The sequence below is a fragment of the Prinia subflava genome, chromosome 11 (genome assembly GCF_021018805.1).
Source record: "Prinia subflava isolate CZ2003 ecotype Zambia chromosome 11, Cam_Psub_1.2, whole genome shotgun sequence".
NCBI classification, from domain to species: Eukaryota; Metazoa; Chordata; class Aves; order Passeriformes; family Cisticolidae; genus Prinia; species Prinia subflava.
Window position 1 is genome coordinate 8,998,389 of NC_086257.1, and position 121,896 is coordinate 9,120,284.

At 42.6% G+C, this 121,896-nt stretch overlaps 4 protein-coding genes across 6 annotated transcripts; 1 reads left to right on the top strand and 3 right to left on the bottom strand.

Moving 5' to 3' along the window:
- Positions 1 to 3,429: 3,429 nt before the first annotated feature.
- FAM124B (family with sequence similarity 124 member B) lies at positions 3,430 to 10,624 on the bottom strand. Of its 2 annotated transcripts, XM_063408497.1 has the most exons (3): positions 10,493 to 10,624; positions 8,136 to 8,875; positions 3,430 to 6,593 (listed from the first exon to the last, which is right to left on the bottom strand). In XM_063408497.1, exons 2-3 carry the CDS (start codon positions 8,862 to 8,864, stop codon positions 5,775 to 5,777), a joined length of 1,548 nt encoding a protein of 515 aa, XP_063264567.1. In that variant the 5' UTR covers positions 8,865 to 8,875; positions 10,493 to 10,624; the 3' UTR covers positions 3,430 to 5,774. The 2 variants fall into 2 exon arrangements, with proteins under 2 accessions (XP_063264567.1, XP_063264566.1); XM_063408496.1 differs by lacking the exon at positions 10,493 to 10,624 and having other exon boundaries at positions 8,136 to 9,966.
- Positions 10,625 to 19,200: 8,576 nt separating this feature from the next.
- Positions 19,201 to 74,817, bottom strand: CUL3 (cullin 3). Its single transcript, XM_063408115.1, has 16 exons — positions 74,353 to 74,817; positions 57,880 to 58,077; positions 49,517 to 49,630; positions 42,656 to 42,816; positions 41,259 to 41,373; positions 39,786 to 40,014; positions 38,006 to 38,151; positions 34,997 to 35,173; positions 33,809 to 33,979; positions 32,338 to 32,445; positions 28,598 to 28,722; positions 28,151 to 28,247; positions 27,017 to 27,151; positions 21,980 to 22,166; positions 21,111 to 21,256; positions 19,201 to 20,490 (listed from the first exon to the last, which is right to left on the bottom strand). Exons 1-16 carry the CDS (start codon positions 74,416 to 74,418, stop codon positions 20,359 to 20,361), a joined length of 2,307 nt encoding a protein of 768 aa, XP_063264185.1. The 5' UTR covers positions 74,419 to 74,817; the 3' UTR covers positions 19,201 to 20,358.
- An 18,812-nt stretch (positions 74,818 to 93,629) lies between these two features.
- LOC134556128 (guanylate cyclase soluble subunit beta-2-like) lies at positions 93,630 to 112,661 on the top strand. Of its 2 annotated transcripts, XM_063408369.1 has the most exons (17): positions 93,630 to 94,757; positions 95,601 to 96,370; positions 97,198 to 97,271; positions 98,243 to 98,337; positions 98,531 to 98,691; positions 99,099 to 99,198; positions 100,282 to 100,502; positions 100,590 to 100,695; positions 102,366 to 102,469; positions 103,879 to 104,095; positions 105,990 to 106,310; positions 107,025 to 107,173; positions 109,364 to 109,510; positions 109,793 to 109,947; positions 111,369 to 111,583; positions 111,672 to 111,794; positions 112,503 to 112,661. In XM_063408369.1, exons 2-17 carry the CDS (start codon positions 95,990 to 95,992, stop codon positions 112,652 to 112,654), a joined length of 2,721 nt encoding a protein of 906 aa, XP_063264439.1. In that variant the 5' UTR covers positions 93,630 to 94,757; positions 95,601 to 95,989; the 3' UTR covers positions 112,655 to 112,661. The 2 variants fall into 2 exon arrangements, with proteins under 2 accessions (XP_063264439.1, XP_063264441.1); XM_063408371.1 differs by lacking the exon at positions 95,601 to 96,370.
- Positions 112,662 to 116,133: 3,472 nt separating this feature from the next.
- Positions 116,134 to 120,767, bottom strand: CCDC195 (coiled-coil domain containing 195). Its single transcript, XM_063408372.1, has 3 exons — positions 120,354 to 120,767; positions 119,662 to 119,983; positions 116,134 to 117,388 (listed from the first exon to the last, which is right to left on the bottom strand). Exons 1-3 carry the CDS (start codon positions 120,559 to 120,561, stop codon positions 117,256 to 117,258), a joined length of 663 nt encoding a protein of 220 aa, XP_063264442.1. The 5' UTR covers positions 120,562 to 120,767; the 3' UTR covers positions 116,134 to 117,255.
- Between the last annotated feature and the right edge of the window lie 1,129 nt (positions 120,768 to 121,896).

The following is a 121,896-nucleotide window of genomic DNA, read 5'->3' on the forward strand; positions in this document are numbered from 1 at the left end:
TTACCATATCAGGGCCCTGAAGACTGAAGGAAAAATGAGTTTTCACTTCCCTGTGGACAAAAGAAAGGGCCTGGCAAGCCTTGCAGGAAAACACTGTCTTGAGAAGGGAAGAAAGCAGAGCTCCCATAGGAACATGCCAGGTTGGGCAGCTGCATCCCAGCTGAGCCCCCTGCCCTGACACGTGCATGCTCCATCCTGCACGTCCCACCCCTGCTGGTCTGTCACACTGGCATGACTTGTGTGTGGAGGGTACTCAGCCAAATCCAGCAGCAAGACCTTACATCTTCACACACAGACCCAAAGAGCTGCTGCAGAGCTGAGTTTGTGTGCAGGAGGTGCCAGGGAGGGTGGGCAGGAGTGCCAGGCTGCAATGGCCTTCCTTCCTCCCCTGAGCAGTGTCAGCAGCACCACGGGCAAAGGGGGCTGCAGGGAATGAAGGGCCATTCTCCTGATGGCCAACCTACACGGAATGGTGGGGGGAAGAGAAGGATGTGTGCCACACACAGGGTGCCACAGGGAGACCCCAGGCTCTCTGTGTCCCTCTCACAGCCCAGACCTCTCCTTTGGCTTCACTTTGGCTTCCTGTTCCTGATTAGAGAAAAGCAAAGCCTCAGAGCCTTTGAGCTTTATAATCCACTTTGCAAGCGAGGCACAGAGAAAGACAGACATGACCTGGAGTGCTCTGTATCTCCTCCTGCTCCTCCTGCCAAGCAAAGGTCCCACTCCTCACCTCACTCCCTGCTCCATCACGTCTGTTCTAGAGTGACCATTCAGTGCTCAGCTGATGAAAAGGGATAATTCACTGCATTTTTTAGTAAAACATCTTTGTAGCAAGCTTGTCAGTGATATCTATATCAACTACATCAACTCTTACACACAGCAGATGCACAGTAACAACTGCACATGGCATTGCACAGCATCACTGACTGAGGCTGCCAAAAAACAATAATCCACTTTAAGAAGAACTCTATTTTCCCCTGTCACTTCCATGACAGATCTCTTTAACTGACTACTTTGCTGTCAGAGAAAATTAATGAATGAGAGAGAAATGGGCTTTCTTTGTTATTAGTACCTCTATTGCTTTCTAATCTATCAGGTTAGTGTTATGTTAATGAAAATGAAGGATTAAAAGCTCCAGTTGCTGGAGGGGTGGGGACAGGGACTGGGGCTCCATAAGGAGCTCAGACGCTCCGGACCACGGCTGGGCTTGGAGATCAAGGCCAAGCCCGGGGAGAGGAGGGCAGATGAATCCCTGGCGGGGGTGGGTGCAGGCAGCTCGCACCTTTCTGTCGGGGCAGTGGAGCCACAGGAGCGGCATCGCCCTCCCGGCGGGACCCGGCACTGCTCGGGATGGGCAGGGCTGGAGGTGGGAGCAGATGGAGGCTGGGACCGCGCTGGAAGGGGACAGGGACACACCGGGGACAGCAGGGGACAGGGACACACCGGGGACAGCAAAGGGACAGGGACAGACCGGGGAGAGAGGAGGGGACAGGGACACAGCGGGGACAGCAGGGGACAGGGACACAGCGGGGACAGCAGGGGACAGGGACACACCGGGGAGAGAGCAGGGACAGGGACACACCGGGGACAGCAGGGGGACAGGGACACACCGGGGAGAGAGCAGGGGACAAGGACAGACTGGGGACAGCAGGGGACAGGGACACACCGGGGACAGCAGGGGACAGGGACACAGCGGGGAGAGCAGGGGACAGGGACACATCGGGGACAGCAGGGGACAGGGACACAGCGGGGAGAGCAGGGGACAGGGACACATCGGGGACAGCAGGAGACAGGGACACACCGGGGACAGCAGGGGACAGGGACAGACCGGGGACAGCAGGGGACAGGGACACACCGGGGAGAGAGGAGGGGACAGGGACACACTGCGGAGAGCAAAGGGACAGGACACACCGGGGATAGCAGGTGACAGGGACACACCGGGGACAGCAGGGGGACAGGGACACACTGGGGACGGCAGGGGACAGGACACAGCGGGGATAGCAGGGGACAGGGACACACAGGGGACAGCAGGGGACAGGGACAGACCGGGGACAGCAGGGGACAGGGACACACCGGGGAGAGAGGAGGGGACAGGGACACACTGCGGAGAGCAAAGGGACAGGACACACCGGGGAGAGCAGGGGACAGGGACACACCGAGGAGAGAGCAGGGACAGGGACACACCGCGGGGACACCGCTGCCGTGTGCGGGCAGCAGGCGGAGCCGGTGCCACAGGGACGGGCGGGACCGGCCCCGCTGTCCCCGCTGTCCCTGCTGGCCCCGCTGTCCCCGCTGTCCCTGCAGCCCCGGACCCCGCCCAGCGCAGCCGCGACACGCGGGGACAACAGAAACCCAACAAATTAACTACAATAAAAACAACAATAATAACACCAAAAATAACAGTAACAATAATCTGGAAAGATCCGCAGAAAACCAGAGCTGCGGGGCAGCAGGGGAGGTGACCATGGCTGCTCCAGCCCTGCACAGGTGACAGTGAGCCCCGGTCACACACGCTGGCACAGCCCGTGCAGGGCCTGGAGGTGCCACGCTCATCTGCACCAAACCAGACAATTTCTGGCTTGTGTTCCCGATAAAAACAGATTTCTGAAACGTATTTTCCTCTTCCATGCAGCTGTGAAGCTTTGCTTGGGCTGGATACAGGGCACGGCACCAACACAGGTGAAGAGAAAGCCCAGCCCCACCAGTGCAAATCTGGGAGGCTGGGCTGCCCTCATAGGACTGCCTCAGGATTCACCAAGGCATTCATGAAAGCTGAATTTGGCCCAGAATTCAGGAAATAAGAGTGCTTGCAGCATTTGCTTCCCCAAAAGAATCAAGCTTGCCAGCTTGTTTTTATCGTGAGAGGCCGAGCCTGTGGTCTCAGTGCCACTGCAGTGGGTTCCTGCCCACACCCCGGCCCATGGCCCCAGTGGGGAGCAGGGCAGCACCCCTGCCTTTGTGCTCGTATCCAGGCATCAGGGGGTGCCCCCGCTGCTCCCAGGCAACTCATCCCTCAGAAATGCCACTCTGCTTGCTTCAGAGGAGACAAAAGACACGATTTCGGTTGCCAGGTGCTAAACCAAAAAAAAGCAACAGCAGTCACCCCTTCAGATTGTGTTAAAGTGACCCCACAGCAAGTTCCACTTCTTCTGACTCCCACTGCCATGGCTCCCTCTCTCAGCACACATCCTGCTCCTGCAAGAACAGATTTCCTCCCTCCATCTCCCAGACTGTGCCAGTGACCCAGGAGAAAAGCCTTTCAATTCAGGCTGTTCATCATCATCCCCTGTGAGCACCTGGCAGCATCTCTGCCCCTCGGGGAATGGGGTCACCCAGAGCTCACAGGAGTCCCAGGGCTGTCCCCACCCCTGGGCATGGCACTGCTGGACACAAAGCAGGATCCCACCACCCCCAAGAAAGTGCACATCTCAAAATTAAAATCTTGCTTAGAGGGTTTTAACCAGTGCTGACCATTTTGGCTGCTGTCCATCAAAGGGATCAGCAGCTCAGTACCCACAGCACCATTACCCCAATGGTCACAGCCAGGGCAGAGCCATTCCCACCAGAGTGAATCCTGTACACCAAGCTCCACACACACCAAAGGTAAGAATCCCACTGCATTCCCCTTCAGTCAGTGCTGTGATGCCATGATCCTCTAAGCAGAACTTGTCAAAATCCCTCTCCAGTTTCCCCCAAGGCTGTTTTCCCCAGTGTGCTTTGCTGGGACCAGCAATGGGATGGGAAGCCCTGGCTGAGCTCGCTGCCAGCCTTGCCAGCCCCACACACCTCATGCTTCCATTCTCTCTGGGTGCTCCTCTCAGGGTGTTTGGGAAACAGCAGACCCTTGCTCCTTATTAGACTTATTTTGAAAAGTCTGAAAGAAATGGCACAGTGAGCAAAGAAGAAGTATAAAATAGAGGGTGCAAAGATATGGATAATCTGGAAAATGTGAATCTTTGCCTTCCACTACTGAATCTGCCCATAGATGCCCTCTCACGCAACACACCTTGCACACCTACCTGTGTAATATAGAATTTGTACTAGATATATCCTGAACTTAAAGCACATGGATTTTCCATGCTCGCTGTTAAAATCAGTATTTTCAGAGCCATTTTCCTTTGACTCGAAGCCCTTTTCCATGATCTGTTGCAGGCAGGTGAAATTGTCCCCCCCTTTTTTTCCCCTAATGATGAAGCATTTCCCCCCATGCTAGATACTGACCTTCTGCTTCTTTCTTTTAGGTAAAATAAGATTATGCTGAATAATCACACTCAGGTACCTTTGGCGTGAGAGAGTAGAGAGAAAGCCATGAGATCTCTCTTTGAAGCTGTTTCTCCCAGGAACCCCACTCCTGCCTTTATTCCCAAGTTCATGGTTATCCCGCCACGCCCACTGCAGGTCTGTAAGCTCGAGTTCAGAGAGCACTGCCCTGCTCTCAGCCCCTCCTCACCCACACCACGGGGAGCTCCTCCTGCCTGCTCCCCTACTGACCACACACCTTCTCCAGCTCTGAAAAGCCCTGCTGAGTTTCCAGTGCTAGCAAAGATTAAATAACCATCCTTGTAGATATATCACAGGAGGATTCGTTAGAAAGTCCACCACGTTTGTGGAGCTCGTGAAAACCTGGGGGAGGTTTGGAAGTGTCCAGTGAATGAAGTGTCCTGTTCTGAAGGTTTTGGTCCCCAAATTGAAGGGTTCATGAGCATCCCCTGGCAGGGCAGCACCAGCTGGGACTTCCCTATATCCCCTCCAGAATTCAGATATATCTAAGGGAGAAAATACCTCTTTGTTGTACTGTTTGGAAGGTAAGTATGATCACATGTGGCTTTGAATAATTTCACTCCTCCTTCATATTCTCCCCATCTCTTTCCCTCTGAGATTTATTTAATCCTACTTGAGAAAGAAAACTGATCAAGATGGGAGTTATTTCAGCATCTGTTGATGCTGAATCATGACTTCATTTCTCCTGTCCTTTTTACTCTGGAGGATTTAGCAACTCCCTCCAAGACTCTTAACTGCTCTTGTCTTCTGTTAATTAAAACCCAGCTAGGATTGCCTGCTAATTGCACACTGGTTTAACAAAGCCTGGCCTGTTGCTGTGTTTATTTTAAGTGTCACATAAATAGGAAACAGCAAGGTTTTACTGGCACTTCTCTTCAAGTGTGTGGTTTTTGCATGTACTGTGCTGAGTTGGGAAAAGGGTCTTGCTAGAAATATTTTTCTTGAGAAATATTTAAAAGGATATTCTTATGTTTCAAATCTTGCATAAAATTTACAACACTGATAGATTTTAAACACCAACCACAGGAGAAGCAAGAAGGAGCACAAAGGAAAACCAGCATAACCACTGTGACTGTGCCATGACCTTGTTCTAGTGTGTCCTGGCAAGGGATAGTGAGTCCCCACGGCTGGGGGCATCCAGCTGCTTGGGCAGCTCAGGCTGCTGCACCTGCAAAACACATCTGAAGAGGTCACTGTCCATTTTTTTAGCATCTTAGAACAGCTGTAGGAGTCATATGGCTCATTCCTATTCAATGCACAACATATTGCTCACCTATTGTGCATTTAAAAAACCCCAAAAAACAAAAAACAAAACAACAACTTTCTGTAAATACAGTGTTAGGATTCCTGCAGCCTCCTTAGCATCCTTCCGCGGAAATTCAGTGTCTGCCTCAGTGACCCCTAGTGGGGTGTGACAGCTACAGAGGCAGCAGTCACCGCACACCCAAAAGCGCGGCGCTGTCCTTTGGGAAGGATGGCACGTTTGATTTCAGTCATATAAAGAATTCCTGCTCCTCGGCCTCTGCCGGGTGTGCAGGGCCGGCCCGCGGGGTTTGCGGAGCTCCGGGCGCCGCCGCGCTGCTCCTGCCCCGCAGCCGGGCGGGCTGGGCAGAGCCGGGCTGGACAGAGCCGGGCTGAGCAGGGCCGGGCTGGGCAGAACTGGGCCGGGCAGGGCCGGGCAGGGCAGAGCCGGGCAGAGCAGAGCCGGGCTGAGCAGAGCCGGGCCGAGCAGAGCCGGGCCGGGCAGAGCCGGGCAGGGCAGAGCCGGGCTGCGCAGAGCCGGGCAGAGCAGAGCCGGGCTGAGCAGAGCCGGGCAGGGCAGAGCCGGGCAGGGCAGAGCCGGGAGGGGCAGAACCGGGCAGGACAGAACCGGGCAGAGCAGGGCCGGGCAGGGCAGAGCCGGCCTGGGCAGGGCCGGCCCCGGGCGCTGCCGGCGGCAGGAGGCTGCTCCGCAGGGCCCTGGGGAAGTGGCTCAGCGGGCAGCGGGCGCTCCCGGGAGTCCCCAGGGCCAGCCCGATGTCCGGGTCGGTGCGGGCTGCCCGGTGCCCGCGGGTGTCCGGGACAGGAGCCTGCAGCCCAGGAGAGCGCCGGAGCCTCTGGAGGTCACTGCTGCCCCGCTCACAGGCTGCGGCTGCTCCGGACTCTGCTTTTCCCTCCAGCGCTCTGATCTCCTGGCTTCTCCGCCCAGCAATGCCCTGTTTTACAGGGACAGGGGCTGGCGTACAGTCCTGCGGGATCCTCCCACCGCCTGTATTGGTATGCTGCTGGGAAAGCCCGATGTTTCTTTCGAGGGTCCTGGAGCTGCTCTGAACCTGTTGGAAATCAGAGAGAACCCAGTTATCACACAGTTCTAGCTTGCCCAAGGATGATGCTCTTGCCCAGCCTGGCTGTGCTGGGGTCACCTGCAGCCTGAGTCAATACACCTGGGCAGGTCCGTGCCAGAGTAGGTTGTGGATACAAAAAATCGACATGCATTCCAGAGGAACCTAGATAATCACTGTGAAAGGAAAGCCACTGCCAGTTACCACAAAGGGCTTCAGGGGGGAATGACAATTCCATGTGGAGTGTGAACAGAGGCTTGGATTTCGTTTGCAATATGGCAGCAGGTCAGGGCTGGGGGGTAAATTGCAGGTATTTGGAAGAAAGATTTACAGGATGGGCTGAAAAGTTGCACAATTAATCACTAGGCTGCCAGCCTACTGTCTGGAGCTTGGGCACAAGATACATCCTCAAGTGCAAGTGTGTTACACCTTCCTTTGTGAGGAGCAGTGCAGCATGGTCACATCCCCAAAAAAGCTTCCAGATTTCCTGCCAGTGAATTCACGTACATCTGTCAGCTCAAAGACCTGGTATCTACAGCAGGAAGAGCCACAGAGTTATTTAGGAAGGGACCTTTGGAGGTCACCAGTCCCCTGTTTCAGGTAGGACCAGCTTCAAAACCATGTGAAGATTCCCAAGGCCTGGACCACTCTGAGAGGGTGCAAAGCAGTTTATAAACTGATATTGAATGAACAGCAAGGGATACCCTAAGATTAATGTTCAGAGCAGCATAAAAATAGGCCGAACCAAGTAATGAACTTTACCTGTAACAGAGGACCTCTGGAAGGAACAAGAAAAGGCCAGGGCAAATTATTTAAAATCCAAATTACAAGAAAAAATAACCAGAGGTGGGAGGGGTTGTTACAATGGAAAGAAAGTACACTGAGCCAAACTGCCATTCTACTCACATGTATAATTCTCACTACATATGTTCTCAGCACAGACTTTTTTTTTTTTTTTTTTTTTTTTTTTGGAAAGGTGTTATTTATATAACCTCTGGGCCACACACTTCATCAGAAAAGGCAGAGATTTCCTAGGATACACCTCTTCATCACTTTTGCCCAACTGCAACTCACTTGTGATCTCACAACCTCAATTGCAGGCGGTACTGTATCAACATTACACTTACAAAACTTCTGGTTTTGGATGTCAAAAATCTGCTTTGAAAAACATTTATACAGCAATGAGACATCAGAAAAAGATTAGGCTGCTATAATATAATTTTTGTTTTTTTTTTTTTTTTTTTTTGAGGCAGAGGAGGGAAGATGTTAAGCTAGCATGCCCTAGAAAGCATTAATAAATCTGCATTTCAAGCAAGCAGTCATGATGCTAATTTAACTGTATAAAAACATTCCAAAGATCACTGCTTGTAGTTATGAACAGCATCACAGCACTGGCAGACACCAATTACCACATTCACAAATTCAAAAGAAAACATGCACATGGAACAAAATTGTAATTTCCATTTTGAACCTGTCCCGCTTTCCTCAGAAAAAAGCAGACAAGCCCTCCTCTCGAGAGCACCACAGACGTACCTTGAGCAGAATTGTGTTTCCCTCATAGTCCTGTGTTTGCCACCTGGTGCTGCTGATGGGGACGCAGGGGTTGGGCAGGAGGGGCACCAGCTGCCCCATTTCTTGCACCTTGAACTGCAGGGCTGCGGCGTCGCGGGGCTGTGCTGCCACGCCGCAGGGCAGCTGCTGCAGGCACAGCTGCACTGCTGCATCGCGGGTGGCGTGCAGCACAAAGACACTGGAGGTGCTCCTCTGCAGGGTGGCCTCCCTCTGCAGGATCAGCTCGTAGAGCCTCACCGCGTCCTCGTAGTTCTCGAAGCTGCAGTGGAGCGTGACCCGCAGGATTTCGGGGCCGCGGTGCACCCGCCTGATGCCCCACACGGGCAGCTGCTCGTCCAGGCCGTAGAAGTCCTGGTGGCATGGGGCACACGGGGGGCTGTGCCCATGGGCAAACTGGGCACACTGGAACCGCCAGGGAGGGCGCTGGAACAGCTCGTGCACCTGGAAAACCCGTTCCTCTCCCAAGTCCTCACGCAGAAAAAGGACGACGGATATTCCGGGGAAGCTGCAGCTCCTCCTGCGGTGCCTCTCATAGTATTTCCGTGGGGGAATCCGCTCAGACACCAGGAAAAGGCGAATGTCCAGGCAGAGCCACTCCAAAAGCCGGTCCAGAGTTTGCTGCAGGGGAAATGAGTGTCCCAAATGGGTGAGGAGATGCACAGTCATCAGAGACTCTGCTCCATCATCCATTGCAAAGACTCCTGGCAAAAAATTAAAACAGACAAATTGATGCCTGCCTTCTACTCTTTGCCTCAAGGACACGAGGGTGTACTCTGAGCCTTGGCCAGAACGAGTTCAGACCCCTACAGGCTTTGCAGTAACCTGAGGAAACACGTGGGTGAGCACAGGGAACACGCAGAATCACAGAATCACAGAATAATGAGGTTGGAAGAGACCTCTAAGATCATCAAGTCCAGCCTATGCCTTAACACCTCAACTAGACTACAGCACTAAGTGCCATGTCCAGTCTTTTTATAAACACAGCTGCAGAGTGACAAGGCTTTAAGAGAGCAGTCCCAGGTCACATCCCAGCAGAGCTCAGCTCCAGGCTCATCCCCAGCTCTGGAGCTCTCATCACTGAGTACACACAGCCCAAGTGTCCAGAAACAGCTCTGTGTCCTCCTGCCCCTGTGGTTCCCAGCGCAGGACAGCAGAGAAGCACAGCAGAGAACACAAGCAGTATTTTCCAGGATGAGGTGATGCTCTCTTGTCTCCCGGCGGTGGAAGCAGCCTCTCCAGACCCAGGTGAGCCCCACCAGTGCAATCACTGCCTTTTGCAAAGCCCATGTGGCACTCATGGCTCAAACCCTCAGCACATTTTCCTGTAGTCAGCAGGCTGGCCTTGGCTCACTGCAAAAAGCCCGTGATCGCTGTGAGTCCCACCCTTCTGGGGCACACAGATAAGCTATTCTTTGAAAACAAGGAAGGAAAACAAAATAACAAAAGAAAAAACCCAACCATGTGAACATAACAGATAACAATAAGGGCAGATATAAATCAGGAAAGAGGAGCTTTGGGAAAAAACTTCAGATTCATAGTTACACCCTTCACAACAAAGGAAGCTTACTGCCCAACTGGGAACCAGGTCCTGGGTTATTGTACATAGCCCATAAAAGCTGGGTACCAGGCTTCCCATTTTCAGTGCCCTCTTTGCTTCTTTTTCATCCTTTATTTTTTTTTTTTCCCTGAGATACCCATGTAATCAGCAGCCTTAATCAAGGTCCAAGGGGTTTTTTTCTTGGTACTTTATTTAGCTTACTGCATAAGCTACAACAGGAATGCTGAAAATACACTGTTTTCCAGGTCTCTTCAAGTGTCTGGACAATAAATCACACTGTCCCTTCATCTCCCTTTTTGCCAGCCCAGGAGCAACACAATACAGGGCAAGGCAAACCCCCTTCCTATACAGAACCGTCCCCACTGTAGCCAGTATTTAAATCAAAACTGGGGCCTCTGGTGATCTGTCCAGCTCCATCTCATTGAGAGCAGCACACCTCTCTCTGCTCACGTGCCAACCTCCCTCTCAAACAGTCAAGCACACAAAGCAGTGGTTCACTGTAAAAAAATCCCAGCATTAATAAGTCTGTTATTCAAAATTCTGAACTATTCTTTTCAATATGACCCTGACTTTATATTCAACTCAGTAAAATCTCCAAAGTCTAAAGGTACAAATAGAAGTGCCTTGGTTTCCTTTAGGGAGATTCCTCTCACTGGTAGAAACTCACATTCTGCTTTAAAAGCTACACTGACACCTATGTACAATAAAAATTAAAAAGAAGGCTGTCTAGAAAATGAGGAAAAAATTATTTTGCACCCACCTGCAACATTTCAAACAAGTAACAACTGCTGTTGGGAGGGAGACAAAACCAAAATCCAGCCTTCAGACAATTGCAGGAAGAGTGTGAAGAGTGCAAGTGCTCAAAATATTAAAATTCTCTAGATGAGCTCTGAAGAACACAATTTCACTAAAATATGGAAAAGGAAATGATTCATCAACTCCTTGCTACAGGGCAGGGGCAGGCAGTCATCTGCCTTCCTGCCTGTGAAGAGCAGGGGAATTTGCCTGTACAGGAACACACTGAAACTCAGTTCAGCAGGGCTTGGTGTGCAGCTGGAAGCAGCTGCCCTGAGCAGGTTCCCTATTCCCAGCCCGGGGCTCCCTGAGGCTGCTGCCACCCCACAGCCCCCGTGCCTGCCCCAGCCCCTCCTCCCTGAGCAGGACCCCCACCCCTGCACCCGCAGGCTGCTCCCTGCCCTCGGGGCAGTGAAGGGGCCAAGAGCTGCTTCCCTCCTGCAGTGCCAGCACTGCTGGGCTGTGCAGCTCTCACAGGGCTGTGCACCTCTCAGCCCTGCTCCCAGCTGTGGATAAATCCCCGTGGGCAGCTGCAGCTCTGGTGAAGGTGACAGAGGACTGGGGATGTGAATTCTTGCAGAGCAGCTGTGGAGAGCGAGGGTTGGTTAGGGAATGATGCACAAACCTTGGCCCTCTCCAGCTCCCGCTGTGGCCAGGGGGAGCAAAATTGTTTTTCAGGTGGGCAGGTGCCTCCCACAGAGGCTGCTGAAGGTGTGCAGCATCTCTGCTGTCTTTACAACAGCCAAAAACCTGAGCCTTACTTGAAAAAGGGTTAAATCCTGAACCCTCCGCCATGTGTTTCTTCTGTGCTTGCTGGGGTGAGACAGGGAAACAATCTCAGCTCAGAAATTCTGCCTGATGGAGCTGCCTAGAGAACAGTTTTAGGCCTGGTTCTCAGCTCTGCAGCAGCTGTGGGCCAGGAGAACCCACCAGTCCTCCTACAAGGAGCATGAGATGAGCTGAACCTCAGCCTTTGCCTGAGCCTCTCTCTCAGAGAAGGGCAGCCCCACCACCCTACCACTCCTCTTCCCCTTGCTCTGACAACTAAATATCCTTGGGGAGGGCTCAAACCAGGCTCCTCAGCCTCGGGAAAGGGTGTCCTCAAGCCCTGCCTTTGGCTCCAATCTACTGCCCTCCCAACCTTGGGATAAAGCCTGGGTGCAGTGGCCCTTGCTAAGCTAAGACCCTTCACCCACTGCTGGTCTCAGGGAAAAGGGATTCCAGAGCAAAGCGCTGGCTTCTGCTGGATCTTCTAAGAAAAGCCAAGTGCTGATTTCACTCTGGTTCCTGAATGGAATGAGTACTTACTTGCCTTCCTCTCTGCTTCCCCTTCCCCCAGCTCTCCAGCCTGGCTGCCAAACGGAAAAGCACATTTTTCATAGTGACCTACTGAATGCGCCAAGAAAGATTTCTTCAAGAGATTAGAAAAATAGCAGTTCAATCTTATGTGAAAAGTGGCTTTGCTGAGGGGAGGAGGGGTGAGCAATTCTGACAGGGGACTGAAAAAAATTGGGGCTTCATTCCCACATGGCAGTGAGTGGTAACACAGCAGAACATACAGGGAGCTGCTGGGGCACTCCAGGTGGGTGCAAGGGCAGGACAAATATCAACATTTATATCTGTCACTAATGCATACACTGGTAAGCCCTGCACAAATTAAATTCCAAACATAAACAACTAATAAACACTTTATGGGATGAAGCCTCAGAGAATACTCTCTGCTGTAAGTCTAAAATTCTCAGTGGAGAGGCACAGCACAATAATTAAAAATTCCTTTTCATAACCAATTCCTGAGTTGTGCTTAGTTCTCTGCACTGCTCAGAGCCCTTTGCTCCAGCTGACACCACCAAAACTCATGATGCATCACAGGATTTAATAAGTGCAGAGCAACATCTGTAAGGAAGGTACTTTACAAGGATTATTAGAACGTAATTAACTTGAGAGAGACTGAGTATGGATTACCTAAGCACCTCGGGAGAAGGCCTCATTAAATACATGACTCAGGCTTCCTAATTTCTTTTAAAAACATTTTTTTTTGTTTTACACCAATCTCAAGCTCTGCCTGTAACAAGGACAAAACTCCAAAATTAACCTGCCAGATGACAATTATATACAGCATACACAGTCTTGAGGTAAAAAATCAAGATTAAGGCCTTACTTGAATACGAAAGACTTTTCAGAGGTTGTTTCTGGCTTCAAACCCTGTGGCTCCAATTCATCACCACTTTGGAGGAAACTAAAGACCCAGTGACCAAAAGCCCCTCTAACCTACTGCATTTATTTAAGTAGACTTCTCTCCCAAGCGATTCTGGTTTCTTCTTTTCCAGCCAGCTATCAGAATGCAGTAATCCAGCAGGGCTCTGTCAGCAGGCAGAAAATGCAGAGAGCTCCACCACACACTGAGCCAGGATCCAGGCACACACACAGGGAGGAGAAGGAAGGAGGAAGGTGGCTGCAGAGAGCAGAGGGAGCTGTCTGAGGCTCAGCCTGTCCCCCTGGCAGAGCCCAGCCTCTGCCCAGCCTGGCACCGCGGCCCCGGCTCCTGCCGGGACCAACACCAGGACGTGCTGGCACAAGGGAGAGCTCCGAGGCTCCCGAGAGGTAAAATGTGCAGTGAGAGAGGTTCCTGTGAGCCACGGGGAACAGGGATGCTCAGCCCTACGGCACAGGCTGCCAGAGGGACACCCAGCATTAAAGCACTTCTTCCCTGTGCGCCTGGTGACTGCAGAAACGGGAGTAAAGCAAAACTGTCCTCAGGTGACACAGGCTTTGGGGCAAGGCACGGCTGAGAGAGCAGCACTGAGACACACATGAGCTTCCTGGTAGTAACAAATATGTTGTAGAAAGGCACTGCATGGCCTTGGCTGGTTTGCATACTCATCTCTCACCAAATGGAGGTTATGTGTCCTGAGCCAGTTACAGGGCACTTGCAGCCAATTCCATTTTTCCTCAGTTTTCCATTTGTCTGAAATATTTTTAAGAAACCCAAAACACTCCATGCACTCAAACTGAGACCCACTAAAGATAATGAGACAATTGGAGGTCACAGCAGAAACAAGTATTTAGTAACAAAGATCACAGGGTCAGGTCAGAAGGGACCACCATGGGGCATTTGGTCCAACCTCCCTCCCAGGCAGGGTCATCCCAGAGCACGTGGCACAGGATTGTGCCCAGACACTTCTGGAATATCCCCAGTGAGGGGAGACCCCACAGCCTCTCTGGGCAACCTGATGCAGTGCTCAGTCACCACACAGGGAAGAAGTTCTTCCTCACGTTCAGGTGGAGCTTTCTGGGCATCAGTTTCTGCCATTGCCTCTTGTCCTATTGCTTCACTCCACAGAGAGAGCCTGGTCTATTATCTTGACACTCTCCCTCCAGTCCCTTTAGACGTTGATTAGATCCCCTCTCAGCCTTCCTGAGACTGAACAAGGCCAGCTCTCAGCTTCTCCTGTGGTGTCTTGACTTCAAAGAGGCAGCATTTAGCACTGACCCAAGGTGGCATCTTTGGGATCCCTCTGCCCACATCCCCAGTGTCAATCCTCTTCCACAGGTCAGAGTGGGACAGTCAGGGCGAAGTCAGCCTGCTAGATGTGAATTTAAATGCCCAGCTTCAGGGACTGATTTCTGAAAGATTTAACACTGCAATTTTTATATAAATTACACCTCAATTAAAATCTTTCAGAAAAAGAAAACAGGCAGATCTAAACAAACCCAAGACTTGAGGGCCCAGTAAAGTGTTTGTTTAATCAGCTTACATTTAGCATTGTTGAAGGCAGCTCAAAGCAGGATTCTTGGAAGGCACAGCAGGCCGGGTGTGACTGCACCCTGCCGAGCGCTAACGAGAGCGGGACCCCAGGAGATGGGGACCTGCCCAGCGAGGCCAAGCTCCAGCTGAAGGAACAATCAGACCCAGCACGGTGAAGGCTTCTAATTACTCCCTTTCCTGAAGACAACCTTCCTGAGATACAGAATAATAGACCCAGACTGCTAATTAAAAAAAATAGTCTTGGCCTGGATCCCACATTATGCTGGAATTGCAGATTTGCATAACTAAGTTGATACCAAATGCTGTGACAGACAAGCTGCAGATTATTAGCCTCATCTTTAACAGAATTTCAAAAGAAGCAAGATCCAAACAGCCAACAAATAGTAGCAGAAGTGGCTCTCGAGGTCCAGGAAACTCAGGCATTACTGGGATTTGGGGCACGTTCTGGGAACTTTGCAAAGGAAAATGTGCACACAAACTCAAAAGCCTTTATTGTAAGCCACCACCAAGCTCTAATATAGCATCACTTTGAGGACTTCAGGATATCTTATTGTGAATATTTCCTCCCCAAAACAGGACTGCTAAAATGAATGCTATTCATGAACAGGTGCTGGAAATTGCACCTTCTGGTGGATCCCCCTTTTCTCCCTCTCAGTTTTCCTCAGACAAACAGGAGCTCTTGGCTCTCCAGACAACTTCCCTGTCCTGTCTACAGCTAGTCCAGGTCAGCAGTTCCAGGACTGGGGAGGTGAAACAGGCTCTCCCTCCTGAGAGCAATTTGCTCCTTGCTTTAGGACAACAGCTGCTGAGAACAGGCAGACTGTCAGGCTGGCTGGAGACACGGGCAGGTACTGCTGCCAGGTACAATCACACCACATTTGCAAGGCTTTCTTTGCAGGTAAAAACTGTGGAAAAACCGTTCAGATTGCGTTTGAGAAAACCAGAAGCACTAGCCTAAACCTCAGTGCCTTAGAGTGGAATGAGGGATATTACACTGACCAGTCTGTGTGTGTACTTCCCTAAAAAAGTTGGGCTGTCCCTGAAAAACTTGGCTTAGTTTAAAAGGTTGTAAAAACAGAGACATTCACATTATCATATTTACATCTAAATTCCTTAAAGCAAGGACTAATGCTGTGGCTTTCCACATATTGGATAAATACAGTGTGGTCAAAACTGAGGCTTCAAGTACTAACCTGATGAGAATAAATAACTAAGATTAAAAACAAGAGGACAAAAATCCCACCAGACTAAACATGATCCTAAAGCCCACCTGGACAGAAAGCATGACTGTCCCTGGGCACTCCAAGTTCAGGATGAGCAAGGCTCCCAGCACATGCTAAGTCTCATAAGTCACTCCAGCTGTGCCACACTTACCTAAAGAAGTGGTTATAGTAAAGGGAGAAATAAATAGTAAACATATTTATCACTGCCAACTAATCCACATCCTTCTGTGGCCTGTGGAAACCTCAAAAGTTTTTTCAGCTTCTAAGAAACCTAGTCAAGAAATAAAAACTGGCATTATAACTTTAAAAGTGTCACATGACTAGATTAAAAAGTCATGATTTTCAGATTCAGTCTACAGATCTAACAGTGTTTTGTTTCATCATCTGACACTGTGTATGTAACTCTCAGTCCTTATTCACCACAACATTTCCCGCACATGGGAAGTTGCTTTTCCTGCCAGTTCACACTATTCCGAAACACACCTCACTCTGCTGCCTGAACGTTTCTGTCCTGAGCATTCACCACCTTTGCTTCAGCTCCTGACACAGCAAACAGCACTGCTCTGGCAGGATTTGAAGGGGACAGCACACAAATGAAGTGAACCGCAGCAGGACGACATTCACAGAGGAGGAAAAGAGTAACTCTAAGATCAGAGGGTTTCCCTGCATCTGTTGTACCTGGAATAAAAGTTAAGTTTTAAACTACAGGAGAAAGAATGATTAGAAGACATCACTGCTGTATGTTCAAATGTTAGTTCTTTCCCTACCCGTAAGCTCTGTGTTCATCTCAAAGCTACTGCATGCATTAGCTCCCATGGACTTACTCCCTGTGAAAGCTCCAGTTTTGGAGAAGAAAGAAGGAAGGAAAGAGCAGAAGTGAAGTTGTTAATACCGTTGACACATACTAATGCCAGCACAACATGCACTGTCCTGGGGCAAGAGGTCCAACCATGTCCATGCAGTTACAGCAAACACAAACCACAGCAGAGATTCAGAATATTAAATGCAGTTTGGGGGCACAAGCTACAAACACTTCCTGCACAGTGAAGGACAGAAAAGCAGGTGTATTGTAGGAGTATTGATATGTAAGTTTTGCATCCTAGTCTTTTCAAATGACATTCCAGAGGACAGAGGAACCATTAAACTCATGTTGCGTTTTATCTTCAGATGGAGCACAATGGTTACTACATTTACTGTCCAACTATGAAAATGAGATTATCAACAGAAATTCAGCTTTGTCCCAGACACACACACAAGGCGATGCCTGCTGCCAGCTGTGCACACTGTTGCCTGTCAAACCCTTGCTTTAAAGGGCTCTGTGGAAGGGGGAGCTCAGGATCTGAGCCCAGCTCGCCTCCAAGCACCACAAGGAACAAAGCAGAGCCAAAGGGTTTGGTTGTGCTAGAGAGGTTCTGGCCAGTTTTGGACACGCAGAGGCCACAAGTTAGGTCCAGTTTTTAGTACTTCTGAAAAGACAGGAGCCCCATCTCTGTGCAAGCTTATCCCCAAAACTATGCATTATGACAGGCTCTATTACCATACATATATATATGCAAGTGCTAGCCGTCAGGTACTACACAACTTGATTACAATACATGTGAATAAAAATACTTCACTCATCCAGCATATTTAGTGCAAGGCTCCTGTTTGCACAGGGTGAGGGAAACCAGTGCCTGATTCTCAATGAGCAGTGGCAAGTAGAGCAAATTGTGCTGCGTTGGAAGCTTAAGGGTCAGCAGAGTGAAGTTTGTCTTTGGAAAAGGGGGTGAGGAAAGATACTGCATTGAGGAGTGGCTGAACATCACAGCCTTGGACTGCCTGGCGTTCATTTATTCTGTAGCCAGTGGGGAAATTGTATGGATTAATTCCAGGGGACACAAAGATTAAATCAAAGCTGTAAAGGTTGTGAACACGGAAAAGAGCAAGAACTACACTAGGGATCCATAGGATTATCACATTTGTTATGATGGTAAATGAGGCATACTCTCAATCCTCTGAAATAAACCAGTGCACAAGGAAAGTGCATGGCTACACATCTTCAAACAGCTATAAAACTCCTACCTGACTTTTAATTCTTAAAATTCCAAAGAAATAAACTCCGTGTTTACTAAGTCTTGTTACTGCATTTAGCTGCACATAAATGCAAAGAAACCAAACTTACCAATAATTGCACTCACACACGTAACTATAATCCTACTAATGACATTTTACCAAAATTACAAAGAAGCTTTAAGTAGACATTAAGAAAGAAATAAAATTAGATAAGGCTTAGCAGAATTCTACTACAGCTTGTAAATGAAATCCCACTAACATATAAACACGTTAAGCACAGTCCTGGTGATGCCTTGTTCTGTCTTACCAGAGCTTTCGTTCTCCATTTTTCAATCCCCTACCTCGTTGTTCAATGGTAAAGGGTGTATTTTTGAAATCTGACTTCAGCAGAAGTCCCTTCCTGAATAGTGTCTTCAAAATTCTATTAAAATGGAAACTATGCTCTTAATATTTGTTGCTGAAGATAGCCATCACCACCTGCTGTTCTTCTGGCAAACACTCTTGCCCACACAGCTTTTAAAAACACACTCTTCAACACCTAATTATACAATCATTCACACAACACCCAGCCTCAGCGCTTCCAAAGAAGTAGGAAACTTCAGCTGATGCACAACAGAAGTACAGAGGCAATGGACAGATGGACAAGACAAAGACCTCCTGTCCCAAGTCACAACTCTCACGTCTCTGTAAATGTCACAGTGAAAAGGATTTGAACCCATTTCTCCCTGCAAAGCAAATAGGAAAACATTAACACACAATATCACAACATTGATGCAAATAGTTATGCATAAAAGAAAACCTTCATATTGGTACACAGAAGAGCAATATACATTTTGAGGAAGATGTTTCTAACGACTTTAAACAAAATCAAGACCCCAGATCAGCTCCCTGGCTTTAGTACTGTTGTACTGGCTAAACAATGACATTTCTCCTGAAGATCTGCATACACTGTGCAGACAGAGGTGTTCTGGTAACAGCCAAAAAAACCCCTTTTCAATAGGGCCAATGGCCCAGCTCATTCCCTTTGGGGCTGAATTCCTGATGGAAGGGCAAGAAAGTTCTTCAGCCATCACCTCCTTCTGCTGACTAAAAAATTACTCTGTGTGTGTGTAGGTGTGTTGGGGGTGCGCAGTAAACTCAAAGCTTCATAAAAAAAGCTTCCAAAGCTAAAATATCACCCTAATTCCAGTCCCTCTCTTTAGAAGAAATAACCTGCTCGTGAACAACAGCCAGGACCTGTACCTTAACGGGCTGGAGAGGGGTAAAATTGTGGGCACATTGTGAAAACCACTCTGCAGTCACACTGGAACCTTGCACCAGCACCATGCACTTGTTTAGCACAGCCCATCAGGAACTGCTCTGGCAGATGCTCTACAACCAAGCTTTTCTTTTTGCTTCATTTCCAGCTCCTCATATTGGAAAGCCCATCCCAATTATATTTTTCAAGATCGATGGGTGAAAGTAATGGGAACCTAGACAAAAAATACTGTTTTGAATTAAAGCGGAAAAATAGTTATGGCTGGGAAAGCACAGAATATGTGCATTGGAATGTCAGAAATACGATTTAATAAAAACTGCAGTACAATGCACACTCAAAAATTTCTAACTGTGGGAAGAATGATGCTACCAAACTGCTATTTTTAATCTATTTTTGCAGCACACTGTCAAGAAGAAAAAAAAGTTCCAGGGTAAGAACTAAAAATTTCATTACAGTAACAATTTTTTATTGCATGTTTAAAATGCGTTTTTAAAAACAAATAGTGCACGCTGGCTTCACTTTAATCTCCTGAAATATGCATTTATGATGGGAAGCCCTGGGGCTACAGATCCATCTATGACGTTTATTAACAAAATATAATCCCAGTACATTTCCCCAGGGGACAGTATTTAGTTCCAAAAGATTGTCAACCCTGTACTCTAACACACTTGAATTAGTTGTTGTGTACACTAAATCCATTTATTTTAAATTTATTTTGTCTACATTTAGTGAAATAAAAACATCGCCCTGTACAATCCACCATCAGCAGTGAGTACAACAGCAAAAATTATTATACAGTTTATACACACTAAAATCTTGTCCTTTTTCCTATAAAGAAACCAGAAAAAACCTAATCAATATAGAGTTTAATTTAGAAGAACTCAAGTTACAGAAGGGAAAGCCAAAATTAATACGGTCTTTTCTGAGCCCCCAGAAGTTCCTGATTCATGTTGTTGGAACAGTGAGTGCAGCAGGAAGAGTGAAACATGCTCAAGTTGTCTTCTTGGGTCTTCAAAAAATTAGCAAGTATTTAAATTAAACATGTCTAGTTAAATAAACATTTGAAGCAGAGCAAGGTAAGTGGGAATTTTTGCCTTCCACCTGTGGTTTCTTTTAAACCCAACTTATACAATGCGAAGTGCTAAGCAACACTACAGAAACACATTTACATCAACACTGAAGATCTGGGGAAATGAAATTCCAACAAATTTATTTTTTTAAATGAGCTGTATTTTCTAAAGTCGTTTTTATTTCTCTGTTTTCATACAGTATTGAAAACAAACGCGGCACATTCACATTTTCCCGAAGAATTGTAAGGATGATCTCTACAGGGATAACGTTGAAAAGCCTGAAGCTCAATTAATTCATGTCAAAAACTCTCAAAAGGAGTAAAAGGCTTGATCTGAATGGTCTAGAACATGTACTGTAATTTAATAGAGAAGATGGTCATCTTAATATTAATGATTTAAAAGAACTTCCCAGTTCATGCGAAGAGTATAGTCCAAGAATAAATCAAATTTTCTGAACGCATTTTATGCTACGTAAGTGTATACTTTGCGATCCTCAGGTGTTCGTGCCAAATATTCTCTCTCAATAAGTCCTTCAATACGTTTTTTAATAACAACTGGACTTGGTAAGAACCGGGCCTTCAGCTGCTGAGTTACCTGAAACAAAATAAAACCCAACAATGAGAGAGCACAGCACAGGTAAGATCCTCAAGTACCCTAAGAGAACACAACCAGAAAAATGTATTCAGAGATGGTGACAGCTATGAAGCATAAAAAGCAGCCTGCAGACTTCTGACAGTGCCTCCCCTTGCCCTGCTCATACTGGGGTATGGTTCAGAGCTCTACAGAGGCATGGTCAGAACCTGAGAATGCTCCCAGTTTCACAGCTCTAAGGGAGTTCAGGAGTGCAAAATGTGCAGTGTCCTGGAGCTGTGTCAGCTTAGCAGTGAAAAGCAGCAGGACTGTTTCTGTCTGCTAAGAGCTCAAATCTCTCAAACCTGGACCCAACAGTCAGTAACAAGATCAAAGCCAAAAATAATGTTAAGCACATTGGTTTGCTGGTTTGCTTTTCAACCAATTTAACATCATAACAGCGCTAAAAGTAGGAAGGAAAATTAGATACACCCATGAGTACATCCTAAAATGAAGGGTAAGGATTTAGGTGTGTCTTCAGATGGACATGGAGAAAAGAAAGGATGGGTTAAATACAGCCTTTCAGAATCATGTTAGTAAGAGCTGTGTTTAATGAGCAAAAGCAAAACTCTGTACAAGCATACCTCTGCTACTAGCACATTGTGTTGCATCTTCTTTCTAGATTTCATTATCCGAACTATAGCAGCTTCTATCTCATGTTTTCTGTCATCATCTACTTTCTGCCTCGTTTCTTTCCTTTCTGGATCAGACTCTCCTTGTTTGGCAGCAACTTAAACAAAACAGAGAACGTAAATCATGTTAGCAAAATTCAAATGTATTTCATTGTGTGTTAGCTTCACTATTTATTTCATCTAGACATCAAGTTATATTTTCCTGAGTTTTGACACTCTCAAAGTTGATTTTTTTTAAAAAAATGAAAAGCAGCCACAAGAAATATTAACACTTTCTGGCATATTTTGATAGCAACTGACAAGATAACAAACTGTTATTTAATTACTACTATGTTAAAATTTGAACAGTACTCAAATCTGCTTACAGGCACAAGCACCAGCACTCCTATAAGCTGATGAAGTGGTTATACACTCAGTTTCCCTTATTTGCTAAGCCCAAAACCATTATAAGCTACCTGGTTCTTGAAAATGGCTGTTGTATCATGGGCTAAAAAATCACTCATTTCACTGCAGTACAGCAACTTATGAGGCAATTTTCCTATTTCTGAATCAGTCAGTAGCATATTTTTCATTTTATTATTTAATTTGAATTTTATTTCTCTTTCAGAATTTCCTGTAAGAGATAATTACAAATTTTGTAAAGTAAAAGGCTTAACTGACTTCCACACTTTTCTTGGCATTTGAATTTTCATTTTGATGCAACTAATCATCAAGAAAAAAAAAGTTCTTTCAGTTCTATGGACATCAATCCTGCAAAAGATGTTTTGAAGTTTTAAGGCAGATTTGGGACTGTGAGAAAATAGAATATAAAGCTGACTTACCCGTCTGAATCTTGACTCTGTGTAGTTTAGATGTGAACTGATCATTCACTGTAAATATATGACCATTTTCTATTTCTTTTGATTTGGGCTCTTTCGTGAGAACACGTTGTGTTGGTTTGCCACATGCAAGGGACTGTAGGGCTCTAACAAGTTCTCTTTCAGGGATATCAGTTTCTTGTTGAATCTCCTAAAGAAGAATACTTAGTTAGCTTATGGCTGTGGCAGAAGTATCGCGTTGCAAACAACATCAGGGATTGCTTAAAATGTAATACTGTGACAGTTGTGGCACTTGAAAGGTCCGAACTCATTCAGCAGCAAGGTCTCAGTGGGTACTGTGCAAAATGATCCACCTGGGCAGCACTCAGACAGCGAATTCTGTCAAATGAACTGGCACCATGAGCTGGAAGGAGAAGAATGAATAACCTGCTGTTCCATTTCCCTGCAGTTTCTGAGAGGGCTGAAAGCATCTGTTAACTGATTCCAGGGTTTGTTGAACAGGGTGAACCCAAACCTTCTCCCTAACTCAGTGATGGAAACATCCATGATGTTCATGACCATTCTGACCAAGAGCTGCACCAACGCTTTTGCATTCAGCCACGCTGTTAAAAGATCTTTACAAATGAAGCAAACCATGTCTGGTTTCAATGTAGCATAGAAATACTCTACATTCATCATAGCTCCCTTCTGAATAACTCAATTTATTTACAGCCCAGGTGCCTTTGGCTAGGACTTCTGCAGGTGAAATACAAAAAGAGCCTGTTATAGTGCAGCAAACATTGAAGAAGTTGAATTTGAAGAAGACTGTAAAAAATGTACATAACCTGGTGTACCTCTGTCAGTGCTCTTAAGAGTCAGCTGAGAGATGGATGGTAGGCAAGTCAGCAGTGGTCATGAGCTAGTAAATAAATTACACTGGATGCAGAATGATGCCTTAATATGCTCTAGGAGAAGGCCAACTATGCTGCTCTCTCAGACCTAATGTGTTTACTGAGTTCCCATTCAGTAAAAGTTCATTTTTCCTCATCTTTTTTCTTCCTATTTCTAGCCTGAGGAAACCGCAGACACTTCTGATCTCTCATTCCCATTCAAACTCTTGAGGGACTTGTAGCAGCTAAAGAGAAAAAACAAACCTCACAGACATGCAGCTGTGCACAAGAGCTATCCCTTTCTCAGCTGCCCTAGACTTGGTTCCAAGGGCAGTATCAGGCCTTACACCGTCCCCATAAATTCCTGATTCTCATGGCACACAAGTCCATGTGATGACCTTAGGTTAAAAACAGCAGTAACAACTCCAAGTGATCAAAATGCTATGATCTGTAAAGAACTACAGACAACTTGTTAGAAGTTCTTTAAAGAGTGACCAGAAAAATCAAACTAAATTCTATCAAATAATGTTATTTCTTGAGTATACTCAAGTTACCTCTTAAATCAATCCAGAAAAACCAGCCACCTTTCTGTTATCAGGCACCACTGACAACATACAGTAAAAATGATTTGGATGTACTGGCTTTGACTCAGACTTTTATCAGGAATTTGACTGTACCTCATGGACAGCATCTCACTACCAGCTCTCTGTGATGCCAAGGCTCAGACAAAATAGTCACCATTTTTCAACCTGACCCAGCACTACATACACAATGTTCACTTTATGTGAAACTGATTTTGATGTAAGGTCAAATTAACTGGAATGAGGTAAAAAGAATAAAATCACCAAATCCAAAATTTAAAAAAATCAGGAGTTTTGGTACCTCCTACTTATAGACGATTTGGAAATACTAAAATGTTCCTAAGTGTATTCTTAGCATAATGCATTCAGAAATACTTACAGTTTGAAATAAGTTGTGAATATGCACGTATTTTAACTATTTCCTAGTATCAAAAAATTTCTTCTGAAGCTGCTCATAGAAAGTTACTATTTCTTCCTTTGCTGCTTTATTTAAAACAGTTATCACCTTCACACATTTTTTTCAGATTCAGCACAAAGCAGTATGAAAAAAAATCCCAAGAAGCTACAATCCTTTACATGGTCATAACAAAAAAAATCATACTGAAATGGACTGATCAGCATAAAATTTAACAAACCAAGGGAAGACACCAGATTTTAGAGCTTAGATAAATGAAAAGCCTTAAAGGCTACAAACCAAACCCAGCTTATTAAAAACGTAATGCCAGCAACATGCAGGCTCCTAAACTTTGATTTTTGATCAGCAATTAAAACTAATCATTTTCAAACTACATCAGTTCAACAAGGCCATATATATACTCTGCTTTTAACAAAAGTGAAACAAAGAGCCAAAAGGGAATTTGAGGGGGTTTCATGCCACCCATCCTTACATAAACCACTGTGTATTTGCAATTGTACTTCACTCTGCAGCTGAACCATGAACACACTCAAACCCTTTCACTTTTAGAATTTATAAGCCAGCACTAAAGTAAGGACCACAAAGAACTGCACTGCAATGTGCTGCCTCAGAAGGAGCCAAAAATTTCGAGCTGAATAAAAAAACATGCAGCTCTGAATGTAAATGGGGATGACAGATGTTCCTATGCTCTTTCCCTCAGCCTATAGCATAACGTTTTTCTGAACATATTTTTATGTAGATACTTGATGTAGCAGTGAGAAATGTGTACCTCTTCCCCTTCTCCAAAAATGCCTTATTTTAAAGACTACATTACATTGTGCTACTGATTACACAACCTCAGTGCTAATATATCACCAATTGAGAGCTCTGTCTGGGGGCTACAAAAGAGACCATTCCAGGTATGGAACTCTGTCAGTTCTATACAAGAAAACAGATTGTTAGAGGGAAATTGGGCAGAAAAATCCAAAGGAATAGAATTTTGTCATTTTGTTGAAATAAGAAAAAGTATTTTTAGTTTTATTTACAGACTGCAACTTGTGTACCTTCCAAACCAGACATCAGCAAAAGAGGGAACAGGTAATTAGTTTACGGTTCTAATCTCTCAGTTTTGTGGAATTATTCTACAGCTTAACTTCTACTATGGTCACATTTGTATTTCTTGTTTGTTAAACATAAAGAGCCATGCTTATTTCTGATGTCATTACAAAAGGTGAGCATTTCACCTTTTAAAATACTGAGCTGTAATGTAAATGAACTAAAAAATATTGAGTATTATCTAAGACTTGATTAGAAAAAATTGAATTCGTAGAAAAAATTAGCATTCTCTGAAAGCCTGCATGAAGATTCTTCCACTTCAACAGCATTAGCCTACACCTATACGACCAACAGCTATTCTGCATACACAAATAAAATGTTGCTGTACAGGAATACAATAAATGTATACAATTTTTGTGAAGAAATTTTTCTATGCAAAAAAATTTCCATTTTTTCCTCTATCACCTGGCCTAATGGCTATTAGGATTATTATGAGAATCTTATCAAGTTTGCAATTAAGAATCACACTGAATGCAAAATAAAACAGCAAAGTCTTTTCAGCTGTGAAGGCATCTTCAGATGAATGTGTTGAGCTGTGAATGTGCAGAAACATTTGTGGATCAGACAGTTTTAGGATACACAAGCACACACAAGTCAGCTCATGCACTCTGCTGCACTGAAAGCACTCATCTAACACAACAGAGAAGGAATGGCTGCTCAGCATTCAGCAGTGAATCAGGGTATCCAATAATCAATGAACAAAGATAAAATTCATTCTCCTCTCCAGTTTTCATAAGCTTTCCTGGCTGGAGTTAAAGACAACTCCCACACACTTCACCACAGAAACCAAACAATACAAATATGCCTATTTAATGTTTTAGTTCAAGTGGGACACAAAGTAAGAGCTTAAGAACTCCCAAACCTGAAATAAACAAAACATACGACCTAAAAGCAGATGGACATATTTCTCTATCATCTGGTCTTGGTAAAATAAAGTATAATTTAGAGCATGTATTAAAAACTGTATTTTTCACTGCTCTCCCAAGCGTTATTTATTCATATATGGGTAAGGCTCCATGACTCATTAAGCCTGCAATTTGGTGGAATAAGGCAGCCACCAGCCCAATTGCAAAATCAGCTTCAAGAAAAAAAATGAGCTGTGAAGTCCCCCTCCTTGTTTTCACACCCTCAAATATTCTGCAAAGTACTCAAAGCTGTAATGCTCCTCCAATGGATTTCACAACACACAGGACTTTGTGTTCTAAAATAATGTTTTAAATTATCAGTAGTTTATTAAGAGTCTCTTATCAAATCCTGCCTTCCTTAATTACTAGTGAGACCATTTCAAAGAAACTTTCTTTATTAACAGGCTAGAAGTATGCCAAATAAGCTAAAAACACAATCCAAATAAAAAGGCAAATGATTACTATGCATAGCACAGTCAAAAGCAGATAAGAAAACCTGGAAATTGACTGTTTCAAACTATACCCATACTGCTTTTCAAGGCTGCTAATGTTCTCTTAAACAGAAGATAATGTCCAAAACAAAACTATCAATTTATTTTAACAATATAATGCTCACACAACAAAGCACATGATCCTCCTCCTCTCCTAAAGCCTTCATCATCATCATCATCTCTTAGCTGACATTTCAGCCTTTTGCAGCAACATCCTTCTAGTCTCCTTGTTAAGAATCTATCCAGGCTTTCACTTTCCTTTTCTGGCTGATCAGCTCAGAGAAGGGCTGTAAGATCTTTGATTCATCCTCCAGCTTGGTCCAGCCTGCCAATTTTGCTTAGGTATTCAAGAAGCCAGGACAGAAACCCTTCTCCATCCTTTGGCCTCTAGACCCAGTTTCTCAAACACAAAATGAGGAAATGGAGCCACCTGCTGCATTTCAACTTCAGCTTTTCTACAGCTCAATGGCCTAGAACAACCATGCTCACAAATTCTCAAACATTTCTGAAACCTTCTGCTCTCACAAAATTTCTCCTCCTAGAACTCCTTCGAGGTGCATTGCTAACGATCTGTGTTAATTGGCCTGACCCATACTCCAATAGAATGAGAGGCACCTGATCTTCAAAGAAGGAAGTGCCCCAAACCAGTTATTTAGAATCAGATCAGAAACCCACACCACTTACCTCAAAGGTGTATTTTTCTCTGTTGTTAAATAGCATTAATATTGTCATCTGGAAAGTGGAGACTTGCAATATGTGCTTCCGTGTATTGGAGCCAGTTACTTGGGCACCTCCTACACCGACTTCTGAGCCATCTTCCTATTTTAAAATTCCAAAACTACTGTTAGATTATTCTTCACTGAAATGTTTTATCCTGGTAAGATGCAAGTTTCATGATGAGAAGTTTCTCTAGGAGATCAGCCTACAGAAGTGACAGAAAAGCAAACACCTGGGGGGTGACCAGGCTGTTGCTGCAGCAGCTGCCTTCCAGTGCCAGGGAGATTGAGCTTGCAGCCCATACAGAGGTCCTGGGGTCCAGCCTCCACTGCAGACCAGGCCATCTACAGCCACCAGTCCAACACTGACCACTGCTAAGGATGGAGACTTCACCACTTCTGAGAACCCTGTTCCATTACTTGTCCACTCTCTCCACGTTTTGTTAAGCTTACGTTTAAAGTTATTAATATATTTATTCTACAGTAACACAATTTCAACATCCTCACAAGTGCATGTTATTAAGTTCTTAGTTGTAAGAATTTTGCTTTCATTTTGCATTGCCTCCTACATTCCCAAGCATCATACCATTACTAGTTCTAGCTTAGCATTTTAGTACTGGTCTAATCACTTCAAAATTCCTTTCTTTATACATACAAATTAAGCATTGTACTTCTATAAACTGCTAAAGTCTTGTTTTTGAAAAAATGTTGTCTACATTGCACTCTGCATATGAAAAGCAGGCTAAACTTGGCTTAGCAAAAATAACAAGTTGCTTTGTGCTTTTCACTTTCCATGGACAGTCAAACAAATACAAACCACTCAAACGCTGAGGTTCCTTCAAGATCACATTACTACTTTTCTACAAGTAAAAGATGATGCTGAGTGATGCATTCAAATTAGCTTCAGAGGGGAAAAAAAGGTCAAAGCAAAACTGCTGCAAAGAAAGAATCAGACTATAAGGCTGACGGAAGGCATCTTTTTCTTATTCTTACATTCCCAATGGGTTTGCTTTATTTTACAAAATTCTGAAGTTATAAAAAATATGCATTAACTTACTTAAAAAAAAAAAGATATAATATTTATATAACTTTGATTCTCTACCTTTTTAACAGGCCCATAGAAAGTGGCATTGAGATCTGCAGAACCCATGTGATGCTGGAGTGTCAGCTGTCGCCCACTGTGTTTTGCTAAATAAAATCTGTAATAGAATTGAAATGACAACAATATATAGTTCACATTTGGGATTGAAGAGGAAATACCTTAAAAAAGTTACATAGCCTTTTGGAGCTATTGAGGACATTCTTAAAAAATTGTAACTTTTTGCTTTTTCAAAACATTAACTTTTGTCAGAATTCTATTTAAAATCTCCCAAACCTCAAGCATCATAATGCAACTATTACATTCCCCAATTTTGACATGAGCTGAAGAAGAGCAGTTTGCCAGCACATCTTTAACAGTAAAGCTGGTTAAAAACCCCACATCTGTACAGATTAAGTTTAGGAAGTTTCTTCTTAAAACCTCTACCTAAAATTCTGTAGTAATACATACCTTCTAAATATTTCAAAAGCATGTCTGGGAGCTGGAGGGATGTTGCACTTTGGTGTGGCTGACTGGGTAGGCCAGTAACCTGTTGTGAGGACACGCACTGTGAGATCAACACCTCCTAGTGAGACCTAAGGGTAATTGGAAGAAAATATACACTATTTTAAAACAAGATCATGTTTCACCACTTTGTCTGTGTCAGTGTAAAATATCTAGAATTTTGTCTAACAACAAAAGAAATAGACAAATCTGTAAGCACTCTTTTTACAAAACCAGACAAATACATTGATTCATCATTATCAAAGTAGACGGTACAGCAAAAATCCTCTACATTATTCCCCTCTAGCATTTAAGAGCATACAGAATTGAACAAAAGGAATTCTTAACCAAGAACTAAACGTCTGTGATCATAAACAGAACTTATGCTATGTGCAACAAATCTTTGTAAATAGGTTTTTGATGAGACACAATAAAACTGGGTTGCATGAAATGTGTCTGGTTTCAAAATAACTCTTTCTAAATGTTCTCTTTGGAAGTAGAGAGGAGATACTGACTATCTGATGTTGAACCATAGGAAGCTTATCTGTGGACTGCAACATCCAGTTACTCACTTTTACAGTGCCCACCTATTCCCTTTCCCTGAGGACAGCCGTGGCTCTGAATATTCAGCACTGCTGAGGAAACATTCCCCAGCTCGAGTGCTGATCTATAAAGATGTGTTGGCAGATGATAAAGGTCTGGCTACCACTGATGCATAATCCTCACCAGGTATTCCAACTAAGCTGAGCATTATTGAGCTTAAAACTGACTTTCAGCTTTAGAAGATAGATACCTTCAAAGAACACACATTATAGACAAAAAACCCTAAGCGTACAACATTCAACTTCTATAAATCCACCACACAGAAAGAGAGCACATTATGTTTTAGAAGGTCAAAAACTGCCACCTGAACTCAGAAACTTTCACTATTCAACAGCAGAGTAGCATTACCATGCACTACAGATGATTGTTTGTATTGTCTATACGGAATTCCTGTGTGCACCAACCAGCTTGTGCCCAGGAAACTTCTGAAAAACCTAAACAAGCTTCAACAGTTTTCTTCCTCCAGCTAAAGTGTGGGAAAAGGCCATCATTGCAGACAGAAGGATACAGAAAATGTGTTTATCTGGAACTATAGCACGTGAGCTGAGATGGCAACAATTCCCCAAAATTTTTTGGTCTTTGCCAGACCAGAACACAGCACTAATTTAGAATGCCTCCCATCATACATTACGAAGAGTACTAAGCAGTTGGTAACACAAAAAAGTTTTGGAAGCTCTTTATTTTATAAGATGTCTTTTCAGCATAGAGATGGTATGAACTGGTGGAAAGTGCCCTGAAGTGATCCAGTCTTTACAGAACTCCAAGAAATGGTCCAGGATCACAGTTACAGAAATTTCTCAGTCTATTAGCCTGGACTTTCCCTGGTGCTGAGCTTTCCACTCTGAGAACAGACCAATCATCTACGCAGACCTTGGCACTGCCTACATCTCAGGATAGAGGATCAGAAGGAAACTTTGCAGGTAGGATTATTTAGAGAAAAGCAGATGCCTGACTCTTCTAGGAGGCGCTGTACACATTTGAAGGTACCTAAACTGTTTAAAAAGGAGCAGAACAAACTATTTCACATAAAACACAGTATCACCAGCAATTTAACAGTAACAAAATCCCCCAAATCTTCCTGTATTTCCTAAACAGTATTTCTGGAAATTTCATTAAAAGGGCAAGGTTAGCTAAAAGGAAACCATCACATGAACTGCTTGGTGTCTTGCCAAGATGAAGTTTCAAATGAAGCCTAACAGAACATCTGATAACATTTTATATTCACCTTCTTAGCTGTACAAAGAAGATAGAGATATCATTTATTAACTCATTTATTTTAAGACTGTCACGTAAAGTACATAAACCTTTAAGCACAACCCCCTCTTCCCTTACACGTCCAAGCCTACCATGCTACCGAAAAATGGGAATGCTCCAACCAATTTTTATTGAAATTTATATTTCAAGCATTCTAGAAGCAAAACATGACTAGCCTCTAAAGCAGAGAAACGAAACAAACCAGGAGTAAAGCTGCCTGTCCACAAACACCTTTATCCACTTCCTCTCCATCCTCTTCTGAATCTACTTAGAGAACATGCTGTTCTCCTACTCAGGATGACTCACAGAATGCTGATGAGGAGCATTTCAGCCAACTGCTTCAAGACAACAAAGATTTCATATCACCTTGCACAACCAGGGACATTGGACAGAACATATCCATGAAAATATTCCTGGCATTCAGACTCCTGAAACTGATTCCAACAGGTTTGATGTACTGACCCTATTTACCTGCACACAGGGAACTACTTGGCTGTTTATTATACACTATTAAGTGCTACTGAGAATCAGTACAGAAAAATAGGGTTTTAGAGCAAGTAAACTGATATCTCAAAAAGAATGATGACTCTCTAAAGTATTCCAGAGGCCTACTTTTACAACAAGGTGTAATTTTTCTCATTAAACAACTAAATCCATATTTGACAATTTGCAAGAAAACTTGAAAAGCTAAATTTTGAAATTTGCAATAAAATGGCAGTTATGATTTTAGCAAAGGCATTAATTGTGTCAAGAAAGCTCAACATGAGGTGGCGTGCTTTGCAAATGCCTGCAGCATGCAGTATTTGCTCTTGCTCTTGGCAAAAAATACACATCACAACTGGTGATTAACTTTGAAGAATGGGCATAGAACGGCTTTGCTGGGGAACACATATGGGAGCTGGCAGCTGGACCCTGGAGTGAGGCACAGCTGGATGGGGCGGGCACAGCTGGATGGGCCGGGGGCCGGGCACAGCTGCGCTCGGCGGGGCCGGGCACGGCCGGGCACAGCCGGGCTCGGCGGGACCGGGCACAGCCGGGCTCGGCGGGGCCGGGCACGGCCGGGCACAGTCGGGCACAGTCGGGCACAGCCGCGCTCGGCGGGGCCAGGCACAGCCGGGCACAGTCGGGCACAGCCGGGCACAGCCGCGCTCGGCGGGGCCGGGCACGGCCGGGCACAGTCGGGCACAGCCGGGCTCGGCGGGGCCGGGCACAGCCGGGCACAGCCGGGCTCGGCCGGGCACAGCCGCGCTCGGCGGGGCCAGGCACAGCCGGGCACAGTCGGGCACAGCCGGGCTCGGCGGGGCCGGGCACGGCCGGGCACAGTCGGGCACAGCCGGGCTCGGCGGGGCCGGGCACGGCCGGGCACAGCCGGGCACAGTCGGGCACAGCCGGGCTCGGCGGGGCCGGGCACAGCTGGGCACAGCCGAGCTCGGCGGGGCCGGGCACAGCCGGGCACAGTCGGGCACAGCCGCGCTCGGCGGGGCCGGGCACAGCCGGGCACAGTCGGGCACAGCCGGGCTCGGCGGGGCCGGGCTCGGTGCGCCCCCTGGCGGTGCCACCCGGCAGAGCCGCTGAGCCGCACACCCACGGCCTGGCCTTTCGGGCACACGGATTTTATGGAATCAAACTGGCACCACTCGAGCTGTGGATCGAGCTCCAAACACACTCTGGCATTCCAGGAAATGCTACCACAGTTTATAAGGTAAGACACATGATATAAGGAAGCTGCACAAGCTGACCAAGTCCTTCTCACACATGCATTTACGAGTAAATGAAGAACCACAAGCGTGGGCAGATGTGCAGGGTTTGTACTGAAGCAAAAGGACAAGCACACAGACCCCAGCACTTACCCCTGTTGCCTGAAGATGTTGCCTGAACTCATCCATCGTTGTGTTTGAGATGCTCATGTCCCTGAACATTCCTTCCAGTTTCGATGTGAATTGACATCCACATTCAGTCTAAAAACACACAAAATAATTTGTTGTACCAGCACTATGAAAACAAAGCCTCTGATAGGGAAACTGCAAGGCTAAAGTTAGTTTATAAATCCCCAAAATTACATTTCTGTACTTTTGGTTACTGGAATTCCCACTTGCATTACACTCAGATCTCAGAAGAGTTTCCTATCTTATATAAAGATCTAACCTTACACAGATCTTGCTTTCCTTCTCTTTTCTCCATTATTGTACTTTTAGATTTCTATACATGTTAAAAAACTGTGAAAGCTTATCAAATCAAGACATACACTTTCACCTGCTTTTAGCACAATTGTGTATAGAGAAATAAACTCTATTTATACCACAAGGAAACTCCTGTTGTCCTAGGAGTGTTTTATTTTGAAGGCTGACTGCCTTCAGCAAGATTCCCAGGCCTTGTGAGAATCTGGAACATCTGTGCACAGACAGATGTGCACATGCAGGACTGTGTGCCAGTTTCTAACCCATACTGTGAACACACAGGAAAGGAAACGTGTTAGCTTCAGCATCCTGACCACTCTGCAGCTCTGTAAGAAAAAAGGGCACTTCATGTGCATGGGTTCATCTTGCAAATGTGCGTGTGCCCTGTGCCTTCTGAATCACCAGGCTAAAAGCAGTGGAGAGGAAACTGAGAAGGAATTAATACTGAGAAATATGGAGAAACCTGATTCAAACAGGTTTCACTTACTGATAAATTATGAAGATCAAAAATAAGGATCAGTGCAGTTTGATTTTAGGATCACTCTGCTTCAGAAGTGCTCTAATCATTAATCATGCCACTTGAGAAGAAGCTGGAATAGAACAATGTTTAAGGTCTGTTCAACTTCAGGCTTTACCTTCTTCTCCATCTCTTCGTCTATTTAGTAAGTATTTAACCAGCTAAGGAAAATATGTTTCTAGAGACTGATATGAAGATTTTTTTTCAAATCACTTAATCAAGATGGAATTGAGCATTATCACCAGTCTGCTGATGGAGGTAACTAAAAAACAACAACACAAGCAATAACAAAATTGTACTGTGAATAACAGAAAATCTAGAAAAAACCCACAGTCTTCAAATTCAGTCACTGCATTTGTCCTATTGTTCAAAAAACTTAGAAAAAAACTGTTTTCTAGATTGCACTATCATCACAGGGGCTTTTCAGTACTTCTTTCCTTTTATTTCCATGAAAATATTCGAAAACCTTTTTGCATTTTCTGTTGGGGCTTTCAAAATCAGCTCTGTATTTAGCAGCGATCAATATTAACATTATCTATATATCTAATATAAAAATAGAAGAAACCATATTTATGAAAAACAAAAAAGAAAGAAAAATTCCTAAAAATTATGCAAGAACTGTTTTACCTTTAATTTGGAGATCATATTTTTCTCAGAGTCATCTGAAACACTCTTATTTGTGAGAAGTCTTCTTGCCAAGTGCTGCTTGTAATAGCGTTCAAAAACATCTTTCTCTTGCATAAACCTGAATAAAACCATTGCCTTATCCAATATAGTTTCTACTTCTTGCTCTGTTAGCTGCAAAAGAAATAATTTGCTGGTTTTAATCTTGCAGCACAAGTGTTTTACACAACCTAAGTAGTCAAAGTAATTCAAAGCAGCAGATGGTCTAACAGTAGCCATCAAAACTGGTCCAACGTGACTGACAGCCAAAAGAACGGTGCACTAACTCAATAAAGTGGAGTAAGAAATACATCTAAAATGAAGGGAAAGGCAAGAGCAAGGGTAAAGGGAAACAATGAATGGGTGGAATGCCTTGATAAACACAGTAAGAGTTCCTGGGTAAGTTTAAAAAAGCATGAGGGAAATCAGTATTAGGAGTAGAAAAGTTAGTTTGGAATGAAAGCTTTGAATTGTTAAGATGTTTTGCAAAGCCTGTCTAGTGCCACAAATATAAAGCAATTATTTGTTTTATAAAAAAGACAGAATTTACTATTTGATTCCCAAAGCATGAGTTGTATGCTCTAATACTAAGTTTTATTTAGAGTAACTGAAACCTCATGGTCCAGTTCTAGGTTCTGTACCTCAGAAAATTTCATGAAAGAAGCTAAGACTGAAGGCAACAGATGTATTTAGAACTGGAAGATAGATATGGTTGTCTGGTATGTAAAAACAGTAAAAAGCAGCAAAGACAAACCCTTTTCTCTAACTGAATTAATTTTCAAAAGAAATTATTAGGTAATGAGAACAGCTGACTAACTATAAATACACTTACGGAAAGGATATGTAAGGTTTCAGAAGAAGGGAGCTGCAGAATCTACCACAACCTAATTGCTTTTTGAGGCAGTTATCTGCTACAAGTAGTTCAGGTATGCTGCTTCAGAGGTAGGTGACAAGCCACACAGATCTCCTTATGCCTGATTTTTCTGTAAGTTTAGATCTAAAGTGTTACGAGCTCAGATGTGTTACACCTTTTTGAAGGTCAAGTTGTCATTTCTCTTAATATAAAAATAATTCATAGAAAAGTAGCTTAGTTTAACTCCATCCAAGTTTACAGAGCAAAAAGCATGGTATTTTGAGTTGATTTATACTTACTCCCTTGACTCCCTTTTTCAGCTTATCATCAATAAATAATGAGAGGTACTCTGGGGACCTGGAGTTGAGGTTGAGGAAGTACTCGAAGTCCCCCGCAATGGTCTGCTTGAAGAGCCGATCGTTATTGAAGGATTCCTGAAGGAAGCGATCAAACCTGCTCTTCAAGTCCAGTAAGCCCTTTCCAAAGGGAAAAGAAAGCAAAAATTTTCACTGATGGGAAGTTGTAAGCTGGGAAACAATAATAACAGATGAGACCATAGAGAAGACCAGATCTACAGTCAGAGGTTCTGCAACGCTCTCTTTTTAGAATTGTTAAAAAATATCTGAAATTTCATTTCCACTTTTAGATTTCTACTGCTGCCATGAATCTCTTATAGAAGCAATTTTCACATAAACTGGCTAAATATTGGTGTCAAACACTGGTGCAGTTTGTTGTAATACACTTCTCAGATTAAGAAAGCTTTTAAAACACCCTTGTTAAACAGGTTCATTTCCTACATCTTTGAATCAGCAGCTTACAGGAGGTATATGTTGCCCTCATGAAGCCTCTTCTATTTCAAACAATATGGACAAAGTCAGTATCATAGACACAGCATACAGGAAAGCTGATGGTAAGCATCCACTAAGTGCAGCCTAGAGCTACTGAAGGAGAGGAGAAAACACGCTGCAACAACAGGCCTAAACTTGCCAGTGTTTGTGTTTCCCTCTAATTTAATCCAGAGGACATGTTCTGCATTATTCAGTTGTGTGTTTCTTGCTGATCATCAGGAGTCACTGGGAGCATGTGGAAGTTAGACACAAGCATCAGGAACCTGAACTGAACCACTTCCTCTGAACTAAACCACTGGATTCTCAGCATCATTTTTAGAGTTTGCACCATCTTCACCCAAGGTTAAAGCAACTGAGTATAGAAGGGGGAAGCATCTTAAAATCACCTGAGCACCTTGCTAAGTATATATGATACACACAGGTTTTAACTGAGACAGCATTTTGCAAGCAGGGGGAGCAAATTTCACTTGAGAGTTAGATTTGTCAAGGACAACTACTGCCTGCAAAAACTCTTCATAATAAATGGTATTTACATCTTCAGGTTCTTAAATTATTCATATGCGGTTACTTAAAGAAGCCATTCAAGAATTACTCAAAGAAGTAGTAATGTTTCTTAGGAACTCACCATCTCACTTAAAGGAATGATCTTTAGACAGGCTAATTAATGCGTATTAGAAATTATAAATTCAAAGTAAATCCCACTATCTCTCTGTTTACCAAGGTTAGCTCATGTCTCCTCTCCAGGAGTACACCATCTGAACAACCTGGTGTTAAACAGGAGAAACTGTTAGTACCTTGAATTACAAAAGCATTTCAACATCCCTTCAAAATATTATACAAAGTTTTAAATCTAATCCCCTGGCAATGCTTTTGCAATCATCTCACCAATTATGCTCAGGGTGGTGTCATGTTGTGGAAGCAGTGTTGAGCTATGATGGAGTTTGTTTCTTTTTTGCAGCTTTAATGCAGTTTCCATGTCTGTCTCCTTAGTGCTCTTGTCCTTGACAGAGTCACATGAACATGGCTGAGATGAAAAGAGCAAGGTGGTTTCTCAATTCATGGGTATTCCTTTCTGCTTCCAGCCCCTCACTGGAAGTGATGGATAAACCTTTTGGGGGGTTTTTCAGTAATCAAATGTCAATTCCTGCCCCAGGATATCTTCAAGAGATGCTGGGGTCCATACTGAGGTGCAGAGTTCTGCCAAAGCAGAATGGGCAAGTCTTCCTCAACCTCATTTTGCTTTTCACCTTTGTGACAGGAAACCTTGATACCATCTTTATAATTAAGTTTTCAGATCTAGCTTTCTCAGTTAAATTTTTATGATACCTCTTTAGGCCCACCAGGAGTGAAAATTACTTCAAAGTAATCCAGACACTTATTTTCCACATCATTTGCACACCCCCCGTGGTTTTTTTTTTTCTAAATCACACCAGCATAAATGTAAGAGTCCTTAATCATTAAACCTAGTAATTTTTGAAGGACATTCTCTCTTTTTTTTACCAGGCCTTGAAGAGGTGATTCTTGTTCAAGCCAGGTAAGAAGTTTGCTTCAGCATTGCCAGAAAATTATTAATCCAATCAAAAATGTTTTTATACTCAAATGGCTTCTTCAAATAGTAACCAGTTCTAGCACAGTTATTGTGTTCAAATAAAACAGCAGAGATTGACAGACATACATTAAATGTTTCTCACGAAGAACAGACACAAGGACTTGAACCACACATTTTCAAAAACCTCAAACAACGGTTAATGAATACATACTTTCACATTAAATATAAAACATCTTCCAGCTATAGAAACACAGCTTTAAGTTTCAATGAACTCTGAAGGTTTTATATGCAAATTTCAAACCATCTTCTCAGAGACAATGGAAAACATGACAAATAATTCTGAAGCATATTTTGTGATCACTTAGAGAGAGAACAAGAAAGAACACTCACATCTTTTAACATGCAGAGCTGTTCTGTTTCTTAGGGAGGCAGAGAATGGAATGAGTAATTTGTTATGACTGATAAACACATTCACCTCTCAGTCACAGCTAAGCTTGCCATGAAATATTGGCATGTGATTTTTGCCTCAACAAACACTGATAGCTAATGTTACAGAAAATTAAACAAAGTGGACACTATAAAGCTATTTGTCAGCAGACATACAACTCACTCTGGAGACACAGTATTTAGGGAAATCCAAGCAGTTCCCAGAAGTTAGATAATTAGGATGAATAAGTTGTTTATTAAAATCAACTACTAAAAGCACAAAAACTTAGTATGTACTTTCCAACCAACTTAAGTAAGACTTCTAAACATGTCCGAAGATTCAGAGAATGTACATTAAAAACATTTATAAATTTAGCTTATTAATAACAACCCCTTTTGAATCATTACTAGGATATACCTTATAAATTGTGTATCTGGTGAACTGCTAATGTGGGAAAGAAAAGGAAGTTAAAGCATTTAACTACCTGAATGTAGTCAACGGGATTCTTTCCTTCTCCCTCTTCAGAAACCAGTGCTTTGCCTTGCTCTCTCAGGTATGAGCTCATGCACTCACACATTGTCTTCAGACCATTTGGCACACGGCTGAACAACTTGTACATGCAAGCAAGGTCTGCAAACAAGAATGAGAGATGATGCAGGACACCTCTGTGTGTTACACTTGTGTAACTCATTCATCTCAGAGCTGAAGCTGACAGCTGAAGTTCAGCCACCTGAGCCACAGAAAGCCTCCTGTAACAGCTCAGGTACCAGATTCTTCTATCTCCTCTTGCTTTTAGCCCCAAAAAGACGCTGACTGCAGCAGCATCAAAATGAAAAGCAAATACTGTGTTCAATTATTCTAGGTTGTCTGCAGCAGGAAACCTGTCATTGCTACCTCCAGGCCAGCAAAAGATCAGGATAGTGAACTTATCAGACCTCCAGCAAGATTATGCTTTCCAAGGGTATTTAAGAAGGTAGCTTCCAAGATTATCATTCCCAAAATCAAGCACTGTAATCAAACATTTTAGTGTTTTTGTGGGGGTTTTGTTTGTTTGTTTGTTGGGTTTTTTTTATAAGTTAAACCAAATAGGACAGCACTAATGAGATGCTTGTTTCTGTATTAAGAGCAAAAACTGGTAAAAAATTTAGAGTTGAATTTATATTTGCCTTAAAGCCAGTCCTACACTTTTGCACTATGTTTCATCCACCTAAAATTATGAGACGTGGCTTAGGCTAAACATTGCTTTCTGAAAGAACAATCCATCCTTGTACCTTTATGAAAAATCACATCTTCACAAAGCAGCATTTCCACTCTATTAGTTAACTGAATCAAACCAAGTTAAAACTATAAAAGTTAAACAAATTCCTGTATTTTATGAGGAATATCCTTCAATATCCTTGCACCCTCAGCCTGAAGGTTATCTAAACTGGGTATTAAAGAAGAAAGTGTCAAGTATAGTATCATCACTTTCTTTTTCAACACAGTAATTTTTTTTACAGCTAGGAAATGTGCTCACTTTGTGCTCTATCACCTAGTAATTGTGAAGCTGCTTTAATGAACAAAGGCCATTAATCTAAGCAGCAAGGCTGTTCCTCATTCTCATGGCTTTCGAGTGAGCACTGATTTCTAAATATAGATATTACAATCCCTCTCTTCATTATGCTGCTTTAGAAACTTAGGTTCCATTTCCATAATAACTTTCATTCAGTCACTCTGTCCCACATTAACCTCTATTAGGGAAAAGCAAATCAAGTCAAGCCCTTCTGTTTCACCCACTTCAGTAAGCTGCTTGTTATCCTTTAGAAACGGCCAACTCCTTTCTGCAACAACGCTCCCTCCCCAAGAATTGGTCCTGAAATACTTCTGTTTAAGTCTTTTACACAAGAACTTTTTAAAGAACTGCCTGTGGGCCAAAAACATGTGATGAATTTTCACAAATACATATTAGAGGAATGGAACTAATAAAATTGCTCATGGTCAACTGGTGACAAAAACCACTACAGTAGATTTGTACTTTTCTTATGAGGTATTTGATTTACCAGAAAACTACCTGTATCTGGTACTAAACAAAAACCAGTTAAGGGTATGGGCTCTGTTTTAAGAGCCATCTAATAGTCACTGAATATTCTCAGATGTTTGTGAAGCAGTCACTACATGTTTTCACAATTACACAGGAACACAAATGTTAAGCTTGATTTACCCCATGTTTAAAAACAAAAAGCAGTATCAGAAGCATTTGTGTCTCACAAATAATGCAGTCTTACCTTCTGTCTTCCCATTTTTCAGCATATGAACTAGCCCAGAGTTCTCCATTTCCACGATAGTTTTCATGTGCTTGGAAATAAGCTCCCTCTCAACAACTTTCACAATTGGTTCTTCTGTTGATTTATCCAGACAATGCATCACCCGCTCTATTTCTTCATTAATTCTAGCTTCTACTTTCTTTATATACACAGAAGCACTGTTTTCAGCTAAAAATTTCTGACTTTCCATCTGTGATTAACACAAATTAATACTTTAGACTTTTTTGTAAAGGGTAAAAAGAAAACATGTCAGATCAGCATTTATAAGCAAGTTCAATCAAACCCAGCATGTCCAAGTGATGCAAGATTAGCGCAACATAAAGATTCTATTATACTACATGTGTTACATAAAAGGGTACATGCAATATAAACAAGGTATTTTTCATACTAAAACAACCCAAGCCAACTCAGTTTCCAGCTACCATCTAGAGTTTTAGCCACAGCTTCTAAGGAAACAAAGAAGGAGAAAGGGAAGGATCAAAAATTCCAAATATCAGTTTATGGTAGTTCTTCTTACTCTCACCAGTAAAAATGCTGAGCACATTATTTCATATCAAACTGTTTTTACTTATACTGGTCAGTAGAGTCTTTGGAGAAAAGATGTCTTATTTTTCAAGCAGAGCTAAGTAATAGAACTTAAATGAAAGTAATTATTTTTCTTAATTTTATATAAGCAACAATGAAAAACAGAATACAGTGACATTCAAATGGCTGTGCAACATATGCTTCTGCTTATCAAGAAGTTTGGAGAGCAGAGCATATGACACTTGATCCTGCATAAGAAATGGGAGGCTCACAAGTTACCTTATCGAGATATTTTTTAATGTGATTTTAAAATTTCTGTCAATTTCCAGCAATAGATGATCACAATTGCACTCAACAAGCACTTTCCTCCAAGTATCTCATAAAAAAAAACCTCTCAGAAAATATTTGCAATGTATTATCTGGTGGCTGATCAACAACTGGAGAGCCACCTAGACATGCTTAGTTCCTTGACCTCGTTTATTTTATTACAAAAAAATAACTCACTAATGTGGAAACTATGAAGGAAACAAAGTTCCCTCAAAGACAGTCTGACGAGTTTCCAAGCCTGAAACAGTTTGAACCTTTCATGCTACTGGCATTTCAGAAAGACTGAGGGGGGAAAAGCAGACGTAGACAAAGTTACATGAAATAATCTTAGGCAGGCACAAGATCAGCATGATGATTACTGCATGTCATTGGATCCCATAGCTCAAAACTACATTCAGATTATGCACATTCTGTAAAATCTGTGTTACTTTTTCCTGCAAAGTTAGTGAATTTTTCTTATTTCATTTAATGGAGATGGACATACTCATCAAAAAAGCACCAAGTATGTAAAGCACCACCAAATCTAACAGTTCCAGAGAGTTATAACAACATTCCAAATATGGTATTAGAATATTGCTGTACCTGAAAAAATTCTGCAGACATCTCCAAAAATGGAGCCTCAAAGTCTTCTTCATAGACTGACCTTCCTTCAAGACCCAGAATCATTAACATCTGGCAAGCATTTCTTATTGCGCCTCTGCCAAAAAGTCAGTTGTTAACAGCTTGAGAAATCTACGTGCTTGTAAGACAGATACACAGCAGAATAACAACTCGTAACACTAATAAGATAATATTAAATTTAATAAAATGTAGTAATAGAAAGTCTATTCTAATCTGTTTGGTACTTAACATTTTCAAGAATACTACACAAGCAAGGTTGTTGGGTTTTGTTCAAAACTGAAGAGCTGAGAATGTTTATTAAGTATTTTAAATGCAATGACAGGGACACACGTCTCAAGTTCTGTTAAGTCATAAAATGATGAAGAACATATATTAATATGTAAGAAATTAACCCAAAATACTGCTTCAAAGAAAACTGCACACATAGGTAAAAACTGAGCAATTGCAACTCCAAAACAACTGCACATGTGGAAGTTCCTATGCAAAGTTTGAGGTTTTTGGATGGCTGGCTGTTTAAAAAAAAACCACATAAAAATCTAAAAAAATGAAAAAAACCCAAGTGAACACAAAAGAAATGCCACCAAAATTCAAATATATCAGCAAGGTAATAAAAACAAAATAACTGCATCTAGAAGAAGATTCCACTTTCTGGCAGTAGGGGACAATACACAGCTGTAAGCTGGGGAGTCTCTTTCTTTTCCTGAATTGCATGTTGGGCAATCTTAGTCACAGAAATGCAGGCAGATTACCAAGAGTTTACATACCCCTACATGCAACAGCTGTTCTGAAACTGGAGAAGCACAAAACCCTTGCAAATCTGCAGTTCCTTCAGCTGCAGTATTTGCAGTGGGTGGTCCTATTAAACTGACCAAAGAAGCTAAGAAACAAAACTTAAGAGATGCAGCTGAACTGTGGAGAAACAAATTGATCAGAACATGAGGAAAAGGAATTGGAATTAAAAGAGGAAACATCATAAACAAAACAATGAAAAGGTGGAAGAAAATTAAACAACCTCTGCGTACAGAGGAAATACAAGTTAGGAAGAGGCAGAAAGTTGCCAAAACTCTGCTTTGGCAGATGCTCTGGCACAGTGTGATAATTGAGACATTTGATGAACATTTTAATAAAAAAAAATAATATAAATACTAAAAAATATATTAACAAGCTTCCCTGTTTTTTCCCCATTATGCTAAAATATAATACACAAAGAAATATGTTACTCCAGAATATGAAGAAACTTTAATTGTGATCACAAATGTTGTCTTAAATAATGAATTATTTGTGTATGTTCTTGAGTCACTCTTTAAATACTGACAGCTATTATTCACAAGAGAAGACTTCACTTACAAACATCTTACCTGTCTACAACTTCTCCTTTCCTCTCTCTTGCAATCATATCCAGCAGAGTTTGCCTCAGGTGATCCCTGATGCAGCCATAACGTACGACTTGATCTCGAAAAATGATCAGGCCCAAGTTGTAGACATTCTCCACGTTGTTTTGTTGCACGTACACTCGGTCCTACAACAAGGGCATAAACAGCAATAAAACTGTGAATTCACTGCATTGATGCTATTCAAAATACAAGATATCGATTACGTCTGTGCCGTGGAAATATGACCAAATGTATAGTTTCTCTTAAGAAATTATGTACACCCTTCAAAATTCAAAATCAGTCCCATTTTCTAAAACTTCATTTACACTGGAAGTTCTATTTGGCTTAGGAGCATAAGCACAGCATTTATGACTAAAGCAGAATAGATCTACAGCCTTCCCACTTTTTAGTCTGGGTGCAGAGGAGTCTCCAACTACTGACTAAATCCACAGCACCATTTGCAAGAGGTTCTACTTACCTACTCAAGCCTCCATCTTTTTCTGATCTTTAAGAAAAATGATTTAATTCGCCCCTCCCCTCAATGCATCTTCCTACCACTCCTTTTAGGCAAAAAATATTCAATATTCAGTGAAATTTCCTGAAATAGCATCATTAAATAAAGAGCAGCAAATATAGAGCCAAAACAAGAAGAGTTACAATCAAAACCTTTATGGATTAGTACTGCAAAATTGTACATTAGACTTCTGTAAACATCCTTCCCTCCACCCTCCCCAAATTCACTTTCATTCAACTTGAGCAATATTTCAAAACCTTGTTATGTTTCATTATAATCTCACCCACACATCATCTGCCCCTAAACAAAACAAGCGGGAGAGAAAACATTTTTTACACTTCCATGTATGTTTAAATTCTATCTCCCTATATAATCACTGTCTATGGGATGGATCAAGCTCCTCAACTACCTATTTTTTACCCATCTACCTTTAAAAGCCAACGCTGATCCTCAGATCAGCATTTAAAGACTGCATAGCACAAAATCCATCATACAGAATTGACTGAGTGCTAAGTAGACCCTGAGTCTCTTACTGCTACCCAAAGGAATGCTCCAAGAATTTGTCACTGCTTTCCTATTCCTCTCTCCCAACTTAACTCTGAAAAAAAGAAAGGCTATTAATGAAGTCACTAGTGAACAGAAAATGCATGTATTTGATTAATAGACACTACTGGGTCTCACCACTTAAAATAGTATTAAGAATAGAAAATCTGTTTTTACAACTCCTTTCTGAGATGAGCAATCATTATTTTTGGTAATTTCTGTCAGGACATAAGCCATTCCTCTAATATCACAGTTTGGGCAATTACTAAAAATACTGCTTTGCTACCATTTAAGCATCAGGACAATGACATTAGAAAAAGCTACGAGTTTTGTACCCACTCACAAATCTGGCTGGGATGAGGTTTTCTAAGAATGCATACAGCTATAACAAAACAATAATACTAAAAAATAATCAAATTCTATGAAGGAAGATGGTCAATTTATGAAATTGAGTCTAAAGATTAGCTTCTCCACTGGTTCTATTACTACCTTAAGTGCTTTATCACACACAGAATTAAAGAGTAAAGCTACTCAAACACTTGGAAAATTAAACCATTAAAAGAACAAATGTTATACTTTAGACTGTGGAAAAAATATTCCAAAATTGCAAGTTTACATAATTCTGCAATTTCAAATAACAAGAAGGAACAGACAGCCCACCATTTAGCACCTGTATTTGCATGGCAAAATTATTCCTGTACTAATTATATGCCAGATTGCCACTTGTTGACCAGAGGAAAGCAAAACACTGGGTTCTGCAATTAATGTGTGATTTCCTACTCTCTGCCTTCAGACAGGCAGCCCCTAATTTAAAAGAAAAAACAAGGTGAGACCATGTCAGCTATGCCTGCTCTGTGGCTCCTGAAGCAAGGTCAGCTGTCTCAGAGCACAGTATTTGCTAACTGCTCTCATGAAGTCACTTCAGTGACATGGTGGGCTAGGTCTTTGGAATAGGTTACTTTGGTTTTTCTGGGTTTTTTTAGAAACAGGGTTGTTTATTTCACTTCCTTATTTACACACTTGCATCAAAAACAGAAGTAAATGTGATTCTCAAGTAAGAGAAGCTTAAAATAGATTTTCTAACAGATGAAAGAGCAAAATAAAATGTAGTGTGTAATACTACATAACTTGAAGAGGAAATAGTATAATTATTATTAAAAAAATATTCAGGCCTCTAAAGCACAGGCAGCAGGGTATCTAAAAGGATTAAAGCCATGGCCATGACTCATCTGCATAGCTTCTGTTGTGGCAGTGCTGAACACTGCCATTGTGAAAGAGGAACTCCTCTCAGTTTATCAGCAGCCTCTGTAGTAAGCCAGAGCTCTCTACAATACCCAAACCAGAGCAGCAACATTAACATTTCTGATCCTGCTGACTCGCTCACCCTTGGTAACAGATCACATTTGCTGGAAGCTCTCCCAGTCTAAAAAAGAAAATCACAGAGACCCCATCTGGGAACGGGTTTGACTGACGAGGCTGCACACTAGTGCACAGAAACCACTTCCCACGGGGAGAAGCAGCGTGTGCTTAAAGGTAAGAGTAACTTTCGGGAGACAAGGATGGAGTTTCAGACAGCAATTATTCATGAATCACAATCCTGCTTACACTGCAGAATAATTCTGAACTGAAGTCATCTACTGTAAGGTACCAGTAGCCACATTTTACCCATCTCTGCATGGATGCACTAGCCCTCAAACACCCTTGTGTATACAGTTAAGTGTCTTTGATCCTAGTTCTGGAAATAAAAACAACACTTCTCCCTGTTATCTTGTGTGTAAGCCATGGACAATGGGAGTCATTTGTCAAAACTCATGTATCCAACCTGTCAGTGCTGGCCTAAAAAAAGACACCAGCTTTGTGCACAGCACAGATGAGAAGGGAATGCTCTGCCCTCTGAATCCACAGCTGCATTTGCAGGAGCAATTGTTCATTCCTGACAGTGTAACTGGCACTACCCACAGGCCTGTAATGCAGCCAGGGGTGTGACTGCTGCACTCGCATACCTGAAATTGCTTTAAATTAGCAAGCACAAGTAGTAAAGACAAGACACCACAGAATCCAGATTAACCCAGTTTCCATTCGAAGGTCTAAGAATACAGACACTCACACTGCTTGAAGAAAAGCCCAAACAACTCCACCTCCACTGCCCCCATTCCATAGACCAGCTGAATAAAGCCCACTGCAGGAATGCTCACCTGCACTGCCACAAGAGGCTGAATCTCAGATGTGCCCAAATGTACTTCACTACTTCAACCTGTCTCAGTACTTGACTCAGCAAAGATGCTGCTGAGCACATGACTTTACTGCTTCAGTGCCTCACCGCGTGTCACTGACAGTGCCAAAATTTACAGAGTGTATTACATCTACTCTGGCACCAATTACTGCAGCCTAAACATGTGGAAAGGAAGAGAGCTCCTGCTATATCCTACAAAATCCAGTGGAACTATGTAAACTTGAAATTCAGTCAGGGAACCTGGACTGCCTGAAAATAATCAACACAAATTTTGCACAGTAAGTGCAAAAGGTTGCAAAAACTCATACTACACCTGCAATAAAAATAAAAGCAACAGATTTTTACCAGAGAGTAATCACAAGAGACAAGGTAATACACATTTTTAAATACATAGCTATAAGTTAAACTTGAGAGTGTCCTGTGGAGGATGTCCTGCATGAACAATGAAATCCTGCCATAACCTCAAACAGCAAGTGTTCTAGTCATTAAGCAACATAATGCACAAACCCCACTGTTCAAAACACATGCCTTTCTAAAAAAGATTTATTTGTATTGATTTTTATTTTAAGAATGGTAAAATTAAAAAGAGAAAAGAAATGAAGGTGGTTTGAAAAGGTGTTTGTTTTGAGTTAAATCATACAGCAGTAAAGGGTGAAATAAAGCTGGAAAATACACATGGTGTTAAAACAGATACAATTTAGTTTAAGACAATAAGATGTAAAATCACTAGACTGAATCAGGAATTCGGGAGATTAAGACCAGAACTCAAGAGGGTAGTAAATATTTTACTTTCACTGATGTCACACTGTGGCCTGTTGGGCAATAGGTACATTTCCTGAAACTGATGTGTAATTGAGATGGCCTACAAAACAAGAGAAGGATTGGGTCACGCTTACTTATGAACATATGATAATTGCAGATACTTCTCCTGGTACAACACAAGCATATTAATTTACAATGCCCGGTGACTCAGGTTATACAGTGTTTGGAGCTTTTTAAAGATTATTTTCAATGTCAGTTACATTAGATTTTTTTGAATAAAAATGTATAAATTATTTCTGACATAAGCGTATCAATATAAACATACATGTCATTCAGACTCAACATCAGAAAGTAAGGACAAATCATTTCTTATTTTAAAATATTCTTTGAAATGGTTTCTTTGAAAAGCAGTCAGGTCTGATCTTCCACAAGTACTTTATAATTCTGTGGTATAGGCAGCTTTTCCAAATTTATTGAATGAACACATAACTCAAGACTGGAAGTTTTTTACTCTTAGTCTTTTGTGAATGAAGAAAATGATGTCTGACTCAAGAGGACATCCCAGTGACAAAGGTGAAACTGCAAATCTTTCGAAGTAGTCCTGTTTTAAATCATTGCTTATTCTCTAATTTGTAATCAAAACATGTATTATTGACAATTTTTCATGTCCCTCCAAGTCAAAGGAGGGAGCCTGCCCATTATATTAGGTCTTCACGCTAGATAGTTCTACCTCATAAACATTAAAATTCTAACTATAAACCTCATATTAGACTACAGAGGTTTAACAAACATCAGTGCCCCTAAATTTATATAAGCATTTTGAAATAAAATTTTGTTCTTTTTACTATTATAAATATATTTTATTGTGGATAATTTTTTTTCTGTTTCTGTGGTACAAGGGAAAAAATATCTGTGGGAGTCAATTAGTCAAGCACAGGGCTCAACTGAACACCCACCTGAAATAATTAGGAACTGTCAAACAGTACACAGAAGGCTACATAGCCCAGAGGTACTCAAGCTTATTTATTATTCTGTTCTGAATCGAAAAGACAGCCAATGAAGTTCAATTTACACTTAAAGGAATGTTGCAGGTACCCTTCTCCTGGAGTCCTGGAGGAAAAGAGAAGGCTGGCTGGATGAACAGCACTCTCAAGCTTCAAAAGAACGTCAAGGCATTGCTCTTCTTAGTGCAAAAAATACTCAGGAAACAGCTCTCCTGTTCCCCCAGGAGTGGTAACTGAAGCAGGCAACTCTTCCTCAAACAGCAAAGGTTTTGGCCTTTAATATACTGGTCAAACCACTGAAACAAGGAAAGCTTATAAGCCAGTTTACTGTGCCACTGTTTGAAAGATCAGAAATTTATTGATTTTAAGAGCAACAGATTGCATTATCCATTATTTTGGATCATCCAGCATCTCCTGTGCTGAAACAATATACAATATTTGGTCAAATCACAATAGCTGCTCCCCTAGAAAGCTCTGGAGTCCATCTTCTAACCTTTCTGAAAATTCACCACTACCTTTGATCGATTAATCTGATCATTAACTATTCTTGAATATGCCTAGATGCAGCTAGCAGCAATTGATTTGTATTTGTCCTTCACAAACAGATCAGGGAGTCCAGGATCTCTCACAGCAAAGACAGTACAGCCTCAAAACAATCCGTCCATCTTCCTTTTGCCACAATAAGATACACAAATCATTCAGTGTCACTGATGCCATCTTTATCAGCACTCTATTTTTGATATGTGGTCATTTCTCTACTGAAATAAACCAACTCCTCCCAATGAAGGTCAGTAAATCCATTAAAAAGAGCTGTTTGTGATTCAGTAATTATTCCAAATTCTTTAACTTGCAGGAGCTTATTGACCAAAGAGGACTTCACAGCTAATACAAATGCAGTCAATGTCACAGCACGAGATCTTTAACAGCTACAAGACAAGATCTTAACTGCTGTTGTTTAACAAACAGAGTACAGTTCCAGTTAATCTGTTTTTTGGACCAATAAAGTCCATTATTGTCTGTCCTTCACTGTCAAGTACTCCATCAGTAATTACATTTAAGATACTTTGGAAGGGAAAAATTTTACACAAAAAATACTGCATCTCAACACTTTCTTTTGAAGTCAAAACCTTTGTCTAGAAGCTAAGCAAAAATACTCTCCTGCATTGTAGAACATCCCCAATATTATGGGAAATTTAATACTTACCAACTACTTAAAGCGTAACACAATCCAGATACAAAAATGTCAGGCCCTCTCTCTTAAAAAAAGTCTTTTCCATTGGCTATGTGTAAGAAATGGCAAGCATGCAACCAAAAATCACATTTTATGTACACTGTTTAATCTTCTACACAAGTTCTTCCTGAACAGTAAAGGATCCAACTACAATTTAACATTCAAGGGCACACCCTGTACCTAAGCAAAGTTATCCTCTTTAAATCCTAAAGCTTAAAGAACAACTACACTGCAAGTTTCAAGAAGCTCTATCCCATAGTGCTTTCCACAGTAAGAAAACACCACTAGCTAAACATCTAAAATCTGTCACAATGGGTCTGACTAGCTTGTTTTTTAAGAACTGCGAAGTTCAGCTATTTTTAGATCAATTTTTCAAGTGATAATGAGATACCCTAAAACATGAATCCAATTACAATTTGTCAAACACCTGTAGCAGTCGTGCATGCACACAGAAAATTCAAAACAAGGGACAGAGAGCAGTCTTTGGAAAAAGACTGGTATGCATGAGACAAGGACAATTTACTACACTGTTAAATGCATGAAATAGCAAAATACCCACCATATACATCAGAATGTCCCTAATCATCACCATTGCTGTTTGATGATCATTCCACGCTTGGTTTAGTGTTTGTAGAAAGTTGTTATTCAAGGAGTTTAACACATCATCTCGCACCTGAAGTGAAAAAAAAAATTATATATTGACATAAATTCAAGTCAGTTTCTCCCGCAGCATTTAAATCTTAAACTTAGCTGACTATCCCTACCCCATATCTCCCTTCTGTGGAAAAATAAGTAAGAAGAATTATGCTAGAAACAAGAGAAACAAAATAAACACGGGTTTTAAATTTCAAAGGAATTCCTGAAATTTCAAATGTTAAAAATAGTCTTTGACAACTCCTCCAAGCTTTCATTTCCTGTTATAGTGTTTCAATTGCTGGTAATTTTACTATCACAAGTAATTTCAAAACATTGGGTAGTAGCAGCAAATGCTACAAACAGGAACAAGTACAGGTGGAAAATTGGCCATGATGACATTTAGAGAGACAAGCTGAGATAGCATAAAGATATAGCAAACAACAGCTCTGAAAGGAACCAACTGCTTGGTAACAATCAGACTCTTACATTAATACCGACAACCAGACTTCACAGAAACAAGAAAGTCATCTTTGTTTTTGTGCATGTATTTGAAAGTTAATCTTTCTCATCAACTTCTGGTTTTATGCCTCTTTGTCACTACTCTTCCTACTAATAAAAAAAAAAATCCAGTTTAATATTTTAATTTTTCCAGTATTTTTCCAGTAAATCCAGATTTATACTGCAGTGCTTAAACTTGAAACTAATGTCAAAGAGAAGCCTGTGGGAACATAAAATAATTGTTCCAGAGTTCATAAAATGTGGGAATTGACTTTTGACATAACATGCAAAATATATTCTGCCCTGTGTTGTAACCAAACAATGTTCACATTTATTGATTTGCACTGATACCTGGCTGACAGTGTAAATTTCAGTACAGAGCCTCAAACAGGGAAATGTGGCCAGGCAGCCACAAGCTGCACCAATGTCTCATGCACCACCTGCCAGGCTTCATTCCAGTTTTGTGGAGTTATTAGGCCAAAGCAGGGTAACAGAATTCTGTCTGCCACACTACTATACACACTCACAAACTCAGATGAGCAAACCAGACACTCAGCGTGGCACATCATGCCACACAATGGTCTCAGGGAGGAGAGGGATGGAGGAGAAAAGGAGGGGAATGAAGGAACAGGAGGAGCAAGAGGAGAGGGAGGAAGGAGCAGAAAGAGGGAGGGAGGAAGGGAGGAGAGGGGAAAGATGAAGGAGGGGAAACTCATTCCAGTAACATTCACCTTGTTACTGCATCTAGGCAATATAGGTATGCATAGGTTGTTCAAAGCTTTCTTACATCTTCAAACACCCACCCTGCCCTCCTGAGCAAGGCCTCTCCTCCTTGCTTTAGGAAAATATAATATGCAGTTATAAGCATTGCTCAGCTGCATCATTCCTTCTGATCATGACCATCATTTACTCTTTGGTCTCCCAAATGTGTTGTCACCCAGTCCAGGTAGTTTTTAGCCAAAATATAAATATGCATTAAAAACTTCAGCAGACATACTTGTGAAGAATATGCAGAATCTCCCAGAACAAGAGAAACAAACTTGACATGGTTGCTTTCACTTCTTTGGTCAGTATGGAAAACCATTATAAACATTATTTGGTAGCTCGTCCACACTGATAAAATTTACCAAAGCATGATTAGATTATAAGCACAAATAACCAAGGGTAGTTATTGATCAGTTTTATGATACCCTTTACTTTAACATCACAGAGGCAGAGTACCCTTTTAATTGCACACATCCCACATCCATCACACTCCTCGTGCTGGGCCAGCCAGTGCCAAGTCACACAGAAGGGAGTGGATACTTGCACCAGGTAGCAGTGACAACTTGCTTCCAAGCAGACACTGGCACTGCAACAGTGGCACCTGTGCTCCATATGGTGTATCACGTCGATTTCTGGAAATGGGCTTGAAACTCAGGAATGGGTGCTGTACAATGGAACTACCTTCAGAGTTTCCCTGTGAATCCACCCAATGATATTCTTGGTTTATTTGAAACTGCAGAGAGGTTTGGAAAGACATTCTTTCAGCTGCTACAAAAGACAACCAAACTATTGCCAAACAAATTATCACTTACAGCAACTTTATAGTTAACAAGTGTTCAACACACTCCTTGTGTGGGCCATTAGTTCAGCAATACTGCAGGGAAACCTCTATAATGCACAGAACACCTTAGCCATGCAAAGGTGCAGAGTCACACCACTTTGGTAGAATATATGACCTGAAATAGAGGTGCATTCTCACACTGTCAAACAAAGAAGGGACACAGCTGCTACTCTGCCAAAGCCTTAGAAAATTTCAAACCTCAAAGATTTTTATCAGCAGAATGTTACTATCAATTAGCTGAGCTTGTGGTAATTTCTGTGACAATATTTGCAGTTATGAAGTAAATTCATGGCAGGGAAAGCCAGCTTAAATAGGACTGTCCATATACAGACAAACTTGAAAATAAATTTGCAACTTCCTAATGTATGTAAGGTCTTCTTATAGTTACAAGGATGAAATTTTGTGTATAACTTCAGGCCCAGCTGTATTTTCTACTGGATACAGGTCTTCAGGAAATACAGAACCCTCCCCCCAATAGGAGTAGTTTGTTGGCATAAGCTTTCAATACCTTTAAAGTTCTCTTGATTAAGTGTACACAAAGAAGACTTATGGCCTACTATTTCTATCTTACAGTGCCTGGCCTGATGCAGCAGCACAAATAGTTCACTTATGTAATTTCCACTACTATAAGGACAGCCAGAACCTCCTGAGGGGACTAGCAGTACAGAACAACACTTTCTGAACCAAGGCCTCAAGCTCTCAGGACTTTTATTACAGAGTTTCTTTTAGAAAAATCCAAGTAGTCTAAAAGATACTATTCTAAAATTTTAGGAGTCCCAAGTAGGTTAATGGATTGACTACCAGAAATGTCTGTTCATCCCTGCAGCTGCTATCCTACTGCTAAAAGGAAAAAACGAACACTGAAAAATGCTGGGGATTCTGAACTGTTATGTACTTTTGAGCAATTCCCTCACATCCTTTTGCCCTCCATATAATAGCAGATTTGCTCAAGATCATCTGAAAACATCATTAAGAAAATATAAAGGCAGATAACACTTCATACATTGTCAGTCAGACTTACAGTACACTCTAATGCTTAGTAGGTAATTTGCCTCCTACACAACTTCTCATGTCATTCCTCCTATTTCATTGATGTTATGGAAATAATTTCAAACTCCCTGACAGAGATTACTCATCTCTCCCTTTTCTATGTAACACTAAGAGCAAATTTCAAAGATTGTAAATGATCCCAGACATCAGTTTCTAAGTCCCAGAGCAGACACACTTCTTTCAGCCTATACCTGCAGCAGCACCCCACAGCATTCCCTCTGCACTGAACACTGCCACCAGAGCAGCTGTGCCCTCCTGACCAAAGGTGTTCTCACATGCCTGTACTGTTATTCTGAAATAGCAGTACTGGACAGACCCCTGAGGGACACCACTTGTCCCTGATGGCCATTGGAACTCTGAGCCATTGACCACAAGCAATAGGTGTGACCACACAACCTATTTCTTATCCATTTAACTCCACTCATTGAATCCATCTCTTTCCAATTTAGACAGAAGAAGGCTATGGGGGACCATGCCAAAACCTTTGCAGATGTCCAGAGAAATAACATCGGTAGGTCTGCCCTTGTTCACTGATGTGGTCACTCCTTCACAGAAGGCCACTGGGTTGGCCAGGCAAGACTTGCCTTTGGTAAAACTGCTGGCTGTCCCAAGTCACCTCCCTGTCATCCATGTACCTCAGCATAGCTCCTAGGAGGATCTGTTCTATGATCCTCCCTGACACAGAGCTGAGGCTGACAGCTTGTAGTTCCCAGGCTCCTCCTTTCTACACTTCTGAAAGATGGGTATGATGTTTTCCTTTTCCACTCACTTGGAACTTCTGATTGCCATGACTTCTCAAATATCATGGAGAGTGGCTTGTCAACTACATCAGCCAATTCCCCTCAGGACTCTGGGATACACCCCATTGGGCCCCACTGACTTATGCATAAAAGGAACATTGAAAATATTATCCTGTAACTTTTAAACTTCAACATTTTTTTACTGTAACACAAATGATGTTGTTTATCATCAAATGGTTTAGAGAGCTGTAAACAAAGCTCTCTGTGTTTTAAAAACACTTAACAACATTTGTGTGAAGTAATAACAGACTAGGCTTGAGGAGTGTGAAGGAAGACTGTCCACATCAAGCTACAAGATTGTCAACAGGCAAGAAAGGAAGAAACTGGTGATGAATGGTGCTGCATCCAGCTGGCAGCCAGTCACTAGTGGTGTCCCTCAGGGGTCTGTGCTGGAGGCAATTCTGTTCAATATTTTTATTGATGACATGGATGAGGGTACTGAGTCTTTAATTAGTAAATTTGCAGATGACACTGAGCTGGGAGATGTGTTGGAAGGTAAGAGGGCTCTGCAGGGAGACCTGGAATGGTTGGATGGATGGGCAGAGTCCAATAGGATGAAGTTTAATGAGTCCAAGTGCCCAGTCCTGCATTTTGGCCACAATAACCCCCTGCAGTGCTACAGGCTGGGGATGGTGTGGCTGGACAGTGCCCAGGCAGAAACGGACCTGGGGGTCCTGGTGACAGCAGCTGGACATGAGCCAGCAGTGTGCCCTGGTGGGCAGGGAGGCCAAGGGCACCTGGCCTGGATCAGGAATGGTGTGACCAGCAGGAGCAGGGAGGTCATTCTTTATTCCCCTGTATTGGGCACTGGTCAGGCCACACCTCGAGTGCTGTGTCCAGCTCTGTCCCTCAGTTTAGGAAGGACACTGAGTGCTGTGTCCAGTTCTGTCCCCTCAGTTTAGGAAGGACATTGAGTGCTGTGTCCAGCTCTGGCCCCTCAGTTTAGGAAGGACACTGAGTGCTGTGTCCAGCTGTGTCCCCTCAGTTTAGGAAGGACATTGAGTGCTGTGTCCAGCTCTGTCCCCTCAGTTTAGGAAGGACATTGAGAGCTGTGTCCAGTTCTGTCCCCTCAGTTTAGGAAGGACATTGAGAGGCTTGAGCGTGTCCAGAGGAGGCAACAAGGCTGGTGAGGGGCTTGGAACACAAACCCTGTGAGGAACGACTGAGGGAGCCGGGGTTGTTTAACCTGGAGAAAAGGAGACTCAGAGGTGACTTTATCACTCTCCACAACCTCCTGAAAGGTGGCTGTATCAGGTGGGGTTGGTCTCTTTCTCCAGACAGCAACTGCCAGAATGAGAGGACACAGTCTCAAGCTGCACCAAGGGAAATGGAGGCTGGATGTTGGGAAAAAGCTTTCACAGAAAGAGTGATAAAGTACTGGAATGGCCTGCCCGGGGAGGTGGTGGAGTCACCATCCCTGGATGTGTTTAAAAGAAGACTGAATGTGGCACTTGGTGCCATGGTTTAGTTGAGGTGTTAGGGGTGGGTTGGACCCAATGATCTTGAAGGTCTCTTCCAACCCAGTGATTCTATATTAGTGAAATACCAGATGCACAGGAATTAAATACTTGAATTAAGATGAAAGGTTTCACTACTTTCAAAATTCAACAGTATTTTTAAATAGCTCTACATGTACCATACTTAAATAATTATGTCAATACAAGGTAAAGACAAGTTTTTGCATGTTCCTACCCTGTGGTAAAAACGAGGTATTTCAAGAGAGCTGACTCCTCTCAGTGATGCAGAGTACCTGGCTCACTACAGCCTTTATCCCACAGCCAGAACAGGGCGATTTAGAACTGCAAACCACTGGGGTCTACATGTCTAAAACCAAACAACCTTGATAATAACTTGCTTGCATGCACCTTGCACTGATCATATTTGCACCCATTATTTTATTTACAATTAAGCTGTAAAGACAGTGCACTGTACTGTTTTTTCTTGTTGAGAAGTTAAATACTTATCTCATTAGTGTTTGATTGCTAATTAAAATGCTGAATAAGCACAACTTTCACCTGGCAATTAGATCAGCATAAATCATAAATACTTAACTCTGCCATGCCAAAAATGAAGACTTGTGCTTTCTAAGCTTTAAAACTATTTGTAAAAATGACTGAACATATATATTGCCTTTACCTAGTCTCTTCATCTATTCTTAATTAACCAGCATGACTGGAATATGACAAGAATGCAGCTTTTTCTAAAAAGATAACCTGGTGATATGGGCAACAAATGACAGTTATGGCTCAATAATTATTGCAATTTCAAATTTGGGGTAGGCTTCTCAGCAGTGCTCCCTAAACTCAGTATATTTCTTCAGTAAAATCTATTCATCTTTGAAAATGAATAGATTTTTATAAAAGTTACAAAATTGAATGAACAATATTTCAGTTGGCAAAACTCCCCTCTTCTAAATTCTAGCATCCACCACTAATTGTCATTATAAATAAACAATAAACAATGCACTATTTTTTTCCATACTTCCATCTATATATGCTTCAACATAATGTGTCTAAGCAAGCATTCAAAAGGGACAAGCAGTAGATTTTAGCCTCTGAAGTTTTTGCTACTGTTCAGAAATTTTTGGCATAAGTCAAGTTGTTTTAGTCTTTTCCTTGAATTATTTAATTTACAGGCTGGCATCATCAGAATAATTTAGCCTTTTTAACTCTACAGCAGTTTACTAAAACTCTGTTAACCTTTTTATCTGAAAAAGCTTTGGTCATCTTTTAATGTCACCCACACATAGGGATATAATTTGATTAATCACATTAAAGATCAGAATATTTGGTCACCAGAGAAGATTTTTTTTAAAGTACCAGATACAGGAGTATTAAGTGTCAGAAAGGCACTCCTCTGCACTGCTGTCTGTGCAGTCCTCTCAGCCTCTGCACTGAAAGTACAAACTCACAATCTTCTGCTCTTTTGTCAGCCTGTCACAATCAGCACTTTAGAAAAATTAATTCTGCAAATGCATAGTTTTTAATATGCAAAATAGCTAGGAACTAAGATAAGTCGCAGAATACCTAGGAACAAAGATAAAACACACCCATCAAATTAAACCAGGATAAACTAAAGCCTAGGAATAATAAAAGTTTAGTGTCATGATTATTAAGTGAATAGGCATATACAAGAAAAAGGCAAAAAAAGCCTCAGTCATTTGCCACATTTTATATGAATAGTACAGATTATGAATGCACAGATAATGAAACCAGAAGTTTTTGAGTCACAGATGTGCTACAATTATAGAAAAAACCTGCAAATTATTCATAGAGAATGTCTCCTCTGGTGTAAACAGCAAAAAAGCCCTACATTCAAAGAAGTTTTAGACTATACTTATCTGGACCACACCTTTGAAAATTCAGATTTTAGAAAAGAAATAACACTTCTCTGCCACAGCAGTAACTCCAGTTGGAATGCACAAAAAAAGTCCCCAAGCATCCTGCATTATTTAGCCATAAATCTCCCATTCATTCTCTGTAATTCAGCCAGAAATAATCATCCAAGACATATGATGGTCTCTGATTTTCCTTTTCAGATCTTGTAAAAACAGGACAAAAATCTGATACTCCATCAGAACCCACAGCCAGAATATGGGATCAGATATGGGCTGAAAGTGCACACACACCTCTTTACTGTGGATATTACCACGAGGGCTAAGGCAGGCCATCCCCACAGGCTTAGAATCCTACTGCCATGAAATATCATCTGCCCTAAAAAGTGAGTTTGAACTTTTTCCACTTACATACTTATTAATCAATTCTAAACTTCTCTCAAAGACTAAAGAAGTGGTTCCATGGTTTAACAGGAGACCTGAGGATTCCTCTTCTCAGATGATACATCTTCAGAAAGTTTCTGCGTATCATTTTGACTGACTCACAAGGTTTTTCACAGGCTGACATTGCAGAGTGTGAGCTCCTCAGGACTTTTGCTGTTGCTTAGCTGCTGTTTTTGAACAGTGCTTAGTGCCTCTTTAAAGAGCATGATTCCAGCACAACTGTCTCATTAACTTGTGAATTAGTTCATTAGTCTATAGAAAAGAAGTTCTTACACTGGTATTTATTTGTTCCACAGATGAAAAAACTGACTGGCAGACAACACAAATTTGGCCTAAGAAACTCACAAAATGCCACTAAAAATGACACAAACTTTAAAAAAAAAAATCAGCTCTTAACAGTTATTCTTCCAAAAAAGTTGTTTCCTGTTGAACACTTTCAAGTGCTTCCTATGATCTGCCTTCCACCAGTAACTCACAACAAACAGTACCTGGAACATGAAATCATTTGAGCTTTACTATAAGACATTTCTATTTTAATTCACAAATGGACAAACCTTGTTTATTAGATGCTCAGTGACCACTTCTCTTAGTCCAGTGTAGAGTTTTTCACCATGTTTATGCAACACCATTGTATAAGCATTTCTATACAGCTCCTCAAAACTGAGACCACTATTGTTCTTACGCTGAATCTCTTGGATTGCATTTTTCAGAAGATCCCAAATGCTGTTCACATATTTCTCATCCATAGTCATCTGTAAAAATAAAACATTACATTATTGTTTCGAATAAAAAAAATATAGACAATATGAGGTAATTGCTCTGCCCCATCCTGTTGATTCCATTATCACAAGATTTCTCAAACCTTATTAAAAGAAAAACAGTATTTATGAAACTAGTAGAGATTTCAAGAAATATTTATGAAAACTGTAATTTGCAAAAGTTTTTTTTTTTTTTTTGTTTCAGAACTGCAAATCCCAAGAATCCAACTCCAGAGCCTTTGGAGGTGGACAGGCAAGTAATTGTTGACAAAAGTCTCTTCCCCACTCTTCCTGCACAGGTTAACAGTGACAGATGGTTAACTCTTACTCCATATTAACACATTATTTGGCATCTCATAAATTGTACTGCAACACTGATCTGCTTCACCAGACCCTAAATCAACCTGTACAACAAAAGATAAAAATGTCTGACATAGATTTAGCCAACTTAGTCATCTGCTTAAGCTAACTAGGGTCTAGCTGAGGTACTAACGGCTCAAGAATTACAGACCTACAACACTGTACCTACAATTTAAATAATTATAGGTACCACTAAAAACCCTCCCAAATGCCCAACATTAATACCTGCCTTGAACATATTCCCTTTGCACAAATACAATTAAATACCTTTCTAAAGGACATGTACCAAGCACTAAGCATCTGCTTGATCTGTTATTCAGATGCTGTAAACATCAGTAAATACACAGAAAGAAAGAAAAAAGATTCAGAGAAGGAGAAAAACTCTTACAAGAAATAGCCTCAATACAACAGCAAACTTGTATCTAGTACTTAGTGTGAATCATTTCACACTTGTGCTTTACCAGTGCAAAGGTGCTTCAATATATGATGTTTTATAGATGAAGCAGTATTTGGGATTGCAAGTAAGTATAGCAAAAAAAATGTCAGATTCCAGTATTGCTTAAAACCTATGATTCACACAAGTTTCATCACCCAAATGAAAAAAAAAAAACCAAACACTTTTAAACTGAACCAATTTATAAAGCAATGTTTAAAGTTAAGTTTGGCTTAGTTTTTACAAAATCAGGAATAGATTTAGCATTTTATAGCTAAAGAAAAGGGCTGAAGAGAGAAGGGAAAAAACTGCTATTCTCAGAACTACTATGGGAAGTGAGAATATCTCAGAGTCTATCAATACTGTTAAAGTAGTCTTGAAACAGGAACTGAAAGTATCAAAAGAGTAAAAAATAATGCTATGACATTATAGAGGAAAACCATGACCAGTCCTAATCTACCTCCCCTTCTTCCAACAAAACCCACTAAAGTGCATAGAGGAAAAACTGAAGACTAGATTTGACTGCATTTTGTAATCAAGTGCAATTATTTAGCAGAATTTTTTTATTCCAAGTATATTTTTACATTTATTTTCAAAATATCTTATCAAGTTTTCTAGGCATGATAAATAGTCTTAGCTCACAATAAAGATAAGTCATTTATTGCTTTGGAGGGAATGGGCTGCTGAATAAAATGAAAACAAGACACGCAATCTTCTGTTCTGCTCATCTTTTGGAATTTTGGTTAAGTACAAGGATTTTTGTTATAAAAATCAACCTCATGCTACTTTTCCTGCTCCTCTGATACCAGATCCACTTGACTACTAAATTCTATGAACCCCAAACTTAAGATGTGCCATTATATATGTAAATGCAAAAACAAAATCACAAACATGTTGAAAAATTTTTAGCTCCCTATCTCCTAAATGCGAAGCTCAAAGTAACAGAGGAATGGTGGATGGAATGTCACAGGTCCCCCCACACTTCTTTCTTATTCTGCTATGCACAGCATTGAAAGGTCAGTAATTTTAATTTGCATTTGCTACATTGGTGCTCCTTCAGGGAAGTTATTTTCTACAGCCTTCCTGAACCAGCAATTTTACAATACTGATAATGAAGGCAACCATTTAGATTTGCAGACAGCAATCCAAGTAAAAGCTTTTCAGCTTTCCTTTCAAAAACCCAAGGTTGTGTTTTCAAACAAAGCAGAGGCTCCCCTTGCTAATTAAAAAACTCACAGCCAACACAACCTTTTTATCTCAACTGCAATTTAATTGCACAGTGTACTCTAAGTAAAGGTAAGAGCTGTATAAACCAGACAAATCACTGGGCACCAGGCTGCAGAGGTATTACAGTGCTCCTGTTTCTGGGATGGTCACAGGGAAGGAACATCTCTGTACATTACATACAGAGAAAAAGCAGCACATCTGATAATTCAGATCCATTCAGTAAAAAACACAAAGCAAAATGTTTAATTCTTGTACTTTTAATCCAAATGCTATTTAAAAAAAAAGGAATGACTGCGACATTATGTTCTCCAAAGTCCCTGCATACAAACAAGACCACAGAGCTTTTTGCCACTTAACAATTGACACACCATGAGCTACTCTGAAAGCACAAGAAAGGTCCACAGAAGGTAATTTTAAGGAGTACACATCTTCATGAGATAAATATACAGAAATATCTGAAAAACTACTATGAAATTATCTTAGTACCTTTTAGCATTAAGCATTAAAAACTCTGCTTTTCAATGCACCTTCTTATTCTGCTTCTGACTCAGATTACATCAGTGAGGTTTTATGGGAACAGGTTTGCTCAAGTTCTAGAATATCACATTAGAAGAACACTGTCTTCCAAAAAAGATCTAGCATAGCTAACTTGTTTGCAGCAGTGTTTTCTAACAAAGCAAAGACTCCTAATACTTTAAATAATTCCATTCTATTTGGCAGTAAGTCACTGCAGTAAAGTTTGAGCAAAAATGTATTATTTCCTCCCTGCTGCTGAAAAGTTGTTTAGCATGTGAGCAGAAGAGGTCTTCCTGTATTCTCAAGGGTATGTAAGAACTGCAATGACTGAATCTATTCTTGGATTATTTAACTCATAGGTTCATCTCTTTTCATCCCATTCCTTAAGTTAGGCTTGCAGGCAGATTTAAAGTCCAAACAAATAACCAGTAGTTTGCTGATGCTACTACAACACTGGCATTTTTCAGAATTCTCTACAAAAGCATCTCTGACAACAGAACTGCAATCCTAATCCCCCAGTCTGACCCAACAATGAATATTTATGCAACTCTCTAGATCCTTAGCAACAAACTCTGTGAGTGATCCACTTCCACAAACACAGGATCAGAGCCCAGATATTTTTCTGTGCTCATTCCCAGATTTCTTCTAATGGTTATATTTTAGAGCTGAAATCCACAGTTAGAACACAGTTGCCTTGCTTGTGTCTTCTATTCTTGCAGATTTAAGCAGAACCCAGATTGGTGCTTCTGCTGGTCTTTGGAAAAAAAACCACACAGGTTTGGAAAGGCTTTCAGAAGCGAAATCCCAGCGATTTCAGTAGTGTCTACACCCAGATGCACTAAGATAGTAAGAGGCCAGTGTCCAGCAGAGGAAACGTGTTAATGTACTCATGCTTATCTGAACATTACCTTTCTTGGGGAATGGGAAAGCGACCAAGTCTGTTATTGGCAGCAGAGAGAGCTGTTTATAAGAAGCCGCTGGTTGGAAACCTTCCACACACTGCTGCCCAAATGCTGATGATTCAAAGATGCAACTCGAGCAAAAACATCTGAACTCAGAGTGTAGCACAAGTACATCTTGAGGAAATTAGACTAAAATGTTAGTGTGCATGAAAGTACAATCATTTCACCAAAAAAAGACTGCAAAGGATTCAAAAGGTCCTTTATTCCACAGTGCAGGATCAGATACACTCAAGCCCCTTCCTTTAACAATGTTTGTCTACTCAATATAAATAATCAAGTCAAATAAACAATGACTGTCAGCAATCTATTGCCATTATCACCTGTCAAGCAGGTAACACTGACAACAGTCCTTAAGAAACTTCTCAGTCTCTCCTTCCTAGAAGCTTACAGGCACAACCTCTTCCAAGTAACCTACCAGCATCCAACCAGAAGGAGCAAACAGCTCAATTCTTGTTATTTTCTGATCAACATGTAACTTCATACAAAATGTTATCAGCCCCTTTCTAATCATGTAGTTCAAAGGGAAGTGCAAGATCCCATCCCTAGGGGGAAGGAACAACCCCATGCACCAGTGCCTGCTGGGGCAAACGGCTGGAAAGCAGATTTGGCAGAAAAGAACCCAAGGCCCTTGGTAGATGGACATCAAGTTGATGACAAACCAATGGGCCCTTGAGGCAAGGAAGATTAATGGTATTCTAGGCTGCATATGGAAGAGTTGCCAGCAGGCCAAGGGCTTTATCCAGCACTGGAAAGCCACATGTAGAGCACTGTGCCCAGTTCTGGGTTCCCCAGTATAAGAGACACAAACACACGGGAGAGAGTCCAGTGAAGGGCCACTAACAAACCTCTGGAACATCTCTCATAGGAAGGACAGAGTCAGCCTGTAGAGCCAGTCTAGAAAAATACTGCAGGGATCAAATCAGTATATGTAAAATCCAAAGGGAGGGTGTAATGAAGAGGGAACCAGCCTCTGCAGTGGTGCCCAGCGACAGGAGCAGATACAGGGGGCACAGACACAGGATCTTTCATGATCACCATGAAAACTTTTTTGTTGTGTGGGTGACCGAGTACTGGCACAGGCTGCCTAGAGAGGCTGCGGAGTCTCCACCCTTAGGGACATTCGGAAGCCATCTGGATACAGGCCTGAGCAACCAGCTCTAGGTGACCCTGCTTGAGCAGTGGGGCAGGACAAGATGACTTCCCCAAGTACCTTCCAACCTTAACCACTGGGTGATCTGGTGATGCACATTACAGCTGTAGCCTGAGGAAGCCAGAAAACCGTGGCTCCCTGTGTAAATGTGACCTTTCCAAACTGCCTGTACCAGTCTTCCAATGGAAATGATAACACAGGTGAGCAACAAAATACTTGTGGTCACCAGCAGAATCTGCTCCTTAGCTTCTACCAACTACAGTCAAAAAAACAACACTAAAACTCCCAGATTCAGGAACATCCAACATATCTGTTGTTGGAAATGCATATTACTTTGCAGAGAAATACATATTTTGGGGTATAATTTCCATTCTATTCAGTTTAACTTTTACAAAAGTTTCCTCTGAACGCAACTTCATTCCATAGTTGTCATTTTTTTCCTTGTCATCGTTTTACCCTTAGCACTACAGAGCTCTCTCCTCTTATACAACCATGCTTGAAATGCTGTGAATTGCAAGGAAAAAATACAGAAGTAAACTGCTAAGAGCCTGCTGAAATCTTGACAGTTTATACCAGCTTTAAGCAGCTATTTAGTCTTCTTAATAAGAGGTGGTTAAGAAAGAAGTGAGGAGGAGGTAAACACACATCCTACAGTGTCATTAGGAGTATCCACAGAAGTCCACCAGCAGGAACAGGAAATACACGAACCAGTACTCTCAAGATTACTAACCAGACACATTTCTTCTTGCAGCAGAAATTTCTAGACAAATTCTAGAAAGTTCACACAAAGATCTCAGACTAAACTTGTTAAAGCTCGGAAGTTTTAATAGACTGTCAACACATTTGCAGGACATTTTTACTCTCAAAACTGTTACAAACACTACTACTCAGTTTTTCAACAGCATAGCTGGAGAGTGTTTACCATGATTCTACACATTAGCAGTGAAACACATCAGTCTGGCAGTGATTACTGCAGAACAAGGCTTCTCAAAGTTCTCAAAAAAAGCCACCATCTGCCTCATTCCTTTCCATGACATCCTTCATAGGTCTAATACCACAGAGGACTGGGACCAGAACCAACTCAAACTACAGAATACAGGAGTTTGTGCTCCCTACCTCGAAGGAACTTCGTGGACACCAACAATCGAAGTTAGTTAGCAGTTCTGGGAGTAACATTTGCACCTAATAATTGCCACCTATTCTCACTCCCCCATTTCCTATCCCTCTGCAGAAAAAACGAGAAGGGTCCCACTGCTGTTATCTAAAAGTGCCACCACAGTGCACAGTCCTTGAGGCAAAGGAGACTTGTCACCAACAGTGTTCCCTTCCACTGCACGACAGGCCATTCATCAAGATGGTATTAAATAGTCTGTTACACAATAATTCAGTATCCTGAGCCTATATCCTTCATTCTGGATGAAGTTTGGCTGAGGTTATCCAGAAAAGGGCAAGAGCAGAATATGTCCTGCCTCAGAATCTAATCACTATTTGAATTTTTATAAACCCTTTGAATATTGTTAATTTAAAAGACAAGAATTTACAATGACAGAGATATATTGTCTAGCATTTGCTCCAAGAATATCTCTGAAAAATGGCATATTAAGATACGGAACTACATTTTTTTCAACTACAGAGCAGATAAAATGTACTCCTATTAATGTCAAAGAGAGAGCTCAATATTCACACTTTTCTGAGTTCTTAAGTTTTCCTCACTATGTAACAATGAGCATATCTGGAAGAGAATGCACAGACAACACACACTCTCCCACAAAAATTTGGTTGATCTCTGAAAAACCAAAACCACCACATACAAAGTTCCTCAACTGTGTTATCTCAACAGGCAGGTCGTGACACTTCAAGAACATGACTGGAGGCTAAGAGAAGGAGCATGAAGAAAGTAAGTCTCACTGTCTCACTGTTCTTCTCCTGAATCTGGGCTATTAATCTTAGGACACCTGTCAAGAGTCACAGGAATTCACAGATATGTTCTACCTAAACTGTCCTAGTAAATAGGACATCTGCATTATAGCTAGGCCTGACAGGAGTTTCACTACACAACAGCCTATATGAAAAGTTTAAAACAAGTCTTTATTATAACATGTAATACTGCAGCAACAGTTTTGACATGTTTAGGCAATTGAACAAAATTAAGGATAAGATACTAATTTATCTGCCATATTTTAGGAACCAATTCAGAAGATTGAGACTAATCTTGAACTATCATCATACCTCTTACTCTAGATTTCAACTTCCATTTCATACAGTTTCTTTGTTTTTCCCAAATTCCCTTCCTCATCTTTAGTCTTGCAAATGTATGGAAAATATATACTGCTGTATATACACTCTCCATATATTTTATACTGCTGTATACTGCCTTTACTTCTCTGGAAACTCAGAGCTGAAGTCCAGATCTAAGTCACTGTTCAGAAAGTCTGATCTTTCACTTTTAGCTTTGCAAATTAACAGAAGCATTTTCAGACCTGAAGTAAGTTTTTGACTTGTTTTAGTAGATGTACTGTCACTTACGGTGCAAATAATTTATGGGGGGAAAAGGAGTGTATTGTGTCAGGATTGCTTAGCTCAAGAAAAACCCATTCTGAACGAATGGGAAGGAATATAAGGATTTGATCCCAAAGATTTATCCACTTCCTCTGTCCTATCCAGAAGAATAAAAAATATTATCAATATTCTGAAGACTAATGAAAAGTTCAGAGTCCTCTTGACTCACTTCAGAAGTAGTAATCCTAAAACAACTTTCCTCAAACTAAAGGTATGGAAAAAAACAATAAAAAGGCTTGTCTAACAGAAGGAAATATGTTCCTGAAAGAAATACAATAGCTTTATTTCTATGCTAAACAAAGTTGGTGTTAAAAGGAAATATTTGAACAGCAAAATATGGAACAAAGAAAAGCTGGCTTTCTGGGAGTGAATCATCCCTCTCACATGTCAGTAGGATCCTGGAGGTCTATGAAGGGTGGGCAGGGACAGGTATAGCTCAGCTGTGTGCCTGTGGCTGTCCAACAGGCCCCTGGCAGAGGTGAAATGACAACACCGTGCAAACAGGGGCACAAAATTTTATCAATTACTGGGCATGCCTTTTTCCATTTACTAACAGGGCCAAATCCTACAAACATCATTCAAATCATTTATTCCACTGCAATAGAAGCTTCTAAGAGCCAAGGACAAGCTTTTCAAATTTCAGGGCTGTGTGACTGTGAGCAAACTAAACGAATTACACTGGCCTGCAAATTTCCTCCAAGCTGCTTACTTGGGATAAGGGGCCATGTGCAGGCTCTTACACTGCAGGAGAAGGAAGGTGGCTCATTCCTCTTCCACTGGAGGTACTTCTCATTTACTAAACACTTGAAAGCAGAAAAGGAAGTTGTTTGCTTATGTATAACCTAACAAGATTTACTAGCAAAGACTGAAGATAGCGGGAAATCTCGAATTTCAATGGGATTTAGGCCCCTGACTCTCTTAATTTCCTTTTATAACAGTGGGAGCTCAGCACTGCAGGTGATGAGCAGCAGGTTATCCTGAGAGTGCCTGACCTCACAACAAGTCACTGTCAGCAGAAGCTGCACCACTACACCCCAGACTGCTCAGATCATTCCTAACTCTAAACTAGTAGAAATATTGTTTTTAACCTAGTCAGAATACACTAAAACTTTGATTCAGTATGTGATCATATGTTGATTTAGTTTAAAGACCATCAGCCAACAAACATTACAAAGTAGAAATAAAAGGTCTTAATTTAATTAGGGTTTTTTTTTGCAAATCTTTGTATTAATGTCTATGATACTAACATTACAATAAACTTTAAAAATAACAGATGCTGCATGCCTCAATCCCAGTTAAGTGTCAAAGGAAGGAGCAATGCTGTTCATCACATCCATACCTTCTGTGGAAGGCACTGAGTCTCCTCAGAGGTATCATCTCTCCAAGTGAAAAAGTCTATTAGTTCATTAACTTTCCAGCTTGGATGACCTGAATTCAGAAAGCTTCCCTGAACCACAAATAGCCCATTCCTCGTCTACTCAACACTGAAGGCAAATCCCACAGGAATTGTTTCTGGCTTTTTTCAATTAACCTACAAGCAGCTCAGTATTTTACAATTGTCCAAAAATCAACACTGTGTAAAGAGGAAATGTGTGAAATACACACCAGCTTATGCAGATTGCAGACACATTTCCCATAGTCATTTCAAAACAAGGAACACAATGAATGATGAGGGGGATGAAGGAAGAAAGGGAGATGGTGGGGCTGAAGGGCTTTGAGAGGTTCTGGGGGCTTGATGACAACTCCTCCTTAATAACAGCAGCAGAATAATTCAAGAACTTGCATAAGAATAGAAAGATAAAATTTTATGGTAAACAGAGGTCAACACAGGATGATTCTTTTTTCTCCCCTCAGCTTACTTCAGGCAGGAGAAAGAAAACACAATTAATAAATCTCTTACAAAATTACAGATAATCAATACTGCTGTGTCCCGACAATAACCTCTCTCTGAGGAATTTTTGTACCACATGATGCAAACACCATGATCAGATGCACAGATCAGCAGTGCCTGGAAGACTTAAGATTAACAATGAAATGATTGCAATAGAAAAAAAATCACAGCTGTACAGAAAATTAAATCTATGTATGTAATATAAAAAACAGGTCCACTCAGATGCTATCAACACTTTGAAAACAAAACTAGTGTGGAAGTGAAATGTTTATTTCAACAAAGATTCTTCACATACAAAATGTAAGAAAAAGACAAGCATGGCCTATGCTCAGACCACATGCAGTCTAAGAAATTAATGTTATGAATTTATTATATAAGCTTGTCCAATTTTATATCATTCACATGTATAATTTAAGTTATTGCCTTACTTTGTTTATTCTCATTAGCATTAAACAAAAATTGGCTTTTCCATAAACGCACCTCATTCATAACCATAAACCACTAAAGCAAGTTATCTGCTCCCATTTTGCATAGTATTATACCTTCTTTAAAGGTACAATGTGCAAGCAAGGCAGCTTCAGCCCTCAAACACTGATTTTATACACAGCTAATTAAAGAATTGAGGCCACTCCACTGCAAACATCATCCACACATAAATGTTTATTACAGTTTTGTCCTCCTTGCAGCACTCAGGTATTAAGTGCACTTTTTACCTTTCCTAAAATGTTAGAGTCAATATGGAAGTTCTTTTGTTAAGCTATCTAACCATATTTACTTATGCTGAGATGCTAGTACTTGCACCTTCAGAAAAGAAACATCAGTCATTTAAAAATTCTACTGACTTTAACTGACCTTCAGAAAAATAAAATAATCATGTGATTAAAGTATGCTTGGCTGTGCTGGAGTTGTGTAAAATGCTACTTTCCTGCTCTGTGTTTCCACAAAACCTGACTCAGAATGAAAAGCATGACCTTACTTCTCAAGAGCTGCTTTTCCACTTGTACAGCTACTAGAAATCAAAGATAAGATCCAGTGAGCATATGTACAAGGTCAAGAACCTATTTTAGACTGTAACACAATCGCTCTGTTTTATGAATGGACTCAATCAAACTATCTTAAGAAAAATCTGTCCCAGTCTATCACAAAATGTTTTCATCACATACAGGGACACTGACACTGCACTGGTGATGAAGATTTAAAAGCACCTGCCCTCGAACTACCTGCCCTACAGATCAAAGCCTAAGACTTCAGAATACCTGCTTGAAATTCTGAAAAATGGGGTCACTTATGCTGTGTGTACCTGTCCAGAAGAGATTAAAAGGAAGATTTTGAAAAATTTTACTATCTTTTACAGAAAAAAGCCTAATTTTATGTTACATACTACTATTACAATTATTCATGTAGATTATCAAAAGTTCTTCATCAGTTTTACAGCTACTCTCAAAGTTCTTTTACCTACAACTACCAGGGAAAAGTAGCAATTCCTGTTAAATAATGCATTACTATACAACTCAAGTGAAAGGGATGGAGAAACCTAATGAAGCCACTTGAAAAAGCTCAGATTGAATTAGCTGGTATAAAAACCCTAACATATCACTTAAGCCTTGCAGTCCTGTGCAAAATCAAGCAAATTTCAAATACAGCAAGATTCATAAGTGGCACTGTTCAGTCCTGAGCCATGCTGAGGCACTGGCTCAAAACTCTATACCAACACAAATGATGATTGCTCAGAACTTAAGACCCAGTTAACAAGAAAACCCAAGACAATTTGTAACTGAAACCTGAACATCTACAGAACAGAGGAATGCTAACGAGATTAGGTGAGGCAAAACCTAAAAATAATACACATAGTGTGTTACAAATAAACAAACCAAATAAAAACACACCAACTAACTACTCAGACTGCCCTGGAATTAGTGCTCTCACTTCTTAAAAATTCTAAATTATTAGGACATTCAGTTTGCTCACAGCTCACAGCATTTCATTAAAGAAAGAAAAAAAAAAGTGAAAATGAGAACTTCATAAGATTAACTGTCTAGTAAATAGCAAGTATTTCCATGTTTTTCTTAATTTGCACAAAACTCCCTTCCTTTGAATAAGAAACAATGTTTTAGTGTTTTAGTCTGTTTCATTCCTGGTTTTTAAGCCTACCAAAAGTTCAGTTGTGAATGTGAACTTATAACCATGAACACTCCATGGGTTTAGCTAAGATGTTCTCATAAATATTTTGAGAATATGAAGTAGTCAAGATTCACAAGCTAAGCATGTAAAACACGGAGTTAACCAGGTGATCTTGCATCACTTGCTACATTCACATTACTTTATTCAGAGCTGAGAAAGCCTGCAGTGAAGCACCCCCCAGTTCCCCTCTTTTCCCACCTTCCCTGCCTCTCCACGCTCTCCCCAACACCTCACGCAGGCTCTGAGGGTTATAAGCCAAAGCAGATCCTCACGTACTGCTTACATAACCTGAAAGCTTCAGAATTTAACCACACTTCAGTGTTTTTCTAGGGGCTAGGTGCTCTAAGATGCTCAAGATGAACCGAATTTACACCAACTTCCGGAATTGACAGATCTAGATATTGAAGGTTGAAGCATAAATTTAACAAACCTCATCTCTGCTTGCATCATCAATTCCCCAAGACTCAAAACAAACCACAGAAGCAGTTGGTGCTCCCTGGCAAAAAAAAAAAGAAAAAAAAAGCCTTCTGCCTACACAAAGCCTAGAACAAGTGGTTGTTAGATTGAGGAGAAGGGAGAGCTGGCAATGAAAATATGAGTCTTATACTTTCTCATGGAAGAGCTGGAGTTATTTACTTCTAAGTTTATGTAACTTTCTTCGAGGAAGAAGTAACACCGATAAACACTTGAAGGAAACGAAAGGCTGTCTGTCTATCTGCACAAGATTGAACAAAATGAGAATTTTCTTGGGCACAAGTATTTCAAATAAAACTAGTCAGTGAAGGTTACATATATTTTTCTAAAGATTTGTTCTATTCCAAGTGCATGTATGGAATCTCTCTAAATGCTGTGCAGAATTCATAATGTAACTATGTAACACTGATCCACAAAATATTTCTGAGAACTGGCAAAACACTACTTTGTAGCACTGCTCTAGAGAAAGACATCTCTGCATGACAGGAAAATTATTGAAAGCATTCAAAAAACCCCTCCAACTCTAATGATCAAACCAAATAACCTACACTGGGTCACGCTGGCTTTCAGAAAGATCTGTCCAACCAATTTTATGGTGACACCTGCATTGAGAGAAGAATGAGCTCTTGCAAAATTCATTCAGCACAGCTTAACATTGCTTCATTAAATTTTGAAAATTAATTCAAATTTAATCCAAATGCTTTCTGAATTCCCACATTCTGATTACCTCTGCAAGAAATCTGCCTCTTTCTTTTTTTACTATGTACAACTTTTCCATCAAAACACATTTCAGGCTACAGTTTTCCACTGGCTAACCAGTCACAGCAAAACAGCTCAAATACACTTGCAGGAAACATAATTTACATATTCTAGATCTCCCTTACAGAAATCACATCTCTCCAACAGTTTTAGGGCCAAATCTACTATTTTGGCACTATTTTTCACAGATCAACTAAATCATCTTAAAATCAGATTTGCTGCAAATTTGTTTGAGAGCTTTTTAAGTATTCCTGTAGTCAGCAGTAATGGGCTCACTGAGAGTTAAGGAGTGAGAGCCAATTTGAGACCCTGAGAGCACCTTTAAACCTTAAAACTTGAAAGAAAACAACCCCCAATGCTTCTCTAAAACAGGTGCAAGAAATTCACTTTCTGTAGTCGTATCAAACCTGCATTTTCATATAATGCACATGTATTCAGTAGACCACTGCACTCTTCCAAATAATTAAAAAACACCAGCTTACTCACTGCAGTCTATGTACATCATGGACAATTATATGACATTTCTGAAATTGTTATTTTTAGCATCCTTATTCATATCTGTTGCAGTGTGTATGAATTTGAAATAAAGTTTGAAGACTGCTTAAGAAAAAGGAACCTTGTGTCTCTCAAAAGCTTTGTTCCACTGTTCCATCTCTGGCTTTAACATCACCCTGAATGCTTTCTGGATAGACCTTACATAAATATGGAACAGCTACATTTTATGGAGGTGTTAAAAGTACCAGAAGTGGATACTGAAAGTAGCACACTGGAAGTCTTCTGTGGTGGTACATAAGGATAACTGCACACGTTTAACCTCATGAGTTTGCTTTCCTGAATATAAAACAAACTCTCTTAGAAATTTATTTCTGTTATTCTTTCCAGGTTTGAAATATGCTCAAGCCTGAGGTCTCAGAGAATGCAGCCTCATCTGGACTACTTCTGATGCAAAGATTATCACTGTCTTTAAGTGACGATGAACAAGAGAATGCAAAGTTCTTTTTAGTAAGATAGTTTATAAATTAGGAAAAGAAAAATTGGTTAAACATACAGATAACCGTTTTTCTCAGTTACTTTTGATTACTGTACAACCCACTTCACAAAACAGTGTACCCCATGCTATTGCCCTTGAGGTAAGAAAATGCACATTACAGCATGCAGCAGGAGCTAGTAAATCTTAGAGGATACTTAGGATGACAGATAACCCGGCATCAATTACAAGAATAACAAAAAAGAAATCTAGAATAAAATTAATTCCTAAGTATTAAGATCTCCACGTAGAAGACCAGTGCTTTTCCAATGTTTTGGTCCACTTCTACTAATTTTTAATGAGGTGGAAAAGGTAGACTTAGGTAATGTTTGGCAATTTACTATTTCTCCCTTCCTTTAGCTATTATAATACATAATAAATATGTGCAGAAATATGAAATATGTCACAAAAATGTAAAATATTAAAAAAACAACCTACAAGAAGGAAGTTGTGTTAATACTGCTATCCTCCAGGAACACCACCATTCCAATTTGGCTATTTCTAGCCTAATATAATAGTAAATAGCTACCTCCATGCAAGAAGCAAACTAATCTAAACCAGGAAGACCTCCTGAGGAAAGATGATCAATAAGAAGACAAATGGAAGCAGCCTACAAAACCTGCTCTGGAAGCACTCTTAATTGAGAGCCGAAGAGCAGAACCACCACATTTGGGACAAAAGAGTGAGGATCCATAGCTGCTGCATGAGTACTGCATTTTCTAAACACAGACTCTACCCCCCACAAAAATGCACCTCATTGACACAAATAATCCCACTGCAGTCACTAGCACCAAGTCATTTCCTGGGCCAAGCTTTACAATCACTTAGGCCTACACAAAATGTGTGTTAGGTTTTCATGTCAACTACAGTTGCTGACTTCTGCAACTGAGAAAGGGAAACCCCTCCAAATCTCTCAACAAAGCACACACTTCTGTTCTGTAAACACTTGATCAACAGGATTGTCAACAAAATATCTTAGGTAAGAAAAGTAAAATATCAGAGGGGACACCTGGAAAGTTGCTATCAACAGATGGCCCTAAACAGTTGTAGGTCTTGATGACTTGAGACTTATTGCGTTATTTTAGGGAGAAGACACTTTGTTTTTCACATTTTAACCTAGATATTCTTTAAGCAACTGAAAAGAAAGACAATGCTAGTAAAAACTGTTTTAAAAAAAACTTGACAATGTTTATGTAAGAACAGGGCTCCATCAGAGCATTTCTCACCCCTGCAAAACAAATTTCACATATAAAAGAGGTGAAAAATACAAACTTAAGTTATCCCATTGTTAAGTCCACCTTTGTTGTCTGACCCATAGCTACATATTCACGGTTGGAATACACCATTCTGTTTATCACATTAAAAGACTGCTATCTTTGGTGCAGTTTGTTACAAAACATACACATTGCTTTTGTCATGGTTTATTTTTGTACAGGGTTTCCTACTACTTTTTAGTAAAACTGTGGCCATATGTCAGCAAGTCTTCTCCTTTATTTCTATAATCCAAAACTGACATTCTTGGAAAAGGCTTTTTAAAAAAATAAATGAAATATGGTGATGAAAAACCTATCATCAGCTAAAATTCCAAATCTCATAGCCCACTTTTTGATTTTTACATTTACCACTAAATGCAACTATCAATGATTAAAAGCAGTGAAAAGAGTAAAACAGTATAACTCAAATTGCTGTAAAGTCGGCTGCTGAGACTATAAAGAATCTTCTAATTTCATCAGCAAGAGTTAGGATGAAGTAAATATATTGATATATGCCCTGCCAGTGAAATGAGATAAACAGGTATGTCCAGTTTCTCTATAAAGGCACAGCACATTAGTTCTACACCACTGCCTACTGGGATCAGACATAGCATTGAAAAGTTCACACTAAACCTTAAAAGCCAACGCTAAGCCTTAAAAGCCAGAGATTCCACTAAGTATCTTCTTTTTAACATACACCCCGCTGTACACACACACGCCTCCTGGTCATGCTCCGGCACACTGAACCTTTCCTATTCCTCTCGTTCCCCCACGCCATTACTCGTGCTGTAGTTGTTATTCTGTTGTAAGCTTTAATTGAACCGACTGTCAAAACACAGCAGCGTTATGGCATTTCAAATTAATAATCTGGCTCCTTCCCTTCTGTAACTCCAAGCGAGGGCACGCTCACGACTCTGCCGAACCTGCAGCAAGTTACCTATGCCTGCATGTCTGTAGTAACACCTTCTCAACAGCTGGCATCGTGCCACCTAAATATTATCATCATACGACTTAGAGCCTCTTCTACGGAGCGGAGAGAGAAATTCAGCAAGAGGAAACTCTGCAGAGACATAAATAAACATGCCCCCCCACACCTTCCGGGGCTAACTAAATTTGTTGATGAAGGCGCATAACCTTCGGCTCCCTCTTTGAGGCCTTTTCCTTGAAAACAAAGAAATAAGCCCCCACTGCCCCTCTCCCCACTGCCCTCCGTGGATGTTCATAATCGATCTGTTTGATGAGGGAGGCGATAATCGCAGGGACCAGTCCCTCCGCCTCCCACTCGCCGTGCGGCACCGCTTCCCCGAGGAGCAGCTTCCGCACGCTCCCCGCCCGCCCGGCGCTCGGGGTGCCCGCGGCCGGCTGACAGCTCCCCCCGCGCCCGCGGCCGCCCTGCCCGCGCCCCGCCGCACAGCGCGGCCCACGGCGCGCCGGGGCCTGCGGAGGCCGCTCGGCCCGGCCCAGGCCCGGTACTCACGGGGAAGGCGCGGATCCGCATCTTGGTGTCCTTCCGGCTGCCCGTCCCCTTGCTCAGGTTCGACATCTTCGGGCCCGGCGGCGCCTCCGGCGCGGGGCGACACAGCCGGGGGACGCGCGGCGGGGCGGCGGACCCGGTAACGGGGCTGGGGGAGGCCGCTGGCGACCTTCGCTGCGAGCGCGGCCCCCGGGGGGCGCGGAGAGCACGGGGGCCGGGCCGACCGGGCCGGGCCGGGCCGGGCGGGAGAGGCGGCGGCGCGGGCCCCTCGCTCCGCTGGCGGCGCTTCCTTCAGCCTCCGCCGCGATGGCGGACAAACATCGCTCACTGCGCAGGGCCGGGCGCCCCCCCTTCCCTTCCTTCCCTTCTCTTCCTTCCCTTGCTCTGCTTCCCTTCCTTCCCTCCCCTCCCACCGCCCGGCACACTCGGATCCGGCCGCGCTGGGGCGGGGGCGGCGGGAGGGCCGGGGGCGGGGGCGTAGGGGGGCCTCGCCGCTCTCGCGAGGTTTCCGCCGCTCTCGCGAGAAGTCCCATCTCCGGCGGGCCGGCACGGCCGCGGCGGGCGGGGAGCGGAGGGCGGGGAAGGCGCGCGGGCGGAGAGGGCGGCGCTGATTGGCGGAAAGCCGCGCCGCGCGGGGGGCGGGGCCAAGGCGGGGCAGCGGTGCGTCCCGTGAGGGGCGGCGGGGCCGCCAGTGCCCGGGGGAGTTTCCAGCCCCGCCGGTGCCACGGGATCAGGGGAGCACGGCGTCATCTCGGGGAACCACGGCGTCATCGGGCTTGGAAGAGTGCATTAAGATCCTGCAGTGCAACCGTCCATTCGGCGCTGCCCCTGTAACCTCTAAGTTACTGAAGCACATCACCCAGCGCCAGACCCAAACGACTTTTAAACACCTCCAGGAATGGCGACTCCACCACCTGCTCCATATCCCACTTGTCGGGCTTGTGGCAGTTGTTTCTTTAGGTTCAAAGTGCAGGTTTTGGTGCCACTACAGGGAAGCGCCCGTGGGCCTCGCAGCTGCTGCAGCCCCGCGGGCAGGCGGGGCACGGCCCCGGCCGGGCAGCACCTGCCCCGCGCCCGGTACCTGCTGCCAGCCTGGCACCGCCTTCCTTCTCCGTGCCCTTGGGAGTCTCCCGGGGGCAGCGCTGCCCCTGGGAATCTCAGCGGCAGGCGGGTCCCGCCGCAGTGCCGTGATGCAAGGCAGGTGCACTGAGCCGTGCTCGGTGTCTGCACGGTGCCAGCTGTATTCACCCATGCTCTGTGCCTGCGTTGCGGTGCATGCTTGGGAAATGAGGGTGCCACCCGAGGCAATGCTTACGTGTGCCCGGAGTTAAATATAGGTCGTTCAGCAAAGGGCAGTTGCTGTAGAATGGTTAGAAAATGTCAGATTCTGTAAGCTAACAGAGGAGCATCTCTGGAAGTTAGGCTGGTCAGCCAGAAAGAATCTAAGTCCCAGATGCCAGGGGACTGATAGTAAAGTTAGTGTCTTGCTCAAGATCTCCCAAAGGAAGGACGTGGCATAGCCAGGAAGAGAATTTCTTTCGAGTGACTCTAGAACTGGACTCCCAATAGCAGGGCATTGTGTGATTCTTGCATCCCACTCCACGTACCTCCATCATTAGTGTTTCCCCACTGGTGCCTGTACACTGCACCTGTTCACAGGGCACAGAAACAGCATTCCTTCTCTGAGCGTCTGTAACACTGATTTCACCAGTTTGGTCTTTTGGACTCGGTTACAAACACTTCCTATTGCGACTATATGTGTTCATATACGACACATTTTTTTTAAATCTCTTAATCAGAATTAAGTATATACGCCTAGAGTAGGTATTATATAAGAGCAACACAATAAACAATGATTGCAACATGACTATGCAACAGGAACCAGTCCTTTTCAAAATTACAGTAAAGTCAAAATGCAGATCAAACAAAGATGAGAAAGGAAAGATTACCAGCTGTTAACATGAAGAATATGGCTTACACATTGTTTCAATATAATTTCAATGTCATTTCTCCTCCTTAGTACTTCCTTTGCCAAATGAGGACAACCTCTTACGTTAATATGGGTTTTTTCCCATTCCTTATCAGTTAGGATAAAATCATGTGAAAATATTTGACTCTTGTAAAAACAGTTTGCAGAACTAAATTAAAAGTAAATTTATACTAAAACACAGATTTTTTTTTAATTTTGAAATTGCTGCTAGAACACTTTTCAACAAATTTCGTGCACTTTTCAAACCCCAAAACTTTCCCCATAAAGCATTTTTGAGGAACTGGTATTTCTTCTTTCAAAAAAGAAAAAAAAGAACAACTTTTACTGTCTCCATTACTGCAGATGGCTCTGGATTAACTTTTCTAATGATTTCTTCTGTGCTTCCTGACACTGGCATTATGCTTACAGCAGCCCTGTAAAACCAGCCTCTTTGCCTTCTCAAGCTAAGTTGCTCTTAATGCACATTTTTTTATCTAAGAGTGAAGGAGTGGTGACTCACCCTCAGACACTATTCAGGCTGGCACATTACACTCAACAAAAAATAAAATTATGCTCCTACCAAGTAATCTGAATTCTCATGTCAAATAGCTTTCTTTTACACATGAGTTTATAGTTACCACATGCTAGCACAAGTGTAATGATAGTTCTAATTTTATCACTAAAAGCTGAATTTGGAGCCTGAGCCTTCTTTTGGTGCAGATTTATGATCCAGTGTGTCATATCTGCTAACACAGATTCCTCTGTAGCTCCTCTTGTGTCTGAGGTCTGTTCTGTGACTGTCCCAAGGTGGAGACAATTACCATTTTTTAGTGCAAATTTTCTAGTTCCCTACATAATGTACAAAATGAGGTTTCACTAAAAGTTACCCTTTGAGCTTACACAGAGAACTAATTGAGATGTTTGTTAAGTGCTTTTAATGTTAATTCCAGGTAGGTCAAAGCCAGAAGGAAGACAGGCAGGTGGAGGAAGACGGATTAGCATAGGAAGTGTGATGCACCCTGTGGCTTACCTGGGTCACCCCAGCTGTGTCCCAAACATCTCATGTCCTTCTGTGGTCCAGCCATGAGGGAGTGGTTCTTGTGCTCAGGAGGGTCACCCTGTTGGAAAGTTCACATCTGAGCATTGAGCAGCCTTAAACACAGCTCACAGCAACCACAACAACGTGCAGAGCTACGAACCCCCCAGAATGATTTGCCCTAGTGCAGAGAAGAGCTCAGCATCATCCTAAGAAGTCATTTACAATTTGGGTTTAATTTTTTCCTAAAGTCCTACCAGTGCCTCTGACTTTAGATACTGATGATATCACTAAATGACAGGGAGCATTGCTTAGGTGCCTACCAGTCCACATGGAATATCTCCACCTGAATAACACAACACCACCAGAAGGATGGCCCTTTGCATTGACCTGTGTGACTTGAAGGTCACAGCAAATCTTTAATTATTTAAATACTGGGTTTATAATCTGATTTAGATCTTAACATATGATCTTAAACATGTGAAGGGCATCAGAAATTTTAGAACGTAAAGAGCACATTACACTGGAATTGATCTAAATTTACATTTTTATAATTAGGCCTTTAGGCAGAACATAGCTTGTGGTAACTTCCAGAAAAATATTCACTACATACCTGTACAAACATGATTTTTTTTAAATTTTTTTTATTTCAAATGCTGACTTTCTGCTTGGTAAGGCTTAATTGAGCTTCACCAAAGACAGGAACTGTGTTTTTGTTTTTTGTTGAAGTAACCATCCTTTCTAAGGAATCATACATGAGTATTCTCAGGTCTTCCTTACGCAGGGGTGAGGGATTGAAATACAAAAGCATAAAGAAAAAAAGTATTTTTATCACAGAAGGATGCAGACTGACCACATCCTGGTCTGCAGAGCACCTTAACGCCTGACTGCAAACTCAGGGAAAAGCATTTCAGGGCTTGGACTCACCTTACTTGTTGTAAGGTAGAACAGCAATTCCTTATGTGGTGGGAAAAACAGTGAGATCCTTCCCTGTAAAGCCCAGATTCAGGAGGAGGGCTTTTCCCACCCCATTCTTTTTTTTTCCACTTTTTTTCTGTAAGTGCCTGCATCACTTTGCACCTGATGGTTGCTTTCAGATTTGCATAACTGGTATGTGACACAGTAACCATGTATAAGGCAGTTCAAGCGTCTGATGAATGAACCACAGACTGGCTTTTAGTTGATCATATTGAGGATTCTGCCAAAAGCAGAATCTTACTCTAAATCACTGAAAGAACAACAACCAAAAAAGCTCAGGACAACCAGATAAATGTATACTTGTAGTGCCTTAATTCCTTCCCTGCAAATCACAACCAACTGATTTTAGTATAGGGTTTCTAGATTTCAGCAGGTACAGGGACAACAGCTTCCTGTAGAAACAGGATCAACATTCAGAAATATGATTTACCAGGACACTATTACATTTCTGTTTGAAGAAAAAGAACTATTTCAAGGCATAATGTTTCACATTATTTCTATTTCGAGACTTTTTTTTTACTGTATGTGCTGGATGATGAAAAAGCTTGTTTTTATCTTCCTCAATCACTACTTCAGAGGAGTTTGTGGAGAGGTATAATTCATTGTAATAAAGTTACTTGCATTTCAGGTAAATCTCTAAGTTTGGTGGGGTTTTTTGGGTTTGTTGTTGTTGCTTCTTATTTCTTCCTTCTCTGGAATAATGTACAAAACATTTTGTTTGCTTTAACAAGGAGCACAGTTGGGGTTTTTTGTTTTGTTTTGTTTTGTTTTGTCTGGGGTCTTTTTTGACATGGTAGGGGCAATAGGGGTGGCTATGAGGCCTGGGAGTGCAGTGAAAGGCTGTGGAGTGGCAAGACAAGAAGGAAAACAAGCAGCATGAAGTGATTTGCTTGGTCACCCATGGAAACTTATTGCTTGGAACATTTGCCTAGGATGCGTTTAAATTTAATTTCTGTTGCATTTAAATGCCACCACAAACACAGTAAATGCTAAAATATGACTGTCTAAATAGCTCAACAGTTTCAAAACTAAACCAGACTAAATCACTTTCAAATATTTTTGCAAGCAGGAAGAAAAAGAGATGTTGAGGTACCGCCTGGACCCTATTTCTGTGTTACTGAGCTGCCCTACAGACACAAGCCCTGCTGCCGAGGCAGGCTGTCCTGGGAGCCCTGTGCAGGGCTTTGCACAAGCGCTGCCTGCAGGGCCGGCCCGGGCTCGGTGCACTGTTTACAGCAGAGGAGATGATGAGGCTGCTGTAATGAGCACATCGTGTAGTGGCACATTTCACAAACAGGTCTAACCAGACAATGTACATAACCAAAATTAATGCTGTCCAAACACCACTGGCTTCCCTTTCAGTGCCTGACCTACTTCAAGATCGTTGGAATAATACTGAAGTCCTTAACAGGCTAAGTCAGTTCCAGTGCAAACTCGCATCTCTGATGGTGATCTTGAACAAAGTGACTGCAAAAGACACGAGCAAACCAATGGCCTGTAATTCCCCAGCACTGCAGCTTCTCTGATGGCAGCAGTCGCTGTCAGGACTGTGCCATGGGCGCTTTCACCTCCTGCCTGGGTCTCTGTCAAACAGGGACTGCAGCAGCACCGTGGGTGAGTGGCTGTGTCCTCACTGCTGCCACCGCTGCCACAGGAGAGGGTGGCTCCTGCCTTACAGCCCCTTTTTGAGCTGTGAAACCACTGCTTCACTGTCAGTGCGGAGTTTAAACAGGATTTCAGTAGTGTGACAGCAGATTTAGTTGGAGCAAATCGTTTGTGCAAGGCTCACATTAGAAAAAAGAAATCATGCTACAGAGTTCCAACCAAGAGTGAAAGCTGCAGTGGTGCAGTCAGACAAATGGTTCAGGTTCAGAGATTTTCCCTATCACATCACAACAATCTGCTTTTAAGAGGTGAACGGATGTGAATTTATTGTGTCAGAAGATAGCCTCAAAGAGCCAGATGCTTCAAAACAGTCAAGGCAACCTTTTAGGAAAAAACCCCAAAGCTGTTTTGTGTTACAAACCACAGAAGAAAATATTGTGCACCAACCCAAGTGTGCACCAAGCAATATTAAAAAGGCTTCACCAGTACCATCATACTACACAAACACTTACCAAAAAGTTTGGGGTAACTTTTTGGTGGGTGTATAAAGCACCCACCTGGGAAAGCGGTTTCTAAGAGTACTGGCATTTAAATCTACTAGGAAAAGAGAGCCCAACAAATTGGTTGGAAACTGAAGCAAGATCAAAAACAATGCAACACAAAGATAATTATTCCCTACAACTATTTACTTACATATGTGACAGATCACTCATTATTCAACCTGTCAAATGAAGATTAGTAACCTGCTAAATACCAAGTCAGAGTCCAAATGGGGTGAGTTCTGTCAGGGGTAGCCAGTAATGCCACGTTCTTCTAGAACCTGTGGGTTTATTCACTTTAGTAGTAACAGCAGCAGCAGCAGTTCTTGGCATTGTCTGCAGATGCAGATGTGTGATGTAGACTTTTGGGAGCATTTACCTACTGCTGTGTGTGGCACAGGCAGGGCTGATGGACAATGTCTGAGATAGCTGACAAATCTTTCTTCTTTTGAGATCTAGTGTCTTAGTACCAGTTCAGTTTCCGTGGGACTGGAGGAAGTTACTTTGAAGCTTGAGGGAAAAACACATTTCACATTTTTCATGGTTACACTCATCAAAGATTACTTTATTTGTGGCTGTTGCTGACTTTCATGCCTCAACTATTCTGACTGTTTCCTGTTTGCTAAGTGACAGAGAATTGCTTGCCTTGCATATTTAAAATGTCTGTACATTTGTGACCTTTTCACATTCTCTAAACCTAGGTAAAACTCTAGGTTTCCCACAGGGGAATTTTCTTCTTCTAACATGTACACAATGTTCCAAAAGTTACTTCTGCATAGGAGAAGGCTCTGCCCAGGTGCAGTTTGCATCCTTTCCCAGGTCCCTTACACTGCCACAGCAAGCCTTGTGCTGCAAAGTGACTAATGTTCAGTCTCACATCAGGTATTTAGTGGCCAAGCAGCTGTGCCAGTTTAAGATGTGACCAACATCCAGGTGTTTGTCATCCCTCTGCAGCAGCTGTACAGTCATCCCAGAGTATTAAAAGGCTGTGTAAAAAATATCAGTGTTTAAATTCCATCAGGAAAGTCAGGAGGGTGAATTCACATCACTCTTACCAGCAGTTACTAACCTGCTGTCTTTGCACTAAAACCCATGATGAGTGCCCAGATGATTTATTCTGACATCTAAGCTGTACCAGGAAGAAGGTAATTTTCAGCTTATGTCTGGGGCTGGATATCTTCAAGTGTCACAAAGCCATTTCTACAATGACCATGTGACTGAAGCCTCAGAATACAGTCATTATTTTACAGACAGCTGGTAAACATCCTCTTCCAGACCTGGTTCTGCAGGCTAAAGATGCCAGGCATCTGGAATGGGCATTCCCAGAAACCAGGGCTCTCTCTGGAATGAACTGGAATTGTGCTACTGTTTTCCTGATCTGCCTGAGACAAAGCACGCTGGTCAGTCAAGCCTGCCTTTGGCAGCTGTTTGATCTAACCCAGCAGAACTTGCCTCAAACAGAGTAGTGAGCATTAATTGCTCTGGTTACACCTTTTTGGCAGAGTTGGGCTGTTGGTAACTCCTGGTTGTGATGAAAATGCAAAACTGGAGGCAGAGAGCAAGACTTTCAGCAGTCAAAGGGGTTTGCAGAAAGGTAATAGCACATGGCCATCAAGTAGTCAAGCAAGTTGCATAGTACAACTGTCCATTTTTTTTAGTTCTGCTTAGAAAATACAAAATATCCTTGAAAAACATAACTGTCTTTCATCCCTTAAAGAGCTCTCAAATCACAAGGTTGAGTTCAATGCAAGAAATGATCTTTTAACAGCTTTTACTTCACAACAATAAATTCAGACAAGATGCCTCTTTAAACCACAAGATTATTGCTTCTATCTTTCCTGCAGTGTCATCTGAGAGCCAACAAACAGTGCTTTTATCTGGCACTAGGCAAGCAGAAAAAGAGACAATGTTCTGCAAAAAGGTTTGCAAGTGATGCAGATCGGGCAGGTTATGGGAAAGGTGTGTTGGGAAGGAAGATGTGCTTTCAGGAGTGGGATTATGGTCCTTGGCCTCACAGTCTGAAAGGAGGCCTAAAGCAAGGGAGAAAAAGATCACACAGTAGATGTATTGAACCTGGTGTGAACATACATGAGATCACCTTGGTATGGATCTGTCTCTCATGCAGAGTCCAGTGGGTTTGCAAAGCAGGCCCACGTGTGCTGAACCTGGCTTTTGGAACAGTCATGACATGGATGCAAGGTAAAAAAAAAACAACTTTGGATGCCAGTGAGTTGTTTGATCTTACAGAAGTACCTAAATAAATAATATCCTCATGAGAGAGCATGGTGTGTTGGTAGCACAGACCCATTCCCATGAAGTGGCTACAGTTTCTCAGGACATTAAAAGACAAAGTGCAGAAAAAACAATGAAGAGCTACATAAAAATAAAAATCTATATGCAAGACCATCTTCCTGGAATGGATGTATCAGAGGCATGGCAAAATTTTCCTAATATAAATACAGCGTATCAAGAAATGGTCATTATTACTGATGTACTTTACACAAGCCTCCTGTGCTGATAAAAAGGAAATAAATATTTGATCAAACAGTGACACCTTTTCAAGGTGCTACTCAAGTTGGCAATCACATTTCTTAGTTCTCTCTCTGACCCAAATTCTTTCTAGGGATTGAAATCAGCTGTGGCCAGATCTCAAGGCTCAGTTGGCTCCAGTTTCATGGCTAGGGGATGTTTTATTCATGTCATTACTAAAATCACTACTTCAATTTAAAATGCTGTCAGACAGTCTGCAGATTCTGCCCATAGAGGATAAGCCAAGCAATATTCCTCAAATGAGCTGTGTTGCACACAGCATTCTTGAAAATCAATTTTTATTGCATACACCATTGACATTTCTTAATTTGAGCAAACAGCGAGTTCGATACAACTGTAAAAAAAAATGACTCTGTAAAACCCTTCTGGTTTAGTATGGAGAGAGAATACTAGTTGTAAAGACCGACAGTAACAGTTATTTCTGGGAGATAATTTTCTTCTCTGTTTAATGGGATCCTTCCAATATCTAACTGGGAGTGGAGGAATAAAAAAAAAATCTACAAATTACTTAACCATAATCTCCCTCACCAACTTTTCTGGTTCTTCTAATTGAGAAATTATAACAGCTAGGAATAGGCACATGTTATTATCAGAAACCTTTTGCAACTGGTAACATGGATCCAGTTATATGCTTCATTATTTTCTATTGGTTTCATGAGTATAGTATAAAAAAAACCCAAAAGGAGTTGAAAACACAAAATGAAACCAATATTCTGTCATTTTCAAAATGCTACAATTTCATGTTTTGGTCAACATTATTACAAATTTCCTTCTATTTTCCTCAAAAGGCCATTCTAAGGGACATTTCTGACGTCTGCAGTATGCAGGACACTGTATGTATGCAGATTTATTGGAAACCCCATCAATCCACCTGTCTTTAAAAAGGCTCTTAATTAATTTGCAAGGGTTTGGGTTCAACTTCACTAAAGACACTCAGAAATTCTTCTCCTCAAAAATTTCCAATTTTATTTCATTTTTTAAGTGAAGCAGGCATCTTAGCAGACCATGAATTTAAAACATGTGTGTATTAATGAAGTTAATGTGGGATGAATATTAACTGCAAACCTTGTCTCTAGTACCAGATTGTTCAGGAAAATAGAAGTAAGTGAATTCTAGGGTAGTTCTGAAGTGTTTTAGAAGTGGCAGGAGCAACACTTCTGCTACTTTAGCCATTTTGTTGTCAAAATGCTATCAGTTTAGCAACTCCTAGACATCAGGCAACAGCTCAGCAAACCTAGCTTAGTTTGCAGATTTCTTAAAGCCAGGAACATCCAAGAGTTTTCTTCTGCCAAATCAGACAAAGTCAGCCAAATGGAAAGGTGCAGCTCCTGTCCTCTTGTGCACCCAGCATCTCTAGCCCCCTTCAGGGCCTGGCAGAGGTCGAAGCTGTCAGCTATTAGCAGCTGTAAAAGAGCATGAGGCATAATGCCAGCTTTTAAATTAAACAAACAAAAATACTTTTCTTGTGGACTTTTAAAGGCATGTATATTTATTTCACACTTAGTGCTCAGTACATGGTTTTATTTAAGTGAGTGTCTGGAAAAGTACCAAAGACTTTTATATGCTTACATTGCCAAAAGGAAGACTGCAGGATTTTTGAATGCAGGATCTAGGGAAGATATCCCCCACTCCATCTCTGGGCCAGCTGGACTATTAGGAGTTGGGAAGATTTTTGACCAGATTGGAAAGTCCTAAAGGTTATTTCACAAGCCCCATCGATCAGCCTAATGCTGGGCCAGCTTCCACAGCAGAAACATGTCTAAAGAATTTTTGATTAGTTAAAGGGGTAATTCATTTAATTGTAGATTTTTTACCCAGGGAGAGTGGCATGTGTTTGTTTCATCTATTTACTTTTTTTTAAAAATTTTATTTTATGCTGCTTTCACATTTCAGAACTACCCTGACTTAAAGGATTTATCCCAATGAATGGATATCCCTTACTCAAATATAAATGTTACCCTCAATGATATATTCCAAACACTTCTTCACCATGGATAAGAGAACACATATATAAATGCATTTCCAAAAGGGGGAGAAATGATTAAAAGTGACTCATTTACTGGAGTTTTGTGTAAAGTATAGCTGGTACATCATATACAGGAGTGGTGGTGTTATTTAGCACACACACCTGGGCTCCAGTAAATGCAGTCCTGGGCTGTGGAAAGTGACATACAGTGCTTACTAACAAGAAAACAGGTACAGTTGCCTATGAGAAGAAATGCTATGATATTCTAGAGTTGCTTTTTGCCCTACAACTTCCCAGTTGTAGGAAAGCATCCAGAAACAAGAGAGTAGCTTCAAAGTCTGACTGTGTACTTTCTGCCAAACTTCAGAAATACTCATATGATCTAAGGAGGGCTAAATAGCTGAAAAAAACATGTGGTGAAACAGGTGCTCCATTTCCACAGGGAACATAAATTTTCTAGTTTCCAGAGCACAAACCATTAACACTCTGTCTCTCTCTTTGTGTCCTTTTCCATTTCTTGTCTCTTTCCTAGATACACCTCACCAAAATCCCCAACGAAGCCAGCCTTCCCTACATAGAAATCTACACCCCATCAGTCAGTCCTTTACATAACTCTGCTGAGCTCTTCAGCACCAGCTTATGACATTATTTTTAGGCTTTTTCTTTCTGATTGAAACTCTTTGCACCAGCGTCTGGGACTACTCCTCCTGAGCAATCTTCCAGAGCTACCATTGTGAAACTGCTGCAGCACTGAATGCAACCAAAGCAAGGCAGGAGGCTTGCATTCATTGCTGCAGAATTGTTACTGGGTCAGATATCTTGATTTATAAACATTTATGTATATATATACACACATGTATACATACACACATATGTATATTTACTCTCAGTGGGGAAGGACCTACCTATTCATTCATAGCATTGTATGTATTACTGACACATATCTTGAGGAGGCCTTCTAAACCTGAAAGTCAAACATTTAATTAAAAATTACCATGCCTTTCAGGCCTCCTTGCACGTGAGAGCCATTGGAGCCCAGTTGCTGCGTGTGGGGAGGCAGTGCCAGGCTGGCTGTCAGAGTCACAGTGCTTGATCAGACTCACTGCTGACAGGAAATTCATCCCAGGGCCGGTTTCTACACCCATAAGGAAAAAAAAGTATCTGCTTCTGGTTGGTAGGAATTTAATGATTAAAGCCAGAGTTTTACTCGCAGTGTTTTCTTCTCAGTATTACACAGTGGATGGAATGCAGAGCACTTTGCTCTGTTTTAATGACGACCTGTAGTGATGGCAGAATTTTTCATTCAATGACTTTCCAGGCCTACAAGAATGACTTGGCTTGAAGGACTGGGTGTCCAAACACACAGATTACCCAACACAATCTGTTATTTTCCTGGTGTTCATTAGTCCAAGTCCTATGAATCAAGAGCTCTGTTGGGTAATCCTGCATGCATTCTGATGACACGCATGGATTCACAAGATTCTTCAGGATTACTTTATGCACCAAGTGCTCTGGTACTGGATGGCTGTTGAATAGCTCTGCCTTGTCTTCCCTTCTTTTAAAAACCGTGTAAGGAAATATTTGCCATACACAGAAGACACAGGAATCACAGGAACAATCCTGAATGTAGGATGGATTTTCAGACCATCATGCTATAGGCATTACTTGCTAGAAGAGCCCAAAGCCTGGGCAGTTCTCATGACCTTGCTGCTTGTGGCCAGTCACTGTTTTGGCATCAGAATATTCCATTGTTATTCCCATCTCTTTTCCCCAAAGCATGGAAATCAAGGCATAGAGTTGAGGATGTTAGCTTATGTTGGAAAAACAGCTTCAAAAGGTACTCTAATATTTCTTACCCAATTAACAATTCTCTCACTTTTAGGCATGGAAGCAGGAAATGATATCTTCTCTTTAATCCCATTAAAGAGATCACTCTTCCACGTGAGAAAAGAGGTGTCACCTAGAACCCCAGCAAGTTTCATACATAAAGTAGCATTAGAAATTTTGATAGCTGGATGTGCCATAGGGAAAAATGAGGAATTAAACTGTTGGCTTACGGGCAGCAAATGGAAGTCTGGGAAGCAGTGGAAGCCCATGTAACTTAGACTCTGTCATCCTAATGGCCAATCCCTGAAAAGCCTTGTCACTATAGACTTGGGCTGGCTTTACCTGTGATACTCATTCCTGCATCTCTGCATCCAACTGCAGTTCAGAGTCTAGTAACTAGCCTGTACACGTTACTGGACAGCAGGATTATTGTTGTTTTTAATGTGTTACACCATCAGGCAAGCTGTTGGGACAGAACAGCTGTACAAGTTGGAGCTAGCCTCCTCCCAATTAACTGCTTGATGGTTCTGCTTCTCAGTTAGAAGCTCATGTCTTGCCACCTTTGCATTTGTACTTGCTTATTTCAGCTAATAAAAATGGGTCCAGAGTACTGGTCTGATGGCCAGAAGCTCTGGAGTTACATGCTGGATTCATCATCCCTTGTCCCATTGCACATTGCACTGCTCTTCTGTTTTCCCCCCAGGAAAATGTGGACATCACCATTCACCTGCATTACAAGCACCACTTGTGCAAGGCTTTGAAGAGAGATACAGCATACTCTGGTATTTGATGTTGACTTTATAAAGTACTCACACCCATCAAGAATGGATAAAATTAAAATTTTAGAGTGAATTCACAAATTAGTTTTAATCTATTTCCCACAAACACTTCACTGTCAAGAAACTGGGGTCCTTCATGTCCTTCAGGCTCTTCCCCTGCCTGGCAGTCTTTCCTTGCAGCTCACACCCACTGTGATGGCCACACTGTGCAGCACAGATTTTCCCAGTCAAGGTTCAATTGGAGCTGGTTTGTTTGCATTGCAGTGCTTCAGAAACACCCTGCTTCCCCACAAGACTACTCTGTCAGAGTAAGGAACAGAAGGGAGAAAAGAAAGGGGAAACTAGCCAAGCAGCAAGAAAGGAGGGGAGCAAAGCCCCAGCCACGCACCTTGAGGGGCTGCAGGCGCTGCTGTGCAGGGAAGACAAATTGCTCCAGCAGCAACGTGATCCTGCATGCTTTGAAAGGGTTCCATGCACACAAACTGCAGCATGCTGCTGGCCACACAGACAAATGCAGAGGCTCTGCTGAGCCATGTAATTCTGTGCAGCCAAAGATAGCTGAGCTGCAGTTCGTGCTGCAGTAGAGCTCCTGTTTTACACGTGTACACATCATCCCACTGCACTCATTCCACAGCCAGCTCCCACACTAACTCGTGTCCCTCCACCTCCATGAGAGGCTGGATTTCCCTTCTTTCAGCAGGGAAATCCAGCATCAGTCCTGGTCATGACAAAAAATGGACCAAAGCTGGCATTCACACAGCAATAAGAGGTTAGCTGTGCTTGCAAACCATTTGTGTAAAGGCCAGTGATGTCCAGATTTGGGCAGCTTTCTGCCACACCCATTGTGAGGTCAGTGCCAGTTTCCCAGTGTGTGACACATTTACACTGGAGCATGGCACACACATACATTAATTGTCTGCTTCTGATCCTACTGGTGGCCCAGAGATGAACACAAACAATTTATCTTGCTTCTTGGGGAGATCTTACACTCTTTGTCAAGTTCTTTGTAGCTACAACTAAACTGCTTCATCAGTCTAGGGCAGAACTAGTTCAAGCAGACTAGACAGGGGTGCAGATATAGGTTCTTATTCTAAAAAAAAAAATAGCCTTTCAACACAGCTACTCCCTAGCCTCAGAGACACACTATATAAAACCAGTTTTGATGAAACCAAGATGGTTCAAGTCAAGAAAGGAAAGTGCTGGTTTTGGCAAAATAAATTATCAGAGGAAAAATCAATCTCAAGGGAAATGCTGGAGATCTCAAATACTTGTAGCTTCACATTTACATTAAAACCCTCAAAATCTCAATTTTAGTATATCTAGTGTTTATATCAGTGCAAAGCCAAGCAAAAACTAGAACCAGAATAAAGACCACTATTGTCTCCAAACTAATCTGCAAGACTTATTAGATGGCTACAGCAGAGGTCAGAAAGGTGAAGTGCATTTTCCATAGCTAGCCTAAGCTAGAAAAACTTTTTTTATTATTGCTAGTTTACAGAAAGGTATTTTCTGTTCCTGAGGATGTGTGACAGCAGAAGTCAGAGCAATAGTTGAGACCGTGTGGTGAATCTTTTTAAACACCTAATTCTGGCTGTTTTGGCTCTGTTGCTTTGATTGGAGAGGGAGGAAAGGACTTTCCTGCCTTACAATATAAATTCAGTCTATACAAATACACAGGGAAGTCAGAAGACAGAGTAATCATCAGCAAGCACCAAAGGGGTCATTTCTCAGGTTTTCTTGGTAGTATAGATTTTAGCTCTTGTCCTCTCTGCACAACAGCTCAACACACTGGGCCTTTCAAATTTGTTCATTGTTGGTTGGATGGAAGTGGGTGGTTTAAGGCTGAAAGGAAAATTACAGAGATTTTGGGGTAATCTTCTGAAGGGATTTGCCAGGGTGACAGCCACTCCCCCCATTACGTGATCCAGCTGCCCTCCAAGTACAAATGTCTGGCTAGTCAGGTGCTGGTTAGATCATCACCAACACCTCCGGTTTCGAAAGGAGAGATCAAAAAGGAGATTGCAGTTGTAGGCAGAGACAGAGGAAACACAGCTACCTCCAACTGCTTCTCACCAGTTGCTCTCAGCTAGTCTCTGAGTTTCTCCTCCCCTCAGTTCACCCTACCAGAGACAGGTGTGTCACTTTAATTTTCCAGCTAACCCAGAAGAGCTCATTACAAAAAATAAAGCTGCTCCAACATCCAGCAAGCACCTGTCATTTTCCTCCCTGCTGATCACAGCATTTCTCCCCGAGCAGGAGGAATAGGAACCATCATCCCTTTGTGCCTTTAGAGACAAGTGACACACACTGGGCACAGAGGCAAGCACTTCATGCTTTCAGTCTTCCTTTTCCTTTCACTTTACTAGAATTTACATTTCTTCCTTAGAACTCACATTTTTAAAAGTCATTAGCCATTCTGGATTTAACATTTATAAACTGCTGCCCAAGAGCCCTTCTACATGACAAATCAACAAAAACCTTGAACCTCTTTTGTAGTGCCGTCACAGATATCCACTTGGACTTTCCAGAAGAGTTTACTACTCCCTATTTAGCATTCCCTACTAAATTATAAATTTTGCTTCTCTTGCTTAAACAAGGGAATTGTTTGTTGTATACTTCCTCCTTTTCATAAAGGGCTTTGCTCAGGGCTTTGTCAAAGCTCAGGTCCAGTTCTTCTTGGGGATAATTGAAGCTGTTGTCCTCTGGAAACTCAGACCTAAAACTGTAAAATAGTTTGTCCCTAGTGATAAAAAAGGATATTAAACTTCACCTTTGCACAGAATGGATCCAAGTATTTTTTCAAGATATCACATGGGATATAGTTCACAGATTCAGTTCAAGCAAGGAAAGCAGAGTAAACATGTATTTGGTAATAAGGGTATGAGAAATCTAAGCATGCTGTATAATTAATATTATTGCAAAATATTACTTGGAGGAGTACAAGCAACAAGGAAGCTGATTGTTACCTCTGAAGCACCAGGACAGCATCAGTGGTAGGTGCTCCAGTGGGAAAGGGCAGCCAAGGAGAAAGCTTGCTGGAGCATCAACATATTCAATAAGATTTGCAGAATAACAGTTAGAGGTCTTAATAGGCACAGGAAACCTGGGCCCACTTCTTAAGCAAAAAACCCAGATATTTATTATGCCACAATGGAGGATATCTAGCTTATAATTTCCAAAAGTAAAGTAGGAATCTCTTTACAATATGAAAGAGAAATAAAGCTACAGCCAGCATTTACCATTTGTTGTTATCAGGGATGTGCTGCTAAACTGCTTTGGGTTCTTGAACTGGGTCTGTGGAGATTTTGAGTTACATGGCAGAGGATAGGTGACATGAATAGTCCAGGAAAGGTCCTCTCTTCAAATCACAGGGGAGGGACACTGTTGAGATGGAAGGGAAATACCCCACAGATCCCTCAGATACTCCTTGTTTAGCAGCACATCCTGCACAAGCTGGTACTACACTATTTCTTCATTTGGTACAAGCACCTTGTAATTTGGAGTTGCATTTCCAAAGGCACAAGATGCCATAAAGTGATCAGACAGCTCCATGGGCTCCTATATCGGAGCTACAAGGCTGGAGTACAATACAGATACAATAGCAGAGCACCAAAGATTGATGAGCCTCAGCTTTTACCCATTTTTGCATTATTCTTCACTGCATTCTTCCAGTCTCCTGGATAACTGTGCCATCTGTGAGCTGTAGCTGAAATGAGCCTGGCCCAGGCAGTTGAGACAAGTGATTCTTTGTAGCTCATTGCAGTGATTTTACAGCTGGAACCATTTCATTAACTAGCAATCAGAGGGGAATAACACAAGCAATGAGCTATTTTCTTTGTAGAAAACAAAGACATTGCATGCTAGCTCTTGAGTGTGAGTAGCCATACAAGAAGCAAGCTAAAGAAAATACTCAGAGTTGATGCCTAGAGAGGCTGACCTGGAACAGAGGCTAGACAGAGTTAAAGAATGAAGCAGGTATTTATTGAAAGGCCTTAAAAGATACACCTTGGGCAGTACAAGAGCCTGGCCAGGGCTGCACCCAAGATGGACCAAAGACAAGTGCAAGATGGCCGGTCACAAGCTTTCACACTTTTGTAAGTTTTGATCCATTTACCTATTGGGGTCAATTGTCCAATTACAGCTTCAGGTTATGAAGTCCCATCCTCCTGGTTTGCACTCTTCAATTCACCTTTGTTTATGCTTTTTATGCCTGAGGCTGTGGTGGCTGTCCTTGGTTCTCAAGCTGGAAAAGGATTGTTTAGTTTAACTACCCTATGAAGAGAACTTACTAATACCTAATATGAAGTTCAGAGTTACACACCAAGGCAGCACAGAATCTCAAAAATATGAAAGCTAAAACTTAAGATGTCAGAGGAGCATGCACAAAGGCTTTAACCATAAAGTTCCATGCAAATGTACCTCCAGGGCCTGTTTCTCCTTTGCAGGAGACATTTCCAGGAATGCAGCTGTGACTCCCACGGACTGGAGGAGTGCTGAGGAAGGGGAGCACCAGGGGGAGCACACACAGGGACAGCAGAGCTCCATGGCAGCAGGCATGGAAAGCCAGGGGAGAGAAAAGGAGCGATGCCAGTGACCATCCAGTTCTTGGAGGAATCATTAATTTCCTCAGTTCCCTCTCCACCTGTGTGTTCAAAGGCACCTGTGAATAGGTTTTGGACCTGAGCTGGTGGCTTTTTCCAACTTAATTCCCGTTTAAAATATTATTGATGGCCTCCTATCTCCAGCTCAGCTTAACAGATAACCAGAGGAGCTGGGGTTTTGAAAGCTTTTGTGAGGACAAAGCCTGCACTTGTGCAGTTTCACTGTTGTTGAGTTAGTCTACACTAATGTCATTTAAATTTTGCCCAGGGTCTTTAATAAGATTTCAAATATAACTGCTGGGGGTTTAAAATATGTGTTTTGAAAATTGGAGCCATCCAAACTATGCAGGACAGCACATCTCCTGTGTTTATTTTTATTCCTGATCTAGACTCTGCATCAGCTGTCTTCATGGTTTGGTGGTGTGAAGTACTGGAAGCCTACCAATGCATATATATATATATATATAAAACTTCCTTTTTGGTTTACATCAGTAGAAGGACAGATTCTTTTTCAATTTGAGTCACTAAAAAGTCACTGTGCAGGCTAATTTAAGAGAAATGTGAACACATGATATCTGAACAGTGGATGTGAGGCTGTGTTTGCAGGACTAATGCTGAAAAGGCCAGCATCCTCTGGGGTCTGTGGTAGGAGACAGTGCTGGCAGCCACTTGGAGAAAGGATTCTGTTACTGCTGTGGTATTTTGGGCTCCAGGGTGCAACGTTCAGAATGTGCTCTGCTCAGACAGTCATGGCAGGAGCCCCTCCACCATGGCAACCCACATATGACTTTGCATTGTTGGTAATGAACACACAACAGAGAGAAAAAGATGAAAAAGGAGGATGGCCTTGCATACACAGACCGTGACGGTCTATGACTGCATTCTCCAAGGCTGTAACCAGGAGTTATAAATTGCTATATTGCGTATTTTCACCTCTCATCTAATTGAAGAAACAGTGTATATAGCTTTGCAGATGGCCCATTTATTTTGCTGAACTACCTAGGGCTCAAGGATGCTGTTTAGAACTAACTGGGTACAAGAACAACAGAGGCCAGGGGAAATTGGCTCTTGATGAAATCAATTGTCAGACCTTTTTTGCAAGGCCACAGCACCTCCCTTCTGAATTAATGGACCTTTTGCCACAAAGGCAGAAAAAATATAAGGCACACTTACTCACAAACTGCCAGAAATGTTGCAGAATTTTACAGCAGCACAGTCCTCAGGCTGCTGTTTGGATATCAGCACTGGATGCTGAGTGGGCTACAGGAGGAAGGAAAGGCTATGTGCAGGTGCAGTCCATGGAGAACTTTCCAGACACATTTCACCTGAAGGTGTCCTGTGCCCTCGGCAAGAGGCTCATCCTCTCAGGGGAATTCCAGTGTGCAGTTCTGTCTGAGCCTAACCCTATCCACCCTGTGTGTTCTAGGAAGCAAGAAACCCTCCAAAACCAAAGCCATCCTGCTCCAGCCCCCTCCACATACCCAAATATACCTGCTCTGCTGCAGCAAGTGGCAGGCTGGGCAATGCCACATCTCTGCAATGAGGCCCAGTATTGTCTGGGAGACCTGCATGTGCTGTGCCAAGGGAGACCTGAATCACCATCACCAGAGCACAGCAACAGATTGGAGAGGGGAGTATTGTTTTCTTCATTTTACACAGAGTGGGCCGAGACACAGAAACATGTTGGATGTTGTCTTCGATTAAAGACTGGTGGTTATACACAGAAATAGTTGCTGATTTCAAAATTCAACGAAGTATTGATTATATTGCCAAAGGAATAAAGGATCCCTAGTCACATCAAAAGTGTATTATAATTTTTTTATCTCTTGATTTATTTTCTTTTACTTGGAAGGTTTCTGTTATCCAGCTTGAGATGACAGAGGTGACTCAGGACACATTATGGGCCAGGGGCTGTGAAGGATGAGCAGCCTAATGACCCACAAAAACTTGACTTGAAGATTATTTACCCAAATTTCTCTCATTTTCTATCACAAACAGACCGGAAAAAACCTAATAGAATCAATTCACTAACCAAAGGAGGGCTAAAGCAATAATAAACTCAACTCCAGTATGATTTACTTTTACAATATAGATGTAGTATATAGGTACTAATGTGAGTTTTGGATAACTTACCTGAATTGCATCTCCAAATCTTTTTGATAATTGCTTTGCTACTAAAATCACTGTATTGCTTATTTAGGTGTCATACAATGAGAAAAAGAGAAGATACTAAAGTACTAGAAGAGAGGATACTAAAGTTCTTACTGTAATTGCAAATCTCACCAGTGACTCAGATTTTATAAACCTTAAAATGAGTTTCATTTCTGTATAATAGAAATTAATTTATAAATGGATGGCAGTAAGCATACCTATACAATTCTTAGATGATATGGTGTTTATTCCCCTCAGGTGCTGCTGGCTGAGCTGTGGGGATGAGTCTGTCAGTCCAGAACCACCTCCTGCCCTGCAACAGCCATGGATGCTCCTTGGAATCACAGCATGGAGAGAAAACCAGGAGACAGGCCATCTGCTGTGCTGGCCAATGCTAGCTCCAACAGGTGCGTGTTTGAACAAATATTTGATATTGTCCAGGAAATACAGAGGGGTTTGTGTACATGTCTCTGTGCTAAACTACTCCTCTACACATAGCACTGGGAATACAGCAGGGCATGGGCTTTTGTCAGTTCTCTTCCCCTGGGCCTGGCTCTGACCAGGCTGTGGCTCACAAGGCAGCTCCTGAGAAGAAATTCAGTTTATTATCCAGGAGGTCACGGGAGAGTCACTGGTGGTGTGGCACAGAAAGGCTGTGGAGAGCTTAGAGGAGGCTGTGGGAGGGCAGAGCCAGCACAGGGCTGGTGGGAGGGCTGTGATTGCCAAACAATCAGCACTTCTGTAGCCTGGTGTGCAGGGCTTTAGCCCAGACTTTGATGTGCCTGTTGAACACACGCAGCACTGGAGGGCTGAGGATCAGAGACAGATCCTCAGAGCCACGAGCACAGTTCTTTAGAATCACCACACCAAGAGCAAAATCCTGCCAGACAGGCACAGAGCTGGCTCAATACACAGCCCCCTACAGCGTCCCACAGCCCCTGCACCAAGCAGCAGCAATGAGGTGGTGGCACAGGGCTTTCAGCATCCACAGGGCCGCCTCTGCCAGTCTGGCTGATGGAGGACAGGAGCTCATCTTTAGCAAGGGGAGAGGAGTTTTCCCCAAATAGTTCTTCATTGTGTTCCCTAGGGACTCTCGAATCACTCAAATCTCTCCCTATACAAATAATTATTTTAAAAAACCCCTAGGAAATGAGATAACTCTGCCAAGCATCAAACCCCATGAATTCATTGCACTCAACACCAATCACTCTGCTCCTGGTAACATCCCTGCTGCTGTCCTTTCCTCTCAGAAGGCTGGGTGGCTGCAGACACAGCCTGGATGATGGCAGCCACATGCAGGGAGCTTCACCTGCTGCCTCTTGTCAGGCCTCGGGCAGCAACTCTCAGCGCGGTAGCAACTGAATGGAAAGTGCTGCTTCTCCCTACGAACCTCCTGCCCTTGGGTAAGGGTGGCTATTGACTATTTCTGCCCCTGCTCCGCTAAGGGCAGTTCTAAGAAACCCTTGGCGAGAAACCTCCTCCGCTCCTGTCCCTCTCCCGGCTCCTGCCCTCCGGAGGCTCGGCCCCGCTCATCCCGGCCGTGCCAGGCGGTGCCCGGCCGGGGCTGGCCGCACCACGTCCCGCCGGGCAGCGGGAACCGGGACCGGGACCTGCGGTGCGAGCTGTGGTCGTGCCGGCGATGCCGCGGCCCCGGGACGCTCCTCGGCAGCACTCGGAACTCCCGACACAGCCGCAGCTGCGGGGAACGCGCCTCTGCTGCGGAGAACAGCCGGAAAACAGCCGAGCCCGAGGGGGGCGCGGAGGGGACCCGGCACCGCTCGGCGCCGCTGCGAGCGCCGGCGGCGCCGCCGTGCCAGCGCCCACCGGGCACCAGCGGGCACCAGCGGGCGTCACCGGGTGCCACCGAGTGTCACCGGTGTCACCGAGCGCCACCGGGCACCACCGGGCGTCACCGGGCGCCACCGCCGCGGGCGAGCGCGGCGGGGCCGGGCCTGGTCGGGCCGCCGCCCCCCGGGCCGGCAGCGGGCGGCGCGGCGGGACCGGCGGCAGCGGCAGGATGGTGAGCGGGGCGGCGGGGCGGGACAGACAGACAGACAGACAGACAGCTCCTGCCGGGGACCGACAGATAGACAGGTAGTGCTTGTCGGGGACAAACAACTGCGGCCGGGATCAGACAGGCAGCCCCTGCTGGGGACGGACAGACACACAGACGGACAGCCCCTGCCGGGGACGGACAGACAGACGGACAGCCCCTGCTAGGGTCAGACAGACAGGCAGACGGACAGCCCCTGCTGGGGACAGACAGACAGACGGACAGCCCTTGCTGCTGGCTCCCAGCCCGAGAGCAGGGGCCGAGCGCCTGGCGGAGCAGGGCGCTGACCCGCAGGCTTTGTGCCGTCCGGCCCGCCCCGCGCTCGGGCTGGTGCCGCTGTGGCAGCGCTGCTCTTGCGGCGTTTCCCCATCCCAGCGCGGCTCTGTCCGCGCTGCCGCAGCGGCCGCGGCACGGCCGGGTCAGCGCGGCTGCCGCAGCCGTGCGGGGCTGCTGAGCCCGGGCTGCAGCGCCCGGCCCCGGCCGCAGCCCCGGCACACGGCACACGGTACCCCCGGCGCCCCCGGCCGCGCCTCGGCTCCTCTGCAAACACCACCGAGTGCTCGCTCTCTCTTGCCGAACGCTTGTGAAACGCTGAGGAGAACGCTGCGCTGTTTACTGAAAGATGTAATGTCTGTCCAACATTATTACTTTCTCCTTAGGCCGTCAAGCATTATTACTTTTTCTCCTGCAGTGTAAAATCAGCAGAGCAGTCTGAAATGCAAAAAGGTGGCGTGTTGGGGCAATGTGTGAAAAACCAGTACATCTCCTCCATGTTCATATATTTGCTTTTGCAGTATGGATTTATAAACACGTGCCTGAAGTCTTTGGTGGTTGAAAAGTATGGTGAAGAGACATGGGAGAAATTGAGGTAACGTGTTCCCAATAAATGTAGTGCATTGCAAGAAAGTGCTCAGGAATTCAGCAGCAGGGGATAGATTTTCTTATTGGTAAATGGTAGCTGATGTGTATCTCAAGCAATTATTAGGAGTAACTAGCAGGGCAAAAGCAAGAGTTTCTTGCCTTGTAGCACTTCATCCTCTGATACTAATTTGTCCCAATTAATTTGTCATATCAGATAATTAAAGATGACATTTAGTCTTATAGACAATTTTGCAATAGACTCGCTGGCTCACTGTGACAACATTGAGAAGTAATTACACTGAAAAAATGTCATCCTTAATATAAAGTCATTTTAATTCCAGTACTCAGAAAAGCACGTAATCATAGAATCGTAGATCATCTGATTCCAATCCTGCTGCCATGAGCAGGGAAACTTCCACTGGACCAGGTTGCTCCAATTCTCATTCACTCTGGCCTTGTATCATCTCTGGCTTTGTCTTGTTTTTAGGAGCTTTATGGTATTTCCAAGATACATAAATGATACTTAGATGCCATATAATCCATCTGCCTATATTATCATCTATTGAAGCCAATATAAAAAAATCAGCCGGTTTGGGGAGCCCCAAGATCTTGGTATTGTGGCCACACTGAACAACACACCAGTAGACAGAAGACAAACTAAGATTCCACTTGCTCTAGCACCCCACAGTATGATGTCCTAATCCTTGAAAGAGTTTACTGTAACACCATAATGTGAAGTAGCAGAAACCAAGGTGGACACCACACCAAGCTGGACATTCAGCCACGTTAAAGCAATTTAATTAAAGGAATTTAATTTAATTACATCATTAGGTGAAGTAGTATGTTTCAATATAACGCTTGAGGAGGTTGAGGAGTGCATTCACTGCAAACAATACTCAAAAAATGCCAGTTGGGTCACCCAAGCATGTTGTATGTAGAGCACTGCTCTGACCAAGAATATTGTCTTCTCTGTTGTAGGCTGCAGGCTGGAGTCCAGGATTCTTTCTTGACTTTTGAGGTTTACAAAGATGAGATCACAATGCAGCTTGTCGACAAAGCCTGCAAAGTATTAGGTATGTGTTAGCATGCCTCAAAAATGGATAATCCTGGGTCAAGCCTGAGACTGCAGCCCAGGTTTTGTCTCTTGTGCCCTTGGGAATGCCTTCCCTATGTTTCAAATTTTCTGCATTCAATCTTAATCCAGCTGACAGCATTGTGAGAACTTCCAAGCCTTTCTTATTCCTTAAGGTTTCTTTATTTTGCCAGGTGTTCCTGCTGACATTGTTCTGAGGGAGTTTGGAAAGTATTTCTTTGAATTCTGTAAGCGCTCAGGCTACGACCACATGCTGAGGACACTGGGTGGAAATCTCTATGAGTTCATAGAGAACCTGGATGCCTTGCACAGCTACCTGTCCCTTTCTTACCAGGCAAGTCTGAGTAACTGCTGAGCAGGTAGGGATGGACTCTGCCAGAGTTCATAACACAAGGCACAGCATCTCATAGGTGTGAATAAATAATGGATAAAATCACCAAAGCCTGTTCTCTTCTGCTATGCTCTGAAACAGATTACTCCAAATCTTAGGACAATTTCTAAAAATGATTGGTTTTGACTAGTCCTCAACGTTAGGTATTATTTACTACATTGGCTCTAATGCATAGCAGATTTTTCTTCACAGGTGAGAATATTTAATTTTCTGTTTTTCAGCTTATTTACATTACAATTTATGTTATTAAGGCACGAGATGCTTTTGTACAAGTGGAATTGGTCAGTAGACTTTTTCAGAAAAAAGATATTGAAGTTTTGGTTTTGTTTGTTTTTTTTTTTTTTCCTCAGGAGATGAATGCACCATCTTTTAGAGTAGAAAAGAATGAAGATGGGTCAATGCATTTACATTACTATTCAGACAGAAGAGGTCTGTGCCATATTGTGCCAGGTAATGAGACTAAATGCAGAATACAGATCAATGCAGTAGATATACAGAGTAATCATATGTTTGCAGGTGCACTCAGAGTTCAGTATCTTTTTTCAGACGAGGCCATGGAATTGAACCCTAGCAGAGTTCAGTGTCCACACACTTGAACTCAGTATTTCCCTACTGCCTGATCACTCCTAGCTCCCAGTAACTTCTATCAAAATTTATTGTATGGCAACCCAGGCCATAAATGTCCATTCTTGCTATATTTCCTCCCTGGAAGAAAAAATAAGTTCATGATGTGTATTGTGTCTGTTTATGAATTCTCAATGACTCGTGCTTATTAAATTACAGTGAAGTAGAAGTTCTAGTTGAGTTGAAGACCTTCATCCACCCTGTAGAACATCCAGTCTGTAAAACTCCTACTGAACCCTGCTCCAAACTGAATCTTTTACCAGCATTAACCAGAATCTCCCGAGCTGTACTTGTGCAAGCATTAGAGAGCTATAGGTCTGTAAGAGACAATCATGTTCCTTGCTTTCATGAATTTCTGAATTTAGAAGTTATCAGAACGTCCCCCTTTGTCAAGACTTATTTGAAGTTGAAAGCACAGAATTATTTGCAGTTTCAGACAGAGGTTTTGATGTCATTTTGATGTCCAGTATTTTGCCCAATACCTAACCAGAAATGAGAGAACTGATTGTGCATCTGCATGAAAGATATTTCCTTCCTTTCAGAATATAACATTCTTCAATGACTGAAATAGATTGCATAGCAGAATCTCTTTAGACTCCCTTGATGGGAATTTATATCACTGCTCTATGGCTACTTGAGCACATTTTTCAGATATCCTGCTGAGCTGCTCCCAGAGAAAATCAGCGTTTGTCCTCAGCCAAGGCAAAGCAGCAGTAACTTTAAAGCTGACCTCCTATGTGCATATTCTCATCATGGCAATGGTGGCAAGAACGACATGCGTGCTTTCTTCTTCCAGAGTCCTTTGGAAAAGTGATTTCTGAAACAGTGGAATTCCACTGTGGGCCCTCTAAAAGGGGAATTGAAAAGGTTTTGTTCTTGGCAATACCTTGTCTTTTGTTTCCCCTTCAGGAATCATCGGTGCAGCAGCCCTGGATTTTTTTAACATTGAGATTTCAATGAAAATAGTCAATCAAACAGAAGAAGAAGAAAGAACTGGGAAAAAAGAACATATTGTTTTTCTTGTCACTCAAACCCCTCTATTTCCATGCAAGGAAAGAAAAGAATTTTCTTCCTCACCTCAGTGTATTGCTGACTCTGAAAAACAAATTGAGAACCAATTGAATAAAGAGGTATTTTAATATTCATTATCACCATATTACTAAAATATATTTAAAATAAAAATACCCTTGATTTTCCCTTTGGATTTATTTCAACAGGACCTTGAAAAAGCCAAGAGTGCAAGTGGAGACAGAGGAAACTCTGTTTGTCCTGTTAAGAAAAGTCACTGGAAAACATTAAGAGGAATAATCACATTAGGAAAAGGTGAGAGATCATTCAGAGGGAGCTCATCACCATTTCTGAGCCTCTTGAGTTAGAAAGTCAGTGAGCCTCCCTATCCCCACCCACCCATCCATTTTGAAGTTACCATTTATATTTCCTCTGCAACTTTTCAAAATGTTTCTGGTTAAGTTTCTTTCAGTTTGACATTGATGATCAAAGAAAAATTGCAGATAATAAGCATGCTTAGTAATGACAGATACTTAAATGGAATATGAGCTGTCACTTTTGTCTCCTAAACAGGGCTTTCATCTGAAAATTGTTCTTCTATAAAATGCCATTGTGTGGTGAATTTGATTCTTCATTCTCATGTCACTTGGTTTAAGATGCTGAATTTAAAATGTGGTTTTTCACTTGGTAGATACTACTTCTTTCCAAAATTATCAACTGTAGTAAATTTTGAAAGCCAAATTACATCCTCCAGTACCAAAAGTCTACTGCTAATGTAGTAATCTCTGTTCTTGCCTATATGTATTAGATGTTTGTATATGCTTATAAAATGGAAGGAATTTTTCAGTTAGGATCTTTTGATTCCCCAAAAGGAATGAGAACCTAGCTCAGTATTGCCAAGATGTTTGCATTCAGGGATGAGTGAAAAATTTAACTGGTATCAACTGGTGCAGTATCACATGCATTACAAGGGCAGATATACTAAGTAAGAAATTAATACATATTCAAAATAAAATTTTAGCCTACCATTATTACTAAAAATAAAAATAAATTCTTTAGCCGTAAGTGTGAGTTATCAAGAGCCAGACTTTGATAAATTAAAACCCCACACTGACTTTCCCTGAAGCAGTAAGAGGTCTAAAAGCTAGGTTCTATGTTTGTAATATTTTTCACCTATCTCCTGAGTGACTTGAACATTTGCTCTCATCAGAACTTACTGGAGTAACTGTCATAGCCACCTTCAGGGGGAAAGAGAATCACTGGAAGTAATCATCCTCCTGATTCTGGTGGGTTACTGGGAATCCAAGTTCATACCATGAGGGTCAAAGGGTTTGGATGCTTCATTCCAAAGATGAGCTCTTTTGATATTTTACCCATTGTATTCCTTTTACAAAAGTATCTGCTAGTAAGCACAAACTACTCTGTAGACTTGTGACCATTTTGTAAAAAATCTCAGGGTAAGTAAAATAGAAACCAAACAGTAATTCTGTCTCTGTGCTATGGTTTATTGTACATATGGTTTATTGTATAGGAGACTAAAACCCACATCACACTATTTTTTTTCTCTAAGTGTTCCTTTGTAGCTGGCAAAATGTATTAAATCCACTTCTGTGCACATTTCTGTGGGATGTTGCTGTGTTATATTGCTATGGCATCTGCACATTCATAGAGAAGTAACATCTACATTTGTTCATCAGTTGTTCATTCTTATTTTTTCCACATAATTTCATGCATCTAGTGCTCTGTGGTTTTTGTCTGCTTAAGTTTTAAACACTTAGCCAGCTCAGATTAGTTGCTGATCAGCTGTGGGTTACACTGCAGAGCATTTAGCACAGATGTGTGCACATTTCTGGGCCCACACACTGTTTGCTTTGTCCTCACTCACTGTGGTATAGGGTCCTGTCTCACTGAGTGATAGAAAGTAATGCTGATTGGTTTCATGAGGTGCAGCCTGAATTAAAAACTACACATTTATCTCGCCACAGGTAAGCTCCTGAGAGGATTTGATCCTGTTTATCCCAAGAGCCTCTGGATCGACACAAAAACATTTTGCAATGGACTTCCTTTTCATATGGTTTTTGACAAAGAGGTAGGACAAGCTGGCGGTCAGGGCCCTTAGTTTGCATAAACCTTGAAGTAATTTCCCTCTGTTTTGACTGCCCTGCAATTCCCTGCTGCCTGTGCTCTGTGTGCAGTGCACACTCACAGGATTTGCAGAAAGGCTCTGTGCAGGGACATGCTCTGTATCAGAGGAGATAGGAATCCTGCAGATAGGAATCTCCTGTGCATTTATTATTTTACCATGTCTGAAACAGCTGCAGGTATGCCAGCAAGGTTTATTGCAGCAGTCTGTTACCAAAAAGCAGAATTTTTCGAGGTTTCTGGTCGCCTCCCTGTCCCTGGATGTACCAGAGACATGTCCCATCCTTTAAACTGGCTTTGCACTTAGAGTTTTCCCCTCTCCTGCCCGTTCCTAACCTGTCCCAAGGCTCTGAGGGCTTTGCTGGCAGCTGAGGCTCTGTGTCCTTCCTAAGCCCACTCCTCCATGCTTCTGCTGGGAAAGCCCAGCTGCTGCAACCCCACTGGGACCCAAAATTCTCTTTACCTTCTGGGCAGGATGGAGTCTCCCCTCTGGCTGGCTCCCAGCCCACCTGGGTTCCCACCAAGCTACAGCTCCCCTTGCTCCAAACTATTCTCCCAAGAGAATGCTGGCTTCAGGCAGGAGCAAAGAAAGGAGGAGCTGAGGGTGGCACAGCAGAAGGAGGCTGGATACATTCCCCTCAGGGAACATGTTTTGGCATTGTGCTGATTGAGATTCCAGAGCACATAATCTGCTTCATGCCACTGCCCACATCGGCCAAAATACAGAGTCTTAAACCTTTCAAGAAGGCCAGGATGCATAATTTAATCAAATTACTAGTGTGCAAAGAGAAAAGTCCTATCCTACACCCATTACTGGTAGCCAGGTCAGAGCTTCAACAACTGATGATGAGCAGAGAAGAACATTTCTGCAGAATTTAGGAGCTCATGTATGATCAGCAGAGTTAAGGGAAATGACTAAACCTTTACACTGCATTAAGAGAAAGTAACCCATGGCATCTATTAGAAAATTAATATTTACCAAGGGGTTTTATGCCAGAGTTATTTCCATTTTGGAATACAAGACACTCTGGTATCTAATTTTCTCCTGCAGCTACCTGTAAGGCTGTTTGTGAGGGCTGTATAAATGCAAGCAGGGATAACAACAGGTAGTTTGGGGTTTTTTTCACAACTGACAGGAAGGAACATTTTAATAACAACATTCCTTTTTTGGGGCTTTGTCTTGCTGAGAAGGGCATGAAATCAGTAGTGCTGACAAGGTAGACACTTTGCTCAGAGAGAAGCTGTGTGCTGTAGAAAGGCTAAGTGTATGGAAATGTATAAACAGTGATCAGCTGTTGCTTGGTCTAAACCCAAAGGGATGTAAATTGTAATGTTGGTCCATATTTTGTTTTTAAGCTCAAAGTGAAGCAAGCTGGGGTGAGCATTCAAAAAATTGTACCTGGCCTTCAGACCATGGGCATCAGCTTGGATCAGTACTTCAGGATCGTTCACCCAGAAGTTCCCTTCACCATCTCCAGCATTCAGAAATTCATCAACAGCCAGTTTGTTTTCCAGACTAGAAGAGAGATGATGCCTGAGTCATGGAGAGAGCGGCCAATGCTGGAGCTAAGAGGTACTCCACTCTTTCCAAGAGCCTGAGTGCTCCTGTTAAATCAGGAATAATGCTGAGGTGCACTCCTGACCTCACTCAAGTCCTGTAAATAGCCTTTGGGCTGTGAGGAGATTAGATGGTTCTGTTTAGAGAAACAGTAGATGCTTGTACACAAATTCTGCTGTCACCTCACCAGATTTTGAAGTCTTTCAGTCAGAAACAACAACCCTGCTCCTGTTTGCAAGGCTTAGAAACAGTTTGGTTTTCTGATGCTGCAAAATCCACATGTGAATACATGATTTGTTCTTAATTTATGCCTTTGAGGGGAATTATTTGCTACTGGCTGGGTTTCAAATGTGATTAAAAATAGATTAGTTCCCTGTGCTTTTATGTTTTGTAGCACATTTTGAGGTTCTAATTTCTGTCTTCACACACCCCCCCAAAGCCACGTAAGAGTTTACCAGTTAAAATTATCTCAGCAAAAAAGATACTGTATTTGCTTTATTTTTACTGAGAGGACTGAATATGGGATGATCCTCTGCTTGGTGCAATTAACTATAATGACATTTGGTTTATTGTTCTGTGACTTCAGTTTTTCTTTTCTGAACTATGTAGTGTGACCTAATCCTCTCTTGTCTTCTTTCACCTTTATGTAATGAGTGTCAAATCTTGTTTTCCTGAGATTCAGAAAAAAACTAAGGGTTTAGAGACACCTTGAAAAAAGTAATGCTACCAAAACAAGGAACCTTAACTAGTCATGGGTGCAATTGTACTTTCTCTTATGCTCTAGGGGTTACTTCACATGCATCTCTGATGTTTCAATCCTCTTAGTTTTAAAGCTGTTCATGCAGTAGCCCTGGGGATGAGGTGAGGGAGAAAGAAAGAAATAGGAATTCCCAGATTGCTGTTTAGAAAACAATGATACTTATGAAGCAAGTTAATAATAATAATAGTAATAATAATAATAATCATCGTCATCAGAATCAAACTTCAACCAAAACTCAAAAACCTGTATCTCCCACCAAAAATCTCTTTTACCTTTCAGGCATTTTTGTGTCTGCTTATTTAGATTATGATAGTCACTGAAAGCTCCAATTTCCAGGGAGGAAAGTGCCATTGACTCTATTGGGACACAAACTATGCACTGTGAAATGAAACTTTGAGTGTTTCGCTTAATCACCGTGAGTCTCAGTTCCCCTGTGCATGATTCTGACTGACTGGCACAGAGAACAGCTCAAGAATTAGGAGAGGAGGGGAAATGCAGAGAGGAGCAGACAGGAGAGGAGACATGATGTGAGCAGAGGGGTTCCTCATTAGGAAGAGGGACTTGAATCATAGCAGGCCTCTGCAATGAGGAAGTGACTGCTTCCTGGTCCCAAAAACTTTGTTATTTGCCTAGTGTGTCTTCTCTGAACAAGTCCACCTCAAATTCCTAGGAAGTAAATTCCTGTGGTCATCCAGACCCTACAGAAACCCCCTGTCCTTAGAACCCATCCCCTAGAATGAGCACCAGCAGTGCTGCAGAGCCCTGCCAGCTCCTGTTCCCCGCAGGGCAGATGATGTGGATGGAGTCCCTGCAGTGCATGCTGTACCTGTGCTGCAGGGCAGATGATGTGGATGGAGTCCCTGCAGTGCATGCTGTACCTGTGCTGCAGGGCAGATGATGTGGATGGAGTCCCTGCAGTGCATGCTGTACCTGTGCTGCAGGGCAGATGATGTGGATGGAGTCCCTGCAGTGCATGCTGTACCTGTGCTGCAGGGCAGATGATGTGGATGGAGTCCCTGCAGTGCATGCTGTACCTGTGCTGCAGGGCAGATGATGTGGATGGAGTCCCTGCAGTGCATGCTGTACCTGTGCTGCAGGGCAGATGATGTGGATGGAGTCCCTGCAGTGCATGCTGTACCTGTGCTGCAGGGCAGATGATGTGGATGGAGTCCCTGCAGTGCATGCTGTACCTGTGCTCGCCTCTGCTGCGCTCCCTGCACGAGCTGGAGGAGCGGCAGATGCACATCGCCGACATCGCCCCGCACGACGTCACCAGGGACCTCATCCTGCTCAACCAGCAGCGCCTGGCAGAGATGGAGCTCTCCAACCAGCTGGAGAGGAAGAAGGAGGAGCTGCGGGTCCTGTCCAAGCACCTGGAGGAGGAGAAGAAGAAGACCGAGGCTCTGCTCTACGCCATGCTCCCCCAGCACGTGGCCAACCAGCTGAAAGAGGGGAAGCGAGTTGAGGCAGGTGAATGAGCAGGATGCATTTGGGGGGTGTGATCTGTGCAACAGGAGATGCTGAGAGAGAGATTGGGGTGCTGGCACAGCCCCCTTGCCACTGCCCTGGAGCCCATTCTCTACTTGGTGACATCCATGCATACAAAAATGATTACAGACCCTTCATTTTGCTGATAGTAAAAATTAGGCTATTCCTTCAAAGAAAGCTTTGGAAATTCTTAGACAAAATTTTTCCTTAGGTGGTGAAACGTGGTAGTAGCTGCCCATTCAGTGAAAAAAAATTTCAGTGTTTCAGCAATAATCTGAGATTTTGGTTTTAACATGGGTATACAGGAAAATGAGGGCTCAGAAGTGAGGGGAATAAAGAAAGTGGTCTTTACTATAAAATTTTCTTAGTACCCCTGTGCTGTCCAGTAATGTAGGATCATGATGATTCCCATTGTTATTAAGGGTAGCAATAATAAGCTTAATTTCCCTTTAGTAAGCACATACATGAAATTAGGGATAACAAGCCAAGTCTGTCCTGTATATGATGTACTCAGATGTTTGGATTGTTTGGGATGTGCAGTTATTCTTATATTTGATACACTCTTACACTGACACCTCTCCTTCATCCCAGCACCCTTGTATGACTATTACAACTGAGAGGCCACAGAATGATCTTTTCAGACAGGTACCATGATTGTCCAGCCACTACAAATGCCACTGCTCTTTCTGCCCCCAGGAGAGTTCAAGGAGTGCACCATCCTCTTCAGTGATGTGGTGACCTTCACCAACATTTGTGCCCAGTGTGAGCCTATTCAGATAGTTCTCATGTTAAATTCAATGTACCTGAGATTTGACAGACTCACCACAGTGCATGATGTGTACAAGGTAGGTACTGAAAAAAAAGGCTGCAGAATTTTTTGCACTTTTTTTGTTGTTTGTTTGGGGGTTGGTTTGTTTGTTTTGGTTTTTGTTTGTTTTGTTTTTAAATGTACTTAAATCCTCCTCACCACAGCATGATTGTTGATTAAACCATAAAATATTGCCTGTTTGTAGTGGCCACATAAACTGAAAAACAGGGAGAAGTGGAAATTATTGGACAAGAATGCAATTTCTGTCCTAGGCTAAAGTCTCTTTCCACAATGCCAATACCAGAATGTCTCTTTTTTCATATATCTCCCTCCCTCCTTTCTCCAATGCCTATCCAACATGAATAATTTGTCTAGTTCTTTTATTTGGATCTCTTCTAAATAGGTCACTGTGTCATTGTCTCTTTTGGTGGGAAAAAGCATTATAAACAATACCCAGGCAATAGCTAGACTTTTATTAAATGGAGATCTTCAGCAGTGGTATCATCTCCTGCTAACCCCCACAAGAATCAATTAGACCTAGACTGTACATGTGGTTCCAAACTCTGCTGGAAAGATCAGAGCCCTGGCTGGCCTATAATAAAAGTCTTTTTAACACTTCCAGAGGTTCCTGATTTGATGTGCTGAAGACCAGTTCCTAAGTTTCTGTCTGTCCCCAGCTCATTAAATATTTAGGAAGGCAGAAATAGTAAAGGGTGAAATCCAAATCTCATTCATTCCTTGCTCAGGCAAGGCTTGCAGTTCATCCCACCATAAATTGTACTGGGAAATCAGAAGCATTTCTTCCTTGGCAAGGAATCTCTATTCAATTATTGAAGCATCCAGGATATGGCCCACAGATTTCAGGATAAATTAGCATCATATTCTATCTAAATCATCCATCATAAGTAAATGATCTGTCACTATAATAATCTCCTTTTGAAGCCTGTATATAACTCCTATTAATATTGAAGGAAGTTACTGGGGTATAGAGAGCAAGGATGATTTTACTATTGCAGGGAATTGGGAAAGAAATGAAATAGTGACATTGATCAAAGAAACTTGGCCCAAGCTTATAAACATCTGAAGTTATGAATAAATCTTGTTAAATTAAATCTTCTACTATGGGTGAAAAATAATTAGGGTATCTTATTTGCATTAGTAGTGTTTTACAGTTGTGTTTAATTTGTTACAGAAAATTACTGGCATCATTGTGGGTTTGGCTATCTGATAGAAGGCACAGACAGGAAGACATTCTTTGAGATTGATGTGCTAAACTGTTTTAAGTCATTGTGCTAATGAACAAACTCAAATATTAAATTATGTTTCCACTCTCCTATTGGTGTTAATTTTTAAGACAGCCAATTAGTCTAATCTAAAAGATCTCTTGTTTACTGATGATAAGTGGGCCAGTGAAGCCTCATAAGAGCAGTTTAGAAAATTTCATTACCATGTAACAGGCTTGTACAGTGGATTTTAAACATTTAAGAATTCTCTGTTTCCAACAGGTCTGTTCTATTCCCAGCAAAATTTCTGGTACGGGAACAAAATCCAAAACATTTCTCAGGTACTTTAGCATGTATTTCAAGGAGACTGGATGCCTGAAGGAGGACAAACTCTTCAGCATTTGTCTCACAAGCTGCAGCTGTTGTAGGAAAACAGCTGGTTGTAGGCAAGGATGTTCCCAAATTGTTTAGCTCACACTGTGTCCTGTGACATCCTGGAGGTTCCTTAATTTTATGTGAACCCCTTAATCATAATCAACAGTGAATGGGTTCCCTTGCTTTGTCCTTTTAAAAAATAAATCTCTCTCAAATAAGAAACATGCTTTTGGCACCAATTGTGAATTAGAGCTAATTAATAGCACTCTTCTACCAGGTACCCTCCTGGCTCAGGAGGCTGTGCCTCGGGCCAGCTCTTTGCATACAGGTCTGCCCTGGGTAAGAGGAAGGCAAACAGTCTGAGACTTGCACAGCAGCCCTTTCTCCTTAGGGTCTCTCACACTGATATCTCAAAGTGGGTCAAGTTAGCAGGGACAGAATGCAATGAAATTTTTAGTGTGGAATGAAGGAAAGCATCTTCATCTCAAGGAAACTCATGTGTGCTAAAGCTTTTCAGTGATTGGAAGCATCTTTTAAGAGGAAGGGACAGTTGGTGCAGATGAGAAGCAAACACTAACCTGGGTGAGATACCCCTGGCATGCTCATGTGCTTGTCCCTCTCAATTGAAGGTGGAGACGATTGGAGATGCCTACATGGTGGTGGGTGGGGTCCCTGTGCCTGTGCCCACTCACGCAGAGCGAGTTGCTAATTTTGCCTTGGGCATGATCATGGCAGCCAAAGGAGTACAGAACCCAGTTTCTGGAAACCCTATCCAAGTAAGTTAACACAAAGGTGTGTGTGTGTCTGTCTGCTTCTCGTGCTGAGCTTCTGGTTAAAGTATTGCAGCAGCACCTCAGAGAGCTGCTTTTGACTCCCCTTTGGCTTTGGGCAAGGCTCACGTGGGCACATTTCCATGGAGAGCCTCTCCCTGTGGATATTTGATATCACACTGGTGTCCAGTGTTGTGCTGAGATGAACTTTTCGGTGTCTGAATAGCATTAAGAACGATGTTAAATAACAAGTGCCGTTTTTGGGGGGTGTTTTATGTCTCTGTAAAGATTCGAGTTGGGATCCACACAGGTCCTGTCTTGGCGGGGGTTGTTGGAGAGAAGATGCCTCGGTACTGCCTGTTTGGGGACACGGTGAACATCGCCTCCCGCATGGAGAGCCACGGCGTCCCCAGCAGGATCCACCTCAGCTCCAGTGCCTACCAGTGAGTGCCTGGCATGGCAACCTCCCCTGCTCAAATCCTGCTGAAATCCGCTCACCTTTCGGTGTAGATGGTGCTTGGTCACTCATCTGAGCAGCTTGTAAAGGAGAGTCACTGCTTGTGAAGCGGGGTTTTTTTTCTAATTATTCCAAATGTATTTATATATAGAAGCAGAGGTTTGTGAGTCTCCATCCTAGAGAGCAAAATTAAAAAAAAAAAGTGATAGCTTATTTGGAAATACTGATAAATATAAGTGCTAGAAAGTCAACATTTAGAACAAAATCTCTGATTGACCAGCATAATTTGTAGTGAAACAGTTTTATTTACACTTACTAAGGATTAACTGCATAAACAGCTATTCTCTTCATGCTATAATTTACTTTCCAGAAACTCATGTTCATAAAAAATTAATACTGCATTTTCAAGAACTTTATGTATTCATAAAATCTGTACTCAAGAGTGGAAGCAAAGACAAACTACAAAGGAAGGAGTACAACAACACTGTCTGGGCATATAGGAATGATGTTGGGAAAATGAGAACTCAGCTGGCATTGAAAGGGGCAGCAAAGTTCAAAGGCAGTCAGAGGAGCTTCTGCAGTGTTAGAATATAGACAGGAACATGGAGCTGCTGTGGCAGGGGATTTAGTGACAGTGCCCTGAAGAAAGGCTGATTACTCAAGGCCTCTCTTTGGCATTCACTGATGAGATCTTCAAGGCCCCTGCACCAGGAGGCAGGGCTCAAGGAGCAGGTGAACTGTGAGTGCTGGAGGAGGGTCAGAGCAGGGTGTTCTGAGACATCTCAGTCTACAGAAGCAATGCAGGGAGCAGAAGGGGCCTGAGGTGGTGAGAGCTGGGCCCTGCAGAGCTGCTGGTGTCACTCTGCCAGGCTGTGACTGTGGCACCCTGGCAGCTGAAGAAAGCTGCAGCTCCATGGGAAAATGGCAAGGGGGACACGGTGAAACCGAAGGCTGATCAGTCTCGTGCCAGTCCCAGGGAAAATCAAATGGCCATTTTTAGACACATGCAAAAGGCAATTGGGAATAGCAAGTCTGGATGTAAAATAAATTAGTCAATCATGCTTGACAGACCTGATTGTCTTCTCTGATGAAATGACTGGGGATAATTCTGTCTAGCTGATATTGGCTGCCTCAGCTCTTAATTTCTATTTACTGGTAAATAAGAACCCTCCACCCTACTGAAGTATTTGCCTATGTGATCCATTAATTTTTGATCAGGCTGTATGTGTAAAGCTATGAAAGCACAGCAGGCTTGAATAAGCAGTTGAAATAAATCCTCAGTTGTTAACGAATTGAGACTCTTTTTTCCCAGACTGTTGTGATTTGATCCCTCTGCTCTTTTAAAACATCAGTGTCATTTTCACTTGTCTTGAATTTTCATGTGTCATTTTGCTTCTGATACTTCAGGTGCCTAAAATATAAGAATTTTGAGATTACTGAAAGAGGAGAAATAGAAGTAAAAGGCAAGGGGAAAATGCACACATACTTCCTCATTAGAAATAAGTCTGCAACGGAGAATGAGATTATGGGAAAGCCAATGAAAGATTTAGATTCTGGCCATGAATCTGTTCAGTCCTTTCCAGAAGGCAAGATTGAAACCATACCAAGTTCTCATCAGCCAGGTAGAGTCAACTCGACACATATTTTCCTCCTTGAACAAGTGAACGTTAATACAATCCAATTAAATGTCCTTTCGTGTTCTTCTTTCAGCTACTCAGACTCAGCAAAAGAAGGACCAGACCCCAGCTATTGCAATGAAGTATGTTGATGGTCCCACAGATGCACAAAACAGCCTCAAAAGAAGAAATCAGATGAAAGCTGGAGATTTAACAGGTAGTTTTTTAGTTACCATCTCACAAAGACCACAGGACTAGGAAGTAACTGAGGCTTAATCTTGCAAGTTCTTTATATTCATCTTCTAAATAACCATAGCTTTTCTCAACCCAGAAATTCAAGCTAACATATACACACATTACCCTTCTGCACAGTCTTTAGGACCAGACAAATTTCACCTTTGGAGCAATCCCAGGTGTTGATTGTACACTAGTGAGAAAGAAGCTGACAGAGCTGTCAAACCCCAGACCCCTGTGGGAGTGCAGATAGGATGGATAAACATTAGACAGCTCTTCACAGGGACAGACCCATGAACTGTTCATGTACATGTCTCTTCCTAGGAAAGATGTAGTTATGGGGGAGCCTTCCCAGCTCAGGAGAGACCTCAGTGATGTCTGCTGCAGGAGTCAGAAGGATTTATTGCCATGCTCATGTTCTGTGACCAAAGTTCATTTTCTTTTGAAGTAGCTGATACTGAGAGATAACAGCCATAACAACCTAATTGAATGCAGCAGGTCTTGTAGTTCTATTTATGTGTTTTGTGGATTTTATACAGACTAAATATGTTGCCACTAATTACTAGAAAATATTTTACTGCCTTCCCTCCCACCTGCTTAGATGTGGTGGTTAATCTAGTGTGTGGTGTGCTGAGAAACAGAAACCTCTCTGGTCCCTAAAAACTCACACTGGAGGAGTGTTTCCTTTCAGACCAAACTTGTGATTCCAAAAGCGATGGGAGTCCCCATGGCAACCAGCATGCAGATGAGGGTCCTCGTCCTCCAAACCAGGGAAGAGTCAAACCTGCTGCTGAACAGCCACAGAACAGAAATGTTCGCTCTAATTTTTGCACTTTACTCTAAGTTTCTTATTTTTACATTAAACAGAGAGATTTTATTATGATTTTGTGCATTTTGCTGTTATGGGACTGATTTTGTATATGAGTACCACATGATTTTGTAAAAAAAAGAAAAAAAAAGAAAAAAGACATTTCATCACAGTTTTCAGTAAAACAGTGGAGGAATTTTTTTAAATTCATCTATGTGGGCCATATAATACTGCCAATGGAGAAAGAAACCCTTGCAAGATGCTTTGAAGATGCATTTTCAGTCTGTGCCACATCTTTGAATATCCTTGTGTACAAATCATGTGTTGGTATCTGATGCAGCAGTCGAGAAGGAGGTGACTCATCCAGCCAGAAATATTCCTACTCAAATGAGCACTTGCCATAAAAGAAGCCTTTCCTGAAGTGACCATCTGTCTTGACTCCAGCACAGCCAGCAGCTTCCCCATGTGAGGTTAGCAGTGTTCCACCTGTGTTTTAACTGCAATAACACTTAATTTCTGAACGGATCTCCTGTTGGGTAAGGGCATTATGAAGCAGAAGTGTAGAAGAGATCTAAAACAGCCTGTATTTTTGCACCCTGAAGAGAGAATAATGTGTGCTTGATAGCAGCCAACAGTAAAGGAGAGCATCTGTGATCTCTGAACCAGCCATACATATTGTGCATAGAAGGACATGGAAATGGTGGAGCTGCAAAGCATCAGGTCTGTCACAACACTGAAGGACTGTTCAAGGCCTGCAACCTATTTGAGACCTTCAAATGAGTTTCAAGTTTATTTCTCATTTTTTTACCCCAGCTAAACAAAAAAAAGAGATTCAGGACTGCAGAAGGAGACTGTCAATGCTGGAATTAATGTTGCTAGCATCACTGAAAACAGCAGCATTAGAGATCAACATTACCTGGTATCAGAGGCTGCTCAGCTGAAATACTTCCATGCTGTTATATTCTTAGATTATGCCTGATCAGAAATGGGAGAGAAAAATTGAAGCTCATTTGTCAGGGATTTCAGAGAGAGTAGCAAAAATACAATGGATCTAAAGGTTGTAGACAATTTGGTGCATCATAAATTGTGCTCTCACTCCTATAAATGGAGCTTGGAATAGGTGGCTGACTTTGACAGAAGATGTGCCCTGCACACTGATTTATTACCTCTGGGTGTGGATTCATTGACTAAGGATGCAGGCATGAGACCAATGTGAACTCTGGGCAAGAACTGACTGCAGAAGGTGATAATGTTACTCCTCTAACAGTCTGCAGCATCACATTTCCCCCTCTGTGTCTGCAGCAAGAGCGAGGCTCTTTAAACACCAGACAGAGAGCTAAGACTGATGAAAGGCATCTCCTCCTCTCTATAGTATAGCCAGATGAAATTTCACCTGGTTAGATTTTTTTTTTCAAATCTCTGAGACAGGAGCTCCACAGTCCAGGGGCTCAGCAGCTGAGCCTACAGGAACAATTAGTGCAATGAGGCCAGCAGAGGAGGATGCAGGGTGAAACCATCGGTGCTGTTCTCCATGCAAGAGGTGTTCCAGGGGGGTTGCTACCTGTGGTCCCATGCAATAATACCTGTTAGCTTTTGGGGCACCTCATAGGCACATCCTCTGCCTTAGCTTCCTCCAGAAGAGATCCATTTGTGTGCTGTGAGACCACTCTACAGAGAGAAACAAAGTGTGGTAAGTGGGTTTGAGCAGGAAATCCCCTCAGGAGTCTACTCCTGACTGACTGAAATGTGGCTGCAGGCACACCCTGTAGCAGGGGGACCTTCCACCATACAGCTGAGCAGCACCATTCAGGGAGTCCAATTTTAAGAACAGAAAACTTTACTTATTTATTTGGATTTTGTTATCTAAGTGTTGTTCATTATTTTGGTAAGGGAGAGATCTACTGAATGTTGATGCTGAGTCTGAGGGTTATAATTGTTAAGCTGGGCATCAAGATTTCAAACCCTGTTCTCTCTGCTACCCTCAGATACAATCTAAATATCATCTTGATTCTTGGTAACTCCTCCCTATCGTCCCAGTGCTCATGGCTTTGTGCTCGTCTAGTACAACCATAGCTTTAAAAATACTTCCCTGGAGAATGAGAATACCCAATTTGTCTCACTCACAATGATGTAAAAGTGAAGTAACAGTTAAATCAGCACTATCCAGTGATTGAAGTCAAGAAGGAACTCTGACAAGACCTTTGTGTCTCCAGCCTAGAGATGTGTTTCAGTACTCTTGACTAATCTTGCTGATGGAACAGAGAACACATCATTTATCAAGAGTGGAGGACTCTGTCATTATTGGCATTTGCTGTGGACATCTAAAGCCACTTGAGTCCCAAGCACAAGTGTGACATGGGAGTTCACATCTCTCAGTGGCCAGTGTGAAGGCAGCAGGGAAGCTCTGGCTGTCCCTGGTGCTTTTGCAGTCCCACACCTCTGTGGCTGAATAGGGTCTGGCATATATTCTGAGGTTTAACACAGATATTCTACAGAGTTTTAGGCAGAGGTCCAGATCTCCTCTGAACTTGTATGGGAAGAAGAAAGAGAAGAACCGTGGCTTCACTGCTGCCAGCATCTCTCTGTCCTTTAACACTTGCTTTGCTTAAACCTGCCCTTCTTGCACTGAACAAGCTATGGGTGTTTAATGTTGGAATGTTTTAATTGCCACTAAGTGCTCCATGGTAAGTTACTTCACGCTGTTCTGTGGTAAAATGGTGTGCTCAGTGGTTTCTCTGTGGCATCTGCTACAATCTGGTTCTGGAGGTGCAGAGCTGGGTCAAATCTGCACAACTGCTTCTGAAAATCAATGTGCCTGTGCATCATCATGTGTTCTTAAATCTGTAGGCACTGCTAAAGACTGCAAAAATATAATTCAAAAATAAATCTTTTCATTCATATACTGACTGCCATTTGTGAATGACTACTTTGATTCCTGTCCCTCTTCTCCCTTCCACCTTTTCTATTCTATTTTTCCTCTAGGCCTACAAAAGTGCTCAGTCCTTGTGTCAGTCACATATCCACAATGAACTGACACAAAAAAGGTGTGAGAAGAGAATTCTCACCACTGCTTCATGAAAGCTGAGGCTTAGAAAAATTAAAAGTTGAGACTTTTGAAAGCTTTCTAAAGCATATAGATTCCCAAATCCCATTAAATCTGGTGTTAAAACCTTAACTGTAAAAGTTTGGGTATCTTAAAAGTCCAGGGGCCACATTTTTCAAAGACTCTCATTACTTTCCTGAGAACAACTGGATTTACGTGCTTAATTGAACACATATGCAGTGTTTAATTCCCACAAATGATGCTTTCCAGAAAACATTTATAAAGCACTTCCCTGTAAAGCCTTCTAAAATGGGTTATTTAGTAAACTTTCCAAGCTGGAACCTTGTTTGCATTAATTCATTACTTCTGACATTACAATGCAAGTCTGTATGGATCTAAGCTGAACACAAAAATACACAAACAAAATTGCAGTGAAATTGAAATTATTAATTAAATGGTGAGAATATATTAAAACTATACTTGAATATAGAAAACTGGTGAAATTTAAAATGAAAAAAGGAACACACAATTTTATAGAAGTATATAACTTCATGGAAGATACAGAGAATTTTTTTCTACTAAGTCTCTGCTTCCACCTTAGAAAACTCAAGACTTTAAGAGTAGACAATGAGGTGAAAATCTTCCTTAAATTTATCTGTACAAACATCTACTATTCATGTATTCTCTATACAACATTCAATCATCAGTGCTTCCTGTACAGAAAGAAATAGTGTGCAGTATTTTGATTCCATAAATAGCTGTAATCAAAATAAACACATGGAATGTTATCTTCACTTATATGATTAGACTAACAAGCACTGTTCATTTTTCACAAGCTGTAGTTCTAGCTCACAATTATGTTGCAGTTGCTTGCTGAATTTCTGCTAATGATTTTTGCTCCAAGCTGTGCTGAGAAGCCATTCCTAAAAACTTCTGATATTCACAATTGTTCCTATTTTGACTTGGTGTCCAGCCTTTAGTCTCCAGCTGGATGAGCACACCAAGTGAGAGGCAGATCTGCAGTCACATTTTCATACCCATAAGTACTTACTCTGCCCTGTGCTCTGTTAGAAGTGAACCTCAAATGGACATAAACTCATTGCCAAGTTTTGCAGAAATGCAGGGCAACCTTAACTGACTCTGTAACATCTCCTTAACTTTGCTGTATCAGTGAAGCTTGAAAGTTTTACCTACAGAGAAAAGCTCACAGGCTCTTTGACTGTTCTTATTTTGTCCTATGCATCAGACACATTTCTGTCAAAGGAATCATGGTTTCAGCTTTTTGTGACAAACACACCAAACCCAGCTTCAACACCCCGTTCCCCTCAGTCCCGAGGTGAGGGGTCCTGGAGACACCTTGCACAGAAGCACTTTGTGGAGGCACCTTTGCTTTGTGTGGTTTCATCACAGTGTCTGGGCTTTGTTGTGGCTTCCATTTCCATGCTGAACACCAGGCCAGTGACCCGAAACACGGCTGGGTGATGCTCTGTGGGCATCCTGCCAAAACGTTTTGCAGGAGAGGAACCTGACACACGGCTATCATTTGAGGCCAATTTATCTCGGGAATCAATGGGCCTTTAAAAATTCACCAGCTCACATATCCTTTTCAGTGATGGTCATTAGATGTTTTGTGCTCTGATTTTGTGGGCTTTTGAGAGAACCTTGCTTTTCAGCAAATGGTGATATATCCACTGGTAAGAGGAAACTCACAGCCTTCACTTTACCCCTGGAGAAAAAAATGAGAAATCATGATGAGGATTACAGATGTATAAAACGTGCAGAGAAAGCAAAAAAACCCCAGCAACCCAACCCAGCAGGCAAAAAGTAAATGCTTTCAACCCTTGCATGCTACTGGAGGCAGGATTTCATGCCATTCACAGGGTTATCCCAAAGGACCAAGCATGGTCCTCTCTGCTGGAAGCATCTGCCTGGCCTGTGTGTACAAAGCTGTGTGTGCACAGAACCCTGGGGGTGCATGTGCACCCACAGAGACCCATCAGTAATTTTAGTATAATAGCCCTGAAACGAGTTCTCAGCCTCTTTCATCCTGTATTTAAATATTTAATGTTTTTTTTTTTCATTTACCAAACACAGTGGGAATCCCTTGGTAGAAATAATACTTTAGCATATATGAATTAAAATATTTTAGACATGCAAATTATAGATGATATGTTAGCAGTGCTGTTTTTTATTACTTGCATGCAACTGCACTCTATAAATTCAAGGTGATACTTCTACAGAGTTCGTTCTAAAGCAAAAATATTCATATCACATATAGGATTATAGCTTTGGAGCAAAATGTGAGGAAGCTACAATAAACAAAGACTAGGAAAACCTGACATGAAGCAGCATGCTGGAAAACAAAAATGTCATCCTTGTAAAAGATTAAGCTTAATAAGCTTGCTGAACTAATTGCTAGAAATTACCTTACTAGTGAAAAGCTGACTAAGATTAGTGTCTGTGTCAGACATTTGAGTATATAATGGAAGCATCCACCATTAACACCATAAAAGATACCAAACGGTTTCTGGTGTAAGAGACACACAGCTCTGTGCTCCAGGATATCACCAGCCTGCCCACGGGGGAGGTGAGGAGCTCTTTCCAGAGCCACTTCTCCTCCTGGAGCAGCCAGCAGTGAGTGCACAGGAGCCACTGTTCAGCCTGGCAGGGCAGCTCTAGCAGCAGTGATAAAATCATCAGCGTTTGGCCAGGGGCACCCGTGGGTCCCCAGGCGCTCGGTGGAGCAGATCTGTGCTGCTGTTTTCATTGCCTGGAAAGCTCCTTCCCCTCCTGAGAGGCAGCAGTGTTTGCCATTGCAAACACTGAAGTGATCCTGTGCACCCAGAGCCTGCAGCAGCCCTGGAGCACAAATCCTGAGCTACAGGGTCAGGGTGCCTTAGAACACGAGTTCCCTGCCAGGGACTACATTTATGTTCCTAACTGCTGTAAAACATCTGACCCTGAAGTGTCCTCACAAGAAAAGCCAGGTGCCTCTGAAGCTCGACCTTGCTGTCCCCTGCAGCCTCTCAGAGAGGAGCTGGGCCCCAAATCAGCTTTGCACAGGGAGTGCAAGGGCTGGGCACTGGTCTGCTCTGAGGATTTAGGGGGACAGAATGAAAGCTGCTGTGGTGTGCCATGCACAGGTACCTCCACACAGGTGACACAGCCCACAGCAGGTGCCAGCCCTCAGGGTGGCCTGGAGTCCTGTCCCAGGACATGCATGGGCAGGAAGGCAGAGCCTTGGACTGCTCCCTGTTCAAACACAGGCTTTGAGGCCATTTGGATCATTTTCCTTTTAAGCACAGCAAGGTTGGGCTAAACTCAGCAATCAGCATGAATTCCCAAGGTGGATGTATCAGCAACAGGACGTGCCTGGGCTATCATACATCACAGTCTCATTACTGCTGGTTCTACCTCTGTGGTTGTTGTCCTGTGCTGAAAAGCTTCTCATCAACGGGCAGAGACACTCTGGGCTGGTCCAGCAGCCATTTCACTTAATTTAGAAACTGTCCTGAGACTACTTTTTTCAAGGCTGAAAGCATTAACCTGTAATGCTTCAGTTACAGGGGAAATATGATACAGTACATCTAAATCCATGAGCCCCAGCAATCACACTTCTAAAGGCATAGTGCAGAGTTCCTTGGTATTTCTGTGCTTTTTTGTTCAAACTTTAAAAATCCCTTTCAAGCTTAGCTTGTCAGAACACCACATCAATCTGCAAAACTCTGCCTGGCTTTAACAAAGCAAAGATTTAAACCCCCTTCTCTGCCCTCAGCCTCTCCTTTCTGTAACAAATTTAACCTGCCTCCACTGCCAAACCTCCTGCAGTGCAGGGAGGAGCAGCACAACTTCCTCAAAAGAGGTCTCAGGGCCCACAGACATCCAAATAACCATTTTGCTGATAACATACTAAAACCCAGAGCAAAGTCCATGCATCTTATTAGGTGAAACCTGTGCCCAGCCCAGGCAGGTGGTGATGTGAAGGCAAACCAAACCTACCGGCACTTGTAGACATGCTCCTGGAACAGCTTCATGTCGCAGGAGCGGCTGTAGGAGACACAACTGGCTGCTGCTTTCTCGGGCCCTCTCTCCCCTTCCCTGCTGAGCTGTGCTGCAGCAGCAGGGGCGGCTGGCTGGGCACTGCCTGGCACCGCTGGGAGCCCACTGCTGCCAGGATCCCTGCCAGGATCCCTGCCAGGATCCCTGCCAGGATCCCTGCCAGGATCCCTGCCAGGATCCCTGCCAGCCCAGCCGGGCCTTGGGCTGGAACGGGCAGGAGCTGCGGGGACGGCGGGGTAGCGCCTCACGGTCATGGCAGGATCTGGGGAGCAGAGAAAAGAGCAGAGATAAAACAGACAGACACACAGCCCCAGATAGACAGACACACGGGGCAGTGCCAGGGGGTCACGGCCAGCCCCAGACAGACACACGGGGCAGTGCCAGGGGGTCACGGCCAGCCCCAGACAGACACACGGGGCAGTGCCAGGGGGTCACAGCCAGCCCCAGACAGACACACAGCCTCAGACAGACACACGGGGCAGTGCCAGGGGGTCACGGCCAGCCCCAGACAGACACACAGCCCCAGACAGACACACGGGGCAGTGTCAGGATGTCATGGCCAGCCCCAGACAGACACACAGCCCCAGTGTCAGGATGACATGGCCAGCCCCAGACAGACACGCTGTCGGTACCTGTCTGCTCCCTGGGCGCTGGGGATGCCGGGGTCGCGGCCGGTCCCTCCCCGTCGAAGGCAGCGCCGTCCGCATCTCCCGGCGCCGGCACAGCTCCCTGCCCGCAGCCCTGCAGCTCTCCCCTCAGGGCCCTGTTTTCCCTCTCCAGCCTGTGGATTTGGGAGCGCATCTTGCGGATGAGCTGCAGGAGGTGCGTGTTCCCCTCCATGGCCCCGCTGTGCCCGCCGCGGGCGCACCCTGCCCTTAAAGCCCTGGACAGGGCAGTCCCTCCCCACGGGCAGCCCCGGGCAGGTCCCGGCCCCGGCAGGGACGGACCGAGCTGCAGAGTTGCCAAGAGAGGGCCATGATTTATTCATTCGGGGCTCGCGTTTCGGGGCAGGGCTGGCCTCTGGCCACCGCACAAATCACTGTCAGCTGCCCCAGAAGAAACCCGCCCGCCCTCGGTTTCCTCCAGGCTGAGGAGCACAGAGCCCGTTTCCTTTGCTTTGCCCAAAAAGGGCAGTGATCATCCCCACGGCACAGAGAGAGGGTCACCCTTTGCTGGGCAGCAATTCATCTCTTCCCCTACACGGGCTCATTTACACTTTTCTGCCCTGCGTATCTGGAATTTCAATTCCAGAATTAGTGTTTTCTCTCAGGAAAATTAAATTTCTAAATGAAAGCTGATACAGTGCAAGAACCCCGCTATTAACAACACATGGCAGCAGCTGTGATGGAGAAGCAGAACAGCACAGCTCTCCTGGAAGGCTGCAGCAGAGCCAGGGCCCTCTCTGGGCGCCCAGGGGGGCTCACTGGAGAGGAACACTGGCACAGCACCCGGGAGTGTAACGAGAGACAGACCTGGCACGGGGCTTGCAGTAGCAAGAGAAACACAATCCCTCGTTTTTCTCTCATCATCTAGTCCCTAAAGCCATCTGTCTTCAGGCAGTAAGAAGCAAAAACCTGTGGAGCAGTCTTCCTGCTCCCCAAAATCTACTGCAAAATAGAGAACGAGAATGCCAGAAAGTCAACAGGGAAATAATTTAACATACCTTTTGCTTTAGGGCCCTTCACTTTCCAATAGCTCAACAGTGACTCAGAAATAACTGAGAGGGGAAAAAAAACCCATTTCATCTGTGTGCATTTCCCCGCTCTACTGCTGGAGGCTGGGGGAAGAAAGGAAAACTGCTGTGAGATGCTTCAAACATGAGATGACTCAGTCCTTGTTTTTCCAGGGTGTCAGAGGGGCTGTTGTGAGGAAGCCATGGGGTCTATGGGGAGGTGCTGCTGCCCAGCATCAGCCCTGCTGTCAGCTCAGGGTATGCAGAGGGCTCTGCATGCTTCAGGCTGTGGGCAGAGGTGAAACGAATGTGAGTTCTCAGGCTGCAGATGAAGCCCACAGCACCTGTGCACATTCCTGGGGCTTGGATCCGGGTTAAATAACAGTGTAGCTGCCCCTATGCTGGGGATAACGAGTAGGGAGCATTGTGGGTCTATTTCTCCAGCACGCAGATCAGGCACTGGAGCAGTGACAGCACCCATGTGTAATTATAATATTGCTGCT

Excerpts from the sequence above, each read along its gene's own strand:
- CCDC195 (XM_063408372.1), bottom strand. The coding sequence starts at position 120,561 with ATGGAGGGGAACACGCACCTCCTGCAGCTCATCCGCAAGATGCGCTCC. Across the intron at positions 119,984-120,353 it reads AGCGCCCAGGGAGCAGACAG|ATCCTGCCATGACCGTGAGG; the intron begins GTACCGACAGCG and ends TCTGCTCCCCAG. Across the intron at positions 117,389-119,661 it reads GAGCATGTCTACAAGTGCCG|GGGTAAAGTGAAGGCTGTGA; the intron begins GTAGGTTTGGTT and ends TTTTTTCTCCAG.
- CUL3 (XM_063408115.1), bottom strand. The coding sequence starts at position 74,418 with ATGTCGAACCTGAGCAAGGGGACGGGCAGCCGGAAGGACACCAAGATG. Across the intron at positions 49,631-57,879 it reads CTGAGCATCTAATAAACAAG|GTGCGAGATGATGTGTTAAA; the intron begins GTTTGTCCATTT and ends TTTTCACTTCAG. Across the intron at positions 40,015-41,258 it reads TGTCTGCAGAATTTTTTCAG|ATGGAAAGTCAGAAATTTTT; the intron begins GTACAGCAATAT and ends TGTTAATCACAG.
- FAM124B (XM_063408497.1), bottom strand. The coding sequence starts at position 8,864 with ATGGATGATGGAGCAGAGTCTCTGATGACTGTGCATCTCCTCACCCAT. Across the intron at positions 6,594-8,135 it reads GAAACACAATTCTGCTCAAG|GTTCAGAGCAGCTCCAGGAC; the intron begins GTACGTCTGTGG and ends GATTTCCAACAG.
- LOC134556128 (XM_063408369.1), top strand. The coding sequence starts at position 95,990 with ATGCCGCGGCCCCGGGACGCTCCTCGGCAGCACTCGGAACTCCCGACA. Across the intron at positions 100,696-102,365 it reads AATAATCACATTAGGAAAAG|GTAAGCTCCTGAGAGGATTT; the intron begins GTGAGAGATCAT and ends ATCTCGCCACAG. Across the intron at positions 104,096-105,989 it reads GCCAATGCTGGAGCTAAGAG|GGCAGATGATGTGGATGGAG; the intron begins GTACTCCACTCT and ends CCTGTGCTGCAG.